General features: G+C 46.6%; 5 protein-coding genes across 5 annotated transcripts; 3 read left to right on the top strand and 2 right to left on the bottom strand.

The window, feature by feature from the left end:
• Positions 1-26,527: 26,527 nt before the first annotated feature.
• On the bottom strand, positions 26,528-32,960 carry LOC119459698 (chymotrypsin-elastase inhibitor ixodidin). Its single transcript, XM_037721348.2, has 2 exons — positions 32,689-32,960; positions 26,528-26,856 (listed from the first exon to the last, which is right to left on the bottom strand). Exons 1-2 carry the CDS (start codon positions 32,822-32,824, stop codon positions 26,660-26,662), a joined length of 333 nt encoding a protein of 110 aa, XP_037577276.1. The 5' UTR covers positions 32,825-32,960; the 3' UTR covers positions 26,528-26,659.
• A 2,608-nt stretch (positions 32,961-35,568) lies between these two features.
• Positions 35,569-72,069, top strand: LOC119459100 (thiopurine S-methyltransferase). Its single transcript, XM_037720932.2, has 8 exons — positions 35,569-35,754; positions 36,172-36,264; positions 56,807-56,936; positions 61,553-61,605; positions 64,344-64,418; positions 65,514-65,599; positions 69,813-69,857; positions 71,887-72,069. Exons 1-8 carry the CDS (start codon positions 35,642-35,644, stop codon positions 71,991-71,993), a joined length of 702 nt encoding a protein of 233 aa, XP_037576860.2. The 5' UTR covers positions 35,569-35,641; the 3' UTR covers positions 71,994-72,069.
• A 3,743-nt stretch (positions 72,070-75,812) lies between these two features.
• LOC125947188 (uncharacterized) lies at positions 75,813-89,913 on the bottom strand. Its single transcript, XM_049671581.1, has 4 exons — positions 89,909-89,913; positions 80,724-80,919; positions 78,355-78,549; positions 75,813-76,515 (listed from the first exon to the last, which is right to left on the bottom strand). The coding sequence occupies exons 1-4, from the start codon at positions 89,911-89,913 to the stop codon at positions 76,474-76,476; spliced, it is 438 nt and encodes a 145-aa protein (XP_049527538.1). The 3' UTR covers positions 75,813-76,473.
• Positions 89,914-95,456: 5,543 nt separating this feature from the next.
• LOC125947187 (uncharacterized) lies at positions 95,457-105,121 on the top strand. The gene is made up of 4 exons (XM_049671580.1): positions 95,457-95,684; positions 100,362-100,601; positions 103,866-104,216; positions 105,104-105,121. The coding sequence occupies exons 1-4, from the start codon at positions 95,457-95,459 to the stop codon at positions 105,119-105,121; spliced, it is 837 nt and encodes a 278-aa protein (XP_049527537.1).
• A 224-nt stretch (positions 105,122-105,345) lies between these two features.
• Positions 105,346-122,908, top strand: LOC125946935 (uncharacterized). Its single transcript, XM_049671137.1, has 2 exons — positions 105,346-106,040; positions 121,476-122,908. The coding sequence occupies exons 1-2, from the start codon at positions 105,633-105,635 to the stop codon at positions 122,523-122,525; spliced, it is 1,458 nt and encodes a 485-aa protein (XP_049527094.1). The 5' UTR covers positions 105,346-105,632; the 3' UTR covers positions 122,526-122,908.
• The last annotated feature ends 3,310 nt before the right edge of the window (positions 122,909-126,218 follow it).

The following is a 126,218-nucleotide window of genomic DNA, read 5'->3' as shown; positions in this document are numbered from 1 at the left end:
GTTTGTATTCAATTATAGGGCACTTGATCACTGGCAGCCAGTGCTTAACTTTTGGTAACATGCTGCTTGGTTAATATTTTATATTTTGCGCATGTGTTGCATAGTGCAACCTGCCCAATACAAGGGAAAGTTTTTGTGGTTTGACTGTCCTTTTATGAACAAAGTTTTATGTTTATTATGTATAACTTCATTTAGCAGCTGAGACCTGACATACTGTAAAAAAGACAACCTTTTCTGTAAAAAAGACAACCTTTTCTGTAAAAAAGACAACCTTTACAGAAAAACCAAAAAACAGCCATTTAACACTGCACTTCACGAAAGGTATAACAAATATTCAAATTTGTTAGGAAAACTACTCAAGCAAGCTAAAACTTTGTACTATGAAAATGAAATTAAGTGTGCCGGTAATGATGTAAAAAAACAATGGAAAGTATTAAACAGTTTTTTAGGACGATCCAATCGTAATGCCGAAATAAACATCATACAATCGGAGGCTCTTCTCCTTGATAATCCCTTGGATATTGCAAACTCGTTCATTAATTTCTTCTGTACAGATAATCAAGGGTGTGACGATTCATTTACCATGACTTACCCCCGTATGCCTCATAGCTTTTTCCTTCATCCTGCAACGCCTGAAGAAATAATCACAGTCATTTCCAATCTAAAAAACACAGGTCCTGGTCTTGATAACTTCAGCCCATCTCTCATAAAGATGATAGCGTGCTTAATATCCGGAATATTTTGCCACATCGTCAACCTTATCTTTAAGACCGGAATTTTCCCAAGTTATTTGAAAAAGGCCAAAATAATCCCTGTTTTCAAGAAGGGAGATAAGCGCTTAACATCTAACTACCGCCCTATTGCCATACTTTCGTTCTTTAGTAAAATTGTCGAAAAACTAATCGTAATGCGCTTGTCAAGTTATTTGTCAAAATTTCATATCCTGTCATCAAATCAATTTGGTTTTCGGGAGGGATACTCAACTGATTTAGCATTAATATTTCTAACAGATAAAATTCGGCAGGCAATTGACACTGGCAATTTTGCTGGTGCATTATTTATTGATCTTTCTAAAGCGTTCGACTCACTTGTTCATAACATACTTTTGCTAAATTGGATTCCATTGGTATAACTGGCCCGGCATTGCGATTATTACGGAAGTATTTGCGCGATAGAGAGTACACTGTGTCAATATCCGGTACTTACTCACACCCTAAAACAACTAACATTGGTGTGCCGCAAGGATCTATATTAGGACCTCTCTTGTTTTTAATATATATTAATGATCTCTCACAGTGCCTAAAGTCATCTGAATGTATCCTTTACGCCGACGACACCACCATGTTCTCCTCAGACCAAAGCCTTGGTTTATTAATATGCAAGCTTAACCACGACGCAGCAAACATTGTAACTTGGTGCCGACTAAACAGATTACACATTAATACTGCAAAATCTACCTTCGTCATTTTCACAGCTAAGCAAAAGCTTATCTCGGGGTCTCCATCGCTAACCTTTGCTTCCAGCAAACTTTATCCTACTGACAGTGTAGTGTTTCTTGGCATCACATTAGATAAACACCTAAAATTTGATGAGCATGTTTTATCCTTAACCAAGAAGGCAGCTTATGGAATTAGAATATTAATTAAAGTTCGCAATTTCTTTAATCTGAAGACACTCATCTCTCTTTACTACGCTTTCATTCATTCGCATATTAATTATTGCATAGCATCATGGGGAAACACGTATCCCGCTCATTTATCCCCATTGCAGCATACCCAAAATCAAGCAATTCGCATCATCACACGTAGCAGCTACACATCAGAAGCATCTTCATTGCTCAGTTCTAATGGCATTCTTTCAGTACAGAAACTAAATAAGTACTCACTTGGAATTCTTGTCCATAAATCTGTTAACGGAAAGCTCCCGTTCCCGATAATTACTAACAGCCAATATCCTCACTCAACATCTACCCGATTCGCTTCTACCAACAGCTATCTATTACCAAATGCTAGAACTAATTATGGTAAATTTACTACCAGTTTTTCAGCCACACAATTCTGGAACTCATTACCGTGTCATATTAAGATAATCTTTCATTTTTACACATTCAAATCAAGCCTCCGTAAATTTTTGCACTCAATGTAATAATTTCATGATGACCGTCTTATTAATAACTGCTTTGTGTTTTAAAATAGTTTACGATGTTAGCTAATGACTTATTTAATACGGTGTTTTGTATGTTTGCATATAGCTGCTTTATATTTACATATCTTACTCATTTTTAACGGGAGGTCCCCTGTACAGTCTGTTGACTATGGGACCTCCCTCTGTATGTTTGTATAATCTCCATACTAGTCAAAACGCGACGGAATATCCAATTTTTACAGGGTTTTACAAGGTTTTTACAAGTTTTGGGTTAAAAAAATGTTCCGTGGAACAATTATCAGGCTGAAGTACTGTTACATTGTCCTGAATACAGGCAGCCTTTGCTTAACTTTTATGAATTTGCTGGCAGGCTGCAGTATCTTTAGCTTGTTTATTTTTTGTACATGTGTTGCCAATGTGTCATCCTGAGTGAAAGCTAGTCTCTTTATATACGACATATACTGGTGTTTCTACAAAGAATTTACGTGATATTTAAAAATAGCCATTCTGAAGTGTGATGACGGCTCTTTAGAAGACATGATGTCAGCGGTGACGACCATGGATGGACGGGTGATATGTGGTAATTAGTTACTAATTAACAAAAATGAAATATATTTTACTTTTAGTTTCAGCGGACTCATTGTAACTAGGAAATTAAAGCAAGCTCTCTGCAGAAGACATGTAAACTTTTGGATCTGGAAAAATGCAGTTACCCGCAGAACTGTGGCGTGATGAATTTTGGCTGTCGGAGCACGCGAAACTGAAACTGGATGCTGCTGAAACTCAAGGCAACATTCTGCTTACGTCGCCCAGCAGCGGGCTACCAGCACGCTGCACGGAGCCCCATTGCTGCCCACTGTTGGGTGATGTGAGCAGAACGTCACATCGAAGTCTTTGTGCTCACTCGGGTACAGTTTCGCGTGCTGTGATAGCCAATGTTCATCGTGTCACAGTTGTGCGCGTAATTGTATTTTTTTCCAGATTCTAAAGTCTATATGTCTTCTGCAGAGAGCTTGCTTCAATTTCCCGATTACGATGAGTCCACTCAAACTAAAAGTAAAATGTATTTTATTTTTGTTAATTAGCAACTAATTACCATGTATCATCCGTCATCTCATGGTCGACACTGCTGACGGCATGTCTCCGAAGGAACCGTTGTTTTATTTTAGAACGGCTGTTCTTGCATATCAGCTAAAGTCTTTGTAGAAACACCCTTATAGAGTTGCGTGATATTACTGTTGAACAAAGCTGATTGTGTACTCAGATGAAACATGCACAGATGATGAAGAGCAGATATATACGTGGTGTTACCTCTGTTAATGTGCTATAATTTGTTTGTGTGAAGGCCACCACACAGTTTTTTTTTTTGCAAATGGCTGCTCTGCTTTTACTCACTCGTACTCAGTATACACTTATATTATACCACAGATGTACTGTTATCCATGTGAATTACTGTGATCAATTGCAAACTATACTGTTAGCTGCAGTGATACTTTACAAACGACGTTTGTATTTTATTGCTCATTGTATGAAATACAATAAAGTTTATTCACATTTTCCTTTCAAATCGTAACATATAGGTCTCATATATATGTTTCACCATTTAGTCATGCTTTGCATTTTTGTACAAATGCAGCAGCGACTTCTTTTGAATGTCCATGGAGTGAAGCAGAATACATGTTAGCCACAGATCAAGACATGCTAAATGTGATGTTTTTGTGTGTGTATAGTGCATGTGTACGTAACTTGTGTTTGAGTTGTATAACTTGAGCAGATCTTAAAAACAGTGATACACCTGAGATGTCCATGATGCATATTGAACTCCTGCATGAGACAACATGCACTTTTCAAAGCACGGCTCCTGGAATAATATTTAAAATTTCCACATGCATATATACATATATATTGTTTAAGTATAATTTAACTTAAAAAACATTTAAATTCAGGCAACTGTAAGCAATATACCATAGGTCTCATTCATCTATAAAGTGTTCCACTCTAAAGTTCGGTTCAAGCTATTTTACACCTGGTACAGGTGCTGTACCCATCTTGGCACCCATCACAGTAGGTGTTAAATAAGGAAAAATAAATGAAGGGTATAGGTGCCACCCTTTGGTTGGGGTGCTTTCACAACACCCTACAGTTTCTTTACATAGGCACCCTTGTTGTAGGGTGTGCCAAAAAGGCACCTTGTAAAATAGGTGCTAACTTACACCCTTAGGGTTTCGTCGCTGCGACAGGCCTATTTACACCCTTTTGGGTGTAAAAACGTTTACTGTGAAGGATGCAGGGCTATGAAACATACACAGCTTCGGAAGAAGAGCACAGGGAAACAACGCTAATACACAAATATGTAACGGTAATCAATCACGATACCGGTGCCGATAGGCACATGCCCTACCTATTAGTATAAATGCTGTGCAGGGCCCAGGACGACACGGTGTTTTTCGCCACATTGCGGAACACCATAGGGGGCAGTAATCTCTCGAACCCTCTTCAACGTAGCCATGCTAGGCCTAGCTAGGACACTCCAGAACCAGCTGCATATACGGTCCGCCATGCATGCGGACATCATCATGGTCTGGACGACCATAAGCTCGCTGGGGCAAAAGGAGGAGAGACTGCAGGAAGCCGCAAGCCTCATCGAGGCATACGTAACGGAACGCGGCATACAATGTGCCCACAAAATCAGAATTAATTAGGATATGGAAAGGCAAGGGCAACCGATCGGTCCCGGTGTACGTGCAATACAAGTTAGAGGTCTACATAGCTGGGAAAAGGATAGAGGAGAAAACCACCATCCGCATCCTGGGCATGTGGCTTCAGTCAAACAAAGATGCACCGTCAACCTCCACATCCGTAAAACAGGTGTCTAGAGGTAAGGGGAGACAGAAAGATCAAGAAAAATGCACGCACATAGAAAGAGAGGGTGATCAGAAAAAAAACACAAACACACGCACACACACAAAGGAACTCAGGAGTGTCACAGTCGTTCAAGCAGGTCGCTTGTCCGGAGGAACCTCAGCAGTGCGCTCATCGCCTTCTGGGGTGAAGACCGCGTCAGCCGGCACTCTAAGATCGTCTGCTCAGAAAGCGGCCGGTCGTCGAGGCGCGCCAGCGCCGTCACGAGCGTCTGTCTCTGGGAGCTGTAGCTGGGACAATGACACAAGATATGTTCGATTGTTTCCTCGCTCTCGCAACTATTACAGGTAGCTGTCAGCCATTCCGATGCGGCAAGCAAACGCATTCGTAAAAGATACTCCAAGCCACAGTCGGCAGAGAGCAGTTGTCTCGATTCGGGAAAGTCCAGATGGAATATGTAGTCAGATGTATGGATCCAAGCGGTGCAGTCGAGTATACCGGAAACCTGGCGTGTTCCACATGGATCGAGTGGCATCACGCGCGAGTATACGAAGCGTTGCGGCTGCATCGGTTCTTGAAAGTGGAATGGGTTCCTTCACAGCATTTTCGTGAGCCCTCCTAGCAGCTTCATCGGCCTGTTCGTTGCCCATGATGCCGCAGTGGCCTGGAAGCCACTGAAAAGTAATGTCATGTCCTTTTTCTACTAGTTGGAAATATATCAGCCTTATTTCAAGCACAAGTTGGTCGTGTGGTCCACGACGCAGAGCGGATAGCAGACACTGCAGGGCTGCCTTCGAATCAGTAAATATACTCCATTTTCGTGATAAATCTTCATGAAGCATATGAAGGGCGCTGCGAAGTGCAGCAAGCTCCGCAGCAGTCGACGTTGTCCGGTGAGAAGTTTTAAACTCATAGGTCACGGCTTTTTCGGGGAAGATCACAGCTCCTGTAGATCCGTCAAGAGTTGTCGAGCCATCAGTGTAAATGTGAAGGTGGTCCTTGTATGTCTCGTGCAGCATGAGTAGAGATCAGAAGGGTCACTAGTAGAAAGATAGGCTTGTAAGGAAACGACACCATTCGGCTTCTCAAAAGTCTGGTCGAAAGTAGAATTCTATACAGTCTTCCTTACTACAACTTGCTAAAGATGAAGACAGACTCTATGGAAACCTGTCTGCGGTGAGCTTACAAAACGGCCCTACAGCTTTCCCAAACGACCTTAACGGAACTCCTTCTGGCTCTTGTGGTATCGAATACCTTTGACGAACACACGGAGGCACAACTAAATGTGCAAAAGTTAAGGCTTCACCCAGTCAGCAATGGGATGAGACATTCTACTCAGACTAGGTTTCCCAGACTGCGCGGAACGCCATAACAAACAGGCGGGCTGCGAAATTGACAACCGCCTAGAGGGCAAAATGACCGTTGCTTCAATCCCAAAATAGATGGACCCCGTCCTAACCCGGGGCGCAGAGAAGCTAGGGTCAAGCACAGCAAATAAACATACGAGGGCCGGAGTAACACATACTACACTGTGCCACAGTACACAGAACACGTACGCCGTGGTTTACAAGCACAGTGATAGATAGTATTTAAAGAGAAGTCATGAGCACCGCAGCGCGGGCCCACAGCAGCTGCGAGGCCGCGGAGATAGCCATCGCTACGGCTATTGCAGCGCACACAAACACAAGTACATGCAGGCGTGTAGAAACTAGTGAGACGGTAGGGTCTGCATGGCAGCCGCCAAGATAATAAATAAACCCAAATACCTTGGCGTAATCAAACTAATCTGGATACCTGGTCATACTGGCATCGGAGGAAATGATTTCACGCACACGATGGCCACTGCGCAGGCAACATACCAGTGCCACCGCGACAATGAGGCCTGCATCGAACCCGAACCGGTAAACTGGAGCCGAACGGCAATCCTTGAATATTACAGGAGAGCTCGAATTAAATTCGCCCCACTCCATCAGAATCTAAGCAAAACGGAACGAGTTACTTGGAGGAAGTTGCAATCTAAAACTTGCCCACACCTACATCTTCTACACAAAATAAGGATGATATCTAGATGAGTGCCTGTTGTGCGGGGCCGAGCCCACGCTGGACCACATCACGTGGGAATGTCCCAAGACTCCTCAAAACAACATTCACGAAACCACAACGCGAGAGGGATGGAAGGCCCTGCTATGCAGCTCGGAGGAAGCGGCCCAGAGGGCTGCCACACTCCAGGCCACCGCAGAGCTCACGTCAGCGGAGCCCTAGAATAGGGGCCCCGACCAGCCTGAATGGAGACCGCTCGTCCTATTGTATACAATAAATGTTTTCTATTACTACAGGTGGCACTGTCAACCGATACGATGGTGAAGACAAGTACTTAGAGAAATTTCCTCAGTGATCCATTGGGCACGCCGTGCAGTGTGTGTTACCGCCTGTGGTTCGCGTCGTATGTGTCCCCACTTAAATAAATGTTCCTACCTCTCCTGGCGCACGAGTTTGCTGACGAGGATGTGCGCCGGTTCGTGTTGAGTGCTACGTGCCGCGGTAGCCTGAATAAGGGGAAGATACGGCACCCGTCCCGGTCCAACGGTTTTGCGTACCCGCCGAAACCAGCACACCTGCCTCCACTTAACGCCATCGCGACTGGTGTCCTCCCGCATCTCTTTCATGCGCATCCACCGCTTCATGCACTGGTGGCTAGACTGGAATTGTTGGACAAGTTGTCAACGTTCCGGTACAGGCGGATGAAATTGTTGAGTGCCTTCCTCGCAATGTCTCGGATGACGCAGACATCTTTGTCAATCTAAGGAAGATAATGACGTTCAAGTCCGTCCACGTCTCGGGTATGGTGCGCAAGAGAGACTAGAACGTGTGGCTCGACTGCATCCGTCGGACGCCCTTGTACGTGCTCTACAATATCACGATGCCGGAGGGGGCTAGCGACTGATGCCTAGAGGAGCTGGCGCACGCTCAAGAAGCGGAAAGAACCCAGAAATTAGACGAAGCCTGTATCGACGATCCAGGGCAACCGAACCACCTGGTGAAACTGCAGCAGCAGCCTTTTTTGTGGGATGAGACGCGCTACTTCAACATCAGCCGCGGTGAGAAAAGGTGCTGCAGTGCCTTCTGTACGACGAACACGCAGAACTGTTGTTTCCCCAATCTACCTGGGGCTACCACGGCGCATCCGCTAGGGCAAGGCGCTTTACAGTCTTCCACCTCGCCACCAGCGAGATCCGGCGCACGGACCATCGCGGTGTCGTGCAATGCCACGTCTTGTTCTTGTTAAACAAGGTACTGCGGTTCCGCATTCGCACGCGGCTCGCTGTTACCTTCCGGAACTGCGAGGCGAAGGCAAACTACACCGAGATGCTGCTTGAAGACCAAAGCTTCGTCGGCGTATGCGAGCGATCAGACTTTGCCTTCGTCCGAGGTTTGCCAAACTTTGTCTACTATTGGGCGCAACGTAAGCGGGACGTGTTCGCCACGATTCGGCAACTTGGAAAGCCTACTCTCTTTTTGACCCTGAGTACGTCCGAGCTGCATGAAGAGTGCCTCCTGAAAATCTCCGAGAACCTCAACGAGCCCGTGGAGGAGCACCGCCACACGATTGCAGACATGCACGCCTTCTGCAAGATGGAACTTGTAAACAATGACCCTTTGGTGTGTGCCCTCTTCGTTGGTAAGCTGGTGCTCACCATCATAAAGGTGCTGCAGAGCATTAAGACCTCCCCTTTTGGAAAGCACCAAGTCGTAGACTTCTTCAAACAAATGGATTTTCACAAAAGGGTAGCGTCCATGCACACATGTTTGCTTGGCTCGACGAGACGCCTGAAGAAGAGCTCGGCGACATGCCCAGTCAGTCGCCCTAGTCGACTCACTCATGAGCCTCGATACCAATCTGCTCATGCGGGAGCGGTGCCAAATCCACCTGCACCCTTTCCCGTGCTACAAACGCCACATGCCCAAGAAGGTATGCCGATCCCGCGCAACCTTTCGGCCCATGAGCGAGACGCGTGTGCTCACGCCCACGCTAAAGCACGATGGTAATGTGATCGAACTTGAGCTGCTGCACGCATGTTCCACAACGTGTACTAGCTGACAGGAGGAAGTTGCCTACGATTGGAGGACCTCTTCACCCACAATTACGTCTGCTACGAGGAAGACTACTTGAGGGTATTGAAAGCGGGCATCATCCGGCCGATCGTAGAGTGGTGACAGTATGCGATAATGGTGACCGACTGTGATTGTGTTTCTGTGCTCCTCTCATTCTCGATCTCTTCTTTCTGTCACTTTACCACCTCCTCCCCTCTTTCCCAACGTAGGGTAGCAAACAGGATCTTCCCATCTGGTTAATTTTCCTGCCTTTTCCCTTTCTTCTGTCTCTCTCTCTCTCTTTCTGAAAAGAGAGCTCCGGCAAATGTTTGTGAACGCCTTCAACCGCTTGATCACCTCTGTTTTACGAACATGAACATTCAGCTCATTGTGGACGCGTACTCGTGAGCCACGTACGTGAATGGACTACATGAACAAGGCGAACGGTGGTTTCTCCAAAATGCAAAACTCGTTCGCAGACACCTAAAAAAATTCGTCGGCCCTTCCATCCAGTAAAGCTTATTAACCAGCGAAGCTGGAACCAGCAGCCCCGGTGTTTATCACTGGGTTAATTCCGAGGGTTCGTTAAAGTATTTACCAATTATGGGGTTGCACACACGTTCGACTTCGACGGAGAGAACGAAGTCACTGACGGTATGCCCGCAGTCCGCCGTTGTCGCTTGCGCTCGATCTATCGAGTTCGCTCGGTGGCGTGGTTAGCAGCATTCGCCCGCCATTGCTGCTGGCGATTATTCGAAATTAAATTGCTTCAAAATCAAATAGGTCCGTTGCGTAAGACAATGAATGGCTCTTACCCCCTTAAGCAATGGCTGATACCCCCGTAAACGCGGCATCCCCATTACGATGACAGACGAGAAATGAAATTCTATGCTGGAATTATGAGCGGCAACCCAGCCAGCTGTGGAAGACGCCGATGACGAACGCCGGAGCAGTGCCACGCGCGCAGCCCGAGGGCGCCAACGAGCCAGTTCAGGAAGAATACGACGCTCGAGCCAATGCTGATGATACAGGCCATTTCACTTAGACATATAAATCCTCTCTTTAAAACAGCGGCCCGATCTCAGGCTCGACAGGCCGAGACAGGCCGAGATGGGGGTATGTGCTGGGCACGCGCGTGCAGAACGGCGCCAAGATGAGCAGCCAGGAGGGTGCATGGATCCTACTGTGCCTTGCCTTGTCCGAGTGCAGCCGTGAGGTCGTCTTTGTGCATACTATGCACAGAGAAGAACGAGTGTGCGTCCGCAACAGCGACGGGGCTCGAAGAGGAAGACTCCATAGACGTGTGGAAGCTAAACCTGGTCGAAAAGTACGAGGGCCCTCCCCAAGAACTCGCAGGCGCCTGCCTCTCAGAATTTGGCGCTTACTACATGTTCAACGTACAGCATGGTCAACACAGACTGTACGTGCCCCGCATCCTCAGGTAGCGCGCCTATCACCGAAACGACACTGACGACTTTGTCAAGAAGATCGTCACCCTCTTTCTCGCCTTCCAGCATCAGATCGACGCTCTAGAAGTTTAAAAAGCGCTCTAAGAAACGCACCTTAAAGCCATCGTACAGCAAAAGACGAAGCTTCAGGGTAACGGAAGCCGTCCCCGAAAACGCCCTCGAAGACATTTGCGGGCAACTTCTCAACGACATGGACCAGCACTAGCAGCAGCAAACGACCATGGTGAACCACGAGGTGGTGGTCGGCACTGTACTCCGTGTAACTGGAGAACGTCGACATCATGCGCGCAGTATCGAGGGCCGTCGAAACCTGCTGTGTCATGCGCGCCAGGGCCGACGTCTTAACAGCCAGCGATGACTGGGCTGCCATGCGTCTAACCAACGCTGAAGAGCGCTCTCTCATCCTAGGGGTGATTACATGCTTCCTGACTCCAAGCCTATCTTGGGTTTCTCACGGGCTCGGCAGAGCCCGTGAGAAACCCGTACGGTACACGTTTCGGTACACGTTTCACGGTACGGTACACGTTTCACTTGCTGAAGGACACCTACAATCTTGTGTACACGACGCCCGGCTCTGCCTTCAAAGCATGCGTGGCCACATCCACCACCGAAAAGGCGGCTACTGCCTTCGGGGGCACCACACTTCACTCGGCCCTTAATATATCCATAAACAAGGACGACACGGGCCTGCGCTACAGTGACCTCAACACGTGTCGATGTGGCTTCGAATCCCTCAAGTCCATCTTTGTCGACCAAGTCAGTATGATGGGTTCGGAAGCGCTGGTAAAGATGGACAACCGGATCCGTAAGATTACGCAACAGTTCTACCAGCCCTTCGGCAATATCGACATCTATCTGGGCAGAGACCAGCGCCAGCTATCACCCGTCAAGGCCACAGAGGTGTACGGTCGTAGTGCATGCCAAATCCGCGAACTCAGCAGCGAGTGCCCATGGAAGAGCCAGCAGTACCACTCTCTCGTCGAGGTCGTCCGACAGCAGGACGTCGTCTTCTGTTCGCTTCCCAGCCCGACTCAGAGATGGCGCTAATCTGACAGCTGACGATGTCTGCATGATCGAAAGCCGGTCCTTGACAACCAAAGAGGCCGCGAAAAAGTGCCGAAACGGAATCAAATTGTATTACGACGACGCCGACGTCGACGGGTACAATGGCTGGTGTCTGGAAAACAGCGACGAAGATCGGCTAACAACGTGATCGGTGGGTGCAAGAACCCGGACTTCTTTCTCCAAGCGCGTGCAAAGGTGGCAACGATGACGATTAGTGACATGGGGAAGTCTGCCGGCGTACCTGTCACTGCGGTGGGTAAACCTTACATGCTGCTTACCAACCAATACTGCGCGAATACACGCAATATTGCCGCGTTAGTGCAGCTTGAGGCACTTTGCGTGTTTTCGCGAGATTGTTTCATGCTTGGAAAAACACTTTTATGTAGCACGTATTGAGCAACAAAAACCTGTATCTGGAGTTTTTCATCTTGCTCCACAATTTTTTCATTCACACTGTTCATCGACTTATAATATTGCTGCATCACGTTCGTCCTGTCTAAATCCTACGTTTACGCTCCTCACGAACACGAATCTAATTGAAGTAGACGTAGGTGGTGTCCCGTTGACGGCTTGATGGATACTGGAGCCCAAGTGTCCATAATGAGCGCTAACCTATGTCATCGCCTCAAAAAAGTTCTTACGCATGCCGTCACTCGAGCCGTACGCGTCGCCAATGGCCCCACTGTTGCCGTCAAGGGTATGTGCACTGCTCGCGTTGAAATTGCTGGCCGCCAAGTTCCAGTCCTGTTCACCATGCTGATAAGTTGCCCTAATGACCTAATCTTCGGGCTCGACTTTCTGACGATGCATTCGGCCTTTATCGACTGTTCTACCGGTACGCTGTGCCTCGAGCTTCCTCTTCTTTCAGACGTTCGCCCCGAACAACCGAGCACCCTCTGCACTACAGCGTTTGTTCGTTTACCTCCAAAAGCCCTAACCTTCGTCGAATTGGCCTCAACGGCAACCGTGCCTAATGGCGACTATGTCGTCGCACCTATTCATGATGTCCTCCTGGCGCGCGACATCTCTGTGCCACAATCCGTCGTTACCCTTGCCGCTAATCGGATGTGTCTCCCCGTTATCAATTTTGGCTTGACGAAGCAAATGTTACCTGATCATAGCGGTGACCACGCTCCGGTCAGTAACAGACGACCACGTCTCTGCTTTTGCCGCCGACGCGTCTCCAGATCCTCCTGATTACCCGCAGGATGCCTTGAACCTCGACGGCTCATTACGTCCTATGGTCGCTCCGGACCTCGCAACTGACCAAGCAGCCGCCCTACATCGCCTTTTGCTTTTCTACCGGGACATATTTGACACTGACAATCGACCTCTTGGTCAGACGTCCCTTGTTGAGCATCGGATAAACACTGGTGATGCTGTTCCCATTCACCGCCGACCATATCGCGTGTCCACGGCAGAGCGGCAAGTTATTCAGCAGGAAGTAAACAAGATGCTTGCCAAAGGCATTGTTGAGCCCTCGTCGAGTCGTTGGGCGTCGCCGGTTGTGCTCGTCAAAAAGAAAGATGGCACGTGGCGTTTCTGCGTTGATTACCGCCACCTAAACCGAATCACTAAAAATGACGTTTACCCTTTACCACGAATCGACGAAGCTCTTGATTGTCTTCATGTGCCAAATACTTTTCGTCCATCGACCTTCGATCTGATTATTGGCAGATTTCCGTCGATGAGCAAGACCAAGAAAAGACAGCTTTCGTCACTCCAGATGGCCTCTACCAATTTAAGGTTATGTCGTTCGGTTTATGCAATGCCCCCGCCAAGTTCGAACGGATGATGGACTCTCTGCTTAAGGTTTCAAATGGTCAACTTGGCTTTGTTACCTCGACGACGTCCTTGTGTTTTCTCCTACATTTGAGACGCACCTTGAGCGCGTCGCTGCTATCCTTGACGTCCTTCCGCAAGGCTGGGCTGCAATTAAGCTCATCGAAGTGTCACTTCGGGCGCCGACAGATTACAGTGCTAGGCCATTTCGTCGATGCTTCTGGAGTACAACCCGATCCTGAGAAAGTTCGAGCAGTAACGGCTTTTCCTGTACGTCAAGTCTGTCAAAGACGTCCGGAGTTTTGTGGGGCTCTGTTCTTATTTAAGACGGTTCGTGAAAGAATTTGCAGCAATCGCTCGACCACTCACTGAACTTCTGAAGAAAGACGTGCCTTTTACGTAGGGCTCCTCCTCAGGCTGCCGCATTTTCACGCCTCATCGCGATTCTCACGAATCCACCGATCTTGGCCCACTTTGACCCGTCCGCACCTACAGAGGTCCGAACCGATGCCAGTGGTTATGAGATCGGCGGCGTCTTAGCGCAACGCTAAGACGCCGCCGATCTATAACGCGGTCGTGTCCAACAAGGACACGACCGCGTTATAGCCTACGCTAGCGGAGTCCTGTCAACTGCAAAGCGCAACTATTCGATTACCGAGCGCGAATGTCTTGCTCTCGTCTGGGCTATTTCAAAGTTTCGCCCATATTTATATGCCAAGCCCTTCTCAGTAATCACAGACCATCATGCGCTCTGTTGGCTTTCGTCGCTCAAGGATCCTACTGACCGGCTCGGTCGTTGGGCCCTCCGACTACAAGAATATCCTTACACTGTGACGTATAAGTCGGGACGCCAACACCAGGACGCAGATTGCCTCTCTCGTTACCCAGTCGAAGACCCGACCTCTACGTCTGATACTGACACCGACGCCTGCGTTCTCTCTGTTTTTCCACTACTCCAAGTCGCCGACGAGCAGCGCCGTGACCAATCCTTGCGTATTATCTTTGACCGCCTGGAATCGTCACTTGCCGACAGTTCCCTTCGCTTATTCACACTTCAAGATGGCATACTCTACCGCCACAACATTGACCCCGACGGCCCAGCATTACTCCTTGTGATCCCTAAACACCTTCGCTCGGCTGTTCTCCACGAACTTCACGACCTCCCCACTGCCGGTCACCTCGGTCTGCCACGTGCCTACGACCGGATCCGCCGACGCTTCTTTTGGCCAGGGCTTGCTCGCTCCGTTCGAAGATACGTAGCTGCGTGTGATAAATGCCAGCGACAGCAAGGACACCATCGACGCTCCCTGCTGGGTACCTTCAACCACTCGACATTCCCGCGGAGCCATTCTTTCGGGTTGGTTTTGACTTACTTGGTCCTTTTCCTCTTTCTACCTCTGGGAACAGGTGGATCGCGGTGGCCACAGATTACGCCACGCGCTACGCCCTCACCCGAGCGCTCCCTACTAGCTGCGCCACAGATGTCGCCGATTTTCTTCTACGCGACGTGATTTTATTACATGGAGCTCCGCGACAACTTCTCACAGACCGTGGCCGGACATTGCTATCAAAAGTTATCGCGAACATCCTGCAGTCCTGTGCCACGAGGCACAAGCTATCCGCAAACAAATGGCCTCACGGAGCGTCTCAATCGCACTTTCACAGACATGCTCGCGAAGTATGTCTCTTTCAGACCACACAGACTGGGACCTCGCTCTACCGTTTGTCACGTTTGCCTCGCGCCACGACACAGCCGGTTATTCCCCACTTTTCCTTCTGTTCGGCCGAGAACCAGCACTGCCCCTCGACACAACCTTTCCTGTTCACGCAGCACCGACCAGTGACTATGCACTTGATGCCATCGCCCGCGCTGCCCACGCAAGGGAAATTGCCCGTGACCGCCTTCTGAACTCCTAAGAGAGTCAAAGGCGTTTGTAAGACCGGCGACACCGAGACGTGCACTTCCCGCCTGGTTCTTTGGTGCTTCTATGGTCTCCCTCACGTCAGGTCGGCCTGTCAGAAAAACTACTGTCTCGTTACACAGGCCCATACCGAGTGCTTCGTGCCGTGACTCCCGTCACCTACGAGATAGCCCCTGACGCCCCATCTGCTTCCCAGTCAAGTGATATCGTGCACGTTACACGCCTGAAGCAGTATCACCCTCCCAGAGATGACATTTAGACGCTCCGGGACGTCGCTTCTGCCGCCGGGGGATTATGCTACACGCGTGTGGTATTTGATTGTTTGAACGAGGCGCGCGGGCGCCATCACTCCAGAAAAGAGGAAGAAGAACGAGCAGGGCTCGCGCGGTGAATCTAAGCGGTCAGCCCTGCAACCGCTGTTGAAAATATAACCTGTAAATAGTTGCTCGTCTTACTGACTCGTCCTTCGCGTAACAATATTTCAGAATTTGATTAATTACGATTAATTGTGCAATTAGGCGGAATGCAAGACGTAATCTGAGTATCTCCAAGCGACGGCAACAAACAGACAGACAAAGAACTTTATTCACTAGGTTCTGAGAAGCCCTGCCCTTGGGCAGAGCTGCGGGCCGCTCCCACGTGGGGACGGGTAAGCCGAGCCTAACCGCCGCATCGTGGGCCCTCTGGACAGCTCAAGTTTGTCGTGAAAGTTCTGAGCTCTGGATAGCAATATTACTTTGGTTCTGTCCAGCTACGAGGCATTTTCATATTTTTCAAGTGAAGCTTGTATACGCTAGCCTGCGCCGGCGATGTAACGCTACAACAACCAGCTGCTCTACAGTGTACGAGAATAGTACACTGTAAGCTGCTCTCAGAGGTGCACAGGTGGCTCGTGCTCGGCACGCGCTCGTGACACTGCTCCCGCGTTCGTCGTCGTCGTCTGCTTCCACAGCTGGCTGCGTTGCCGCTAATCATTCCAGCGTATAATTTCACTGCTCTTCTGTCGTCGTTATCTGGAGGTGGCGTTTACAGGAGGTATGGGCCATTAATTGTCTTATGTAACGGACAGATTTAATTTTGAAGAAATTTCGTGTAAATCCATCCAGAATGAATGCACTCGCAAAAGGGCTCGTCGTTGACGTGCCGATTCTAGGCGTGAGTGCTTCCGAAGCCCGGCGAAAAGTCAGCGAAGAGCCGCGGACCCCGATTTGAGAGAGCGCGATGTTGAGGCCAAACGTCAGCGTCGTCTAGCCCTCCAGGAACCCGACAACGGTGGTACATGCCTCGGCAACGGTAGCGCCAACTTCCCCGGTGAGACGGCCAGGTTTCAACGCGAGTTTCTCAACCGGAACTTCGGAGCCAGCTGCAAGTGTATGTGACCAGTTGTGGTTCGTGCACAACGTGGTACTCGTCAGTGCAATTCGTTCGCAGGAACACTGAAGAAACACGCAAGCTTCGCTTACCGCCACTTTCTCGACAGGGGAGGGGCTACTGATTTTCAAGTTTGGCTCAAGTTACCTGGGACAACCGGTATATACTAAAGATATGACAATGACAAGTGTGGTATGCTATGACCATTAAATATATGTTGTAAACTGATCACAGCCAAAAAAATGTAACAATATGCAAGTAGCCCTGACGCCTCACCCGGGCACTTGATAGGAAGGGCCGGGAAGTACGTGTTTTATATACTACTATCGCAGCAGCAACCTCTGATAATAGGCAGGGTGTGCTATGGATCGCTTGGGTCTATTACATGCAGTACACCAACATTGTTTAAAAAAACTGAAACTAATTTACTGTCAAAGAGTGGTCATTGTCTAGCAACATTGCTCGATGTAGTGCAACTTGTTAACGGTGTGGAAAACGAAAATGTCTTTTTCTGTGAGCCTCTAATTCAGGACATGCCAGCAACACGCGGAGGACAGTCACCGTCGTGCCACGTTTACCACAGATATGTGGCTCATCACCAGCCAACAGATACGAGTGTGTCCCGTGCGTGTGACCGATTTTAAGTTGACGGTTGCGTAACAGCCAGCGTTCAAGGTATTATTGTAATTGGTATTGTTGGAAGCTTAGTTGGAATTGTGAGAAAAGCACCAGTATTGCCAAAAACGTCCCTGAATATCAGACTTGCAAAATGCGCATGTCATCATTATTTCATTAGTTTACTTCATAACAATTTCGTCAATGAGTGGTTACCATACACTCAGCTCATGTGTCCGCTGCCACAACTAGTGCTTTCTGGTAATGACCAGAAATCTACTCCACTGCTTTCCGGAAAAATAAATCACGTTCATCAGTAAGGTGTTATGTACATTATGTATATAGTACACTGCTAAGTGCACGTCATGAACACGAAAAATGTCTAAGGAAATAGTGCGCCGCTTAACAAAGCCATTCACTGGGTTCACGAGGTGCACTTGTACCTGCTAGGCGATTGACAGGTCGCCTTGTCAGCTCCTTGCACGACCCCTCTTATATTTAATTTCCTTTCAACGTACCATGCTGTTTGAAAGGCATACATTTCTTCCAAACTCTTTTCTGCACGGATTTTTATTCAGAACAGTGAACAAAGTGTAAATAGAACGTGCGCTCCATGGATGTGCGTTCTGTGCCTGTACCCATGAAGCCGTTCGTATACATTAGAGCAGTTCGTGAAGACAGTACACTGATAGCAAAAATTATTTTGTGAAGATGGTCGCGCAGCCGAAAATATTTCTTACAAATCAGTGTTTTTTATGAATTCAGCGTTTGCAGCTAGAACATGATAAACGCATACGCATACGCACGCAGCTAGAGTGAAGGAACGCAGTGAAGGAACACAGTGAAAGTACCCATAAGTGCGGCTGGCTTGCATGAAGATCGGCCTCGGCGCTTTCGCAAATGGCAAATCTGTGTTCTCTTCATAGTCTAACAGTCGCATGGCGCTGTTAACCAGGAGCGTCAAAATAGGGACTGATTCGTTACGAAGTAGGGCGTGCTTACTCAGTATTACTTTCATCACCAAAGCACGCCAGAGAGAGAGAGAGAGAGAAGTGATAATTAAGAGGCAGTGAATAGACTGCACCCGGTTGGCAATCATGCACTGGAGAACGAAGTCGACTGAAATTATGAAAAGAGGTACAGAAGTTGGTGCAACGGACGGCCACACAGGCAGTGAAGAGCTCGTCGTTCATTTCATCATGGGCGGTCATTCAGGCTGGTGCTTCTTCAAAAACGCCAGATAACCCGGAGGGCACAATAAAGAAACATGCAAGTCCGGTTGCACTGTAGAAAGAGCTTAGCTTTATTGCAACAGTCGAATTCCCTGCGGTAGGTGCCTTCTAGTTTCCCACGAGGCCACTGACAGATAAGGACATAACCGTGCAGTCACTATGCTATGTTAAGGTAGGCCAATTCGCCGGCATTCTGCGGCATTTACGCAGCGGCGGAATCTGTCCCTGTAGTATCCCGGGCGACAGAAGCAGGTGGCTACGCAGCCCTTACTGCATTGCTTCTGGATTGGCGGTTTCAGCAGTTCCAAGCACGTCTTTTCTTCGCAATTGCCGCTTCCGCATGTCTTGAATTCCGACGTAGCCTGGCATACTGAAAGTAAACGAAGAATTAGGAAGGAAAGCTTTGTCAAAATACGGGATAACCTCGCACATTTCAAATACAAGAATGTTTCATCATTTGTGTCTTCGTGATCTCCATCTTCACGCCTCATCGTCGCCACCATCGCGCCAGGCTTCTCGCGGAGGTCGAGTGGGGTGGTCGCCGCTTTACTTCCGCGAACAAACGTAGGGACGACGGCACGGCTCGCCGGCAGCCGTCACAACTTCTTACAATTTGGGTTATATAAGAATAAATGTTGCCCGCCATATTATGGTCGCGCAGCTTTGGATAAGTAAACGCACGCGAAGGAAATCACGGCAGGCGCAATATTTCCGATCGGCAGACGTCTGCGCGGCAATGTTTAGCGGCCGAGTCCCGTTTTTTTTTTTTTCTGCGTCCATGGCTTAGTGGAAGCTGGCATGGGCGCACATGCTCTCTCGCGAACGTAGTCTCGTGTGCAGCGTACTAGACGGCGCGAGGCATGCCCCTATTCGTCAAGAAAGCAGCAGTCGCACTCCGGAAAGTATGCGAGGGTTCGCTTTAAAAGCCCCACGCAAACAAGTCCGGGCTATGCCGTGAAGACGGGCACGGAGGCGGAACGTCGCCTGGAAGAAAAGAAGGTGTCAGAGCGCCGGCGAGAAGCTGCGATGACGTCATGACATCAATTTGCCAAAAGTGAAGACGAGCTAACAGCAAAGCGCACCCGTGTCACACGGACATTTTGCAACGGCTATGGAGTCAATGGCGTTCAAAATTTTCTAGATCTGTCGAATCGAAAGAATCGCATTGCCACTACACGGCAATTTCAAGTGTCGTTGAATTCTTTCGAGTAACCTGACATCCACTGCTTGCGGCGCCACCATCATAAGCGACTAACTCCATCCCAGAAAATGACTAGTACTGAAAATGATCATAAATATTTAAAAACTGCGTTTTCATTGCTCAAGTGCTCCTAAATGTCATTGCAAAATAGTGCATTGTCTCTGATAGCATTTTAAGGACGAGGCAAGAATGCCTAACGTAAGTGTTTATTTTTCGTGAAAGTGTCCCCAACACGCCCATAATAAGAGCATTCAATGCAAAGAAAAAGTTGTGCAGAACCCACGCACAATGAGAAGCGACGTGATGCGAAGCATTTTGCAGGCAGCATTCTTTGAGGTCCCAGTGCCACAGGGGAATTCGGTGCAGCGTTTTCGTACTCGTACACTATGCGCACCAGGATAGAGAAGGCTTCAACCAAGTTTAGTTAAGCCGCCTGGTACCGACTAGAAGAGCCGTGAGAGTCCGGTACGAGTTTGGGAGGAACGTGGAGGCGCCGCGTTGCTGTCCGGCGCTCGTAAATCAGCACTCGCGGGAAACTTCCTTTACAGTCGCTATTTCAAAGGACACAACCACCACCCGATGGTCTGCTGCGGGGATGCCGAGATCTCCTTACGCGTGCCAGCTCGCTCGAGCGCAGGTAACATGCGAGAATAAGAGGCGAAAGTCGGATTACGAAGCTGGAATGACGATGCAACGACCATCAAGGAATCACGAACACGTGCATCGGCCCAAGTTGGTAGCCAACTTGACCCATATGGTCGGATATAAGTTCCTGTAATAGAAATAATGCCATGCCGTGCATGCATGCATGCGTGTCCTGAATTTGTCGTTCTTGTCATTCATGGTATGACATTCATGGAAATCATGCCATCGCTTGACATAATGACGTGGCGTGATATGCATTCATGCCAATCATGCATGACATGATTGACACGCATGCCATGACAAGTCGTTCATGTCCCGCATGTGTGTCATGAACGAGAAGAAAGGGAACCGAGGGGCCCGATATTGATTAATCATATCATAGAAGCCAACAAACAACGATACCAAGGACAACATAGGGGAAATTACTTGTACTTAAGAAGTGAATAAAATAAATGATAAATTAATGGAAATAAATGTGGGTGAAAAAAGAACCTGCGGCTGGTTGTTTTTTTTCATCCACTTTAATTTGTCCCGCTTGCCTCTTGCCCTGCTTGATCGTGCACTGACCGAGGGGTGTTGAGCTAGAGAGATCAAGAAGGCGGCTACTGAAAAATGCATAAGAATACATTCGGTTTGCGTCATTTTTTACAAACATTTCCGCCATTAGCATTTGACTTTTCTGACACCTTAATTTAACGTTATCATCAAAGAAAATTTCGCCTAACACTGATACCGACATAAGCGTGGAACTTATGCAATTGATAACGATTCCAAATCAATCGACATCTCAGGATGACCACTACAGGTTGCAATTAAAGGTGTCTTCAACAATGTGGCGTGTCTCTATGCATTGCTTTAGTGCTAATCATTTTTACACCGAGAGTCATCGTGCAAAGTGCTGAGCCTCATTTTTTGTAAGGCGAAGGGTTACGAGAACGATTATTTACAAATGAATCGATATTTACAAATGGTTCGATTAAATGGATCGATATTATTCTGTCTCAAATTAAGAGCAAGTGATAGTACTGAGCAGGTTGAGTAATGCATGCAACGTATGGCCATCAACCTAATAACAGAGCGAATAGAAGGGGCACGCGAGGCATTCAAGGTAAAATTACGAATACCATCGCACAACAAAACGGGAATCGCGGGTTCAGGCTAAGCTGAATTTACGCAAAAGAAATGCAATAAGAGATCTCAAGAAAACTCTCCCTCCTGCAGTGAATATCGTGAGGTTGACGACGATGATGCACCTGTCCTCGTCTGTGTCTCCCGGTTCGTCTACTAATACCATTACCGTTTTAAATGGTAAGAAACACATTATTTTGTATTTGTGCATATAACACTAAAGTCTTCAACGGTGGTACACAATTTTACCTTGCTGTTTTAACCACAAATGAAGTTGTTCGGCCTTTTTGCACTTCTTTGCATAGCCGAGTTTCGTGTTGTGTGACTTATGTGGTGTTTGTTCTTTTATCTTCGTGCTAAAGTGCATGATTCGGCTGCATAATTTGTTCGATATCGAGCATTTCCCAGGGTAGTTTAACTTTTTACTGATGCGTAAAGGAGTCAAAGCGGTTCTCTCTCCATGCGAATCAACTTCAACTTGAACGAGGGCCACGGGCCTCATGCTCGCGTGCTCTACGTGGATCCCCAAACGTGCCATTTTGACCGCGTACCTGGAAGCCCTCTGCTTTCCACTTGACCAGTGCTGCCCATGGAGGCTTGGCCGTTCGCGGTAGCTGGTATCGCATGCGCTGTTGTGGCTATCAAAACGAAAAGTACAGCAGCTAGAAGCATGGCGGAATAGTGAGGTGACGTACGCCGCTCCAGTCACTTCTGGGCGATCGACCCGTATTCGAATCTATTTTAGCTGACATTTCTTGTTTCAGCCTCGCTTCACTCAATCTTTCTCAATGCGTACTTGAAGTTTTTTTTTCCTTTGTCTTCAGGTCCTTTTTCAAAGCTCTAGCCGCTGTGTCAGGTATTTTTTGTTTAATTATCCAGAGAGCTTTGCTGTCAGATTGATAAACAAGCATACCTATTTTTTTCCAGAGGACAGTATTATTTTAGGCCGAATCCTCGACACCTCAAAAATACCATACGATAACACAGGTGTTTTTGCGGCATCATACCGCGCAAAATGGGGCTCCTGCGTCGGATTGACGTTACAGTTCCACAACAGCTATTCCGTTACTTAGAACGTTCTCGCTTAGTTTGTTATTTTACTTCTATATGTAAAAACAGGCTTTTGAATTGGGATGAATATAAAGAAATCATGCTTAAAATTCAGGTGTGACAAAAGTTTACTATTGCATGACTGGGTGTCATTATCGTCGCTTCTCGTAGAACGAGTATTTCAACCTAAAATAATTTTCACGTAGATTTCAACGTTCTTCGTGCGCACTAAGCCTCAGGATTCGGCTAGGAAATGTTTTTACATTGATTTAAAAATGAATGGAGGTGGCGCAGGCGGCGTTAGCTTGGCAGATAATGCCCCGCATGAGGTCTCTTTCCGTGTGAAATATTTCACTATAAGTTGATCGATGCAATCTCTCGAAGTGTGAGTAGGATGCGCGAAACGTTCTTGATCACTATCCGCGGTCCTTCCGGAAAAACCAACTGTTCTACCCTTTCGTAAGGAAGCTCTCTTCTGATGATGTCCAGAAGCCTCTTTTTTTCAGTGCATGAGCATTTCCAGGAACAGGCGAAATGCTCTATATCGTCCACTTCGTTGCGCTCAACGCGAGATGGGGAAGCAGGACGGCTGATCTGGAACGTTAATGCCGTAGCTTAGGCAGATCATACTTTTTCCTGTATAGGCAATTTTATATAGCATGTTGTTTGTAAAAATAGAACTACTTTACGCACTGGCAGACTAATATAGAACGAAAGTTAGAAGTTGTGATCATTTTCTAGCAAAACTTCACCCAGCACCGAAACGTCATTTCTGAATACATCTTTTGTGCATCGTGTCGAAATGATCATTAATTAGGAACTCATTGAATATATATATATATATATAGGTTTCTCAAGGAGGGCAGTTTTAGTGAACACCTTTGGCTAATATCCTTCATGTAAATAACAGCCGTTTACATTTCGAACGACGTCATTGGAGTACGAGGAGACCAAATAAGGACATTCTATCGAAATTTCAGCTTGAATGACAAGATCATTAGATGATGATGAGATGATGTACGATAATTCCCGCATTGTTGTGAAATGTTTAGGATTATTTTGCATGTATTTTATTATCTTCTGCAGGCATTGCTTCTTGTGAATAAATTTACTTGAAATATAATTGGTTTTCAGTGAATTATAGCTTGTCTCGAGGCCTATGGTATCCGCCAAACGCTAATGGTGGTCGAAAGCTTAGTCTATAAAGGGACAGAAATCCAGCTTTGCTTCTTTCCGCCGTACTTCCGAGTTGTGCTCTGCACCCGAAAACCCGCTGCAACCGGATGCCAATATTTCTTTCCACTAGCAGTATTGGGACAGGCACGGTATTCCACTGCGCACTTTAGTTTTGGTGCGCATTAGGTAAATCACTCTTGGAAAAATATTTTTTTTTGCCAACAACTATAGAAGTTTTATTTGTGGCCAGAGGCTTCTTCCCTGGGCTGACAAGCGCATACCATGCGACGAGAGCAGAAACGGGCGTAAAATTCAGACGTTGTCGCCTGATAAAGGTTGTGAAAGGATTTAGGGCCCCAGCCTTTACCTTAGAATTATTTGTTTCCGTATTTTGTTGTTGTAAAGTCGACTCTTTAATAACTGTGGGGACATAGTGAGCACCATACTGAAATGATATTGAAACTATTTTAAAGGAAGTATGGTCATGATAGCCACGTTTCTGACAGTAACAAAAGAGTGAACTTCGACTTTATATCTTGGAACTGTCAGCAACAAGCATGTGCTAGACAACTGTGCGCAAGAATAAAGCTTACCGACCCGTATCCTCCTCGAGTGCACAAAATATGATTCAGCACGAAGGGTATTGCAAGCAGATTTGTTGCTTTTAGACAGAAGCTCTCTCACTCTAAAAAAATCACAGCATATCCACGGGGTGAATGATGATGAGTGGGCGACGCTCCGGAGGGAATCATCGGATCTCCCGCTTAAGGGGACGCTAGCACAAACGCGTTAGAAACGTGCAGTACTCTCTAGTAAGGGGGAGCGGCCACAGCGTCTTACGCAGCCATTTACACATGCCGGAACGTGCACCGCGTTTGCCGACGCCATCACATGACTGCTGAGAGAGTATACCCCCCGTATTCATAAACGCTCCTCGACTTGAACTTGACTTGCCACCGCTTTGGGCAGCGCGTTCGAAACGCGTTGAAGGTAAGGCGGAGAGGCCAGCAGCGTCTTACACCAGCTTCTTACACGGGCCGTAACGCGCTAGCACAAACGCGTTAGAAACGCGCTAGAAACGCGGCCTTTCGTTAATGTTGGGTATTTATTGCCATCGTGGTGCGTGTGTTCATGTCCGCTTCGTGGCGTAGTGGGCTAACGCCGCGCCCTCGGAAGCGAGGGGTCCATGGTTCGATTCCGCGCTACGGACACAACTTCGGAATTTTTTTAACACGAAAGTGTTTTATGCCGGGGTCCACCAAGACTTCACTGACGTATTTCCGTCACGGAAATACGTCAGCTTACAATGTACACGAACATAATACAAAGAAAGAAAGCAGAAGAAAAAGTTCCACAAACATGCAAAATTTGGAAATCGAACCCACGACCTCTCGGTCCGCGACGATAGATCGCCGAGCGTTTAACCCATTGCGCCACAAACGCATTTGCAGAGAGCTACACAGACGCGCCTTATATATCTAACACTCCTCCGTGTACCCGCGCTCTTGCTCGGGGCGGTGCCGCCGCCTACGAGCAGAAAAGAGAAGTACTGCATTATGACACTAACGCGCACCGACAGTGAACGCTTCGGTGGTCTCAGCACTACGACGCCTCGATGCCAGCATTCGAAGGGACGCTGGCATCAAGAAGCACTACCAACGCCACCTAGGTGGCGTTCACCGTACTCAGCACAGCGGAGCGTGGCCTCCGCAATTAGCTCTGAAAATGTTTCTGAAGTTGATCGCGGAGGCTGCAATTACGACGCGCTGTACGCGCTGATTTGACTCGGTGACGATTCCGTTACGTGCTTTGTCTTGCGCGTTGTATTAGTGTGTCAGTTACGTGCTTCGTCTTTCGCGTTGTGCTAGCGTGTGCAGCGTAGTGCAGCTTCCATATGCACGACGGTTGCTCATGGTCATCGACGTTGGTAGTCGTGATGGAGGAGACGTGCCACCAGGCGTCAGCGTGGGTGCATCAACGCCTAAGGGCGCTTTAGCCACAAAACACCAATAAACATTATATATCAATGTGCAATAAACATTACACTACTTCTGTGAAGACACGTTTCACTTTCGTGTTCTATACCGATTCCTATATAAGAGGGATCAACCACATTTTTTCTCATTTTTCTCAGACTGGTTACACACTACTACTACGACGACGGGGACGGAACGGGTGCCGCTATAAGGATCTTCGCCCCTAAAAAAGATACTTCGACCATCGTCACCAGCCGGCCTTCAGAAGAAGAGCACTTCTTGCTTTGAAAAGAAACTGATTTTGGAAGATCCAAACATTTTGGTGAAATAATAAATTTCAGTTTATCCTAATAAGCTAAATGACTGATATAATTGTTATTGTGAGTTCAAAATTGATTTATGTGACAATCGTGTATTTTACGGTATGTGTAATTATCTTCTATTCTGTGTTTTGGTCGTTCAAAATATTTGACTTTGCCCATGTGTGCTGAACTCATGCACAAAACTTTGTAATTCATGTACTTTTTGACTGTATTGTATATATACATCTGGTTTTATACTGAATGCCATATTTTGTGATATCATGCACTGTTTTTGCGAATATTTGTTGTTTTTATTTTTTTGCTTAGTGACAAGGAGTAGCTAGCGCCGCCATGAAGGCACCAACCGCCCCTATTATTCATTTGAGTAAAAAATAAAAACATGAACATTTCAGCTAATGTATCGGCGTTATTAGCATAATGTCTACGTTTCTTCAGCAAAGATGATAGCTCTGGAAATAACATATTTTTATTGCTCTTGAAGCTAAATATCTCCCCTGTGCATGATGCTAAGGAAAAATACGAGCTGTTTAAGCATCCCGATAACTTGTGACGGCTCTCAGCGTGCCTGCAGTATACCGTAGGTGCACGTCATTGTAGAGCTTTCTTTAGGACTTCCGGCACTCGGTAGCTGTGGCGCATGTATCGTTCTTGTGCCTGTAGAAGCCCTTCCGACAAAAGCAACCGGTCACGCAGTCCTTATTGCAAGTCGGCTTCTTTGGCTGGGTTCCGAGCAGCTGACGGCAGCTCTCTTCGCCACAGTTGCTGCTCTCGCACTCCTTGTGTATTTCTCTTCCTTCGCATACTGGAAGTAAAAAAAAGACAAAAAAAGGTGAACGTTTCAGCAACGCGGAACTTTATAAAATTCTCGAGAGCCTAGAATCCCAGTGTGCCGCGGCGTGTCAATCACTGCTACGAGTTTCTCTGCAACCGATAAGAACTACCAAATCATTCCGGAAGGTCAGCTCACGCTATATAACTACGGTCCTTCGTTTCCGGGATTTATCTCTTTCTCTCTCTCTCTCTCTATATATATATATATATATATATATATATTGTAAAGAAATCAGCCAGACACAGAGACAGCACCCGTTCCTGGGCCGGCTGTTCTCTGCTTCGTCCTCCTCTTTTCCTCGTTCGCCCCCTAGCGCCCGAGCCCAAGTGTATCTCTTCATATTCATTACGATATATATATATATTTAAATGCAGGGTTAAAAATCGGATGGTGTCTTGAAGGGGGAAAACAGGGGAGAAATTGGGTGTTTTGTTGCCTGGAAGCTCAAAGTTCCGCATTTGTCTGGCAACTCTTACAAATTATTAGCACAAGCAATGGTCATCATTTTGAACACAAATGTGGTATTTAAACAAGCGATATCACTCACAGCTACATGTAATGGCAAGGAAAGCGGTTCACAAATCATACAATGAACTCACCTGTACAAATATTCGTCATGTGTTATTATAGTGCATATAAAAAGAACCACAATAACAAAAACAACAAATTGAGACTTGTTTGTGAAAGTATACTTTGTTATCTGCACTTCTTTAAAAGAGGGGAAAAAGTACAAAAAGCTGTGATGATGGGCGTGTTTCGCAGGAGGGGCGATGATTTTCCTTATCACACAAGCCCTTGTTAACGCGCATTATCATATGCATTGGGAGTATTTCTGTGTCCATCGCAGGCGGGACCTGTCGGGCCTTTCGTCCTTGTCTGTTGTCTACTTGCTTTCCTGGTTCCTAAATAAATAGACTACCAGCTAGATGAAACTGCCACCCTTTGAACATAATGTCGTTTGGTAAAGAGCCTCTCAACATCACAGCTACAGTTTGCAACGCAAAACAATGTCAGCGCTGGGTTAATTCGCCTCCTAGCACATTACCGCCATTCACATGTATGTGACATGCGAGAAATTTCATGAAATGCGTTTTTGTAGCACTCACGTAAACACGGCTACTAAAAAACAAGCTTCCATTCACTCAATACAGACAGGCAATGAATATACTATATTTTTATGAATGCCGATTTGAGCATCATTGTTAAGCGAAAACGAGGCATATACCATATTCGTATTATTATATTACTAATAATATGAAATATAGCTTAACGACCTGCTCACAAAAAGTGGGCAGCATTATTATTTTTGTAATAACTGCACTTATATTATCCTTTACAATAGGTCAAACTTCGGGGGAAAATCGGGTTTAACCCGGTTTTCATAAATTTTATTCGGGGTGCAAAAATCGAGCATTACCGGGTTTTACCCGAAAACGAAGGACCCTATATATAATAACTTGGCGCATAATTTTCCTCGAGTTACATATGCTAAAATCCATACCGCGTTCAGGTTAATCCTGCTTGCCGAAAGTCGTAGTATAGGACGTTCATACGAATGTCAGATACCACACCTGAGCTTATTACTGTTATCTCTGGAGTACCTTGAAATAGTATGTTTCAAGAGCGATTACAGTTAAATGAACTGTTCTGCCCGGCGTTCTATCTGCTTTAGCAGACGCCTGCGCACATAAACATGTCCCGTCGTTTCGGCAACATAGCACTTCGGTAAATGCAATCTAACCGTCATAAATGAATACATGAGGTCTGACTAGTAACCGTGTCTACGACGGCATTTAGCTACAAAGGTGAGATTGCGGAGCCTGGAACATTAGTTGGCCTCTCTAATAGGGAGCTTTAGTACAGCGGAAAACAGCAAACGCAAGGATTTAGCGTTAGCGTTACGTGCTGCAAATTGCGCATGCGCAGAACGTAAACTTAGCCAATACCCTTACGTAAGTAAGCTATTTCGGGAACATAGTGTTCAACGCTGACGCGCGCAAGGGATTCCATACGTAGGGCAAGATGGCGGCGCCTGTTGAAGCGAGAGCCGTCCACTTCGGATCTATCGAGCCGCAGTGTTGCCAGGTCCGACGAGGCGGCGTAGCCAAAAGCTAGAGAAGTTGTAGCCCAAATGTAGCCAAACAGAAAAAAAGTGCAAAATATTTCGTAGCCAAATATAGCCATTTTTATTTGCAATTTCATTTGTGCATACATTTTCACACTCTACTACAGCACAACCGTAGTTGAGTGTGGACAACATTTTTGCACAACCCGTCGTAACAAAATGTCCGTGCCGCCGTGACGGTTCGGCCCTTTACATCAACAACAGCAACATCATGTTTGCACAGAACACTTTTTGGTTGTCCCCGGAAGTTTTTAAGTTGCAGCGGATCGCTGCAGAGGGCGAAATCAGGGCTTTTATTTTGTGACAGATAGTACCAAGTTATTATTTTTAGCTATTTACAGTAATATTACCTACGAATTCTGTTTTTAGCTGTCATGAACACAAAATAATGTTCCGCATCATCGATCTCTCACGTTATCTCCGCCTACAGCGTAGAAGTTCAGCTGTCCAGCGATCTGCGACGGCGACGTGCTCACAGCTTCTTTTTTGATGGGCTAAAACAAGTCTTTCGCGCTATGATATCTCGCGTTATTTCTCTCATTGTCTTATGTTGTTTTCTCATTTTCCTGTTTTTGTGTTTCAATTAGCTTGGCCCGGATAAGCTGGGACACACACTACCTATTTAGTGTCAATTTACATCAACCTGGCAACCATATTAGGTCTCTAGCACGCCAAGACCATGCGTTTAGAAAAGGGACAGGCAACAGATGCCACTCACTGCCTGAATCGGTGTAAGTGGAGCTTTAAAAGATTACTGCGCAAACCGGCACACTAGTGTAAGAAGCGCGCAGTCGTTTTCGGCGACGAGCACGTCCCGAACTAACTCACTCGAAATGGTAAAAGCCGCGACGGCGCACAAAGAGCAATGGTAAACAACAAATTGATAACTGTGGTATCGCTGTAAATACCGGTTACTGCCAAAAAGCAAACCATGAATCAATCTTCATTACACATGTTAGTTGAGAGAAAGCAATAACCACCATCACTTCTAGCTTACGAACTTCACGCATTACCACGAATCGAGCCCAGTTTTGCGCTAGGTTGGAGCCGTCGCTTCGATGGGCGCCGTCATGTTGGTTGACGAAAGCTTTTGGGGCAGCTTTTGGGGCTCCCGTAAATTGATGAAATAACGTGCCCGATGCAAAACCCAAACAGTTTCCGTCTTGCGCACGCGCAGTGGCTTCGACGCTATTTCTTTGGGGCCCCAACACGTTTGAGGCCCCTATTCTAAAACTCGAATAATTGCTGGGGTTTTACGTGCCAAAACCACAATAGGATTGGGAGGCATGATGCAGTGGGGGACTCCGGATTAATTTTGGCCACCTCGGCTTCTTTAACGCACATCGAAGTACACGGGTGTTCCTGCCTTCCGCCTTGATCGAAATGTGGCCGCCATGGCCAGGAATCAAACCCGCGTCCTCGAGCCAGCAACACGACACCTCACAAGCTAAGTTAACACAGTGGGTGAAGTTCATGTGACGTGGTGCACTGATGTCATCGAGGCAAACATGTTCCGATATTAGCAGATTGAGTATCTGCATCAATGACGTTACGGGTAAACCATCTAGAAGTAAAAGCTCCAGAACACATCTTTCGCTCGGGGTCTTGCTCCCATTCTTTTTTATATGTTCTCGCATACATGACCCACTTCCCCATGTTCGGATTCTTCTCTCTGAGGAGGATCCGATCTTACGTCCAACCTATCGTAATGAATCGCGAATCTAAGCACGAAGAAAAATTCATCTAGCAGGAAAAGTAAAATGGCAATAAAGCTTAGCGCCTGAAACGTGGAGTAGGTCGACAGCTGTGCCCAGCGCGATACTTCATACGGAAGACATGGCCATGAACACACTGGAGCGCGTCATCCACCCGTGCTTCCCTTCTTTCATGTCGGCGCCACGATCGCCCGACGGCCCCGACCCTATGTTCATTGCTCTCCCTTCCTGAGCATAGCCATGTTAGTACAGTGTACTGCGAAAAACCCACTACTCCCAGGTTGACCCCAATGCCCGGGGATCGGGTGCATAACGGTCGAGCAGGGTGTAAGTTTAATTGCATGAAAGATCAAAGCCACCGGCTCAGACAACGGCGCAGAGAGGGAAGGAAAGGACGGGGGGTCATTTCGCGCACGCACACACGCACAGCCATGTGGCCGGCTCAGCCAGCTAAAACACAACGTTCGAGATTTGCTTCTACCCGATCAGAGGCACCTCTGGAGCGTGGATTAGGGCGCCACTTATAGCCCAAACACAGCCAAGTCGCACATTTTCAATAGGCCAAATATAGCCACATAGCCAACTCGTCCAAGTTGACGCCAAAAAATTATTCCCGTAGCCCAATTTGGTTATATATACCCAAACCTGGCAACACTGTCGAGCCGTCAGCCTGCACTGCTTGGCTCGATTCGTTATCCACTAATCCTCGTGTTTGCTTTATATTTGTGTGATGATGCTTCGACAGTGGCGTACAGGTGACAAATGGGCGTTGTTTTCGATATGCGTTCTCGATTAGCGGCGGGGTAGGCTTAACGAGAGGGTTTGCTCCTGGTTTGCTGTATCCGCCTGAAGATGGCGCCCAAGTGTATTTGCGTTAGCGTTAGCATTTTGCTCCGTTCCGCTCTTCTAAAACACTACCTTGTACCGCGCAGTGTAGCCTTTCTTTGCGTTAGCGTTGCGTCGCACGCTAACACTAACTTAAGCGTTTTCGGCTATACTAAAGCTCCCTAATAACAGCGAAGCAACCAAGCCGGTATAAATTCAGCGTCATTTGCCTGAGCGAGCGATGAAAAATAAATTCAAACAAGTAAAGCGCAGTTAGGAATGCACTCACGGTCTACACCTATAAAGTGCCCACTTACTTGCAGATATAGTGGGAAAAATGTATACATAAAAACGTCGATTGAATTACACATTTGGTAGTAGCGCTCGTTGTGTTTTTTTTTTCGTATGTATTTGTAGTTTTTTGCGCTATATCTGGAAGTGACTATGTTAGGTCAACTATCCCAACAGACGGTCCTTCCGATATGAAGTGCCCTATTCTTTCATTTTGTATTTTGGTTGCAGCGTGGAAGGGGCTTTACAAACAAACAAAGACAAGCACTGACTAACAATCAACACTCGTGTTTTCGTCCCCGTTTACGCTCTAAACTAAATAAAGTCTAAACACGTCGACTAGGTGTCCACAGCGCTAGTTTTATTTGGAGCGTTTATATTCTCTTATGCATGTGAGGCTGGTAATTTTATTACACTAGTAGAACTTTTTGTTTTAGGGGCATCGTTGTGAAGTAAAATGCGAAGGTGCGTGACCATGACGATAAGTTGTTGTCAGTAGAAGCCACTTTTGTCAAAGCTTTCGTCTACATTGAAGCTATCGTTCGCGGAAATTCCGTTAGCCAATGTAATATATATACCAAGTCACTTATGCTACTTCTTTTCAGCGTCAAGTGCATGTATTGCGTACACACCAATAATCCAGGGCACTTAGGTCCTGCCGCCGCAGAATGTCTTTCTCTTCGCATACATGCATGTGCAGTTACCATTCAAACACGTCTGATACCCGACGAGAATTTCCTGTTTTCCAATAGTTTAGGCTCTAACATTATCGATTTCGGGGAATTATTCGAAATCACACACATTGTATAGCAATGATCTGACAGGCGAGCTACGTTGTGCGCTTACGTAGGAGAACTCTCTCTTCCACTTTCACTGCGTCGCGCGAGGAAATTTGAACGTTGACGCTTGTTGGCCACGCATGGCACCTTGACACCGCCAGGAGCACCAGGATAGCTGCGGCTGAAAGCTGGGCGAGGCTCATCTTTTGATGCGCGCCAGTGAAGCCTTGTCTGAAAGCGGTGCCGGTACTTCGAGAAGTGCGTGTATACGAATAGGTCGTCCTGCTGTCCTTCGCTTCAGTCGTATGTGGCCACTGCCGGTTAGCGAACTACTTCAGGGTTGCCGGCTTTTCTCGCGTTTTTCTTTCTTGTTCTTTTTTTTTCATTTCATTTTAATTTATTTTTGTTTACTTTTTGCTGACAGCACCTAAGAAATGGATATGTTCGAATGGCCATTCCGTCACTTGTAACTCGCAAAAAAGCCTTGCGATGTTGTCACTCCAGGGAGAACAATGGAGCGCGAACCTTGGACCAGAAGGATTCCTTCTGGCACTCATTTCTAGCGAGAGCTGTTCATTTTGGCAGGTGAAATGTGGACGCCACAAAAAGCGTTTTTTTTTTTTTTCGCTAGGGAAGCAGGTGTTTTACGAAGTCGAGCATCAAAGCGATGTGTGTTGGCTTCTTTCATCCGCAGTGTCCGAAAATGTTCGTAGCATTAAATGCGAAATGCACGAAGAGCTCTCGTCCAGGACTGCAATAACTGCAACGTCTGGCATATAGTATGAAATGCCTGTGCTAACTAATCAGGTCACTTCCTTCCTTAGCTATAGTTCACCCACGTAAACGAACCTCTTCCTAGCCCACAACATGAACAGGCTGGTTACCAATGAGAAACGCTTCTTCTGTTGACGCGCTATTAGAAATACCTTCGTATTGTACTTTTAGAATCTTCGTAAATTCAAGCCATCATTGATTTGTTGACAGACAGATAGACAGACAGGCACAAACAGACCGTCCAATGTGTTTCAATATACATCTAATTTATCTGTGACCTAATGACTCCCCTTGTGCGCTGCGCACAGTTGTCAATCTTTACAGCGAAGCTCTTAGTCTCTAGTTGGTCGAGATTTTTCGTATCCGCGTGCGCGGCTTTCGCTCATGCAAAAATCTGGGCCGATCGCGAAGGCAGTGCAAATAAGCGGAAGCGCACTGTGTGCTGCTTGTCCAAGAGGCATCACGTTACGTGATTAGATGACATCACTTGACGAGGCGTCATCACGTGACGTCATGTTTGGCGTGATTACGTCATCAGATTACGTCATGAGACGATATCGTCGCGTGACTATGCCGTTATTTTCCTATATTGGAATTACAATCCGAAACAATCATGTATGCAGCTTGTGTGTAAGTCGTACTTTTCGAATATTTTGTCGCTATTCACTTTGAGAAATTCAATCACTTCAACAAAGCGTATGCGTTTGGCGCAGGGTCTAGGAGAATGAGGATGTACTCTGCGCTTCCGCAAACGTGCGTGTGCACGTGACGTACAGTGGTGAGCACTGTTAGGGTGAACGCCTCATTAGTATTCACAAGCCTATAGCACTGGATGTTTGGCGCAAAATAAAGAAAACTATTATTTATTTCATCGGCATCATCATTAGGCGTCGTATTCGGCACATTTTCCCCCTGAAGTAGAAAGTATTATGAAGCTATACCGACTAGAATACTAATGAGGTGTTCACCCTAACAGTGCTCACCACTGTACGTGTGCACGCAATGTATCTGTTCTTGATGCGTGGGCCCGTTGCATCTGTCGCACAGCGTGTGCTGCGACCGCAATCAACCTTATGGCAAACACTGTCCAAAAACCGCACCTCCACTTAGCGGCCGCGGCCACTCGGGCAGATCTCAAACGGGAGCCGGAAAAGGGCTTTGTCTTTGAGTTTCCGCGTAACAAAAATACGTTCTCTCGTATATTTTAATTACAATCCGAAGCTATTATCTGTGCAGCTAGCTCGCGTGTAAGTCGTACTTAACGAATTCTCTGACGCAACTTACTTTCCAAAATTGAGTTAGTTCAATAAGTACTTTCGCTTGGCGGAGGGCCTAGAGGAATGAGCATGTATGCTGCACTTCCACACACGTCGCTTGCGGTGGTGGTGCTTGTCTAACGTCGTGTAACGTCCGTCGTGCCCGTCTGGCGTTGGCAACAATTCCGCTGTGCATCCACTTTCACAGGGGTAGTTCATGTAGTTCTTGTGGTTCATGGCGCTTACGGCGAGTACATATGTATGGTGTTGGGCCAAAAAATATTTGTACCTCCGGTCTGTAAAGCATGGCTCCACGAAGCGGAATGGCAGCACGTTACAAATTTATGTGACAAAACCTATAAACGAAGATCGAAGCGAGGTAGTGTCAAACATGACTACTCTCGTACAGACAACAGAAGGTTTAAAAACGAAGTCGTGCATTATGCCTCGTGGCGTTTCCTTTTTTTTTATAATGACATTTTTTTTTGAGAAACAGGAAAATGAAGCAAGCGCTTGCCGTCTTTCCAGGGCTCGATGTGCGCGTAATGTTTCTGGGGCACATGAAATTGCTCCATTCCGCAGGTATTCGTTCATTTTTCGCTATTGCGAAAGGCAAACTGGGCCGCAGACTGTTAGTGGGGACGTTGTCGCGGCGTGCTGCGTTTACACCAATCAGAAAAAAAAACCACAACAGTTTGGAGGGAGCATATGAATTTACCGTATAGCGTCATTTCAAGCCCTTAATTCATCAGAAGTCTGCCACTCAATGTTTTACGGTCAGTTAGTTTTTAGTCTTTTATTTTTTTTTATTATAGGCTGCAGCCCTGCAATTCCAACGAACGTTTTGAAACGGTTACAGCTGCATCCAATGACTATAATTCTAGCGCAAACGCATCACCACGGTCGTGCTGGCACAGAACGGAAATTCGACTAAGGACTGCGTAACAGTTGGCGCAAGAGCATTCTCGAAGCCACATCAGAGCTTTCACAATGGCGCCTGTGGGAGCTGCTGTGTACGGCGCCTGCGAGCGGGACGGACACGACTACTGGCAGTCTCAGTGGAACGAAGGCGGCGCAACGTGGCAACAGCAAGGCGTGACAAAGTGAGTTTCGGCCGTCAAGGATGGCAATGGGCACGTTGCAAGTGACCCAATTTTGTCCAGCTCATTTCCTCGTCTCTTGGACTAGTAAACTGGCCTCTAGTTTCCCTTTGCGGTTCCGCAAAGTGCCCGCATGTGGCAAAACACCCTTCACGAAATTTCATTTTGTGATATCCGCGAGCACTCGGCAAAGCATTGCCTTTCTTTATTACCTCGCTGGTCACTAAAGATAGTAAAATCTTTGTGTCTTTAACCCGAGTGATTGCTGAGAGGAATGTGCTTCTCTGACTGGTGGTTCTTTAAATTGTCAGCGTTTCGATTTCCTTGTATCGCAAAAACTGATACGTGTTATTTACTGCTCAGTTTCGTCATCCAGATATATCTTAAGAGCTTCTTGGCTTTCCGTTATCTTTACTGCAGGCTGCTGAAAGACAACAAGGACGTCGTCCTCGCCGGAAAGACACAAGCACAAGTTTTCCTCCCACTCTGTGGAAAAGCGCACGAGCTCAAGTGGTGAGTTTAATTCAACGGTCTTGGAGCGAGCTAACAATAAAGTGTAAACGGTGAAAAGCATGCCAGAATGCTGCCTGCAGTTATTTCGCTTCGTGAAAGTCATGCCTCCTTGGGAATATATCCTCCTAAGACCCCTTGTACAATACCTTGCACATTGCGTTCCACATTTTTCCGAAATTCACTGGGAAGAGATTAACAGACAGACAGACAACTTTATTGATAAGGTCCGGAGAAGCCATGCCCTAGGGCAGAGCTGCGGGCCGCTCCCACCTGGGGACGGGTAGGCCGAGCCTAACCGCCGCATCGTGGGCTCTCTGGACAGCCGAAGTTTGCGTGAAATTTCTGAGCTCTGGATGGCAGAGCTCCATTCTTCTTCCGTGATGCGATTGGGTCCCTGTAACGAGGGGCATCGCCAGAGCATATGTTCTAGATTGCTAATCGCCCCACAGTCGGAGCAAGTAGAGCTAAAAGCCTCTGGAGTGATCGAATAAAAAAGGGCCAGGATGGGATAGGACTTAGTCTGAAGCATGCGCAAAGGTGGACGCCAGAGGTCTAGCCAGTTTGCTATCAGGGGGAGGATAAGTCCTCCTACCCAGGTGATAGTGCTTAGTGATTTCGTTGAAACTAGTGAGAGTGTCCCGAAACTCGAGAACCCCGGACCCTCAGCTGCCCCTGCTTCCGCGCGTTGGGTTAGTGCGTGCGCTTGGGAGTGGGCGATGTCATTGATATTGGGCAAGGAGTCAAGCTGGGGGTCGAGGTGTGCCGGAAACCATGTGATGGTGTGCGGAGAGATTATCTTGTTCTTGGGAATCTTGTGAGCCTCCTCGGCGATGGACCATGAAGCGAAAGCACTGACCGCCGATTGAATCAGTTAAGATTTGGGTGTTGCTGTTATCTAGGAGTGCCATAGCAATTGCGACCTGCTCCGCTCTGGTTGGAGTTGGGCACTTCGGAGAAGCCGCATTCACCATCTGTCTGATGCCATCAACGATGGCAGTGGCGAAGTTAGACGAATGTCCGTATTGGGCTGCGTCGACAAAACATGCCGAGTGGGGATCGTCTTTGATACTCTTGAGGAGGGCACGGGCTCTTGCCCTGCGTCTGCCTACGTTGTGTTCAGGATGAACATTACGGCGAAACGGTGCGACTCGTATGTTGTTCCTTTGATCTTCTGAGATTTGATATTTCTGTTTTTCATGAGGATAGGGTTGATCCCAAGAACCGTCAGGATCGTCTCTCCAGCCTGGGTACAGGATAGAGGGGCCAGTTGGGCCAACTCATGGGCCTCGATTATCTCGTCCATTGTGTTGTGCACTCCTAGTTGCATAAGGAGGTCCGTTCACGTGTAACTGTAAAAAAGTAGTTTACACATATTATTTCATCCGCTTTCGAGAAATTTTACACTAAATTTATCTATACCTCTGTGTTGTCCCAGATGGCCGGCAGCAACCTTGAAGCAACCCCCTCTCTAAATCACTGAGATGGCGGGAAAATACCGGATGTGGCAGCAACATCGCAATGTACTACGCCGTAGTTCCATCTTCATCTCTGCGTTGAAGGAATCAAATTCAGTGTTTGCCATAGGAAACATTAGGAGATAATGGAGATATATTTTCCACATACATGGAGACGCTGCTTCTGGGATCTAACAGTGGCATATAAATTTTCAAATTGGTTTGTCGAGTTCGTAACATAACATTAGACAATAAAAACCACTCGAAGAGCGATTATGTTCCATAGTTGTGTTCGGGTCTCAGGCGGATATATATATATATATATATATATATATATATAAAGTTTATTAGACGAACTAATTTTAAGGTGGGGTGGTCGGAGCCCCTCAGTCTAGGGCCCCACTGGCCTCTGCCACGTGCCTGACCTGGTTAATTAAGGACTTTAGTCCTGCCAGGTCGGAAGCCAGCGAGCTGCGCCTCTTACTGCTCCATTGTATTACCGTTATTTGGCCTATGAGGGGGCTTAGTGCACTCCCAGGTTACATGTATTATGGTGGGTACGCCACCACACCAAGGGCAGTTAGCCCTATGTCAGTGGGATACATGGCGTTTAGAACTTTTAGATGGGACAATACCCCAGGCCGCATTTTGCGTCAATGGGCAGCCTCTCCCGCACTAAGTTGGGGGTGAGGCGGAAGGATATTTCCTGCGGACTCCGCGCTGATAAACAAGGATATCTTTGGCATTTAAATTGATGGCATTTTATGAGGGATAGTGCGAGAGGTTGGGGTTAGAAGAGGACGCCGTCGCTCGGTTAGTAGAACCTCGAGCTAACGCGTTAGCCTGTTCGTTAGCCTGGCCGCCAGAGTAGGCGATGACGGTGGTTGAGTGATTTGAGGATTATCGCGAGGCTAGTCACACTCACGGGCTCCTTGAGAAACATCATGGACAAAAAACCTGCAAATTTTTCCAGCTGATTGCTTATTCACAAGGACATCTCTCCCGACATTTCTTTGTGAATAAGAAATCAGCAGACAAAATGTGCAGGTTTTTTGTCCGTGATGTGAACCTGTGGTGCCCAACGATAACGCAATTTTAAAAGAAATAACGTTTGCACTGCTTTACACTGTATCATTTGTAAAACTAACTAAAGTATGCATATCTAACACACTTTGTTGCATCTATATGAAACGAAGCTTTAGTCAAGCGGCTAATTAAATGCTGTTCAACCAACGGCGAAGGCAGGATATCTGCTACAGCGTACAACATTATCAAGGACTTAGATAGACCCAAATACCACAGCACTCTCGTATGGTTCCCCGCACACATTACCTCGGAGGGAGAAGCACCCCCCAACCTCAACGACGTAGTGCCCAATCTCGCGCGCGACATGACCGACCGCGCGAATTCGGGCAACATCGGCCGGGGAGGACGAGCTGAGCGAGACCGTATGACTGGATACAATGATATTACCAAAATGTGTTATTGCTCCAGAAGAAGGTTTCCACCACCTCACGCCAAGCTTGACAGGGCGCAGGCAGTCGCTTGGCGCCAGCTACAGACGAATTCTTACCCCAACCCAGTCCAGTTAAACACCATCTTCCTAGAGGTATACACCACAAATATATGCGAGATCTGCAAATCGGCGCCGGCCACAATAAATCATATGTTATGGGAGATTATAGGCGATAAGACAGTCACTGCTTGCACCCGAGACTCTTCCGTCAAGGTGGACCGCCGCTCTACGCACCTCCAGCCTTGACGACCAGCTTTCGGCCGTCCAGCAGGCCCGCGAGGCGGCGCTGAGGCAAAACCTCACCGTACCCACGGGGGAGATCTAGGCCTGGTCGCGTTAAACCCTGCAGGACAAATAAAAGTTGTTCACCACCACCAACCAACGGCGATGCATCTAATAGGGTTTGCTGCCTATTTGCCGTGTGATTTCCTTCAATCTTCCTGCTTATCTACCACAAAGGTCACAACATTATCCTCATGCAGTTTTTGTGTTTATGCACTACACCGCTCACAAGCTTATGCCGAAATGCAAACTGCAAAAGAGGTGTGGATGCACAGTCCGAGACGTATACGCAGCGATGTCACAAGTACGAAGGCGGTGTATCATTCTTGTCGAGGGAATGCGGTGATGACATTGTGCATGCACAGAAAATACCGACATGTATCAAGCAACATTTAGGGATTCTGTACGTGTTTTGTCACAGCGACACATTACCCATTCTGCAGAATTGGCTAAGAGTTGACATACACCCAGTGGCTCATACTGAACGGCCAAATCGGAGAAAATCAAGTAATCAAGCAGCGATGTCACGAGGGCTAAATCTGTGTAATATCAGGGCTGGGCGGTATCGAAGATTTGTGTAACTTAGATACTATCTTAACATACTCTTTGGGCGTCTTGTATCTGTATCATGATAAATTCGGCAAGACGCGTATCAGCACGTGTAATTCGACACATTATAAGACTGCCATCAGTTTAGGTGCTTCGGGAAAGTATTGTGAGTATTGTGGGAGAAGAATAGGAAGAAGTGAACCGTCCCTCGAGGCATGGAGAAGTGTAAAGGAAAAGAAAAAGACGGCGCGAGAGCGCATGCGGAAAGAGAAAGAGAACGCAGTGAGGTGGAAGGTCAGTGGATAACGTGGCCTCGGGATGGTGTGGACGTCTGCCCGGCCCCGCTCTGGAGTCTGCAGTGGATGGCTCACAAGGCATGGCCCGGGGAGATGACTCATCGGCAACGCACCGGACCGCCGTCCCCCTAGAGTGCTGCGATGGTGCATCGCAGTATCCGGGCAGGCTCCCGCAGCATTTCCTGGGCAGACCCGGCAGACCGGGACCGGGTAGACCGGGCAGTATCCGGGCAGACCCGCTGCAGTTCTGGCCCCGTCCTGCGCCATGGAGGCCGCCCATGCACCAAGCCCCGTCCTGTGCTGCGGCGGCTACCTATTCGTCAGGCCCGTCCTACGCAACGGCAGCCATCTGACGACCTGACCCGTCTTGTGCCGCGGCAGTCGCTCGGTGACACGTGATGTACAACGGCAACGGTTAGGGCTTACTTTCGAGTGAGGCTGTATATATTGTATAGGTTTCGGTGTGCATAACGCGTATGAATTTTTTGTTTCGAATTGTTTTCTTTCATGTTCTTTTTTATATTATAAATATTCGTTTTACACGTGCGACTTGTCCATGTCTTACTCTAATTCTGCCGGAATTCGTTACAACGAAGTATTATGTATCTTGAGACACAAGGTACAGCTAATCCACAAGGACACATGGAGTCGCTGACGGCAGTTAAAGTTTATTCTAGGTAACAACTCTTTCATACTATTTTTTCCAACAAACATGCACATTAAGAAAATGTAGCGTTGTTTGGCACAAGTCTTAATCATTACTAAAGGTTGTTACGCGAAGGACGAGTCAATTAGACGAGCAACTGCGTACAGATATATTTACAAGAGCGGTTGCAGCGCTGACCGGTTGGATTCACAGCGCGAGCTCAGTTCGTTCTTCCTCCTCTTTTCTCGAGTGATGGCGCCCACGCGCCTCGTTCAAACAACCAAATACAACACGCGTATAGCATAATCCCCCGGCAGCAGAAGCGTACGTCTCGGAGCGTCTAAATGACATCGCTGGGAGGGTGATACTGCTTCAGTCGTGTAATATGCACTATATCACTGGACTGGGAAGCAGAAGGACTGGGAAGCAGTCAGGGGTGATGTCGTAGGTGACGGCAGTCACGGCACGAAGCGCTCGGTATGGGCCTGTGTAGCGAGACAGCAGTTTTTTGACAGGCCGACCTGACGCGATGGAGACCATAGAAGCACCAAAGAACCAGGCGGGAAGTGCACGTCTCGGTGTCGCCGGTCGTACAAACGCCTTTGACTCTCTTGGGAGTTCAGAAGGCGGTCACGGGCAATTTCCCTTGCGTGGGCAGCGCGGGCGATGGCGTCAAGTGCGTATTCACTGGTCGGTGCGGCCGTGAACAGGGAGGGTTGTGTCGAGGGGCAGTGCTGGCTTCTCGACCGAAGAGAAGGAAAAATGGTGAATAACCAGCTGTGTCGTGGCGCCAGGAATTATAAGCAAACGTGACAAACGGTAGAGCGAGGTCGCAGTCAGTGTGGTCTGAAGAGACACTTCGCGAGCATGTCTGTGAGAGTGCGATTGAGACGCTCCGTGAGGTTATTTGTTTGCGGATGGTATGACGTGGATAGCTTGTGCCTCGTTGCACAGGACTGCAGGATGTCTGCGATAACTTTTGATAGGAATGTCCGGCCACGGTCTGTGAGAAGTTGTCGTGGAGCTCCATGTAATAAAATCACGTCGCGTAGAAGAAATTTGGCGACATATGTGGCGCAGCTTGTAGGAAGCGCTCGGGTGATGGCGTAGCGCTTGGTGTAATGCGTGGCCACAGCGATCCACCTGTTCCCAGAAGTATATAGAGGAAAAGGGCCAAGTAAATCGAAACCAACCCAAAGAATAGCTCCGCGGGAATGTCGATTGGTTGAAGGAACCCGACAGGGAGCGTCGATGGTGTCTTGCGTCGCTGGCATTTCTCACACGCTGCTACGTATCTTCGAACGGAGCGAGCAAGCCCTGGCCAAAAGAAGCGTTGGCGGATCCGGTCGTAGGTACGTGACACACCGAGGTGCCCGGCAGTGGGGAGGTCGTGAAGTTCGTGGAGAACAGCCGAGCGAAGGTGTTTAGGGATCACAAGGAGTAATGCTGGGCCGTCGGGGTGAAAGTTGTGGCGGTAGAGTACGCCAGTATGAATAAGCGAAGGGAACTGTCAGGAAGTGACGATTCCAGGCGGCCAATTAGAGGTTCCATCGGAAGCCATGGCTGAGAAGACGACAGTGCGGCCACTTCGGAGCTCCGTGGCGAGTACGGGGAACGTTCCACCTCCACCACAAAGTTACGCTAATGACGAGTCAATTAAACGAGCAGCTATTTACAGAATGTATTTACAAGAGCGGTTGCAGCGCTGACCGATTGGATTCACAGCGCGAGCTCAGTTCGTTCTTCCTCCTCTTTTCTTGAGTCATGGCGCCCGCGCGCCTCCTTCAAACAGCCCAATACAACACGCGTGTAGCATAATGAACACCATATATATATATATATATATATATATATATATATATATATATATATGAAGTTTATTAGACATGGAAAGATTTTAAGGAGGGGTGGCCGGAGCCCCTAAGTCTAGGGCCCCGCTGGCCTCTGCCGCATGCCTGACCTGGGACTTGTCCTGCCAGGCCGGAGCCAGAGAGCTGTGCCTCTTACTGCTCCATTGTATTACCATTATTTGGCCTATGAGGGTACTTAGTGCACTCCAAGGTTACATTTATGAGGGTGGGTGTGCCACCGCACCAAGGGCAGTTAGCGCTATATCAGTGAGATACATTGCGTTTAGCAGTTTAAGATGTGGCACTAGTCTTAATAATTAATGAAGTTTGTCTTAGTAACTTTTCAAGTAAGGTCAATATTCAACTTTTTGATGATAGTCACTAGGTGGAACGTTCTTGCTCGCGAATAGAAGTCAAGACGGTGCTCATAGCAGACCATCTTACTAGAAACGTTGTGTTTAGGACCAGTTTCGAGAAATGCATTCTGAACACATGTCGGAAAATGCATTTCTGTTCGAGCTAGCAGTTTTGCATATGGCATTGTGCACAGTACAGAAACATATTATCTGGATCAATGCACAATCGCTGTATCTTTTGAGTAATTTGATTGCATTTTATGAGCCCTTGTCTAGTGATCGCTATATGCCCGCGCAAACTCTCCGTAATATATTTTGAAGCAGCAAAAATATGACGTTAAAAATAACATCTTTGTTTTATTTAACTTGATCTACTCGCCATGATTGCCTGGACGTCACTGTCGTACATCTGTCTCCACTGCGGCATGCTATTTGAAGGCATGTGAACTTAAACACCATTTGCCAGATTATTCCATGGCAGCTGCACAAAATTTGTTCTTATCAATCGGAACATGGCTGCTGTCGCAGTTAGCAGCTGGAGGTGTACAAGGGAATTGAAAGTCTGCTATTGCTCTACCCTCTGTGTTGTGACTCTATTATCCCAGCTGTCTGTCACTATTTTACACCGCTGGTTGATTAAATTTTTTGATAACTGAAGGCGTTCCACGGAGTAATTGCTTCTTCATTTACACCTATACATCTATATAGCTCTGTCTCCTTTTTTTTCCTTTTACATTTCTTTTGCCTATTTATTTATCAAACTATTGAATTTCCTTGCGGTAACCTTTAAACCAAGGTAGATGGAATGAACTTACTACCCTACCGTTTTCTATTAATTCGATTCAGTTGTACTGCTGTATGATCCGCAATTTCGTCTGCAGTATTCTTTAATAACCGTTTACAAGAGGTCCCAAATAGGTCTTGAGCTAAGTGGCCTCTTTCTGTATGTTTTCATCCAATGTACTTATTTTCAATGTCGTCAAATCAATCAATAGCTAATCTGACATTATAACAGAACATGCTCAATTGTTGCAGAAGTGAGAGCTGGGCCAGTTGGTGATTATTCATAGTAAGCTTTAGCGGGCACAAGGAACCATCTTTTTTTTTGCGCGGAATACAGTTTTACCACGCATGCTACACTATTTCCAGACGCTACACACGAGAAGTGGTCATCGGCAAACGTTCTCTTCGAACACCGCTTTCAGGGAATCATACATGCATGTATGAATTTGAACCGTAGGGCTCAGCGCATTGAATTACCATAAACCTTCTCTCTTTTTATTTGTTTCTTTGATGTTCATTTTAGTTTCAAAGCTGGATTTCTCTCCATTGCCCCTAACCATAAATTTTAGGTCTAACACCTTTTTTCTCTCCCACTGTCACCGCGTCATATTTATTAGTCAGTTTCTTGGCACTTTTTGCATACTTTCCACACTGTGAGTAAACGTTTTCTGGAAACTGCGAACGTTTTGCCATATTGTTTTTCAATGCCCTCTCAGTGAGAATGCGAAAGATGAGTCTGTTGGCAAATGTGCGCGACCGCCGAGACCTCCTGCACCCGTTTGTGAGTGCATATTTGGAAGCTTCTACTAAAGACCTGAGTGCTGCTAATGACAGTCTGCATGCCATCTTGTATAGAACATTATGTACTGTGTCATTATCTGCCGTATATTCTTCGAATAGGTACAAAGTGAAAGTAAGATGCGCATTTTGCAAGATTTGAAGATGTGCAGATTAAGCATTCGATTCTAATGGGAAGCAATTGCGAAACTGTACAAACCGCAGTGTAAGCCCCTCACCCGCTATACGAATGGACTGCTAAGCAGTGCACCGTACCGACGCTAAAGATGGCAGAAAATAATCGCTGATTATGCAGCGTATTTGCGCCGATCTGCTGCAGTGCGGACGGCACTGCTGTGGAATTGCGATGTAGTACATAGATACAACGCCAGAAAACTTTGTACCTGTTAGTAGACTAAATTTTCAAGGAAGAATGTCTGCTGACGGGAGACAAGAAACTTGCAAGTAAACACCTGTAAAGTCGCAGTGGCCTCTGCTATGCAAAACGCGCGGAGTGAGACTTCATCACCGCACTACTTGCGTGGCCTCCGCAGTGATGTATGCTTAATTTCGTTTACTCTTTCTGGTTTCTCTTATAGAGCGCAGCTCTTAATGGCCCGTTCTGTGGCGAGCGTCGGCGGCGTAACCGGTTGATCGAGCAGCACAACAGGGATGGATCAACGATAAAAGCGTAGTGCTGACGATCGCTACGAGATGGCGCCAGAGTACCGAGCGTCGTCCGTTCACTTCTTTATCATTCTTCGGTCACTGGGTTTCATCGGCTAACAAATGTTAAACGTTATCCCTTGTCGCACGACGCGTCTGCACGTATCAGAAGTTTCACGAACGTTATCGATAGTTCTATCCATTGGCTGTGGCCACGAAAGTTTTTTTTCTAATCTGATTGTATGCGCGACGCGAATTGTGTAGTGCTTTTTGGAAGCCACGCGGGCACCAGTGATTACTCTGGAACCTTCGACGAGTCATGTATAAAAGCCGACGCGCTTGGCACGCATATCAGATTTTCGATGATCGGCGACTCCGCTCGCCGCTATCGTTGTGCCTGTGTGTTACTTGTCTTGCGACGCTTCGCTTCGTCTGCAACGTGCCGCACGAGACAGGTTGTCAGCGCCAGCCAATAAATCGCGAAATAAAAACACGTATAGAGCTGCGCTCAAATTTCGCATCGTAATCATCGGTGAATTTTTTCAATGCCCTTTTGCTGTATTATTACCCCTTTTGCCGGCGCTCCCGTGGGCGCTGCCATGTTAGATCACGTGGTGACGCGTCCATTGCTTGCCTCAGCTGCCTCCGTTGCCTACGTGTTTAGAATGCAAGCGCGTGACGGCGGTGCGGCGCAGCAAACCTTCGTTTCGACGCATATCGTAGATGTTGACTGTGTGGACGACACGAAGCTTTGGCTACAGCTTTAGAGAACATGTAAGTTCTTTCAGAGCTCATTACGCCTTGTCAAAGGGCCCAAGCAGCGTATACGGTGCTTGTACTAAAAGCAGGGCTAGAAATGTATTTCAAGCTGTCCAAACTTTCCGCTTATGAATTAAATCAGGATCAGTGTGCTCTTCCTTCTTCATTTGGCAAACCTTTTGAAGCAGCGGCTTGTCATGTTCCTCGGTGCGGCCACTATCTGATTGTTTATTTTCAGCCTAATCGCTCGCGGGTGTGCTCTGCTGCGATAGATTTGTTCTTGCTGCGCACAAAGCTTGGAATGCAAATGTTCTGTACTTTGTTGTAGCTTATAGCCAAAGACGTATTATCGCTAGTATCTCGCTTACTCTATGGACTGTCACGAAACGTTGAGCTTCCAACATTCGCGTCTTGTCGGTGTAGGCGCCGTCACCCATGCTTCGGCACATTGATCCAAGTGAGCGCCCATACACTTGTTATTGATACGTTGGCGATACGGTGGGCGTAAGTTTGCGTGCGAGTAGGGGTGGATGTGTAAGTTATCTATAACGTACGAGAAACTTACTATGCCAGTATGTGGCGCTCCTTCCTTTTGTAACGAGCTCTTAAATGCCGACGTTCCGGAGTTGAAGTACTTTTTTTGGAGGTTGGCTGTACAACGCTGGCGGAGGAATTCTCTTTTCTTATCCTCGAGGAAAGCAGTGCATCACGAAGGGCTGGCAACACAGGCCTGATATGTTCCTGATATTTCTGTACTTATGGATTATCTATTACACAGTCATGTATATACGTTCACTGCCGCCATTTTGTACATATTGTAAATGAAGTTCTTCCAAACAATATGAGATACAGTATGTCAGTTCTCGACGACGGCGTCCTAGCCTTCGCTCGCTGTGCGAGCGCGAACACCCCTACGGCTACGTCGCAGTTGTCAAAGAAGTGCCTGCACTCATCCGGGCCGTAAGCTCACCGAGACGACCATGACACGTTTTTTTACCGTGCAGCTATTAAAGCGATTTTAACTGTAGTTTTCGTGCGGTGAAGGCCGGAGTTCAATGGCGTGTCTGGTATCCCTAACAGCCGGCGACGCAATCTGCGCCGGAGTCTCGAATTTTCGCTTTCAACGGTAATGACGTTAATCACAAAATAAAAGTTGCCTTGCGTATAGCTCAGTTGAAGCGCCCAGAACCTTGCCCGGCTTGTGGGGAGAAAGTGCGCGTGCTTTCCTCCTCTAGCCCGGCCGTGCCGGCGCCTGTGCCCATTCTGTTCACTTGCTAACGACTGCTGAAGTTATCACTCTGCGCACTCGCGTGTATGGGAACATTCTCGATTGTTGTCGCCGATTCCGTGTGTTGTCTATGTTGTCGCCAAACTCTGCGTAATCAGATTCCATGCGTGACTCGAAGAGTGTTCTACATTCCAGAACGCATGCGAGCATCAGGGATTACGCTGGAATCTACGCCGAATCATGTATATATAAACGCGGCTGCCCGACATCAGATCTCGACGATCGACGCATGTGCTCGTCACTGTCGTTTGTTTTCGTGGGCACATGCAAGCCGTATGAAGAGTTAGTTTTGTGATTCGGCATTGTGCCACAGTCTAATTCTACACCGTCATGAGAACGTGACAATACACTTGATGTGGAGCATCCATTATAAATTCATGTGAGAAAGAAATCAGACGCGGTTGATGCGTGTCAAATGACTGGCGAAAACAGCTGTCAAGGTGGAAAAGCGGGCAAGTGTATAGACTATTTTACGGAAGCGTTTACGTGCCGCCATCTTGGACTGTTAACGCTGCTGTATTCTGTCTTTAACAACAAAGTGTACGTCAATACAGCCGACACGCAAGCATGGAAATATTTTTATAAATGCGTGCAGCGTTTCATGACCATGTTACGTGACTTCACTTCTCCTAAAACTTAGAAATTGTTTGTGTAACCGCGCAAGATGGCGGCGCCCATGAATCGAATTTAAAATCGTCTAAACATGTTGGCTGCGCTCGACTCGTCCATTTCCTTTTGTTCTTTGTTCGCGTGTTCACTTTTGGCAGCGTTGTGGAATCCTGGAGTTTTACGGGCCAAAACCACGATTTGATTATCAGGCACGCCGTAGTTGGGGACTTCGGTTTAACTTTGTCCACCGGGGGATCTTTAACCATTTAACTGGTATCTCAACAATATTGTTGACCTAACAAAAGCATCTGTAAAAACTAGACAAATACAAATATTAGTCTGTGCCTTTAAATTTACCTTTATTTATGTACCTGCTCAACAGTGGTATTCACTAAAATGTTGAGCGTGAGCAGCGGCAGATGTATTGGTCACAAAACCTGAAGGCTTCGTCGTTATCTTCTTAGCGCTCGTGGGGATCATATTCTTGCCAATGCGATTTTTTATTCTTTTTTAAGCAAGCTCTTATTTCTTAAAGGGACACTAAAGGCAAATACTAAGTCAAGCTAAAGTGATGTATTAGTGCACGAGTATCCCTAAAGTGTCAATATTATCGCGCGCAGAGCCTTAGTAATAGAGCAATTAAGGCAAGACACGATTAGCGACTCCCCCGGGACATTCAAGTCCTCGCCCGATGACGAAGGCACTCCTCATTTAAATTATGTCCCTAGTACTGAACCACTCGTTATAAAAACATCATTGTACTGTATTATAAGAAGAAAGAAAATACTACTTCAACAGTTCTATTGCACTTTTACGAAAAAGAACTAACTGACATTACACTGTTGACAACGACGCGGGCGGTCAAAAGGTTTCGTCTTCGCTCGACTCTGCGCCGCCCGCACTTTCGCGTTTCAGTTTTTCTGTTATCGTGTAGTGTTGCGCTTGTTTTTCTGGCTCGCGAACCTCGCACTAACTGCAAGTAGCAGAGAATTCCACTTCCATGCGACGTCGCGGAATGCCCGAATGGTCTACGCCACTTTACCAAAATCAGCTGCAGCGGCGCACCGTACCGCCATCTGTCGGGCTCCGTTACACTCACCAACGGCAGAAAATGGCGTATGCAACGTCACCACTCCTCGGTTGGCGTGGCGGGTGATTTGAATTGCAATAAAGGTACTTCGACCCTTCAGATCCAATTTTCTCGTAAACTAAGTCTTTTCTTTGCACGAGACAAGCGTTTTGATGTTTCTGGAAAAGTATTTAAACAGTCCACCTCGACTTAGTATTTGCCTTTAGTGTCCCTTTAACTTCATAAAGGGACATCTCAAGAACACACAATGACCTTGCCATAGCAATTGCAAGAGACCAGTTTCGGACCTTTCACACCTGGTCAACAATAATTTAGCCCTACTGTATCTCGCTTAGTCTTTAAAGAACCCGTTTAATATTTCAATTGGTATGTATTTGAGCAAGGTAACGAAGAACTAAAGCAATAAAACAATTCTAGGTCAAGTCTTTCTTATCTTTCCAGTTCAAGGGTTAACGTCGTCTTATTCTTCCTGGGGTTTTACGTGCCAAAACCAGTTCTTATTATGCTGCACGCCGTAGTGGAGGGCTCCGTATTAATTCTGACCACCAGGGGTTCTTTAACGTGCACTACAACGAAAGCACACGGTCGCTTTTTGCATTTAGCCTCCATCGAAATGCGGCTGCCGTGGCCGGGATTCGATCCCGCGACCTCGTACTCAGCAGCGCAACGCCTTAACTGACTGAGCCACTGCGGCGGGTAAAACGGTTAACGTGCCCCCAATGCACGGGACACGGGCGTTTTTGCATTTCGCCCCCACCGAATAGCGGCCGCCGCCGCCGGGATTTGATCCCGCGGCCTCGTGCTTAGCGCCGCAACAGCATAGAAGTTATGCCACGGCAGTGGGCGGCAGCGCTGTCAATATGTGTGCAGCGTAAACAGATCTGCCTCGCCGCACGCAGCTTGTGGAATATGCTGCACATAATTATTGTTATATGTATTCGTGCAGCTCGACGGGTTGAGCTGGCGAAACATTCGTTGCAGGGAACTGGAGCAGAGTAGGCGCTCTCTCACTTCGCAGTTTCGCCGCCATCATTGAGCTCCAAAGAAACAAGAAAAAAACATTTCCGGCTGAACTCGTCTCACGATGAATGTCGACGTGAATGCGATTAGCATTGAACCTTGTGTATTGACAAGCCGTATTGCCTCCGCCAAAACGCCTCATGTAGGAGACCTGTGTGCCGCAGCGCTCCTCTCTCGCGCTGCTGCTCATGATGATAATTTATTGGCCCGGCCTTTGAAACGATACGGTCACAAATACTCACCCAGCCTACTTGAGTTACTCAGATACGCTATACATGCTTTTCATTCTAGCATATTCTTTAATACATATCCCTAATCTTTTTCTCTTCCTCAAACATTCTCTATCTACTCTGTACCGTTATCTATGCCTGGGATGGATTCGGTCGTTTCATTATCTTCCGTGCTTTTTTTTTCTCCAAAATACTCTGAACCACTATTGCTTATCTCGACTACTGACTAGTAGATGCTTCTGTCCACTTTAAATCCAAGCGCTCCTGGAAGGTGCACGTTACCGACGGTTCTCGCTGGGTGGATCCCTCCGCATTCCATTAGGATGTGCTGAGTGGTCTCTGGATCTTTACTGCAGCATACACATGCCTCATCCAGTTCGGAATATGTTTTTGTCCTTAGGCAATCGGCTCGAGCCTCAAATGGCAAGTCACTGCCCTTTGTGTTATCGTGCAGGTTTTCCCTTTCAATTTTCTTTCTTCACATTCTTGTAAACTTCCATGGTTCCTTTTGTTTCCATTCTTTGCATCCAATTCGCTGCCTCTATTTCTCTCTCTTTCTGATGACTCCTGGTTGTCTATTCACACTTTCAATTACCCTATACTTGGTTGCCAACTTTCTTGACCTCTTCCTTCATTCTCTGTCCACGCTTTTCAGCTACAGATACCCCACCAAATCGCAGGGCACTCAATAAAGTTATTTGAATGAATGAAATGGTAAGGAGTGCCTCAAAGAAGTCCCTGGCCCCGCACCGTAGCAGCAGTGCAGCGCTTTTCAAACAATTGTATTAATGAAAGAAAAATTTGTATTTGGTGTTTAAGTCAATAACCGCACAAGTTTATCCGTAGATAAGGCCATATAGTATCAAGGGTTACACAAGAAAGCACAATAGACGTAAAATACTTGCAACACACACACACACACGCACACACACACACACACACACACACACACACACACACACACACACACACACACACACACACACACACACACACACACACACACACACACACACACACACACACACACACACACACACACACACACACACACACAAGCATATGTGGGCGCCTTTGCACATTTACAACGCATTTTTCAACAGAGCTGTGTCTTTCGAGGAGTTGCAATAAGCTAGATTTTCGGTTTCCTGTAAATATGTGACATACTTTAATATATTGGCCGTATATGACTGCCGTTTGAAAGCTTGCCTGCATGGAACGCTTTCGAGCACATGTTATTAGTAATTTTTAAAAAGCCATTAAATCATCGACACACATTTTACTTCAACCTGAACGTTAACCATGCATAGTGCCCCCCTTTCCCTTCACCCCCCCCCCCTTCACACACACAAGCGCACTAGCACACACATTTTCGCTTGCTTTGATCTTGGTTGCGTTCACATTTTTCCCAAGGCAGCGGAATAAATTCTGCTTTGTTCGTAAAACACATTAATGAAGCTCTGGATCGCTTACATGCGTCATTTACTGCAAATGTCGTAATTTGTCCCCTTACTTTGAACTTTACCTACACATTACCCGTAACGATCCCTTTATTTTCACGAAATGTAAACGGTGTGCCTGGTTCAGTTCACCTAGGACATCGAAGAAACCAGCTACGAGCGCGTTATGGTGCATGAAAATAGGAAAAAAGACCGAGGGCTCAAACTGGACCAGGAACGTTAAAATCTTGTCATATATTGTTCCCTCCCCTATCCACAAAGTATAAACTATGCAGTAATCTTCCCCTATGTCGCGACATTGGGAAATAGTGGCCACATCACACACGTTCTAAAACTTGAATAATATTTTTTCACAAAATCTTTGTTTGATCCTACCACATTTAACTTCGCATCAAGATTTTCCATAGCGCTCCACCCACTATCGCTAAATTTGTTCTCGGTGGCATTTGTAGTTCTGCCAGGGCAACGGGCTAAGTTTTGACGCATTCGTTAGACACATTCATAACGCTTTAGAGATCTTCTTACATGCCTAATGTATTGCCATAGCTTCAATTATCCACCGCATTTCAGCTTTGCCTACACATCACCCATTACCTGGTCCTACTGTCACCAAAAATGAGGTAGCGGCCTCGTTTAGCTCACTGCTTATGTACACCAGGTTAACCCTATACATGACGTCTAAAAAAACAAGGTTCAATAAATATTTCTAGCTCTTCTAAATAAGCCAGAAACGTTAAAATTTCACTACATATTGCAATTAGGATGCCGCTCCTGCCTTCTAAGTATATACGTATAGTTTTTGAAATGCAGAGTTGTCTTGGGACACTGAGAAACATAGCTGATAACAGTAGCGTAACACTTTTAAGCACTTGATTATTATTATTTTTTGCAACAGCTGTAGTTGATGAACACGCACTTAAAATCGCACAAAACCTGGCGTAGAATTTCCTTTATGTTCAGAAAATTTGGCTTTGGTTGTAGCTACTATGCCAGAGCATCGGTCTAAGTTTTACGCCGCTAGTCGGACATTAATGACACCCCGAACCACTTGCATACGTTACCTATTGCAAAATGCGCATTTAACCTGGGCATTCGAAACGTTGCCTAGACATTACCTATCACGTACACCTTACTTCCCCTAAATATAGACAAGGTGCCTTGTTTAGTTCACCAAGGACACGGGAGAAGCAAACTACGAGCCTCGTATGACTCACGAAAATAGGCAAAAAATGAGGGTTCAGTAATTATTCCCAATGCTTCCATGGAAAGCAGAAACGTGGAGGTTTCGCAATTAATTACACTTAAGATGTTCCCTATTTTCGTAGAATTTGATGTTCGTATCTTCTGCTGTTATATTACGAATCTGGTAAACATTTTAAAACGCGCCAGTAGACACACTGAAATGCTTGAACGTGTAACTTTCTCCAAAGGCTGTAATGAACCCACAAATATTAAACGCATATCGCTCGTCACTCAGAACGTGCTTCCTGTTTCAAGGAAATATAAACTCCGCACCTCTCACTTAGTTTACCGAATGAACTGTGGAAAATCAATTGATGGCTTTGTATGACGCACAAAAATTGGGAGAACGCTAGGGTTCGGCTATTACTTTCAAAGCACATAAGTAGCCTAAACAGCTCAAACTTTGATATACGTCAGCCAAAAAGTGGCCCCATTTCCTCAAAATACGAAATTTCGGCTGTGCTTGCTCGTGCCAGGGAACGTGCACTACTGTAATTAACTCTTATGTAGAAATAGTCTAAAATTGAAATGGACAAACGCTGTCCGAAGTGGCGCATGCCAATAGAAAGAAATTGTCAGCGTTTTAATGGCATTGTAATGGTTCCGCACATTCAACATGGTCGTTTTCACCAACATATCTAGGATAAGTCGTGGTTACACAAATAAATTTGACCGTAATCTAACAGATTCGAAATCCTCCCTAGTATACAAAAAATGGAGGGCGTTTAAGCTTCGCCTTTAAGAGTGGAACGCGACAACATTCAAAGATCCCTGGCTGCTTATCAGGCTTCCCGGCAACTGGAGCTTTCTTTTTCTCCAACTTCGCCTCCGCATGCGGCTGCTGTAGGGAGCCTACATGCAACGCTTCATGCATCGGTTTCAGAGCGTGTCTATCAACACAAACATTATGTTTCAACTGCAACAAGACATTCTAGATCCACGCCCAATAAGAGCCACTCGTACCATACTGGGCCTGGACATCCGTAAAACATTTGATAATGTAGCCCATCAGGCCATCTTAAATGGCCTATCCCAGCTGAATGTAGGCGAAAGAACTTTCGCCTACATTTCCGACTTTCTCAAAGAAAGAACGGCAACCATCCAACTGGGTGAAGTGCGTGGTCAAAAGCTTACTCTAGGGACAAAAGGCACCCCGCAAGGTGCGGCCCTCTCACCTCTACTCTGCAATATCACCATGATGAACCTACCACAACAGCTAAACAGAATACCACACATCAAACATGCCATATACGCGGACGATGTTACCATCTGGACAAACAGCGGCTCGGATGGTGCGATAAATGACGCGTTACAGGAGGCAGCAAATGTTGTGCAAGAGTATGTCAGACACAACGGGCTAACATGCTCCCCCACGAAATCCAAACTCCTAATCATTAGAAATAAAGCCAAAAAGACGCCAGACACTGACACCCAACAACAGGCACCGATAAAAATTGTCTTGGAAAGCGGCCCGGTTCCTCCGGTTCTGACCATTAGCGTGCTGGGCGTGCTTATTCAACACAACACGCCGAATACCGCGGCCCTCACAAAGCTGCAGAACACCGCCAAACAAATTTGTGGACTGCTCAGGCGAGTGGCCAGCAGACACAGAGGAATGAAGGAGATGGACTTGTGTAGGTTGATTCAGGCATTCCTAGTCAGCCGCATAGTCTACTCCTTCCGCTATTATCATCTCAGGAAATCAGACAAAACTAAAACAGAAGGTATAATTCGACAAGCGTACAAATGGGCACTAGGTTTGCCTGTTTATACCAGCATCGAGAATCTCCTCCAACTTGGAATGCACAACACCCTAGTGGAGCTGATCGAAGCACACAAGACAGCACAAGTAATACGGCTATCAGACACGATAACGGGACTACACATCCTGAGTAGACTGAATATTAAACCCATATACAATACGGGAGGCAGAGCACCACTACCTCCCGCAATCAGACATTACCTAATAATCAAGCCAATACCCAAAAACACCCTGGCAGGCAGGCATGACGACAGGAGAAAAGCCAGGGCAGAGAAACTACGCGAAAAGCACGAGCAAGACCAAACCGCGGTCTTTGTCGATGCCGCCAACCAGGGACACAGCACTTACACCCTGAGTGCCGTGGACGGAAAATCTAGAATCGTAAATGTGGCCTCAACTAGAGCCGCATCAATCAAAGAGACCGAAGAAGTGGCCATAGCGCTGGCCATCATGAACCCAACTACTCATACTGTCCTGAGCGACTCTAAGAGCGCTATTCTCAGCTTTATGAGGGGCAGTGTGAGACTAAATACAGCCAAGATCTTGAAAAACTTCAATCAGGAAGACAGAACAAAAATCAATCTTGTCTGGGTCCCCGCTCACTCGGGAAATCCCGGCAACGAGGAAGCGCATAAAGTGGCCCGGGGGTTAACAAACCGGGTCGCGCTCTCCTTTGAACCGGACCCCCCGATGGGAGAGGTAGTGACTTCCTACAACGAACTTACCAACCTATACAAAGAGAACAGGAGAATATACCCAATATCACACAGCAACCTTACGAGAGCGCAGGCCACTATTCTCCGCCGAATTCAAACAGCCTTAATTTTTTATCACTCCTCATCGCTTAGCGATCTTCACAGATGGGGAGGTTGACCCAATATGCCAAAACTGCGACAAAAATGCCATAGCCAACCAAAGACACATCCTCTGGGAATGCGAGGGTCTTCCCCCACCGAGAGAGCTTCTGCCAGCTCCCTCTGAAACGACATGGGAGATCCTAATACGGTCTCCTGAAGAAAAGCTACGAAAAGGAACCGTTGCCTTGGCGGAAGAGGTCGCCGCAGACAAGTGGCCATCTACAACGCCCTGAAAATTTTCTTAATAAAGATGTTTCCTCCTACATGCAACGCTGTTGCAGGCTGCCGAGGAGGCGAGCGCCATCTGGATGGTATTTTTGCAAGGAGGCAACCGCGGCGCGCCGCTGTATGAGTGGCAAAAACCTTTAAAGGGGCTTCTGTTTGATTTTCCGCGTAAGATAACTATGTTTTATCGTATATAACGTCTATAGGTTGTGGTTACGTCATAGCTTACGATTTTTCTGACGCATTTTACTTTGAGAAAATCGATTAGTTCACCAGCGCCTTTGCGCCACACGGAGGGGAAGGCCTGCCTGGTCGGCGTGGTTCGGGATGACTTTCTTGGCCGCGGACGCCGACACTGACGCCGCATTTTCTGCAACACGGGGCCCTTAACCCTGTCGGGTTAAAAGATCAGGTAATCGTCCGCGTAATGAAATACCTTAAAACACGATCAGTTAAGGCGTCCTCTAAGTATTTGTAAATGGCATTGACAAATACTTAGAGGACTGAGCCGGCCTTCGGTTAATTTTCATAAAGTAGAGATAAAATGCCTAAACAGTTATCCCTTGCGTAGGCCCGCGCGTGTGCCTGATGGACAGGTGGCGCTACCATACCTGAGCATGTCCAGATAAGTTTTGTGTCTACATTCTTTTCCGCCACAGTGCGCCCTTCAGTTGATAGTCGGCGTGTGTGTTGTCTGCTTCTCTTCTCTTGTGTCCGTGTCTTCACGCCGTACCTTCTTTCGCGATGAATTTGTTCCCTATATGTGCGGAAGGTGTACCATCGCTGCCATTTGTGTTCTCAAGGCGGCCTCCACCACATGCGCAGGTTCCTCGACCTGGGCCACAGCGTTGTTGGAGTGGAGTTCATCGAAGACGTCGTCAGGGAGTACTTCGCTGAGAATGGCCTTCAACTCCAAGAGGCAATTTGCACCGTCATCGGCTGCAAGGTCTTGCAGGTACGCACACGCAGGGCAGAGCTATTTCGTAGTTATATTGTTTTCCTTGTTGGACCATATGCTACAGGTGTCTCGCGTAAATTTTCGGGGCGACAGCGATATTCTTGTCTGGAGGCAAGTTTTATTTTTAATCTTAAAACCTGCGTGTCCTTGAAATTTTGATTACTTTACTCTGCAGCTTTTGAGACCGCAGGAATGTTTGCTATGGATGAAACGTCATAACCCTGTGTGTTATGGACATGTCTCTGCTATTATTATTAATAGGGGATGCTATGCAGGTAATTTTTGCTAAACAAACGTCTCAGCAATTGCAGACATAATGTGTGTTACGATACTCACAAGGCGATCATTAATTAGCAAACTCATCAATTACGCTTTGAATTCAGTCACTTTAGATAGCTTGTCGTATCGCAAAATTATTGTCAGTGATTGCAAGTTCAAACATGACCTTTTGCTACAAACGCTTTTTTTATAGCACCAGTTTGGAAAATGCCCACTGGGAATGCCGATATGCATTCCGGTTCCATACTGATGACGAGAGAAAGCTTATCGAGTTGGTATGGGTTCACGATAAAACTATCAGGGCGGCAAACCCGAGGACGACGTGGGGCTTGTGTCCTGTTCCCCACAGTGAGTTTGTGCCATTGTTGAAGATATCATCATCATCAACCAACAACACAAAGGGCAGTGACGGGCTTCTTGAGGCATGGGCCGACTGCCTGAGGACAAAAACATGGATTAGCGAATATTCGCAACGAGGTTACGGATGTGTCTGCTACAGTAAACGTCCGGAGATGATTCACCACATCGTAATTAAGTGCCGAGATATTCATCCGGTGAGAACGGTAGGAAACATCCGCCTTTCAGACGCACTGGGGTTCAAAGCTGATGAAAGCGCTGACTTATCAGTGCTCGAGATAAGCAAGATTTGTTTACAGTATTGACAGGGGGGGGGGGGGGGAAAGCAGGCAATGGATGGGCACGGGATCGTGGTAACTTCACGAGATAAGCATAGATAGATACAGCATTATCTAGTATATCATAATTATCACGATCATCACTCTAAATGTCTTTATTGCAGGACGAAGGCCTGTCCCAGCAATCTCCAGTTTCCCGTGTCCTGCGCACGCTTAGAGTTATGCCTGAAAATTTTCTCGTTACGATATGGTAATGCCCAAGTAGCTGAAACAGGCTAGGTGACTATTTGTTACCGTGTCTTATGTAGAATGTCATTAAAAATCATCGTCATTATAAATCGTCATCATCCCCATCACACTTCGCTACGCTGACAGTTTCATCATTTGCCACATCGCATTACTTGCGATCATTTGCCACAACGTATTATTATTATTATTATTATTATTATTATTATTATTATTATTATTATTATTATTATTATTATTATTATTATTATTATTATTACCGCGAACCTTTTTATTGATCATGCCAGGCTCTTTGCGGTAAGTAGGCATACATTCTTGTCGCGCCTCATATCGAGCCTTTTCCAAAAGAAATATATGTCACGTGTCCGGTGGCGGTATTAAACAACCTGTGTCCTCCCCCCCGAAAGCCTGATGCTTTTCTACGACATCGTTGCCGACTACATTTAAGGATAACGCAAATACGCGCCGTGGAAATTTATGCATTCTCGAAAAATCCAGGTTGTGATCCCAAGTCCCGGAAAATTTCAACCGCACCTACATACTTTTATCATTGCTTCTAAGCCAGTAGGGTACTAAGTTAAAGATAAAGAAAAAAAATTACTGGGAGGCTTTAAAACTACGATCTCATCATGAGGAACGTCATAGTGAGGGACTCCCGAGTGATTTTAACCACCTGGTGTTCTTTAATCTCCACCCAATGCACGTTACACAGGCGTTTTTTTTTTTTTTTTTTTTTTGCATTTCACCCCCATCGTAATTAGGTCGCCCCGGCAGGCATTTTATCCCACAAGTTCAGGTGTAACAGTGCAATGCCGTAGCCTTTAGGCCACCATGTCGGGCAGGGCAATAAATTAGCACGACAGAGAGTATGTAGCACTTCAGACTTGATGCAGACAAGTGTTCGCTGAAGGCACCGTAATTTTTATATTGCGCCATATATTATATTGCGCCCATTGCATGCGAAGAAGCATTCTAGCTGTGCTCACGCAACGACAGCTGTTGCAATGCCCACCGGATCGGCCTCAGCAGTTGCCGCACTCTGACACGTCTAATGGTAGAACAGTCTCCGTGTCATCGAAGAACAGGTGGCGTGTCCCAACTGTGCTAAGGGAAAAGCACCCACGATTGCTGGAGATAGCGGCTGTGTAGAATTTTCTTTGAAGTGAGGGTGTACGCACAATGAAATCTCAAAATTGAGCAAGAATATTCGAAAAATAAACGCTTGAAGTGTCAGATCGTGTGTCTCTTCACTGTAAGAAACGTAAACGTTTCTTACAGTGACAGAAAGTGAAACGTGAGAGCCTAAGTGAAACGTTCACAGCGTAAACATAGAAATACCATTTATAATACTTAAATCACTCAATTTATTCCACAACGGAACGTCACAATTTTATGGCTTCTACTGTGAAACGAGGCAAGTCTGACCACTCATTGCTGTGTGTAACGTTGACGCTAGAGAAAACGTGCGTCCGATTGTACAGTATGAAGAGGCCGGTACGCTGTAGAATACATGTCAAACCGTAAAGCAACTACTCTCAGCGATAGTGACCTTGAGTACCAACGCTCTCTTGCTCATAATCGGTTAAAAAACTTTGCTGAAGTCTAGTATTGCTGTGTGATTCGGCTTCACAGCAGACATTTGGAGAGGCCATTTCTTATATTGGTCCTGCCGAAGTCTATGGTTGTCGCCTCCCGGGAACCAGTGTTATTGGGCATTAACAATCACTGGGTAATTTTGAATAAATTTCCGAGTCGGACTCTTCTTCTTCTTTCTGGGGTTTTACGTGCCACAACCAGTTCTGATTATGAGGCACGCCGTAGTGGAGGGCTCCGGGTTAATTTTGACCACCTGTGGTTCGAATAGAGGGATAATAAATTATTTTATTTGTTATCAGTTATTCTAAGAATAAATCACGCTTACAGAAAAAGTACACGATGTAGTGCCATTGGCAATTCAACTGCGAATAAATAAGGAGGAAAAATACCACGCGTTCTTAATTGGGACGAAGCAGAAACAATACTAACAAGCAAATAAACTTCGTTTTGAAAGGGAAGTACAAAATGTTGGTATCAGTTTCAAGTGTAGAGGTAATTTCCATCAGAACCCAACTAGCAAAAAATATATTTGGTAATTGCTTTACGGTAGTATGTTAAATAAATGCCAGTTGCCAAGAAATTGTTTAGGGAGCTTCACGGTGTGGTCCTATTTTTATAGTAATGGCGAACATGATATAAACGGACGTGGTGCAACCTCCTCTGATTTTCTTGACAGAGTAAGCACAGCGTTTGTTTTCCAGTATGCTGGGAGATACGCACCTCCACAGCTGAACGGTTGGTTCTCTCCCCATCATTCATATGGTCAATTCCCGGTGAAGCGGAATACTTAAATGAGATAACTTGCTGATGTCTCAATATTGCTCGATAATTTGTTTATATATTTCATTCGCCAATCCAACCGTTTTGACAGCCGTTTCTTGCTTTGTCTTCTAATGGCCTAATATTGAGGTAAGTCAACTTTAGATGCAGCTGATGTCTTAGTTTCAAACTTTTCTTAAGTTTTGTTATATAGAGCTCGAATATAGCTTGCTAGTCTAGTTCAACTGACCCAACAAGTTGCTGCTAAGTTTCAGAACAGATTTCGTGGGTGTGAAGTTTCAGATGTGATGAAATATTGCATTTGGAATTTTACTCGGTATACTCAGGTTTCGTGTGGTAGCCCCTCGAGGTAAGCTATGGAGTCAAAAGCTCAACAGCCGTTTTTCTTTTTGTGTGAGGGCTTTATTGCCCAAAGATTGGGTCATTTCCGTGAGTGTGACTTGCTTATCGAACGCAGTTCTACCTGGCTAAGAAGAGCAGTCACAGCTTTTGTTTGTGTGTGTGTTTCTCTGAAAACAAATTGTAGCCGTGACATGATCGATTGGTGACTTGAAATTATAACCGCACCCGTTCTAGGCTGTTCTGTTTTAATATTTTACTTGCACTTATCTTAAATATTCGGCAAATACAGAAAAGAATTTGAGTGTTCAAGATTGCGGTAGTGTTATAAGCTCTTTTCAACTGTTCTGTCTTGCCAGCAGTGTGGTCCTGTGGTGATATTTGGTGCACCTACATATCACATGTTATAAGACCCGTCGCATTTTATTTATAAACACGATTTTAAGGCAGTAAGAATACGTGTAATTTTCTTGCTGTTTATTTGCTTGTTTATTTTGTTTCTTCGTCGTTCAAGCTATAGGTAGTCACGATATGTTTCCTCGTTATAACTTATTTGCAGTTGAATTGCTAATAGAACAACACATTTTCTCCACCCAGCGCAGCTCAGCGAACTGCAGGTTCATCTGATTATTCTCCCTGTATTTCGTGTCTCTCTCTCTCGTTCTCCTGACTGTGAAACTGGCTTTCATGTGCCAAGCTTTTCGACTTAGAGTACAAAAAACATTTTCTTCTTCACAGACCCCTGACAGAAGGCTACGAGTGTTCATTTGCAGCATTTTTGACTTCCGAAGGTAAGCATTCATTGCAATGGTGATCCACACTTTGAATATTGCTTTCTTGTGCTGCTGTTATTTTAAACGAGGTGTCTAAATTTACGTCGGACGTACGCGCCTAAATCCCTTTGACATCTTCGTAGAGATATGGCGTATCCATCCGCAGTGCCGCACTCCGCGAGGCTTGGCTCTACCTTCAGAGAGGTTGGAATACGTACAGATCTGTGCATCATACGCGCATACCTTGCTGTCATTACATGTGCTAGGTGCGCTTCGGCACACATTAGGGAGAATCTATGATTCTACGTACAGTTGCTCACTTCGATGGCAACTAGTCAGTGCCAGCGCTGCTGCGAGCTCACTTTTCTTACGAAAGAGGAGTCTGTACGACAGACGAAAGTGGCTGTAGGCGTTAAAGATGTCATAGATAAAAGGTTAAACTACAATGCAAACTGTTGAGGTATGTCCGTGATGATTTTTGTTGATTTCCGCTTTCCGAAGGCCAATTGTTGTGCAGTTTACGTGTTCTATACTCTAACCTTTTATCTATAACGTATCGAACGCTATTCGGATCCTGGTTCTGGGTTCGTGGTTTGGAGTCAGAAAACACTCATAGGGTCGCTTGCCTACGCTGCCGCCTAAAACGAGGTAGCTGGCCTGCGCTTTACCGGGGCGTCAGACTAAGCATACTAAGTGGACCCACGCCGTCATCCGTCGCTATCGCCAAGTTGCTTGTTGGTGAGGAGATCAGGTCGGGAGGCTGAAGAAGCATAAAACGGGTTTATTCCACATATTTACAACTCACAACTGGATCCGTGGATATGGGAGCACACTACTTGTCTGCATGTCTGAGCAATTCACATGTCTAAGCACAAACCTGACACAACACTCAAGAACCGCTTTTTAAGCCGTCGTTTCCCCTACGCCACTGGACAAGGAAATTCAATGACCTTATACCGGCTAATCGAAATGGTCGAACCGTCCGCAACACTCTGCGCTCGACGTCAGATGATCTCGCCGGTTTCCGCATCTGATGTTGCACCTTCGCTCCTGCTAACAACGCGAAGCACGTAGCGCTCCCCGTATACGTTTCCCGGTAAAGATTACTGTTGCGCAAGCTGCCGCGGCACGGCAGCGTGCGACGTGGGAGGGGGGGGGGGGGGGAGGTGACGTCCCTAGCCTTTCATATGTAAAACAACCAGCCTAGTAACTGATTTCATTGTTATTGCAGCACTGCTATAGATAGGCAGCGCATACCTAGGACTCCCGAGGAGTAGCGTGAGCACGCGTAGCGGCAAAGGTAAAAGCACCGGCAATATGACCAGTGTCGGCGGGCTGCCGTTGGTCGTATTGCCGTGGAATTCCAGCACAAGGGAAATCCGCGCGTCCACATTCTCCTGTGGCTAAATATTGCACCGGATGAAGAATTGAGCAATGAAGCATTGCATACCCCGTATGGAGTTGTATATAGTGGTGGTTTTCGACACCTTCGCCGGGCATCCACTCTCGCAGGGCCAGGTTGGCAAGGGATTTTTTTTTATTACTGGTCTGCATAGTGGTGTGATTAAAACAGTTTTCTGTAGAAGCACCAAGAAGGATCTGCTTGTGAGCGAGAAAGCAAACGATACGAAAAAGCTCACTAGCACCTGTTCGAGAACGAAAACTGAAGCAGACATTGAAGTGCGGTCAGTGGAGCTACTATCTGCTCGGTGAAGACTCGGGCTTCGCTACTTCGGGTTATCTTACACTTGTGTTGACTTGTGCATCGCAGTTTCGACTGCGACATGTTGGCAATTGCGAACTATACGACGATCGACACCTGTAATACGGACGCATTTCCACCAATCACTCAAGCGGATCTGTAGCAGAACGAAACTGCATCATAGGTCTGTTTGCGGGCCGCACTGCTATAGTATCGCATCGACTGTGAAAAGCACGCATCAGTGCAGTGGCAGAAGCGGCAGCTGTTGCAGCAGTGATGAGCGTGCCGATGTGCGCCGGCGGCCCTCACTCAGGCGCGCTTCACTGTAACACACTCAGCAGGAATGTTGACGCTAGGGAAGCGCGTATTTAGCGGCTCCGGGGTGCTTTATGCTTGACGCATCTTAATGGGAAACATGTGGAAACCAACTAGATACGTGTTACAAATATGTGTGATAAATAAAATGCCGGGCACCTCTAAGCTACCTGTAAAACAACCTGAAGGAAAACCTGATGCAATGCCGCCGGACGCGTCTATAGCCACAGACTATTTTAAAACGTGCCCTGCCATGTACCATACCTGCACATCGGACAAGCTCGTCTTGTTGTAAACGCTAGGTTGTTGCAGCGGTCGGGTGAGTACATTCGATAACGCGCCGCACGCGCCATTGAGCAAATCGCGATTACTGAAAAAGAAAAAGCAGCAACCATGTGGAGTGGGTTTCCGGCGTATTTCTGGCGTGTCATCGCGTGTTGTATGCCCGTGCATTTGCATGCAGCTCAGCAAACGCTGTTTCCGCGAGCCAAACGCATTCCACATAGTGCTCGCTTTGATGGATAAGGCATGCACCAGGAAAAGGCAAACTCACAAACAAGTTGGTTCGCAACCTAGACGATTACTCCTTCGAAGCCCTGCTCACACTATTCACTATCGATTGTATGTCCTCCTCCTTATTTCTGATGCTTAACCGATGGTTGGCAAATAAATTTTATTTCTTGTTCTTAAGCATTAGGTCAGTGAATGATTCATTGTCCCTATTGTCGCTTTACACCAGGGAGTGTGCCGGCCTCATGGACATCGTGTGGGATAGGTCCGGATTCTCGGCCATAACTGAAGCAGACAGAGGCAGGTGCGTGTCTTTTTGATCCTTATACTTACTGGAATTTGTGAGTCATCGCTAAGTCAAATGCTACTACTATTTGTTTGGAAGCCTTCGCGTAATGTACAAGATTCTCTTGCGATAGTTGTACGTTATAAAGGTTAGTCCCATAGTGAATATATTGTTGTACACTCATCGTGTGCGTTCGGTAGAGCGTAGCGAAGATGCAAACCGACATCAGGTGGAACGAGTAGCTACGTCATTGCAAAAGTCATGACGGCTTTCAAACAAGTAGATTTCATAAGACAAACCCATGCTCTGACAAAATCTTGTAGGCAAGCTTGGAGGCGATTCAGTTGCTTGCCGAGAGAGTGAAATATAGCTCCTAAAAATACTTCGCCCAGCTTTAGGAACATCATATTAGGAAATCATTCACCCTAGACACATCCATGTGGCATTTAAACTACCAATATATAAGTTGCAGGCAGTTAAAATAATAGTTTGGTTTGTTTCAAGTGATATTACAGGAAAATAAGGATCGACAGCTAAACAGGTCGAGCGATATCAATTTTTAGCGGGGCCTCTCGGCTAGTCCCTTTCTCTCTTATTTGGTGCTTTATGCGAGCAATTGCTTTTAGGGTAACTTTGATGCGAACTGCATAACTGCACAGAAAGTCCTAATGTGTAAACAAATGTATGTTGTGCAGTGGCCTTTTCCACCTACATAACGCCGAAAGCCGCCGCCGTGTTGCTACAAACTAAAGTATTCTTTTTTGCTATAAATATGTTTGATTCGTCATATACTGGTATTTCCTAAATCTTACTGGTGCGGAGCGAGACATACTAATGCCTTAATCAATTTTTATTGATTGATTCCAGTTAACCTGTCCCTTAAGTGGGTAAACGACCGGAGAGCTGTCTGTTAAAGGGAGCTACAAACGCCGGACGTAGGCAAGCTCTCGAATGAAAAAGAGATGCGTTTCCTCACAAGTATAGCCTTAATGTACGCGCGAATTCAGGGGAATCATGTTTATCCAAATGCCACAGATTTAGAATTTGTCTTCATTTGAATTAACAGTAATGTTGACAATGCGAGTACAGGCTTGTTCTATTCTTTTTCTCTAGATACAGCGCAGTGCTAAAGTCGCTGCTGGCGCCTGGCTTCTCGTATGGAATGTGGACGATTTGTTACGACGCACCATGGTACAAACGTACGTCTGCCCCTCATTGACTTGATTTGATTTTCTCTGCTTACATCTTGCCGAAATCATTCGAGCAACATCGTTTCATCACTATTTGAACAGTTTCACTTGACAAGATCGCTACAGGATATAACAGCATTGCGGAGATAATGAAGTGCGGCAATAAAGGCGGCCGCGCAATACGCAAGTGTAAAGGAGCAGTAAGGAATTATTCGAAGTGATGCCGGCGTGCGTAATCAGGCAAATTGAACGAATAATTTGTTGGCGGTTATTTCGGCCTACATGATGACATTGAAATGTACAAATTTGTAACTGTTGATGTAATGTTGATCGCCTTTGACTTTCCAATATAATCATGCGCCGTAAAGTTTGTAACTAAGAGGGTAATAATTATAATTAGTTTATTAGCGAATGGATCACTTTGGTTTCTCTTGCATATGACCTCCGCCTGCGCACATAACTGATCTGTAGTGACGTACTGTGAGTAGCTTTTGTAGGATTTTTTAATTGTTCGAAGTAAGAAAAAACGGTATATCTTCAATATGACGCACGCAATTAATAGGAGTTTAGAGGCTTGTCACTACCAAGGGTCTCTACCCAAGGTCTGTCTACACTGCGGCACTCCTGGATTAGCACTATTTTCTGGTTGTTGATTCCTCTTTATTACGTACAATGTTTCAATTTCGTTTAGTGAACTACCTTTCAAGTATGGTTGCGCTATCCACTGCCAATATGGTACCAGCAGCCCCTTTGGGTTTTCCGAAAGTAGTAGTTGGAACGGTTTATTTTTCGAAGTTTCTGTTTAGCCTGGAATTAATCTCCATTACATCCTTTGAAGCTATCGCTGATCCATTGGTGGAAGTGCTCCTTCATGTCCGGTCGTGCGATGAGGAGGCAGCCGATGTGCATTTTTCCTAAAAAAAACCAGAACATTTTATATCAGAAACTACAATAGGCTGCACATTAACTTAAGCTGAAGTTAGAAGCAAGGCGCTGTCTTGCATAATGATCAACAACATACCTACCTTTTATATGTCCTTGTCGTTTGTCAATCGATCGCTGTTTCGTAAATTGTCGAGACGGTGTGCATTTTGGCACGTCCTATCGTTTGCTTGTACGTACATATGATTGTATGGAGGAGTGCGTATGGTGTCAAGGATTAGCGGCCAAACTTTATAATCTTGCCTGAAGCGCGCCTGCCTCAACTTTAGGTATTTTGTAATAAATGCTTTGTTAAAATTTCCGACTTTCATGTTCTGGTGTGATTGTCTTCCGCTTGTGTCCGGCTTGATTTTTCGGTGGTAAGACGTGCTGTAAGTTCACCAACTGAAAAGCCCGTCTTGCTGCATCAATAGTATATGCAGGACCTACGCGCTTGCGATCAACGCGCTCCAGCGGCGTACGTTTCGCGTGGTTTCGCCCGGCGTTGACCTATAAGCGTTTCATCGTCGCGGTCGCTCGACATCGGCACGTTGTGCCTGTGCCACTGAGTGGACACTTATCACCGTAGGCATCGCATTTATCGATGTCTCAGTTAAGCACCCGTCTTCCCGCTCGTCCTGGAAAGCGTGCAGTCAGGCGGTTGACTTCCTATGACTGCTGCTCGTTCGCGGTATGGGGAAGGCTGACACCGATCTGCTTGCCTTTGAACGTGTGTGCTCCGGGCCGGTATTTTCTGGCGATCACTTTCGGGGATGGTTTCACTTTCGCAAAATTTCGGGAGTCATTTCCGTGGACCCGCCGAAGTATACCTCCGACAGCGCTCTTGGCACAGTGCGAAGATAGCGAGCTTCTCAGAGCGCCAGTAACGCTGTCCGCTGTATACGCGGACGCGTCCGGTTGCGAGTCACGCGATGTCTCGCGGACGTGGAACTATCCCCGATGATGATCGCCCGAGAGTAAAACACCTGCTCGCGCCAATTCCTCCTGGCATTACCACTGTGTACCTACTCACCCATCACAGCACTCCTTCCCTGCCATCACGTGACGTTCCGTACCATAGGTGACCGAATTTTCCGCTCAGTTAGACTTTCATCTAATGAGATCCAACATGAATCACTGTAGCTGGCTGTCGCCAGGAGAACTCTGGCCTGGTGGTATGGAGCCGCTTCGAGATTTTGGACACATTTCATTTAACATGTGGCTGCGCCTAGCTTCCTCACTCCTTTGCGGGTTGCCTCACGAAGAACCAGTGGATTAAACTTCAATCAACCATAATTTTTTCAACTGATTTTCCTTGTATTATTCAGGTTTTGTGCGTTGGGGCTGAAACTGTATTTATGCTGTCATCCGGATTCGAGTCTTGAGGAACCGCATTTCTGTCGTCAAGCATATAGCGCCTTTTTAATGCGAAAGCATTATATGCCCCATTACGCGAAAATCCGTAGTAGTAGGTCTGACCGAAATATGGTACCAAAAATGGCCGACGGTGCAAAGACGTAACAAAACGCACAGTTTGACGTCAAATTTCTCAAGGAGGTTCCTGCTAACAAAGTAAATTAGTGGCTTTGAGAAAAAATCTGCTATATTTTGGCCCGGGTAGGATTCGAACCTGGGCCTCCGGGGTGTGAGACGAACGCGCTTCCCCGACGCCACAGCGGCTCCACGGTTCTGCCTGACTAAAGGTGTGCCTAGTGTGTGCGTCATTGCACACGTCACGTCGCAGCCATCTGGCTAACTAAAGGTGTGGCCTAGTGCGAGCGTCATTGGGCGCGTGACGGCACAGCCAATGGAGAGGAGGTGGCGCCACGTCATGAGTGTATAAAATGAGCGCGTTCATGACGTTTCGAGTTCTACAAACGACATAATGCTTTCGCATTCCCACACGTAAGCAATCTTAAGTGTCCCTGCCTATATTTTTTTTCAAACACGGATAAACGTATTTTCTCGCAAGACTACATAACGGAATAAGCTATAAGCGCGAGTTTTGAACGCGTGCTTAAACGGCAATTACGAGGAGCATTCGCGATAACATTATAGTTATAGTTAACCCCGATTTCGCTGCTAGTTGAACACATTGCTACTTGCAGTGAGTAGTAGAAGGAGGAATAGTGTTAAGAAACGCCTGTTGTGTAGGTATTCAAACAACACAGAAGTTCGCAGAACGATGGAAACTTGAATGGTTGAGCAGCGGCGTGGTCAAACCAGAAATGTCGCTGGAGTCAACGTTACGAAAAGGTGACTTCGTCAGGGACGTTGCACAAACGTTGGCTCCGGCGACATTCCTAGTTTGACCACTTCTCATTGTTGTGTATGTGGTACAGGGGGCGTGCACCGAAACGTCTCCACTGCGAGTATGCCTAGCGTTTGCGTGCTCGTGGCTTTCCCGTGTATTGGGCTCGACAGCAATTAGTTACGTAATAATGTCGAAATCATCATCATAACATCTTGTCACTAGTGCACGGTAGTCAGCTACAACACTTAGGTTTGCCTCTGGGCAGATTGTATTCCTTAAGCGTAAGCAGGTAGAGTGGCTTAGAGGCTATGGCATTGTACTGCTAAGCACAAGGCCGCGAGATCAAATCCCGGACGAGGCGGCCGCATTTCAACGTGGACGAAATGCAAAAACGCCCCTGTGCTGTGCATTGGGTGCACATTAAGTAACCTCAGGGGGCCAAAATTGATAAGGAGTACCACACTGCGACCGTGCCTCGTAATCAAATCGTGGTTTCGGGACGCAAAACCCCAGAATCTAATTTATTTAATTGTTCAAGCAAAGCCTCTCTGTCGATTTCAACCAGCAGACTTTTGCATTTGTCGTGCATTTCGGCTTCAGACCAAAATTTAAGACGGCAACTCGCCATAAGTTAACGTAATGTTCAACAACATATTGTGGAACGATGAGCTTTTAAACTGGGACTACAGTACATGAGAGTCCATTGCCGGTTGGCCGGGCCCACGATAGCAGCCAGGAAATCGTGACGAACCGGATGTATTATCACGGTAATTTGAATTTCTGTACCATTCATTTTACAGGAGGAAATGGAGAACAGTAATGCGTCCTTGCCACATGTTTTATTTTCCGGCCGAATAAAAGAAAACAGCAATGCTCAAAAGTGCATAAATCCGTGCTTTGTTTTTAATTTTATTAGTCCCAATTATAGTTATCGATGAAATTGTGTAATCTACCATTCGCTTAATATTTTTATTTACGCTATAATCCACCGTGAATCTGTTGGCTTCGTGCAATATTGACGTATTTGTTTTTCTGTTCTGTCTGCAGTGAACCCCCGAAGCGTCACTAAGGCTGCGCTGCTGGAAAACTATGGTAATTTCCATGAAAGTTTATAAATCTCGTGGATACATTCGTGCAAGATTTAACGGTAAATGGTAATTATCTTAGCACAACCCCTCAGAAGTTGTTATTATCTGCTGAAGAAGCAATCAATTTCATAAAACTTAATTCTGCGGGGAAGCGAATAAGCGTCTTTTTTGGTATATATTCTTAAATTTTTTTCAGCAGTCGGCGGTAAGACTAAGCTTGCTGTTTTTCTTGTTTACCAGCACTACGAGTGTTGTTCATGGGCTCGCTAAAGCGAAATAATGTCGTGAGCAAGGGTTTGTTGTGTATGAACAACGTCTTGGGGGGCGCTGTCGTACGGTAGGCATTGAGTTGCGCAGGTGTACGCATTGTACGCCGATTGTTGTTCTTAGTTTCGTAATAGATATTCGTCTGATTTGTGAGCTAGACGCGAAGCATTGTGTTTAGGAATGCCAAATAACGCGAGGACTCTTTCTCTTTCTTCTGCAATTTATACGAGAGCTGCGAATTTCCGTCGACTTTATTTGCCGTCATTACTCTTCTTCCATCTCGGTGGATGCTTCTGCGATTGCCTAACTGGCATCACAGCCGCCATTTCCGATGTCTGGTAAATAACAAATTGAGGAAATAATTGTTCTGTTCAGTGTAGTTTCGATTGTAGCGTGAGTGGAGCTTCAAGATTTAAACGCCATTACTGATTCATATATGAAATGCAGCGAATGCTATTTCTTGTTACAGCAGAAGCGCTTTTTCTCGAGCTCTCCCGCAGACTTTCGTTTCACGAAAACTATATGTCACCGCCCGGCATGGCGCAATTAGATCACATAAATATACACGTATAACACGTCGACGTATGCGTAATAGCTTGTTGTAGCCGCGAGGGAAATTTTGACTACCTGGGGTTCTTTAACTAAAAAGTAAGAATAGCCGTTGTGGAGACGGTCCCTCAGTCCAGGGTCCCGCCGGGTACGCCTTTCATCCCTGCAGCGATGAAGGTTGCCAAGTGAGGAAAGCCGTGCATCGCGAAGGGCAGCAACACAGTTAGTTCTTATGTAGCAGCGGCGACACAGGTTGATTCCATTCCTTAATATATGAATCACTATTTTTGCAGCGAACTACGGCACACGTCTTCCCTTTATCGTTACACATTTTGCAGCACGAATGGGGCACAGTGCATTAGCGAACACCCAGTTGCATTTCCGACAGCTGATCGCACAGTAGCAGGGCAGAAGCAGTAATGGTTTCGTATTCGTGCGCATTCGCTGAGGCAACGTATGGCGCGCTGCCGAAAGCGCCATCTCGTTCCTCTAGAGCAAACTGCTCCGCGAAAAGGGTCAATAAGGCGATGAGCGCCGCGCTATCAGCGTGACGTCACACAGGCTTCGCATAACACCACAAGCCATCTGGTACTACCGCCACTGATGCTGCGGTCATTGGCTGTGTTCTCTACGGAATTACGGGACGAAACAACAAACGCTACCTAAAATATCCTCAGTACAACTACGCGCAGTCGTGCCCTTCATTAGTTTAATAAGTTGAATTGATTTCTTTGAATCTTTCTCCAATTTTATGACACGTTTTCTTTTTTTTTTTTTTGCTTTATCACCCGTTTTCAAACTCTCGAAGGGCACTTGCTCTTGCGGAACCTAGTTGCGCATACGTCGGCAAACAGTAACTATAACTTTGAAACACACATGCTGTCGCGCGGGAGCTTTGCGACGTCGGAACGTGTAGATGCTGTGGTCGATGGTAGCGCTGTGTCGCGTTTCTTCCGTTTCTTGGGCTGACGGTTGTGAGCCGCGTTTGTCGCCGAATATCCGCTGCGCGGTTCTTTTGTCGAGATGCACCGAAATGTGTTATTTTTCAATAAGCATTACGCACTTCATTTTCATATACTTGCCAACGTATTTGGGACTTCTGGCATTGCTTCTATATGACATTCAGCGGCCGCAGTTTCTGCGGTAACCTAACTTGGTTCAGGAATAAGATCGCCTTTTTTATTATTTATTTCTGTCTCGCTTCGTACGCTGTGCAGGAGACATCGCGAAGCCTCTCTTGATCGACAGCTACGTCGTCGACCGTGAAGATTTCATCGACGGGGCTGGACCAGTCACCTACTCTCTCTGGCACATGAGCACATGACGATCCTCTTCAAAGACCAATGTCCGTAGCCCCATATTTCAGACCATTATCGCACGGGTCAGTCCAAATTAATAAAGAAAATTGATATATGCAGTATTTTGCACCCATCACATTCTTTGTTTTCTCGGTCATGCTTACGTGCAGAAAAGAGGCCACGGGGGCAGCTGAATTGAGGTACTTGCAAGCTGCTTAGGAACACTTTTATGTGGGCTATGGTGAAATGAAACGGACTTTTGAAAAACTGACATATTCACATGAATATGTCAATTGTCAATATGTCATGAACAGTCTCAGGAAATGCCGTTCTTTTCGGTGACGCGGCATATGCAGAGGCCGGAAAAGGAGGCTCCAATTGCGTGTTCACATCGAGGCACTCTTCTTTGTGTTTTGCTTACCTCCATCAAATAGGCCCTGCAACACTTTTTTTTTCTAGGACTTTGAGCACAGTGGAGTCATTGCACTGCATTTCAATAAATATGAGGTGGTATGTTTGATCATAGACATTTTGTTTAATCTGTGGCAGATAGCGTAATTATTGTCCTCGAGCTGGATTACTCGTAGCGGCGGACATTACTCGCACGAGACATCGAACTGCATAATCGAGTAACTGACAAAATTTTTGACAAACCATTTATTATGCAGCCCTATAGTCTGCGATTATGGTTACGAATGTTCTGTTGTTAAAGGCATATCAGATAATACAGCGGTATTTGCATCCATTTCGTGTCCTGTTCCGAGAAACCGATATATTTATTCTATTTATTCTACTTTCCGCGATATGAGTCATGCTGATGATGTGGGTATAATTGATGCACTTAGCGCTTCCTTTAGCCAGTTTGAAGCGATTAGTCTTTTTAACGATGTCGATACTTTAACTACATTTTTTAGTGATTTAGTTACCTTGTGCATCACGCGTTTTGTAACGTTAAAAACAAAAAAGACCAATTCAGAGCTGCCTTGGATCACACGGGAAATTTTGCACCTGTCGCGACGACTTGGACGCTTGCGGCGTGCTAAACGTACCGGTGATTCTGTTCTTACTGCGCAATTAATTGCTCTTAAGGAGGAACTTCGAAGCAAAACTAATACTGCTCGGGATTTTTACTTCCAGGTAACACTTCCAAGTTTGCTTAGAAATAATCCACGTAAAGCTTGGAGCTCTGTTCTGCCAAAGGAATCTGCCGCTGATACTTTTGAAATAAACAACACTGCTATGATTGCACACGCATTTAACAGTTATTTTAAAACTGTTTTTACGCTTGATAACTCCGTTGTTACTCCTTTTATAGAGCAGACGCATAGTTCTATTGATGATATTGTTGTTTCGAACCAGGGTGTGCTGAATTTGATTTTGAAACTTGATCCGAAAAAGAAAGGTAGTCCCGACAATATAGGTAATGCATTCCTCATTAGATACACTTTATAGACTAGTAGATATTTAACTGTTATTTTTCGGAAATCTCTCTCGACGTCTGTTGTCCCTTTTGCCTGGAAATCGGCTAAAATTCTTTCACTATTCAAATCCGGAAATAAGCAGTCCTTTCTGAACTACAGACCCATCGCTATCACATCTCATTCTTGTAAAATACTCCAACACATAATTTACAAACATATCATTGAATTTCTAGAGTCCAATAATGTTTTATCGGATGCTCAACACGGTTTTCGGCGCGGATTTAGCACCACAACCCGGCTCAGTGAATTCACTCATGACATCATCCAGGCCCTCGATGCAGGTGATCAAATTGACACAATATTTATTAATTTTTCAAAAGCTTTCGACAGTGTGTCACACTCCAAACTGTTGAAAAAGCTCACTGTTATTCTTAACAACCAAGCATTAGTTACCTGGATTTCTTCTTTTTTATGCAATCGATCACAGTACGTACTCTTTAGGTCTTCTCAAAACTCCACTTGCAGTGTAACGTCGGGCGTACCTCAAGGTCCAATATTAGGTCCGCTTGTGTTTTTGATTTTCATAAATAATCTGTCAAGCACTATTCCTGTTAAAATCCGCATGTACGCAGACGATTGTGTTTTGTACCATATGGTTAAAACTCCTCATGATCACATTATCCTTAATGATTCATTTGTATCATTTCAATCATGGTGTGAGACTTGGCAGATGCAAATAAATTTCCAGAAAACTGTATCTATGTCAATTACCAAACGTTCTCTTCCTTCTCGATTTACCTATTCGTTTAATGGCTGCCCTCTAGGACATGTTTCACAGTATAAATATCTGGGTCTTCTATTCACTCAGGATCTATCTTGGTTGCATCACATCTAACTCATGTGCAACCGTGTGCTTAGAAGGTTAGGCTACTTGTAACGCACATTACGTTCAGCCCCACTTAGCACACGACTCCTCACTTACAAAACGCTGGTTCGTCCAATACTGGAGTATGGCTCTGTCGTATGGAACCCGCACAAAATATCTGACATCAACAAAATCCAAAAGAAAGCTGTACGCTTCATTTATCGTCGCTTTGACAGGTATTTTTCACCGAGTTCCCATCTTCTTAGTCTTCAACTTACCAGTCTCTCTTCCCGTCGTCATGTCGAATCTTTGAAGTTTCTTTATACTCTAATTAACTCCCCACGATTCCCCCTACTTAGCAATTACATCGCACCCGCTAGACCTACAACCACCAGACATCACCATGAGTTGAATATGACCACTTTTCACCATCGTACCGATGCGTTTAAAGGCAGTTTTTTTTTTTTTTTTGTCCGCACTATAGAATTGTGGAGTGCTCTGCCTCGTTACGCAATATCTTTACCACTCGATGAATTTTATTGTATATTACTAATCATTGATGTTCAGTGTTCTTTGTTATGTTTTTCTATGTATTGCATTTCCCCACTCCTGCGATAGCCCTTCGGGCCTGCAGTATGTTGAAATAAATAAATAAAGAAATTATTGCATCTACTCTGAAGCTCTTTTTTTTTTTCGCTTTCCTAAAACCCGCCGTGGTGACTGACGGGCTATGGTGTGAGGTCGCAGGATCAAATCCCGGCCGCGGTGGCCGCATTTCCATGGGGGCTACATGCAAAAAACGGCCGTGTCCCGTGCATTGGGGGCACATTAAAGATCCCCTGGTGGCGAAAATTAATCCGGAGTCCCCCACTACGGCGTGCCTCAAAATGAAATCGTTGTTTTGGCACGGGAAACCACAGAATTCAATTCAATTCGCTTTCTTCAAGTACTTGGCCAGGTACACGCATACGTGACAGAGGGACGTGACGTCAGCTGGCACGTGCTTAGCACCACGTGCCCGAGGGGGCACGCATTCGCGACGCAACACATGTAGTGCGTAGTACAAATAACCGCTGGTCTGTCAGAGCAACAGAATAGGTCTGAGGCGAATGGAGCCGCAGTCGATGACGCCGACGAATTAGGCGCTCTGACAAGATTGGGAAATCTTGCAGGCAAAGTGTGTCGGCTGACCCGAAACACGAGTAGAAGAAGGTCAGTGGGAGAGCTGTTCCCTCTACAGTGCACACAAAATCGGCTGTTGCTCGCGATATGCATGTGAACCTGTTGGCGTAACCTGAGTCCAAATCACGAACTGATGGGGCGACGCAAAAAAGTTCGTGTCGCCCCACCACCTGCCCTTGGACCGACCCATGAATCCGTCCTTCGTTTCAGTACACTAGCGTTCTGCTTTCCACCCATTGGAGTGCGGTGGTCGTGGCGACGGCTCCATGCTGTGACCTTGTATTTAGTGAGCAAGCTTTAACCACTAGAACGTTTGAGATGTGAGCTCGGTTCGCCCAGTAACCCAAAGCAGACACGCGCAGAGAAAGAATAAACATTTTATTTACAGGTTCAACATTGTTTCAGAGGTATAAGTGCGAGTCCTGAGAAGTGATTGGCCGCGGAGTAAGTGATAGCGGACACGTCGGGTGAACATAGCGATGCTGATACGATGTCAGCGACAATTCAAAACACAACTGTCAAACGAACGGTACATGTATTTCTCGCTTGTTAGTAACTCGGCTGTGCCTCAGCTCTAAATTATTCGTAAGTGTACAGGAGGTCGCGAAATGGGTATAGCGACACCTTAGGTTTACCTCCTTGGCGTTAAGCGAATAAACTGTAAAGTCTGTCGTTACGGCTATTTAAAGTGCGCTTGAGACTACGACAGAAACGTTAGCGACTAGTAAGACTAGTAAGTTGTAACACGAGTCCTTGTAATGCGGCTATAGCTATCACACATCCCTCTACTGCACCCAAGCTCGAAGTTATGGCATATGCTACGACCTTTCTTGTTCGCAACCGGTTTACTGATGCGTTAGGCTGCTTACTGGTCAGGTCTATAAGGCTTCGATACCCTGCCAATATTGCTGGCCTGGGCCGCCTCATACGATAGCTGCCGTCGAGTGCTTGCGTTCGTCGAGGGACTAAAATCAAAGTCCGGCCACGGAGATGCTTGTGTTCCATCACGCCTTGGTGAACGAGTGGAAGCAGAATACTTCACGACCAGTCAGCGCGGGCATCTCCTGCTGGCTGTAAGACCTGCGGCATGAGAGTTACGGACCTGTAAGAGCTTGCTTAATAATCACTGATACTGAGAAATTGGCATCCACACCGGAGTAGCGCGAATCTACTCGTCTTGATTCGATCGCTGCACCGGGACAAAATTTCTGCAAATTATGAAACCTGCAGTTTGAGAAACCTGTATTGATTTCTCGTGCAGATTCGTGTTACCCTCAAGTGGGTGTAAAGAATTTACCTTTCGTGAAATCACTTTAACTTCGCTAATTTCCGCAGAACTAATTTGTCAATAACATACGTTGCGGCGATACGGAGTTGCAGTATTCGCTGCTCTACCAACTACAGAGTTTCGTGTTTACGCTAAACTTCCGCTCAGAACTGGCAATTCCTGGCACCCTTTCTTAACACGATGCTTGCGTGGAGCACTTCCTGTTGCAGACAGAATGAATACTGGCACATAATTATACAGAATAACTTATCGGTGATAGAAATGATGGCGCCCTTTGTTTTTGAAGTCCGAACACTTAAGGACACACCGTAATGGGAGTTTCACTCTCAAGGTTACAGCCGGCGCCACCTTTCCTTTCGCCAAAAGAAAATCCGCATTCACTCTTCCTTTGGCTCGGAATCACCGACGCACTTATGTCTTACTCGGTTTCAAGCTGGCAATCACTGTTTTCGAGTATGCTATTAAAGAAAATGCGCTAAAAGGCGTCGCGTTTATTTCAGAAAGTTGACCCCGGAAGCAACGTCTTTCCGACAGCAAAGGCCACATTTTCCAACAATCCACTCCATGTCACATTGTTCTGGTCTTTCGTCATTGGCCCGGACGTGACTCGGGATGCCGCCGCACTGCCGATACCACCAGAATAAGAAAATAATAGAAAATGAAATAAACATTGCTGAATACAGGCCCATTTCATATTGTTCTCCGTTATCTAAGCAGCATTACGTACACCGCACTCAGCACTTAAGCAGTACAAATCGGTTTTCAACCGACATCAACGCGACATTGAAGAGAACAATAGCTTGAGTAAATGAGTAAATTTAGTAAATGTACTAATTTACTAAACACTGAATAAATTTTAGTAAATTTGAGAATAAGTAACTTACGCTTCTACAATACCAAAAAAAAGGAAATCCCACTCGTTCCATGAGTAGATGCTCGGTAAAGCAGAAGAAAACGCAAGAACGAAGGCCACCTGGCGCCGCCGCCTTTAAGTCCCCGCAACAGCTCTCTGTGACGTCATAGAATTTGGCGGGTCTCCTCGAGCCTTGTTAATTTCTAATCGGTAAGGATTGACTACATTCCGTTACAAAACAGCCAAACACTGAGCTTAAGAAGCTTTGAGAACTTTTACTGAGGCAAAAAAATGGCCCAAATACGAAAATATGCTTCGAAATTCGTGACGTCACACTGACGCACCGGCACTGGAGTTCCGGCGCGATATTAAAATAATTGGAACTTTGACCTTCATTTTCTGGTCTAATGTCAACCTTCTTGCCGCGAAATCAACGATACTGATGGTGAAAAAAAAAACAAAAAAACATTAGCAGTGTATTAGCAGCAACACAGCATTAACTGACCTGTTGCTTCTCTTCAGTGTCGCCTTAGAGGAATCTCAGGTCAATACGGTTTGGCCGGAGACTATATATATATATATATATATATATACATATATATATATATATATATATATACATAATACATACATACATACATACATACATACATACATACATACATACATACATACATACATACATACATACATACATACATACATACATAGCGTAGTAAAGTCACCTCCATTTCATTGAGGGTTGCGTGATGACGGACAAACTTTACGTGATGCTCACCCTGCCGTGCTCCAAGCCTCTGTTGCCAACCGTCCTCGGTATGTCTCTCAATGCCAGCCGTAGCCAGCGTGCACGCCACCGTGCCATCCTCCGTGCCATCCTTCGGGCCAGCCTGCGGGCCAGGCGGGAACAGGGTGGTGCGCGTGGTGGTGCCCGTGGTGGTGCCCGTGGTGGTGCCCATGGTGGTGGTGGTGGCTGAAAACGAGCCGAGAAGCGTTCTTTTTGTCGACTAACGAGAGCGGATCGTCCTGGCTAACCGCCGGCTTGGCTCTTTCCGTCAAGATTTGATGCACTTCACCTGAACAGGGGCGTTTTCGTACAAGGACTTCGCGTTTAGATTTGCATTTCTCTGGAATATCTCAGCGAGACGTGGTTATCGGACGACGGAGATGATTTGCCTTGATGTCCTTCGCAGGGACACCTAAAGGATATGCCGCGGGGAACTTCGCCCGGTCGTATCGGTAGCGGAGGGACGCTTTTGTTTCATTCAATTGATCGAAGCAAGCTCTGTACATGGTTCGTAATCGAGAGGAAGTCAATAGAAACACCTTTCGCCTCGGTGCGCTTCAAGTGTGCGCCTTGAGAGCGAGACAATTATGGTGTTCGAGAACGGCAATGTCCCCTTACTGATACGCTCAGCCAGCACATATTTCTAATCCGTACAATCAGCCGCGTTCTCGCTTAGCAGCTTATTGGAGCGAGCCGTGTTTCATTACATCTCAGGCGCGGCAGAGGCAACGTGATGATCGAACCCGGAGCATTCAAACGTAGTATGGCTTCCGAAGTCAGCCAGCGTGCAGTTTCAGTTTATGCTGAAGCCAGCAGTGACGTAGCTATTATTTACTTACGACAGGCATTACTACTTTATATGATGCGGAAGCGCCTGCAGAATGTAGCTGTGCAGTCACGGCGTGGAATAATTCGCGCACGGCTACGTTTCTCGCCTGCCTTCATCCCTTCCGTAACATTTTTGAGAGGAGAGGAGATCGTTTTACTTTTTGGATGATTATAGGAATTATAACTTATATCCGGTTCAGTGTCAAATCGAAACCTATTTCTTGAAGTACGAAGTGTCTTACAGCGCGAACATTCACTTTGAGCAGCAAGGCCAGTTTTTTTTTTTTTTTTTTTTTTTTCAGAGTTCTTACTGCCGGTGCTCAGAGTGCCACGGAAATCTTGCATGTCACTTTTACCCGAGGTAGCTCAGCGGCTGTATCGTTCTCAGATAAGTGCCAAAGCGCGAGTTTAGCTTTGAGGCTGTGCTGACAGCATTTCGATAACGTTGCACAGACTTCCTCGTATATACTGCGCTATCACACACCAAAAATAGACTTAGTTCATAAACCATGTGTGTAACCGGCGATATGAAACCAGCGCGTCAATGAAACTGCGACTCTTTAAGTAAAACGATTTCCTGAATTGCGTGAATTACACCTCACAATGTGCTCCAATAGCACATAAAAATTAAATCCTGGGGCCGAACGCGCGATCTGATTGCCAGGCTGAGGCAACAGGGTGATCGAACCCGGAGAATTGAAAGGTAGTATGACTTCCGAAGTGAATGCGTGAATGCGGCCGCCACGGCAAGGATCGAACTTTATTAGGCGTTCTTGCAGGCTAATTGGTTCATACTTGAAGGAAGGTTAAAACTGCGCGAAAGAAACAAGGACAAGCGGATGGAACACGCCACCACTGCCACCACAATACCACCACCACCACTGCGCTCGTGATGTCTTCCTTAATTCCGCCTATCCTCGTTCTTTTCTCGTAGTTTTTTAATCTTCCATCAAGAATCGAAGCCACGACCTCGAGCGAAGCAGCGCAACGCCATAGACACTGGGCAGCCGTGGTGGGTCGAATGAAACACAGCTAAATCTGTTTTTTTTTTGCGTGTTTAGAGAAATGGTCAATCAATTAAGAGACCGGTGTTTCACTAAGGTTACATTATAAGTGTGGGGTACATTCTGGATTTAAAACTATAAGAGATCCGTATTATCCGCTTTATAAGCTGTAAATGACAGAAATCACAAGTTCTTGATGTCCCTCTATTAGAGGACTTCAGAGTTGTAAACATAGCATTTTTTGTTGTCAATCTTAGTAGTTTCTTTCACTTACTTCACAAATATCCAGACCATGTAATAAATACCCTGCTTGCTGACGTAAACATAATTTGAAATTCTGTTTAAGTGGAACAGTAAACTTTCATCTGCAGTTACCAACGCTCCCCACGCAGTTGAATAGGTAAGCCACGCTTGGGTCGGAAGCACTATTTGCTCACAAGAACATTTCCCTCAACTCGAGTATGCCTTTCGCCCCCGCCGCGCTACCGGCTGCAATCTGGATCTGTAAAACAAGGCTGCTTCACTCACCCGACTGGGATAGGAACAGGGACCACCCTCGGCGCCAGGGCGGCGCTGATGAGCGCGTACTTTGCCAATTTCTTGAGCTTGGTTGCGTGCGCCTCCTGTGTGACGAGCGCTAGCACCAAGGCCACGCAGAGGACGGTGAATGCGACTCGGCGGCTGCACATCTTGAAGGGTAAAGGTGGCACGGCTCCTGCGGTGGCTGCAAGAACATGCGCGTATGTCTACGTCACAATGGTTAAAACGCCCTATTTGTTGCGATTTGCTTTGCAAGTGGCGCTAGAGAAGAGATGAAATACCATCTACTCTATATTGACAGTTTATGCACTGTCCAGCTGCTCTGCCTTTTTTTTATATATTCTCTTCAGGCTACTCGCTTCAGGGCTGTTGCGGCTATAGACTTACGAAACGGATGATTACAAAACAAATTGTAGACGTAAGTCAAGAAAAAGAACATAGTCTTCAGTGCAAAGGCTATTTGTAGACATTCCGCAATAATAACAGCGGTAATAACATCCATAGACTTTCGATGCCTTGCCTATAGTAAACTTTGTGAGGCTATAAGGCGCCAGCACGAGTCTCCTTGATGGGTTAAGGCCTGCGTGCCCCAAGAAGAGCGGCTACACCTTTATCAGTGCCCGTGAGGCAGCGGTCAATTCAGAGCCCTGCACTTAGGCTCGGAGCGCTCAGACGCGCTCACATCTTCGAGCTGGGAGCGCGGTGCAGATTCGATCAAATTCCGGCCACCTGGCTCCTTTTATTACCGTTAGGCGCAGCTGAACTTTCGCCCGGGCCACGGTTTTTCTCTGGCTCCGCTCTAGAGACAGGTCCGAATGGCTGCAAACCGAGTCGGAGCGCGGCAGGAACCAGTCGGACGTGCCATTATAGTGTCGCATTTACGTACTCGACGACGCGGCATGCCCTTCCAAGCTGTCCTACACCTTTAAGCCGCGTCGATGCCAGCGGAGGGGCGACCTTTGCGGCGGCTCTGCGAACTGCAAACCTTACAACTTACCGGTCTTGGAGACGGGTTGCTTCGCTGGCACCGAGTGACTGTGTGCGTGCGTGTGTGCCGCGCTGACGGATCGCGCCCGTCCCTATATCGGCGCCAAGCGACGGAGAGGGATGTACCCGACCCCAACGTTATGGCGGAAAATAAACCGATCCCGCACTTTTTTTTTTCCGATCACTTACGCAAATCAGTTTCCAAACTGCATTTCACTTTCGGCAGCAGCCTAGCACGGGCGTCAACCGCCACCCCCGTCCGTCTTCCGCGGAGGTGGGGGGGAGGAAGATTTTGGGTACCGTCAGGCGCCCCCCTTAAAACAAGGAAAAGAAGCCCCCGCGTCGCCCGCAACCGTGACGGGCACGTGGCTCGCGAAGTGCGGCGGTGGCGGCGGTCGGGGGCAGTTCCTCGTGACACGCCCGACACGCTACTTTCGCGCTTGCTCCATCTTGAGGCTTACGCACGGCGGGCCTTACATCACTTGGCAGCCCGCGCGAAGCCGACGGCGGGCTCAACCGGAGGCCCACTCACCTCCGAGTGTTGGGAAAGAGGGGTCGCTTTGTTCGTAGCGCTGACCAAACGTTGAAATGCACAGCCGGACCCACAAAGCGGCATGTATAGTTGTGCTCAGTAAATGAAAACGGTTAGGAGGAAACGTTTTTCTCGGGACCGACTCCAATTTCCCCTTTTAGATGCGATGCGGTTGAAAGGCGGAAGTGTTATCGTCAGGCAACCGTGCAACTTGCCTAAAGAAATTTGTTGCATTTAAAGTAAACAGCCCACTAAATCCAGTTCGTGAAACTGGATAGCTAGGTCATCCCCTAACATTGCGAATATTGACCGAAACCTGAAAGCTAAAAAAAAGAACGAAATGAAATGAGACGTGGAGTTCGCGACTCCTGAATGCTGTGTAGAAAAGAAAGCATTAATAAATTGACACTGCTTAATGTGTCACATCGACTCACTCGCTAGTTGGAAACCGTAGTGAGGGACTCCGAATTCATACAGACCAGCCGGACTTCTTGACCCTGAACCCAAAGCATGGTACGTTAGAACTTGTGTATTCCGTCCCAAGGCTGTCGCCTCAGCCGCCGGAAATCGAACGCCCGGCCTTGTCATCCGTATAGCACATCGTCAAAGCCACTGAGCTACTGCGGTGAATATCAACTAAGGGCGTCGCAATTCGGTTACTTCAGCTGACAGAACGCTTAAATGACAGCTGACATTTTGACATACTGTACTTCTCACTGAACCACGGTGGTACTTCAGGAACAAAACGTTTGTTAAACCCCGGTAAGTGAAATAAGAAAAGCACGTAACCGGAAACAAGCCATGTTAACTTGGTTGCTTTGAACTGTCTATCAAGGGCAGTTACAGAATGCGGTATCTCTTTTTATTGCCGTCTTCGTGTTGATCACATGATATCACAGTTGATTCTAAAATTTCGTACGTGTTTCCGAAAAAAATGACAAAAATCGAACTCTGATTTAAAAGCATGCGATTACATCTACTGTAATTTGGCTTTGCCTTCAGGATACAACTTATTTCGTTCATAGCAGTTCAGAAGCTACCATATTGCAGAATGTCTGCGTTTCACGTGTAACTAAGTAAGGAACTGGAAATCGGGGCTGTGTTACATTGTTCTTCATGTTGCTGATAACCTTGCCTATAACATTATTATTGCTCTATAACCTTACATCAGACTTATATGGGATTGAAATAGTATGCTCAAATTACCGTGTTTTACTTGCCGACGTAACTACGTATACTTTAGACACTTCTTCGACAGGGACGGCGCGCTCTATTCGTAGACGCAGCTAGATACGACAGCGGAGACGCGTTCGCCATATCGGTAGTGGACGCGAAAGACAATCTGGTTAATGCGGCCTCTGTGCGCACCAATTCTGCTCCCGATGCGGGGGAGGCGGCTATCGCCCTGGCCGTACACAGCGCACATTCTCCCCTCTTCGTCTTCTCGGACTCGCGTACGGCCGTTAGGTCCTTTTCGGCGGCGCGCATATCGGAAAGGGCGAATAGGATTGCGATCAACACGCTCACTAATTTCCGGAAAATCGGCACGGAAGCATATTTCCACATTTCATGGTTCCCGGTCCACCTGGGGGACTAGGTCCAACCGTACGGCTGTAACCACAATGAACGGGCTCACCGGCTGGCGCGCAATTTCACGACCCGCGCAGCCGACAACGGCCATCCTCGTAACGAGGCTTGCATCCAAAAAGACCCATTGTGCACATTTCACGAAATCGTCTCACGCTAGCGCTTGGAAAGGAGGTGATTCTCTCATCCCCACCCAAAACTAAACAAACCACAAGTTAGCACGCTCAGAATGCCAGAAATACCAGAATGCCGACCCAGACTTCCCGCAGTCGTGCCTCAAATGCGGAGCCGATTCATGCTCTTTCGACCAAATGCTCTGGCTGTGCCCAGCCCTAGAAAACTCTACACTTGCCACCAAGGAACGGTGGGAGGAATTCCTCAGAAGCGACAACCACCGCATCCAGCTCCAGGCAGTCCAGAGGGCCCACGACATCCCAACGGGACTTCGCCTCCCGGTGCCATCGTGGGCGGAGCCACCGACTGGACCTAAGGGAGCCTTTGGCACCCCCCGGCCACAGTTTCTCAGGGCAAAATAAAGTTCTTGTCACCGTCACTTCTTCGACTCAATGTTTTCATTGTAACTTCAGTACTTTCTTGTAGTAAATTGTGTTCAATATTTAAAATAGTCGCCATATTATTTCAAAATATTTTGCGCGCAAACACCACACCAACGTGTATAAATGCATGGCCGCTGTCTAGCCGTTGGCGACAATCACGCTCTGATTATTGGATATTTCTAACGCTTTTAGTAAAAAAGGAAACAAGGCAACAGCAACGCTGGTGTTCACTTTACTTTGAAATATGGCAAATGAAGTTCTGATACATAAGTTACCTTCATAGCTCGTAACCTAATGACCATCATGTGTGCTGCTGACAGACATAGGCGTATGTACCGGGGAGGGGGGGGGGGGGGGCAGCGTATGCCATTTGCCCCCCCCCCCCCCACACACACACACACACTTTTGAAAGCAGGCACTTTCGGCCGCATGCTTGAGTTTTCTCTCTTAATATAATGGTCACGTAAGTGACCACTATATTATCCTATCCTACATTATCACTATCCCCAGCTTGGGCAGCGAGGATTGTCTTTTCTGCCTCCTTGGGACGCGCTGTAGCGGACGACGCGCGGGGTTCTCCATACACGCTCGCGTTGCGGAGTAGCCCTAGCGCTGGGCAGTTCCCGCCCAAACAAATGCCAGCTTGCGCCACTTGCATCAAGCCCAGCTTTTGCGACCACTAGATCCCTATTTGAAAATACAATAAGCTTGCTATATTTAACCTGCGGGCGAGGGGCACGTCCCGATAAAGTATTATAATCAGCCGCGCCCAGTGACTGGTGTGCCTTACGGCATTAAATGGTTGGATTATCAAATACTGGAACTATTGTCCAGAAAAAAACCTACATAGCGTTGCAGTCTCAGTATAATAATTATGAGAATCAAAATCTAGTCTAACCTATTACAGGTGCAACTGTCGAATTTCAGTGTGTATCACGACTCATCGTAGATATGTTCCTGAAGATGACATCGGTCCAATGTGCAAAGCCATTTCAATAGCAATAGAATATTACATTGAATTGAATTTTTCTAAGGGCATGTGTCACTTCTGAGTTGGCTGATTTAATTTTCAGAAATCAGAGTTGGATTATTAGTTGTTTCCCAGCAGAAGCAAAGCAAAATAGCAGCTATATTATATTTTGAAGAAATTAGGGCCACTTTTTTGTGACCTATACCGAAATTTTGTACTGTGTAGGTTGCTTACGTGCTCTTAAAATAATTACTGAATAATCGCTTTTTCCCAATTTTTATGCGTTATAGACGGCATATAGTCGTCCTTCCCCGGTATCCTTGCTAAACAATGTGGGGCACGGTGGCTTTATTTATTCGAAGTACGAAGAAATCTTCTCAGTGACGAGCGATGAATTATCTCTCTCTCTCGCTCTTTTTAACTTTGTAAAATAACTTTGTAGAAAGTTATACATTGGAGCGTTCCAGGGTGTCATACTGCCGCTAATCAAAATATCTCCCACGTCCTAAAACAGCAACACGAAATATTGTTCAAATTCCGTGAAAATAGGGAGAATTTTAAGCGCAATGACTTGCGAAACTTTCACTTTCCTGCTTTAAATTCAAATGGTGTGGATAATTACCAAACCCTTGTTTTTCCGTATCTTTTCGTGTATTATAACATATTCGAAGTTTCATTCTACGGTGTCCTCGGTTAGCTAACAAGGCATCTTGTTTATATCTGGGGCGAAATAGGGGCGTGGCATGGGTAATGTGTAATAAATTTTCCAAACTGGTGGGCTAAATGCGCATTTTTCAGTAGAATATGTATGCAAGTGGTCCGTCGTGTTATTAGTCTGTTTTACGAGCGGTGAGAGAGAGAGAGAGAGAATTTATTTTAAACAATTCACGCAGAGAGGTGTAAAACTTAGAGGGCTGCGCTAGCATAATTACAACTGCAACTGAGGGCAAATTTTGCGAACATAGTGGGAAAAATACGTCAAGTTTATGTGCGATGGTAAATGCATGTTGCTCCAACAGAGCTTTAAAAAAATGTTAAGCATGTATTCGAGAATATCATGCTGCTGTTATTACCTAGGTTTCCCAATGTCTCAAGAGAACTTTGCGTTTCAGATATTTTATACTTTCAAGAAATAGGCAGCATTTTAAGTGCAATGTGTCGCGTAATTTTAACGTTTCTGGCTCATTTATAAGCGTTACGAATAATTATAAACTCTCATCTTCTTTCTTTTACTTTTGCATGCGTAATATATTAAGCTCACCTGGTGTCCTCACTGAACTAAAGGAGGCAGCTTCGTTATGCTTGGTGACTGTAAGGACAAGGTAATGGGTGATCTGTAGGTGAAGTTCAATATAGATGGGTAATTGGGGCTTTCGTAGTAAATCACGTATTCAAGCACTCTAGAGCGTTATGAGCGTGTCTAACTAGCGGGAAAGAATTGAGCCCGCTGCTGTGGCAGAAGCATAAAGGCCATTAAGACCAAATTTAGCGAAAATTGGTAGTACTTTGAGGTAAATCTCTGTGCGAAGTTAAATGCTCTTGGATCAAACACGGCGTTTTTAGTGTTAAAACGTGTGATATGGCACCCATCAGCTATGCTTCCTAGTGTCCCGACATGGCTGCAGGTTACAACAGGTTTATATTTCGTGGAACGTAGAGGGGGGTCATGGTAACTGCAATGTCCGACAAACCTTTTTACGTTCCCGGTCCATTTATAGAAGCACTGCAAATAATTACTAAGCCGTCATTTTCTTCCCCTATTTTTAGGTCTGATAAGAGTTCCTATTTGGTTTCAGCGATGTCCTCGGTGAACTAAACAAGACGCTGTATATAATAGGCGAAAATAAAGGGCGCGTTATGGGCAATATGTACATAAACTGCAATGATAGAGGACTAATTATGACATTTGCAGTAAATGACGGTACGATGTCTCACACTGAACGAAAACAACGGAAGGGGCCTTGCTGCACAAGCTCTGCTGCAGAAGTCTTGCTTGCAGTTGGCACAAAACATAGGATAAAGAAAAGACAATGTTCTTGCGGTTCTTTTCTAAGCAACGGTCATAGCGAACAGTACAGCAACACTTCCTTTTAGTTGGGTGCGAGCGCAGCACTTGCCTTGCCCCAATGCCGAGCTTAGTGTTTGACAGCAAATGCGCATCGCAGCATAGCCTGCCTGCGATGCTCGTAAAACGACGCCGCGGAAGCTCAATTGGTAAGAGCATCGCAAGCGTAATGCGAATACGTGGTATCGTTCCCTACCTGCGGCAAGTTGTTTTTTCATCCATTTTCATTTTTCCATTAATTAGTCTTTCTTTAATTCACTTAATAAGTACAAGTAATTTCCCCTATGTTGTCCTTGGTGTTGTTGTATGACATGATTAATACAAATCGGGCCCCTCTGTGCCCTCTATTCTCATATATATATATATATATATATATATATATATATATAGAGAGAGAGAGAGAGAGAGAGAGAGAGATCGGAGCGCTTGTGGTTTGCCCCTCCGATTCCGATTTTAAGCATATAATGGCATTTGCGAATGTTAGCGCTGGCACCATTACTCCTTTCCAGATTCCACGCACCACCTCATACTTATTGTGGCCCCACAGTGCTCTGTGTTTCATTAATGCTGCATTCCGCTTCCCCTTTATTTTCAGATTATCTTGGTGGTTGCTTGAGTAATTCTTTCCTTCGTTTATGTGTACGCCGAGGTACTTATATTGCTTCACTATGGGTATTACTTGCTGTTGAATTGACACCACGAAGTTACTCGTGTGTTCATTAAAGATCATAATCCCTGATTTCTCTGTGCTAAACTTAAGGCCTAGATTTGTCGCTGCGTTCCCACAGATATTCGCAAGTATCTGTAAATCTTTTTATTGTCCGCTAGTAGCACAATGTCGTCTGCGTACATCAATCCAGGGACCTTTTGTTGCACCATTTGTCCATTACGCATGTAGGATAAATCGAAACCTAATTCGCTGTTTTCCAGTCGTCTTTCTATGCCCTTGACGTAAAGCGTGAACAACAATGGTGACAGAGGGCATCCTTGCTTCAATCCTTGGTGAATTCCCACCATTTCATTTCCTTTTCGACCTTCCCATGCCACTTGTACTTGGTTGTCTCGATATATCTCCCTCAGCAGCTCCACGAAATCGTCATCTATGCCTTCGTATTGAAGAATATCCCACAACAATTCCCTGTCTACGTTGTCATAAGCTCCTTTAATATCTAGAAATGCTACCCATAAAGGTCTTTTCTGAGCTACTGAAATCTCTACTGGTAGTGCATCAAGAAGCACTACCAACGCCACCTAGGTGGCGTTCACCGTACTCAGCACAGCGGAGCGTGGCCTCCGCAATTAGCTCTGAAAATGTTTCTGAAGTTGATCGCGGAGGCTGCAATTGCGACGCGCTGTACGCGCTGATTTGACTCGGTGACGATTCAGTTACGTGCTTTGTCTTGCGCGTTGTATTAGTGTGTCAGTTACGTGCTTAGTCTTTCGCGTTGTGCTAGCGTGTGCAGCGTAGTGCAGCTTCCATATGCACGACGGTTGCTCATGGTCATCGACGTTGGTAGTCGTGATGGAGGAGACGTGCCACCAGGCGTCAGCGTGGGTGCATCAACGCCTAAGGGCGCTTTAGCCACAAAACACCAATAGACATTATATATCAATGTGCAATAAACATTACACTACTTCTGTGAAGACAAGTTTCACTTTCGTGTTCTATACCGATTCCTATATAAGAGGGATCAACCACATTTTTTATGACACCTTGCAAATCACTGCAAAATGGTGCCAGTGGGCACCTCAAGGCACACGAATTCTCCGGAAGTAATGAAGTGAACAACGCAGAATAATGCACAAAGCAAACGGCATTACAATAGAAGCGATCTGCTTGGACCACTGTCTACCGCAGTGTCAGGTAAAAAAAAAAAAAAAAACTCCGTAGTCCCGTCAGTGGTTTCAGGCTACTCGCACCTAACAAATAAGCATGCGCTCCGGGGCACATTTTTGCCACCCATACAGTTTGTGATGTTTCTGAAAAAAATCAGTTGAAGATCCGCCCTAGGTCTTGTTCTGGTTTGTTTTGAAGCGCGCTAAATTTACAACAATGTTAATTTTTAAATCGTGTCAACTTTCTCCGGGAACTTGTAGTACCTTTTTGTACAGCACGTACTTCGAGTTTTTTTTTTTCCTTTTCTTGTGTTGCGTTTCCTTCACCAGCCGTAAAAATAATATCTTATATTCAGGACAGCGTGCACACGTAACTTCTCATCACAGCAGCGCGATGCTCTAGCTATTTGACCATCGACACTCAGTGACCGAAGTTGGCGGGAAAACGGTTAGAGACACCGACAAACGGGAAGACACACAGACAGATGACCAACCAGAAAGAAAGGCCCCAAAAATGAAATGCGCGAAACACCTTAAGAATGCAATCGAGTTTAATAAACAACAATCTACTCTGTGGGTAACTGGCGATGGCAGAACCTCATGTTCGTGACGTCATTTGTAGGTTGGTAAAGGGCTTGCCACATGGGTCGTGCAGCAGCGTAATTGCTATCGTCAGCCACCAAGCGCGCTATGCTTCACGGGACAGTGCGCGTGGTAGTGAAGAAGAAGACCCTGAAAGTAGCGCTTGCAGGCCCGTGTTCTCGTCCGCACCGGTCGTTATTACCCATTTTTTGCGACGGGTGCCACCGCCAAAGAACTGTCCCTCCGCCCCATGAAGAAGCGCGCGTCGGAGGTCACCTCGGTAGCTACGTTGAGCACCGTCTCTAGCACCAGCGCAGTCTCGGCCAGCACGGCCCCGTCGGTGACCTTTGCCGCAGACACCACCGACAAGGAGACGCCTCCTCGCGCGGGCCAGGCGCCGCCGACCGAGCTGCTGCGCGGGGCTCCGCGACTCGCACGAAGACGGATCGACAGCTTCTCGGCCAGCGACAAGCAACGACGCCTCTCGAGAGCCACCCTGGCGCAAGATGGCGGCGCCCGGTCCGACTACCCGGCTGCCTCGTGCGAGGACCCCCAAGAGCTTTTCATCGCAGCCCCGCGGATGTTTTCCAAGAAACGGCAAGTGGCGCTGGCGGTCTCAGCTCTATAAACGGCATATTGCGTCTTCGTCTCTAGTCTTCCACATGGTGGTCTTGCGAAAGGGTAAAATATTTAATGCTCAGCCACTGCTTAGAACAGCAACGGCCGCCCGATGAAATCGCACATCGCGCTACCTGCCGAGTTGCGACGCCGTCAGTGGGTAATAGCGTGGAGGCGGTGTTTGCAGTTGTCGCCACACACCTCGCCGAGGGCGCGACTAGAAATATTGTCCAGGAGGGGGGGCTCACGTTGCAGCGCGGCCTCCTCCTTACGAATTTCCCGAGGGATCAAACACATGAATAAGAACTGCATTAACATTGTCAATGCCATTGTATATTAGATGCTGCATACGAACTATTGAACGCTACACACTGTCAAGCAAAATCTTTATTTTTTCATGAAAGAATATATTCGCATATCCCAAAACTTGTGGCAGAAATAACTGATATCAATGCTTCCGCGTTTTTAGAGGCGATAGTCTTTCTTGGGCTACCTAGACGAGAAAAGTTTTGCCTGACTGTCACTCGATTGAACCGCCAGGCCAAAACCAAGCATGAATAGAGGAGGTGCAGAGAGAGAAAGAAAGAGACAGACAGAGAGCGAGAGTAATAAATAAAGAAATAAATAAAACAAAGTTTTTTTTGGGCGAGGCGGGTTCCGAATCCGGCTACCCATGGTCCGAAGGCGAGCGTCATAACCGCGTCATAACCCACCCTTTATGCATTTATGGAAACCATATGATAGCGTTGTACCAACGATTGTAACAGAACTTGCTATGGGCGAGAGAAACAGAAAATGAGAGCGAGAGAGACGTTTAAAGAAAGAGAGAGACAAAGAAAGTGAAACACAGATGGACAGAAAGAGAGAGAGCAGAAAGAAATGAAAAATGAAACGCTGCAAATGGAAAAATCAACGCGTTAGATATGGTGTCGAAGAGACGCCACGCGTTAAAAACAAGCCGACTGCAGGCGCGGCTCTGTAGCCGGCTTTAAGCCAACAGTAATAAAAGGCCCCAACAGATGGCACCAGACCAGGGCGAACGCGAGAAATTTGAATTGAATTCAGCAAAACCTCCCTTGCATCCATCATGGGAGGAATGAGAGGGGAGGGGAAGAGCGCGAAGGGTGCGAGTGGGAGAAGAGAGGGAGTTATGTATCAGGGGCGGCAGAAGACTATCGTCTTTCGACGTCATTTGCAGCGAAGCAAGCAGATATGACGCCAATTTCTTTGTCTATTTAATAAGTAAAGAAAATATCACACAAACTTTAGAACTATATCAGTTCGAAAGCAGGAAAGCAGTGCATGCAGCTGATATAAATTACGTAAAGGCCCATGAAATGAACAAGTTGAGAAATATTTTGATGAATACTTGTCATTCAAGAACCTTGCTTACATTTTTGTACATATGCAACGGCCAGGGAAAAACCTAAATGACGCTGTCCTTCGTTGCAATAGATTGCGCAGGAACAGCTGTTACCGGTCGTGTATTGTAATTACACCGAGGTTATAGTCGCAACAGTGGGTACATATAAAAGCAGGAGTTCTGCAAAATATACATTGGAAGTGCGAAGATAGAATGGAATATACAAATGCGAAGATACAACTTGATAAAGGGCAAAAAAGTGTCGCTGGAAACAAAGTTCACTGCTTGTATACACAAAACCTCGCAACCAGATATTTAAATATAGGTATAAGTCTCCAATAAATCTACGTATTTAAGCAAACGTCACTGTATATAATGCGCAGATCAAAGCAAATAAACACGTTGCGTAGTCACAGATAGTAAACTTTGCGCACAGATAGAGAGATGATCTAGGCAAGAACAAAACTATGATCGCAGAAATCGTGATTTGTAATCGGGCCATGCGGCAGTCGCGACAGCGCCATATGGGTAGAATAATATAGGAATAATACAGAAATCAGTACGAAAATGTGTAATTTAACTGCCTGCGCACTGGCAACAATTATTCTGCACCCAAAATTAAGTGAGGGTATTGCTTCGTCTCAAAAAAGAAATAAAAGCAGGTAGCTAGAAAGGAAAGAAAAGGACAAACGAAATCCACAGATGATGCGGCAAGTTCAACTACCCAATATCCGAGTGTGTTTTTGGCAAACGCCGCGTGGGCCGGGCTTTCAGTGAGCAAGGTCGGTCAAAATTGGTTATTGATGTCCTCGTAATTTTCGTATTCGCATGATAATTTTGATCATGATGCTAACTGCAGAATAAACGGCTAAAATTTCTGCGGTTTTAAAAGCTAACGAACAGTCATACGTTTTCATAATTCCAAGCTTATGGACCTGAAGGAACAGAGCTTTTTACTTGCATGGATTTTTGCTGCTTCGCTATCTAAAGGACAAACTTCTCTCGGCGGGGAAGTTGAGCGAAGCGGTCAATGACTTCGGACGCGTTGATGCCGATGTCTCTGTGGGTGTATAGAAGCGCCAGCCTAACCATGCGTTCCACAGACATTGCAGAGCGCAAGTTGTTTTTTAGTAAACTCTTGTTAAAAAATATTCTCTCTGCGCTGGTAATGGTCACTGGAAGGGTGACTATAGAATCTGCAGCAGTTTGTACACATTTAGATAGAACCTGCAGTCGCAATGAGAGAGGGCATCTATTCCGGTGCTAAAACCTAAAATGCTAACTCGATGGCGGTGGCATTCTTGTTTAGGTAACTTGCACAAACAGTAGGCTGTTCGATTCCAGCGATGTGCGTCGTTTCGTCAGGAAGTATGGAGAAGCAGCCTGCTTTGGCAACTAGGTTTTCTTTGATAATTTCACCACAAATTACTATAATTTGGTTTTGTGCATCTGGGCTTAAATACGAGGCATTACTGGGGCAACTTTCCAACTGGTTCTTCAGATATGTATCTCCACAATCAGCTCGCATGCCAGAAAGCGCTCTGAAAATATTTCTATTTTCAGTGGGGGCTATGCTTCAATCCATAGGGCCACTGTCCCCGTGGCCACGGAGAGCCAGACCTTGTCGCCCGCAAAAAAGTTCCTCGATAATAGGCCATTTACTTTCTTCTGTTTTCTCATATTTTACTTTGCCTGACCTGGTCCAGCTGATCGATCACATTAGGCACGCTTCCTGAAAATGTTTGGAGAAAATTATCAGCTGCTAACTCACAGTCATGGTGATATTTAGTATTTTCGTGTGTGTGGAAGATTTCGAACACGTGCTTTCATTTCGGGAACGGCTTGGACACGAGGGCTCCAGTGCACGCATGTTGGCCCAAGTTTACAAGAACATCAACCCCATAAAATTCCAGAATTTAAAATCTTTTAAAGAACGCCTTTGTAGATGTCAGTGCACCTTTGGCGTCAAAAGTTATGAGAACTTGATACCCATAAAGTTTCGTAATTGAAATCCATGCGCTCCGTAGATTCCGCGGCCGTTGCGAGATGCCGCAACGCGCCCGCTCGCTATCGAAAGCCCTTGAAAGCTTGTGCTCGGATGGGGCTCATTGCGTTACGTGACTCCAGGTGCAAGGGCGTTGCCACGAAATCCAGGCAGAGTTCGCAATGTTCGTAATGTTCGTGCCGAAATGTCTTTCGAGCGTGAAAAAGACATTGTAGACAGAATCCAGAATGATTCCCGGCGTCGGTGGTATACTTTTGGTCGGCGGTGCATGCCGCACGAAAAAATTGGGGGGGGGGGGGGAGTTAGAGCCCCATCATCCCCCCCCCCCCCCCTGGCTACGCCCCTGCTCGTCGACTCTGTGCCGAGTACATGTAGCCTTGACAATAGGACGACTAAAGAAGATCCGGGCAACCGAAGAAGCCGCTCATCTTGAAGCGCATCGTGCGGCCACGCGAGAATCAGCGCGTCGGCGGAGAGCCGATCGGGAATACCGTGCCGAAGCTCCAGCCGAGAAGAGGCGTCGTTGAGTCGAAGATCCCGAGTTTCGAGAACGAGAACGCGAGAGTGTGTGTTTGAGTATCCAGCGCTGTCGGATTAAGCTAGGTCGATCACAAGCTTTGCTATTTGCTCCAGCCGTGCACCAATAGTGCAAGCTGCGCTCATTTTTTACAGCGAAAGCTGTATATGGCTAGGCGAAACGAAAAACCGTTCGTCCCATGTTTCGCTAAACGTCTCCATTGGCTGCGGCGTCAGTTACGTCGTTCTCTACGCTGAACAAGCGCGCGCGCCATTGGCAGCGTCGTTATTGACGCCGGCTCCTCGGCTCGCGGTTGTCGCATGCGTTCGATATCTCGAGTTAGCTCGGCGTCGTGGTTAGCAGCATCCGCCCGCCATTGGCGCTTGCGTTCCACTACAAACACAAACATGTAACCAATAATTGAGAAACGCTTCAATACAGAGTCGGGATTAACCCACTGCTAAACAACGGGGCCACACGTTTCATTTTCGCTGGTTAACCATCTGTGTCGAGTGCCTGGGCGGTGTTTTTTTTTTTTCGTGTGTCTTCGTAGTGTATATAAATTAACAAGTGTATTTCTTTTGTTTTTATTTTGATGTGCTTTTATAGCTTTCTTTCTGTGAATTGTGATGACGCATAAGGAGTGTGTTTCTTTATGGGAAAAATAACATGTAATGTAGTGCTGCCTTGTAAGAGGGGCCCGAATTCCTGTCAAGTGAACAAAATTTCACTTTTTGTTCGGGCCTCCTCCATTTTGATGTGAAAAAAATGAAATAAAATTGTATTGAATCAATGGAAATGACCCAGCCTCCCCCCTCCCCTCCCGTAAAAAGCATGTCTGGCCAAGCCACGGACACTTAGCTCGGGGTCGTGGTTTCGATCCGGGCCGCGGCAGCGGCATTCCAATGGGGGCGGAATGCGGCCTCCCAAAGAGCAATGCGCTCGTGCAAGAACGCTGATGTGCCGTGAACTGTGTGCACGTTAAAGAATGCTAGGTGGTCAAAATTAATACGCAGTCTCCCGCTACGGCCTGCCTCATGATCAGATCGTGGGTCTCACACGTAAAAGCACAAAGTTAATTAATTATTTTTTGCGGTTTCACATGTCTGCCACACGTCTCATGTTTTTGCTCTCTTTCTTTTTCTTTTTCGCGCTGAGCAGACTTAAGGATAGCATGGCAGCTGTGCTGGATCCCTCACATAAGACAACAAGTGCCCCCAAGAAACGTGCCAACAAGTCGATCTCACCGCCCGAGTGCGGCCGAGTCAAGCCCTTCCGCACGCAGGACGACGCCGCCAAGGCCATACCGTCAGCAATGCTGCAAACAGAGGTAAGAATTGCGCTCGTGCGCGCGGCGCCATTCTTTCTATACAGTTTCATTTCATATGACGCATAGCTGTATTAATTTCATTTGTTAGGCGTTTATGGTACACCATAATCCCGGAGACAGAAGAAGATGATTCCCGAGAGCGAGCGAAAAATGCACCGAACGCGAGCTGTAAATGAGGCTAACCAACGCGAACCCTCATCTCTCTTCGCTTTAATTTCGTGCTCCAAGAATGTTTCGAACAGCTGCGTCGTAAACTAGTCCAAACAGCTGCGTTGTAAACTAGATCATCATTCGCGCAGGGGCGTCTGTGTAAACAGGCGTATGGCGTGTTACGACACTCCCGACCCGAGCACATGAGGGTTGGATCCTCCGGCGTGGAGCCGTGTGCGGCTTAGCCGTGTCTGGGGACAAGGGGATCCTGGGGGGTGAGTCGATGGCGGGTGTTTGAAGCTTTACGGCGCCTCGACGGAGGCAACACACCTCTTTGGCCTCCGCTTCACTTAGACAGCACCCCCGGACTGACCCACCCAGGGGTAATCGGCAGGCAGCTTTTCCTGTCCCCCTCTCCTGACCGTTCTCTCTATGTATCTCTCTTTTTTACCTTTCCTGTCTTCTATTCACTTCTCACCTACGAATTTCCAGGTGGCAAGGGCTAACTTGTGCGTGATAACCAACCTTGGCCATACTTATTGGGTTATCGGCGATGTACAGCTGGCGACGGCAGGTCTTGTCTACGCACAACTCTTCTCACATCACCTTGTTGGGCTGCGTGGTGGGCGGCTGACACTGCTGTCGAAATCAGTAAAAACTTTATGGCTTCGCCATGCCCCCGACTCAGTAGATCGTCCTCTCATAAAAGGAGGGTACGCCAAAGATTATAGGCTTTCATAGATTATGCAAAAAGCATTTGATTCAGTAGAGATACCAGTAGTCATAGCGGCATTGCGTAATCAAGGAGTACAGGAGGCATACGTGAATATCTTGGCAAATATCTATAAGGATTGCACAGCAACTTTGGTTCTCCACAAGAAAAGTAGAAAGATACCTATCATGAAAGGGGTCAGGCAAGGAGACACAATCTAGCCAATATGATATTCACTGCATGCTTAGAAGTATTCAAGCTCTTAGACTGAGAAGGCTTAGGAGTGAGGATGAACGGCGAATACCTCAGTAACCTTCGGTTTGCAGATGACATTGTCATATTCAGCAATAACGGGGACGAATTACAGCAAATGATTGAGGACCTTAACCGAGAAATTGTAAGAGTGGGGTTGAAGATTGATATGCAGAAGGCAAACATTGTCCAATAGCCTGGCAAGGGAACAAGAATTCAGGATCGCCAGTCAGCCTCAAGATTCTGTAAAGGAGTACGTTTATCTAGGTAAATTACTCACAGGGAACCCTGATCATGAGAAAGAAATTTGCAGAAGAATAAAATTGTGTTGGAGTGCATACGGCAGGCATTGCCAAATCCTGAGTGGGAGCTTACCACTGTCGTTGAAAAGAAAAGTGTACAATCATTGCATTCTACCGGTGCTAACATATGGGGCAGAAACTTAGAGGTTAACAAAGAAGCTCGAGAACAAGTTAAGGACCGCACAAAGAGCAATGGAACAAAAAATCTTAGGACTAACGTTAAGAGGCAGGAAGATAGCGGTGTGGATGAGAGAACAAACAGGGATAGCCGATATTCTATATAGTTTACATTAAGAGGAAGAAATGGAGCTGGGCAGGCCATGTAATGCGTTGGATGGATAACCGATGGACCATTAGGGTTACAGAATGGATACAAAGAGAAGGGAAGCGCAGTCGAGGACGGCAGAAAACTAAGTGGGGTCATGAAGTTAGGAAATTCGCAGGCGCAAGTTGGAATCAGTTAGCCCAAGGCAGGGGTAATTGGAGATTACAGGGAGAGGCCTCAGTCCTGCAGTGGACATAAATAGGCTATTGATGATGATGATGACGATGATGATGGTGATGACGCCAAAGAAACCTTTCAGTTTTTTGTTGAAAGCGCGATGTGCGCTTTGGCAGAACCTTTACTTGAACTTGCTTTTTGCACCCGATATCGGTTAAAAAAATAGCCAGGCTGACGTTTCGCCGGGGCACTGCCTACCGGATGGGTCGGTGCGCGAACACGGTCGGCATCGCGTCTGCCCACAGCCTCAGCTTCTTCGTGGGTATCCCAAACTCGGCGAGCAGGCGCAAATCGTCGTTGTAGCTGTCTGGCGTGGAGTGTTCCGCGAACAAAACAAAAGCGTCACATTAGCGCCAGCCCATCCTGCCCACATTCATCTCCCAAGCGTTACGCTTGACGGGTTTCTTGGGGAAGCTGATGAACTATACGGAGCACTCCTTGCTCCGTTCGCTTTGACATCAGATAGCATCAGATGGCAATACATAGACACCGCGGTGGCATTGTTTCAGCCGCAGCAAGTTGAACAATTCCAATGGTAAGCAGAACAAAGCAGAAGTTTCCCGTATGCGCGCACAGCTGAAACACGGATTCTTTGACGGAATATACTCGCTCGCTCCGCAAGCATGCAGCTTGTTACGTCACGGCTGGTGAGCGTGCCAGTGTTGCTCGACTGCTATGCCGTTCGAGTGTAATATTCAAAATTAAATTACAAATTACGCGCTGGCTAAAGTGCGCTAAGATTTTGCCAGCGTGTTCTTGAACGCACAAGGATTACCTCACACAATACAGATTATGATTGAAAATTGGGTGTCATGCCTCCTTTAAGACAACTTGAAGGCGAAAGCCCGAGTACCGATACATTAAAGACGGACACATGACTTATACATTATCTCTTTTTCACATTCTCTCATTCCTCTTAATTCGCTTACTCATCCCCGTAATTCGCTTAGACATCCCCCTCAATTCGCTTAGTGTACGTCACTTAGTCATCCCTCTTAACTCATTTCCAAAGGTCGGGGGTTCGACTCCCACCCCAGGTCGTGGGTTCGAGTGCCTCACTTAACTATATCTTAATTAACGGTTCCATAAGTATATTCGCCTTCATTAACACCAAAGGTCGTGGGTTCGCCACCCACCAAAGGTCGAGTGTCTTTATTAACTCTATCTTAATTACTGTGTCTTAATTAACTTCGTCTTAATCACCACCAGAGGTGGTGGGTTCGACTCCCGCCGAAGGTCGGCGGTTCGTAGCCATAATTAAAAGCAAACGTGTGGATTCGAGGGTTCGTAGCCTTTGTGTACGTTTCGTGTCGACGCGTTTCCTGTCATGGTCGACTGACTGATGAGACCATAAGGCTTTCGCCTTAATAAATCCTTTAGGATTTGATATGCAACTTGATAACGTGAACCACGGGTCTTACGGAGAGCGAATACATGGAGAACAGCAGTAAAAAAGACTACCCGGGCACCACCAGCGACCAACTAATTCGAGGGGATGCTCCTCCATCATTTGCAAAACGCGGCTCCGTACTGTGTTCTCTTCAAGAGCATGGGAGTGCTAAAACTGCAAAACTTCTGTGCACGGGACACGGCAAGTGCCTCCCGGGTACACTGAAACTTAGCTGACTAACGCTACTTCCTTACATGTGCGCTGCTGCTGCTTCCGCGCCGCTTCCATTTCTTGACACCACCATTTATTCTCATAAACTGACCATGTCCGCCAGCAGTACCTCCTTGGATGCGAAGGGTAGTCCACCGTCTGAAAGCGTTGTAGTTGGGACCGAAAGTTTTTCGGGCACAGCATGATTCACTGACCCACCTCCTTCTCTTTTCTGGCTAACCAGGCTCCATTTTTTTTTTTTTTTTACCTCTGTGCGGCGCATTTCAAGAGGGGTTTCAGCAAGCTTTGCATTTCGCGGGGAATCACCGAGTTATTCTGGCTGCTGCTGTCCATTTGTGGTGGTGCAGGCGGCGCATGCGTGTGACGCGGAAGCACCATGTCTGTGACGTCATCTCGCGCGTGGCTGGGGTGGTTCTTTCGAGGAGAATAGCGCGCTGGCTTTTGTTAAAATTAGCTGCTGTTTTCGCGGCGTTCGTCGGTGTAGTAATTTGTAGACAGACCCGCCGTGGTTGCTCAGTGGCTATGGTATTGGACTGCTGAGCATGAGGTCGCGGGTTCGAATCCCGGCCACGGCGGCCGCATTTCGATGGCGGTGAAATGCGAAAACACCCGTGTACTTAGATTTAGGTGACCGTTAAAGATTTAGGTGCCCGTCCAAATTTCCGGAGTCCCCCACTACGGCGTGCCTCATAATCAGATCGTGGTTACGGCACGAAAAAAAACTATTTAATTTGCGGACAACTTCGTCACATCGTGATCTACGCACCGAGCCTGCGCGCTTGTAGTGCCCAAAGCTGATCAGCAGCCATTTCGGCAAGGTTAAGCGAAGATTTGGCAGGACCTAATGTTATTCTCCTCTGAAACTTGAGACCACGGACACGAAACGCTGGATAACCAAGCAGAAACACCAAGCTGTCATCGGCGATGCGCGAGTACTTTCTGTGGATACGCGCTACCGGTTCTGATTCCTGAATGGATGTCTCGACCCATAAGTTCTCACTACACGGATCTGGTGAGACCTCACCTTTTGGGGAAAAAAACATTAGTAATGGTGTCTCTTCTACGTCTTCCCGTACTCTGCATTGTTTCAAACTGAACAGCTGTTAACGAAGTTTTCGTTACACTTCCTCACTCGCAGGCTAAAGAGCAACACCAGGGCTGCTGGGCCGGTACCAGCAAGGGCTTCCCAACCCTAGCGACCGCCGAAGCCAGGAAATTACACGCGCCGATGTCCCTCGCAAGTTTGAGCTCCACAGGCAGCAAGAAATTGGGGGCGGTCGCCAGCGCAGTAGGGGTGCCTCGCGCTTCCTTCGATGACCTCGGTGGCAAAGATGGCAGAGGCACCAGCGAAGAATCCAAGAAACCGGCGCAGGCGACAGTACGTTCTTCGAAGACTCTGTTTACCAAGCGTTGTTGTAGCGTGACCTCGTATCACTGGTTTGCACGCAATAATAAATCGGATAATGACCGTGCTCGTACTTGTAGCGTTACTATACTACCTGCTGATTGGCTTGTTTAAAGTGTGATCTATGAGTGCTACTGCAGGCTGCTCCCATTCTAGGGGCTTTGTACGACAGCAAAGTTGTTGAGGCTCACAGCGCTCGCACTTTAAATATAAAAAAATACAATTATTGGTGCTTATCTTCGACCAAAACAATTATCGCCATCTACCGGGTGTTTCAGCGAACAGTAGCAACATTTTTAAAGGTTGCCTGTGGCAGATAGCACAATTCTAGTTCATGAGCTGGTCTACTTAAACAGAGGGACTATACTTGCACAAAAAAATTGAAATGCATAATCGGCTAATTTGGCGAGAAATGCTTTGGCGTTACAGTTACCTTTGTGCTTCAATGCGTGAAACGACGTTTTGTTAAGAAAGTAACTGGAACGCCAATGCATTTCTCAGCAAAGTTCGGGAATTAATATTTCAAAACTGGTGTCGTCCTGAGAATTCGTTACAAGTGGATCCGCCTAGCGAACTCCGCGGCTAGAATTGGTAAATTGCAATATGGACCGTAAAGTAGTGAAAAACCTGATTAGCAAATTTTTGTTGATTAGTCGATTACGCATTTCAATTTTTTTGCAAGCAATGTCCGCCTCTTCGAGTAGACCAGCTCATGAACTCGAATTGTGCTATTTGCCACAGGAAACCTTTAACAATTTTTGAAAGTGTTCCCTGAAACACCCTGTATATTGGTACAGCTCCTTTTTTTTAGCCCTTCGCGCCAGATACTTCATGTCAGGAACGATATGTCAAGCTTAAAGAACCGGACAGAGCACCAAAGAAAGCTTACACAAGATAGATGACGATTATTACTTAAAGACAGCGTGATCCCCATAGATGCTCTAAACTTTTTCATGCAGTGCACCTCTTGTGTGAGACGTGCCTTCAGCAAGAGATGCACTGCTGAACCAGAGCGCATGTTTTGTGCTCGGCGACGCCTTGGTGACAGGTTCTTGCATGGCCCACGTTTATTCTTGCCGCGTTCGTTCACACGGACGGCCTTCTCGAGCGATAGCATTACAACGCGCAGATACTGCTTGAATATTATTTTAAATACATCGAGCCATTTTCGCAGTGCAAATGTGAGAAAGGAGAAATATTTTTCTCCTTTCTCTAACAGATACTGATCATTCATACCTCTAGACAGGCATCCTTCAGCCTAATTTGTGTCTACTGCAGGATTGAGACGTCTCCCATCATCCTCTTATTACCCATGTCGTTGGGCAGCCAAGCTGCCCCCACCCTATCACCGCAAACTTCCTGATCTATTCGCACCATATAATCTTCCGCCGTCATCGATGGCGTCTATGTTCCCTTGGAACAGATTCTGTTACTTCAATAGACCACAGACTACCTGCTGTGGAATTACCTTAAGAATTAGTCGCGGGAGTGTGGCTGCCTAGACGTTGACGACTCATAGCTACGCATTGCAGAAATTAGATTGAGATCAGCTTATTACATAAATAAACTGCAAATTACCTGCTCTATGAAGTGCATGACCTGGTCAGGAATTATTTTAACGTAAGTAGTGTCCGAGTTCAATAGACCACACACTGTCTGCTCTGCGCATTGCATGACGTGCCCAGAAATTAGTTTGAAAGTACATGTTGACCGTAAATGTTGGTGCTTTCTCTCAACCGTTCGTTTTTCGCAATCTGTTGGGGTAGTTTATGAGCGAAAATGCACTCCTTGGTTGCTGTCCTCGCTAATATGACAGCCGAAACCACCACGAAAGAGATGAGACACTAGAGGTGTGAAGCAAGTTTTTCAGTGTACAAAAAAGCCTTACAATTTCAACCGGCTACTAGAGTTGTAGCTCTCTTCCACCAAGAGTGAGAGGCGGTGCTAATATATACATATTCTCGTTACAAAGCTTGAAATTGGGTTCACTACAGCTAATAATGTGTGCGCGCTTGTTTATGCGCGTGGGGATGCGCAGGCGGCATGCCTTCGTGCCCAACGACCGTCAAAATTCCACTGAACACGACCTCAATTCTCGCGTGCGCCCCTCGAATTCACCATATAAGCCGTGTAAGCAAAAAGACCGTCCAACCGAGAGTTGAAATGGCTCCAGCTCAAGCAATGCCGATGGATGTTTGGAAAAGCGCAAATACATTCCTGAAACAGTTCAGCAATGAAGAATGTCAGAATGTGGGGACACTTGACCCTATTTTGGGGGGCCAGCCTGTGGCAAATGGTTTAAAACCTACAACCTTCCCTGTGGTGGGCATTAAACCAAGTTTCGTGCATAATTACTGGGGCGTTGCAATGGCTATGAGGGATCATTTATTAGATGCCTCCGGACATAAATTGAGCCCAAATTATTTTCAAGCACTGCTAAACGTTGTTACGCAGGCTAACTTTTATTCATTCCTCAGCGAAAGAAACGCTACCATGTCGGCCGCCATTATAATTTCTGACTTAAAAAACATCACAACGGTACAGCTGCTGTGCAATGGTAGCACAGCGCTGTAAGCCGGTGGTGTCGATATTCTCGCTTTACCGTGGCGTGTGCATTGATCGGCAGTTGCTCTCAACACCAATGAAACTCTGGTATACGAGAAAGTGCAATTGTCACATAATAACTCATAAGTGCATCGAAACATTCTTGTTGTTGACGAAGATTTCCAGAAATATCTCCAAGTATTGCTTCCAAACACGACTAAGTCTCCTAGCACTGCAAAGTAGCCATGGACGTGTCTCAAAACGTGCACGGCATTGAGATGTGTCCAACATTGTTGCAGGCACTAGCCGAAGTCCACCAAGTGTATGCCTATTAAAACAGCTGCCACGGGATTCCGATGCAAAGTGCAGTTTTCTGGACGTAGTGATCTTCCCTACTCCCGATGATCTTTCAAATAAAGTTCCAGGAACGTTCTTTTCCAAAAGCCAGTGGTGCTTTGTGAAGCTACTTCACCGATTTTTCTGTGTATTTTCTAGGGTTGTCGAAGAACTACTCGTAGGAGCCAGAGTAATACAATATAAATAAAAAGTTTAAAGAAATGTCATCTACCTCAATGCAGAACGCGTTTCACATTGTGTTTAGCCTTGGAAGTCTTGCAAATCTTGGAAGCCTTCGCCAACAGCTGGAACTGCAATTACGCAGACGTTTCCGACCGTGAATTTTGTGTACTTTAGAAATCCAGTGCAGAAAGGCGCTGCAATGGATTTCCGCCACGCTGGTCCTGCCTTTTGCTTCTGGCTCTCGTCGCCGTCTTGCTCACCGCGGTCGCGCTCGCATTCCTCGTCTATCTCCTGGACGGCGCAAAGGACACCCCCATTGTACGGGTGTGCCACACGCACGAGTGCCACGAGTACGGCCGGCGGCTGAGCAGCTCGCTTAACGAGTCGGTGCGGCCCTGCGACAGCTTCACGCAGTTCGTGTGCGACGGATGGAGGCGCGAGAACGAGCTCGGCACCTACGAGCTACTCGTCGCGCAAGGGCTGGAGTCCGTGACGCGCACGTTGGATGCCATAACCGTGCCGCAGGTGCGTGAAAACGCCTGTTATTTGCCTAGTAAAAATGGCGCGTCAAGGCCAAATAAGTTACTATAGGTGACAGATCCGACCACGCAAAGGAGGTCTTTCCTCACGCTGTTCATCCGTCACCACACAGCTTTATCCAGCGTGCGACTTGCCAGGCTCGTCATTTTAAGAATTATACTTGCACTTAACTTTATAGTCCGCCTGGTCTTTCTCATGCAACAAATAGCTATTGACCAGTAAATATTCCGTGGATTGTAGGACATGTAGGTGCAATCGTTTCTCTATAACCCTTAGCGTATAGGTTCTGATTTTGGAGTGTCTATACCTATAGAGTGTCATGGACGCTGCGTAGCCATACGGTAAACAAAGCTGGTGATAACGTAATGTTACACGTTTTTGACACGCACACAACGCACCAGCGATACCAGTGCACCGGCCTTAGGCGACATGGTAGCACCGAAAGCTAAACGTATTCCTGGTGGTCTTTTAGTTATTGCCTTCTATATCGCACTTTAAGATCCTTTTAAGTCAACACTGGGTAAGAGTGTGGAACAGCAGTTGCCGAAGGAGCTAGCTCATGCCTGCTCTCTCCTCTTCCCCACCAATTCATTAAATGACGTCAGTAGCACCCGCTGAAAGTCACGTAAGCCAACTTTCGTCGTGGGTATCCCTTCACTCATCATCGATTCCCTAAGCAGCAGGGCTCTGCAGCTAAATCGTTCGCACGCGTTTCCTTTAAAATTGAATTAAGTTCCAGCTTTCGTGCGGCGTCTTCAGTAGACAACCCAGCTGTCCTGACAACGTCCTCGCTATACTGCCGAGAACGGTTACAAAGCGCACGTGTTACCGCTGTCCACATTGTTTTTGAGCACAGATGCTCACACGTACAGGCCCGCAACAGTCCATGAGGCAGCATTGTGGCGATACGCAGGGAGCACTCGTTGGAAAGCTGACTATACTCTAGAAGTAGAAAGGGCCCATCGTCTAGCTTCACTGGCAGATGACAAACAACCTAACCTAACCTAGCCTAACACAACCATCTCTTGCAATTGAATGACGACTCTGTGGCAGAGCATGTAACACGTATACCAACATTTTGTGTCTGCTGCCCTTGCTGCAATTTCTTTTCGCAAGACCGGGCAGAGCAGCGCGCAGCGTGGAGCGGCTCTTTACCGCAGCTGCGAGAAGCTGCTGTACGGTGAACGCGATGACCTGGCTGCCGTCAGGGAAGCCCTATGGGAAGCCGGCATCACGTGGCCAAGACGTCCCGCCAGGGCGGACGTGCTGCACACCGTCCTGGCCACGTCGCTGCGCCTAGGCTGGGACGTCCTCTTCCGCTTCGTGTCACTGCGGTCTCCACAGGGGCGGCTCGCCATAAACTCCGGAAGGAACTTCGTCCTCATCCTCAACAGGAACAAGATGGCGTTGGAGCTGGCTTCCACGGGCACGCGGCGTGGTTACTTCTCCATGCTCCGCAGCAGCATGCTGCCACGCCAGGTGAGCCAGAGCCCCAAAAGAGCGGCCGTGGTAGACGAGGTCAGCTTCCAAGAAGTCGCTGCAGTCGAAGAACTGACGCTGCCGCTGCTGAGCGCAGCCTACTACGTGCCCAGTGCATCGCCCGAAAGGGTTGACATGGCGGACATTTCCGAGCTCGGACCGCTCGGACTTTCCCGCGCGAGGTGGTCGGCGGCGCTGCGGAAGTTTGGCCTGGACGACGTGGCGGAGTTTGTCACGGCCAACCCCGAGTACGTGCAGGCGTTCCTGGAGCTGTGGAGTCGCCTGGGAGAGAACACAACACACGTCTTCGTCTCCTGGTACACGGTTCAGGTACAGATTGCACAGCGCGTTGCGGGCACTGGGCTGCGCTAACTGAGGAAATTGTTATTTCGGAAATTCATTACCGTTTCCACGCATTGCGCAACGAGGAATTGAAATAGTAGTAGCACTGAACCCCGAAACTAATCCACGGTCATACCACCAACTCTGCATGGCCACAACCTGTGTTTCAGTTTGTTGAGCCTTTTTCTTTTCGACTTCACTGCTTATGGAAATAGCTGCACGGCGTTCACTTTGTTCATTTTGTGTTAAAAGTCGCGATACCCATAGCTGGGTTGAATCCTTGCTGATGGCTATCTGTACATTCTTTCAGGAACACGCCCTCTCGAAATTCGCAGAAACCAAAACTTATATTACTCGTACTTGATAGTCATTCATTTAAAAGGTGGTGTAAACTAAAGACGAAGATATTAGACGTTTTAAATATATTGGAGGCTATAAATACAGGCTATGCGATATGGGGTGCAGGTGAAGTAGGACTAGATTCACTTCTTCATTGTAACTAGGGGCGGGTGAATTTTTCAAGTTTCGAATCGAATATTGAAAACTAACTATTCGTATTCGATAATGAACTATCCGGCATTTGCGAATATCGAAACTATCCAAATATCTCGCAACCGACCGTTAACTGCGGTTACTGCTCTCCAACTGCTAAAGAAAGGGTCGCAAGTTATCAGAAGTGAAACAATTACAAAAGCTTTCCAAGCAAGGCAGTGACAAAAAGAGTACTTAGGCTTTCTTTTTTCGGTTTCACAGCGGAATCCTACGTGCATGACAACCTGCGATGTTGGCTTGTAGTCTGTCATTTAGTGTTTTTGGCTGTCTAGTCATGTAGCTGCTTCATCTTTTACACTAAAGCCAGTAATGTTGTTCTTGCAATGACCCAGGTATCACAAAAAAGATACATAACGTTTTCGTAGCGTTTATCCGAGATGATAAAAACAGTTTAAAGAAAACATCAGTGAGACAGCTTCGTCGGTAAAACATCGTATACATCGGCTAATGTCCGGCTTAAGTACTTTTCTGAGACGATCTATAACATGTCTTAAAGACGTATTCGAGAAGCTCGTCTACAAATAGGATTGGGAAAGAAACAAATAAGCCCTTTGCGAAAGCTATTCATATCCAATTTCTAAGCGTTTTTAAGACGTTATCAAAAAGCTGGTCTAAAAAAGGTCTTGAAAGGTTTACAATAATCTGAAGCTAATTTGCGGCGGTTCCAGATGAGTCGAAGCATCGGTGTCGAGTGCACAAGAGCTCCTGGTGCAGTGCCAATCACTGCTGCCTATCGACGCCGACGCATCCTCTACCAAGTCACATGAAAATGAACGTGTCCACGAAAATGAATCTAGAATACTATCTTTGGTATGCAGCAATGATGTTTCCAACCAAAATGGGAATGAAATCCCGCTAAGAAAAAATGGGCGCGTCAGTCCAGGGCTTTTGCGCCAAGTGCGCATGGAATGAGGACAGTACGACAAAGCAAACGTTTATTGAAAAAGTGCAAGATTTCAGCAAAATGTATAAGAAATACAAAGTAAGTTGAATTAAAAGTACCCCAACAATGACTAAAGTTCGCAGATACAATTCTTAATGAACTAGAAACTGATAAACAATGACTACAAGATACAAACAAAATTCGTAAAGTTTCTTATTTAGCAAAGTAAACAGCCCATGCAGTCAGATGAACAGACTAGAGTTATTTAGAGATTGATATCACATCAACTGCAAGAATCACACTGAGAAATGCGAGATTCAATCGCATGGTAGCTGCTTACAAGCAATGTTACCAATAATCTAGAAGCTTGAAAATAACACAAAAAGGAATAACGCCGCATAGTATCAAAAACAAACACTGGTAACATGTTAAAATAAAAAATACTGCCTTTGGCATACGTCAAATAATGTAATGGTGTAAATTAAAAGAACCATAAAACCAAAAAGCAACAATCAAGTAAAAATAGTATAGAATACTCAAACGGGGAAATCAGTTTCACAAGTGTGCACCATTGTATAGCAGTGTACGATGAGACTGAGTAATGCTGCATAAATAAAATAATCTTAGCATTCTAGTACACGAGACATGGATGTATAAGCCTCATATTACAAACTTATATAAACCTGGAAATTAAAACTATTGCACTGGAAGCTTCATTCAAGTAACCAAGGAAGTAATTCTTGGTTTATATGAAAAGCATTGTACAGGAGGTACATATGTACCACTCTGAAAAAAAAAGCATAAGTCGCAATGAATCATCTGCAAACCAGTGAATACGTTTGTACACTGCCATGTTACACTTTACACACATCTCCTGTTTCCTAAAGTAAAAAAAGCACTCTGAATGACAAGAAGCTTTTGCACATGTAACCCTGAGCAAACGCTTTGCCAGTTCGCCCTTTAGCAGCCATCGTCATCTTCAGCCGCTTTTTATACAGGGTGTTTAACGTAACTTGCCCCAAACTTTAAATATGCAAATGCCACGTAGCTGGACAGAACCAAGGAAATGTTTGTCGCCGCTTGGAGATACTCAGATTATTTTTTAATTACACCTAATTAGATAATTAGCCTTCATTAATTCTTCAACTTCTCGATTATTATAATTAGATAAGCGTGAACGAGAAAATTGTAAAGCAACATGAAAACCTCCCGATACAGCTTTCTGTTGCTCAATACGTGCTACTTAAAAGCGTTTTTCCGGGTGTGATAGGAGCCCTCGAACACACTCAGAACTGCCGCGCGACTGGCCGCTCGAGCCAGTTTGCGTGTATTTTGACACTTATCTCATTGACACTTAACTATAACTGAGAAGTTGATTAATTAATGAGGATCAGTTATATAATTAGGCGGAATGGAAAATATTGTCAAGTGCAACAGAAGGCCTTTATAGGAAGAAGTACTGCACCGGCAGAGACGAGCACTAGCGAAGAAGATGGCTTACCCCAAAAATGAAAAACTTCCTCTTCTCTCCTTGCCTGAGGCTCGCGCTCGCCGCAGCTCGTGAGCTGGTGGCATTTTCCACCTGTGAAAAAAAAACGGGCATCGTCCCGATGCTAGGGCTAGTCGACGTAGGTAGAGGGAGAAAAAAAGAGGGAACGAACATAAAGTTTCCACAAGTGGGGGTGAGGGAGAGAAATAAAAAAAGTAAGTCATAAAGTTGAGACGTTGTCGCACTATCGTGCGAAATAATAAGGCTTGAGGCGTATAACGTGCACTATCTCCGAGTGGTGCCTTCGACGCTGGGGCGATATGGCACTATCCGGGAGAACCTCGTAGTTCACGTCGGGTTAGCGACGCAGCACTTTGTAGGGTCCAAAGTAGCGACTGAGCAGTTTCTCCGACAACCCCTGGCGGCGCACCGGCGTCCACGCCCAAACTTGATCGCCCGGGTGGTATTCCACTTGGCGATGGCGAAGATTGTAGCGGCGTGCATCTACACTCTGCTGTTGCGAGATGTGTAGGCGTGCCAATTGGCGAGCTTCTTCGGCGTACTGCGTAAATTGCTCAGCGTCAGGGGTGAGCAGTGCGTCGTAATCGTGTGGAAGCATCGCATCCAGCATGGTCTGAACCTCACGTCCATAGACAAGACGAAACGGCGTGAATCGCGTTGTCTCCTGGATGGCAGAGTTGTACGCAAATGTTGCGTACGGTAGAACCTGATCCCACGTCTTGTGTTGTACATCGGCGTACATGGATAACATGTCGGCGATGGTTTTGTTCAATCGCTCCGTCAACCCGTTGGTCTGCGGATGATATGCAGTGGTCTTGCGATGGCTCCTGTAGCTTAGCTTGAATACGTCGGCAATCAGCTGGGCCGTGAAAGCTGTACCTCTGTCGGTGATCACGTACGACGGGGCTCCATGTCGAAGAACGATCTGGTATATAAAAAATTGGGCAACATCGGCAGCCGTAGCGCGTTGTAGAGCCCTTGTCTCGGCGTATCTGGTTAAATAGTCTGTGGCGACTACGATCCACTTGTACCCGGCGGATGATAATGCGAAAGGCTCGAGTAAATCCATTCCTATTTGATCGAATGGTGCCCTGGGTGGTGCGATCGGTTGCAGCAGCCCCGCGGGCTTCAGTGGCGGGGATTTGCGGCGCTGACATTCACGACAACTCTTGACGTATAGCGCTTTACAGATGTAGAAAGTTTGGGCCAGTAGTACACCTGTCGAACTCTAGCGAGAGTTCGTGAGGAGCCTAAGTGACCAGATGTGGGCTCGTCATGGCAGGCAAGAAGAATGTCGCGCATGTCAGCAGGTATGACGAGAAGGTAGGGTTTGCCGTTGCTGTACGAGTTTTTCTTGTACAAGACACCACTTCGAAGGCAGAAGGACGAGAGACTGCGAAAAAGGCGTCGAGGTATGGGAGAGTTGCGTCCTTCGAGGTTTTCGATGGTTGCGCGGATTTCGGCATCCTCGCGCTGTCGTGCGATCAAGTCCGTTGCGGTGAGGGCCCCAAGGAATCCGCTGTCATCCGCAGCGTCCGGATCACAAACTTCGGTAGGTGCACGCGACAACGAATCAGCATCTTCGTGCTTGCGGCCTGATCTGTATACGATGGTCAGATCGAATTCTTGCAGACGAAGGCTCCATCGTGCGAGTCGCCCAGCGGGGTCTCGTATATTGGTCAACCAGCACAATGAATGATGGTCGGTCACTACTTTGAAGGGGCGACCGTAGAGGTAAGGCCGAAACTTCATGGTCGCCCATACCATTGCAAGGCAATCTTTCTCTGAGGTGGAGTAGTTCACTTCTGCGCGTGAAAGAGTATAGCTGGCGTAAGCTATCACGCGCTCTGTGCCCTCTTGGTGTCGGACCAGAATGGCGCCAAGATCCACGTTGCTGGCGTCGGTATGGACTTCAGTATCAGCGTCCTCGTCAAAGTGAGCAAGAACTGGTGGTGTCTGCAAACGCTGCTGCAGCTCGGCGCCGCGTGCTGCTCTTCATTCCAGACAAATGGTATATGTTCTCGTGTGAGGCGAGTCAGAGGTTCGGCAATCCTAGAAAAATTGGCGATGAAGCGGCGATAGTATGCGCAGAGCCTCAGAAAGCGACGGACTGCTTTCTTGTCCCGTGGAACAGGAAACGAGGCTACGGCGGTGGTCTTGTCAGGGTCAGGCCGAACGCCATCCGCGCTCACAACATGGCCGAAAAACTTAAGTTCTTTATAGCCGAAGTGGCATTTCTCTGGCTTCAGCGTGAGGTTAGCGGCGCGGAGAGCGTCCAGCACAGTCTTCAGACGATTCAGGTGTTCCTCAAAGGTCGCCGAAAATACGACGACGTCATCAAGATAAACGAGGCAAGTATGCCACTTCAGACCGGTAAGAACAGTGTCCATCATTCTCTGAAATGTCGCAGGTGCAGAACACATGCCGAAAGGGAGCACTTTGAATTCATGATACAGGCCATCCGGTGTAACAAAGGCAGTTTTCTCGCGATCTGGTTCATCAACTTCAATCTGCCAGTATCCGCTTTTCAAATCTATAGATGAAAAATACTTGGCGCGTCGCTGTGTGTCGAGTGAATCATCGATGCGGGGCAGTGGATAGACGTCTTTTAGGGGCGAAGCTCCTTAGGGTGTGGGTCTGTCCCTCCTCTGTAGTATGTAGTAGTAGTAGTCGTCGTCGTAGTAGTAGGTAGCCACGTCTACTTTTAAGAAAAAAAAATTCCGAAAGTTGTGTCCGTAGCGCGGAATCGAACCAGGGACCCCTCGCTTCCGAACGCGCGGCGCTAACCACTACGCCACGAAGCGCACATGGACACACGCACCACCGATGACAATAAATACCCAATATTAACGAAAGACTGCGCATTTCTAACGTGTTTGTGCTAGCGCGTTACGGCCCGTGTAAGAAGCTGGTGTAAGACGCTGTGGCCTCTCCGCCTTACCCCCGTATTCATAAACGCTGATGGCGTCGGCAAACGCGGTGCACGTTCCGGCATGTGTAAACGGCTGCCTAAGACGCTGTGGCCTCTCCCCCTTACTAGAGAGTACTGCACGTTTCTAACGCGTTTGTGCTAGCGTCCCCTTAAGCGGGAGATGGTGCAATTATAATGAAGGATGCTGTTATAAAATAGGAATGACGTCACATATGGCGCGTGTCATTGGTGGAAGTCAATCGTTCGATTTAGTGCGGCGAGACTGGGCGAATTACACGGAAGATTCACGGTTTACCGATGATTCCCTCCGGAGCTTCGTCCACTCATCATCATTCACCCCGTGAATATGCGGTGTTTTTTTTTTTTTAGTCACGCTGTTTAGCCGCCTGTAGTCAACGCAGAAACGTAGCGTTCCGTCTTTCTTCACGAGGACGACCGGCGATGACCAGGGACTTTTGGAAGGCTGTAAAACATCGTCCTGAAGCATCTCTTCGACTTGCGTATGTATCGCGTCACGTTCCTCTTCTCTCCTTGCCCGAGTACTGGCTCGCGCTCGCCGCAGCTCGTGAGCTGGTGGCAATATATGTAATCTGAGTATCTCTAAGCGACGGCAAACATTACCTAGGTTCTGTCCAGCTACGTCGCCTTTCCACATTTTTGAAGTTTGGCCCAAGTTAAGTGAAACTAGAGACTTGGGCTAGTCGTACACACACCAGAGCTGATGTGTGTTCCCCCTTCCTCGTCCTTAGTCTTTTCGCGCTGTTCCCTTGTCGAGTCTGTATACGGCGAACTCCGGCGCGTGTCTCGTGCTGCAAGCTTAAAAAAAGGAAGAACAAGAGAGCTTCTCCTGCTTCTGCCATCGGTCCGAACGGTTCTCAGGTCTTTTACTCAAGGCGAGACTGACGATCTTCGAGGTGCTACAGCGGAACGGTCGCCGAAAATTGTCAGCGATGCCGTCGGCGATGCGGTCGGCCAGCTCGGTATGATTCCCGAGAGACATGTCTTCTTGTGTGGCAGCCAAGGTGACCACCCCATTCAGCGGCAGGCGCTGAAGGAACAGTTCACGCAACAGCGGGCTGTTTGCGTCCAGCTTACAGTAACTAAGAAGCCGCCGCATACGACGTAGAAGTTCCGACGGTCGACGAGCTCCTGCTCGTTGAGAAGCTGCTGAAGCCGCCTGCGCGCAAACACAGACTTGCGATCCTGCATCGTCGATTTGAAGTGGTAATATGGTGTGGTGTCGTGGGGCGAGTCCACAACTTCTTGAAACTCCTCAACCACCTCTGTCTGTAGAGAGTACCGAGACAGCACGGAGAAACCACGCGCGCTGCGAGGTAATGTGCCGAAGGTCGAATATGGCCTCCACCTGAGTAAATCAGGTTGCAGGATTTTGTGGCCAAAAGGACGACAGGTGAATCTCCAACGTGGCGAGGCCCTCTGCACTAGTCGTTGGTCTCTCGTTGGTGGCATCGTCCATGACAGGGTGCTCGCCGTACGATCACGTCCGGGTCACCACGTTATAGCGACCGAGGTTAGGTCCACTACAACAATGTGTCAGCGAGCGGAAAATCTGAGAGCCGTTCGGACCAATGGCAGCAGCAGAAGCTTTTATTTCCCTCCTTTTTTTATAAGCTCGCAGCACGAAGCACGAGAAACACGCGCCGGAGCGCGCCATATATAAAAGGCGGCAGAGGAACATGACCGATGGCTGATAGAAACCCAACTTTCACATCCAAAAGTATTTGGCACACAGTCCAGGCAGAATTCCATTGATGAACAGCTTGGGAGCGCACCACTTCACATTATTCAGTGCCTCTTGCAATGGAACTGTCGTACATGCTGGTACTTGAAATGTTTGTAATGTAGACACACTTGTTGGCCTGGACAAGTATACACCCAGATATTTGCACTAGTGCTCCATTTTGTCGAAGTGGACATGTATCCTGCAGTACGCTGATAGTTGAAATGTTTTGAATGCAAATGCAGTGGCTTCAGCAGAAGGGCTTGCCCACCTACTATCGCTGGCATATACAGGGTGTCCCATCTAACTTGCACACTAAGACGACGCGAACAAATGCATGTTGCGGACTATTGTTTGCAGTAAATCACACTATATTTTGTATTCGGATCAATTGCATAATTGGCTGATATTAAATAACCAACGAAGCAAAGAAAACTTATATTATTAAGTTGTAGAGCGGTCTACAAAACGTCCGATTAAACAGTTTCTAACTTTCTATTAAGTATTAGTATTTTCCCGCTTACTCCAAATGCCCTCAAAATACAAAAAATACCATGTGCCATGCCCCCTTGTGCGTCGTGATTGCAGTGCCCCCAAACGCTCCGCGTACAAACGAACATAGCATTTAGCAGGGTGTGCTGCCGCTTAAAAGGCGACAGGGCATCGACGCAGGCGTTGGCTGCGCGATTTACGCCAGCAACCGTTATCGCTTGCGCTGCGATAACGCTTGCCCTATCGCGTTTTAAGCGGCAGCACACCCTGCTAAATGTTACGTTCGTTTGTACGCGGAACGTTTGGTAGCACTGCAATCACGGCGCGCAAGCGAGCATGTCACGTGGTATTTTTTGTATTTTGAGGGCATTTGGAGTAAGCGGGAAAATACTAATACTTAATAGAAAGTTAGAAACTGTTTAATTGGACGTTTTGCAAACCACTCTTCTTTCCTAACTTAATTGCTTCAGAGGTTCGTTCAATAATCGAAACTAATTATGCAATTAAGCAGAATACAAAAATAGTGACTTACGCCATACAATGGTAAGCAACATGGGTTTGGTCGCGTTAGAATGCATCGACATATTTTAAAATTCTGGCTAAAGTTAGCTGGGACAACCTGTATATGCATTTGCTCTTCACTTGGTAGCACCAGAGGTAGCACTGCGGTATAGCACTGAAGACTTCCCTCTAGGTGTGTTTGCTAGATAAGTGGGGAGGCCTACACATTCTTTCAATTTTTGCAGCCTGTAATGAAACATAACAGCACAAGTAAGCTACAATGTTAAAGAGACATACTAAATTTTATTCTGACTTATGAAAGTGGTATGTACATAAATATGCAACTACAACACTGTATCTGTAACATAAAAACAAACATAATGAGGGGAACTATAACAATTATTGCAGGAATTCTTTTGAAGAGGCTGCTCAATGAAATCACATATGTAGATTCTAGATTAAATTTACCAAGCATTTCAAGTGAAATTAGCGACAGCTTATGTAATACTATATTAAATTGCGTTCACTCGCCCTTCCTGTGCTAGCAGTGTGATTGCTTGCATTTCTTAAGCGATCTGGAGAACGCCCTTTAAAGCAGATGAGGGAAGATGTCCCAATGTATGTTCATGTGTTTTCCCGCACTTTCACCAGTGGCCGCTGTGTTGATGCCAGTGGACTGAATGAGAACGATCAGTTGACACATTCCAAGGAAGCAAGAATAATTAAAGCCGCCATGTGCTGAAAGCACTATCACGTTTTAATTCACCTGTCAACTGCTCACTACCATTCAAGACACCACATTCAGTCACAATGCATTCGTCCGATACTTCTGCGGTTATTGGTACACTGTTGCCCTGTAACCGTATTTTGTACTTAGACCTCCCCGCAGGGACCAATTTATGCAACTAATCATGTACGAATCCATTCCGCATTGCCATGGTGAAAATGGCTGTGTAAATAACCCATCACATGGACTCTAAGCAGCAAATGCTATGTACTTTTACCCTTCAACTTACTTAGTGCACTGACATGCCTAAATAGAGGCTTCTCTGCTTTGTCTGATGTACGATAGAAAAGTTTGTTGCACAAGGACCAAGAACCACGGCATGCCCTGTTGCGCGAAGAGCGCGAAGAGCGCACAAATCGAAAGAACCGCGCGAGCACTTCTCCAGCACCGTGCGTACACTGGCACACGCACGAACTCGGCAGACGGCCGACTAAATGTCGCGAAGGCCGCGCAGCGTAAAGTCCGACACCAGTCACAAACTGCGAATAATCGTGACCACATGGCGTAACAGGATATTTTACGACAAGGGGATTCACGATTCACACATGCAACGTTGCAAGTTGCAACGCGGCTTCCTCCTTGTAAAAGTTGTCGAGGCATCAAATACATGAATAATAACTGCATTGCCACTGCCAATGCCATTGTATATTAGATGCTGAAAACGGATTATTTAACGCTGTGCACTGTCAAGACAAGTAAATTATGTGTTTGTTTTATAAAAGAATAGCTTCGTATGTCCCAAAAATTGTGGCAGAAATAGTTGATATCAATGCTTCCGCGTTTTTTTTTTTGTCTAGTAAGTAAAGAAAATTATCACGCGAACATTAGAACTATATCAGTTAGAAACCAGCAAAGCAGTGCATGCAGCTGATATGAAGAACGTAAAGGCCATAAAATGAACAAGTTGACAAATATTTTGATGAATCTTTGTCATTGAAAAACCTTGTTTACATTTTTGTACATATGCAACGACCAGAGAAACACCTCAATGATGCTGTCCTTCCTTGCAATGGACTGCGCAGGAGCAGATGTTACCGGTCGTATATTCTAATTGCACCGAAATTATAGTCGCAACAGTGAGTACATATAAAAAGCAGAAGTTCCGCAAAATACACATTAGAAATGCGAAGATAGAATGGAATATACAAATGCCAAGATAAACGGCAAGAAAGTGTCGCGTGAGACCAAGTTCACTGCTTGTGTACACAAAACCTCGCAGCAAGATATTTAAATATACGTATAAGTCTGCAATAAATCTACGTATCTAAGGAAACGTCACTGTATATAATGCGTCAAACAAGACAAATAAACATGTTGCGCCGTCACAGATAGTAAACTTCACGCATACGAGTAAAAAACAGACGATCCAGCCAAGAACAAAACTATGATCTCAGAAATCATGATATGCATTTGGGCCATGCTGCGATCGCGACAGCACCATGTGGCTGGAATAATAGAAAAAGAATGCAGAAATCGATATGAAAATGTGTATTTTAACTGCCTGCGCAGCGGCAACAATTATTCTGCACCCCAAATTAAAGAAGGGTATTGCTTCGTTTCAAAAAAGAAGTAAGAACATGTAGCTAAAAAAGGAAAGAAAAGGACAAACGAAAGCCACAGATGATGCGGCAAGTTGATTTACCCAACATCCGAGTGCGTTTTTGGGAAACGCCGCGTGTGCCGGGCTTTCAATGAGCAAGGTTTGTCAAAATTGGTTATTGATGTCCCCATAATTTTTGTATCCCCAGGCTAATTTGATCATCATGCTAACTGTTACCATAAACGGTGAAAACTTCTGTGGTTTTAAAAGCTTATGAACAGTCATACGTTTTCATAATTACGAACTTATATAGGAACGTGAAGGAACAGATATTTTTACAGGCATTGATTTTTGCTGCTTCGCTATCTAAACGATAAACTTCACTCATCGGGGAGGATTAGCGAAGCGTTCAATAACTTCGGACACGTTGATGGCGACGTCTCTGTGGGTGTATAGAAGCGCCAGCATAACCATGCGTTCCTCAGACATTGTATAGCGCAAGTGGTTTTTTAGTAATCTCATGTTTGAAAATCTATCTGCCCTGGCAGTGGCACTGGAAAGGTGACTAGAGCAGTTTGTACACATGCACATATAACCTGCAGTCTCCATGAGAGAGGGCATCTATCTATTCCTGTGCTAAAACCTAACAACACTTCGATATCGTTTCCTCAGCACCACGCTCGCCAAGGTAGACAGCCGTTCTTTACAGAAGCCACAATTCTTGGTCCCTGGTCCCATCCGACGTCGGAATGAACTGCTTTAAAAGCACAGGACTTAGAGAAAAACTATAGAATGTGCGGACTGATGTTTCTTTTTTCTTTTTCTTTTTAATCGTCTCTTGTTTTCTAATCTTTTCTGCCCTTACCCCATCCCCCTGTGCAGAGTAGCCAACCGGACACTGAAAAATTAAATTATGGGGTTTTACGCATGCCAAAACCACGATTTGATTATGAGGCACGCCGTAGTGGGGGACTCCGGAAATTTCGACCACCTGGGGTTCTTTAACGTGCACCTAAATCTAAGTACACGGGTGTTTTCGCATTTCGCCCCCATCGAAATGGGGCCGCCGTGGCCGGGATTCGATCCCGCGACCTCGTGCTCAGCAGCCCAGCACCATAGCCACTGAACAACCACGGCGGGTTCAACCGGACACTTAACCTGGTTAACCTCTCTGCCTTTCATCTCTTATTTTCCTTCCTTGCTTCCCCTTCGATATCGTTGACATCCCTGTTTACGTACCTTGCACAAACAGTATGCTGTTCGATTCCAGCAATATCCGTCGTTTCGTCAGCAAGTACAGAGAAGCAGCCTGCAGCGTTCACTTTTGCATGTAGGCTTTCTTTGATAATTTCACCACAAATTTCTATAATTTGGTTTTGTACGTCTGGTTTCAATACGGGGCATTACTGGGGCAACTTTCCAAATGGTTCTTCAGATATGTATCTCCACAATCAACTCGCATGCGATGAAGCGCTCTGGAAATACCAGTATTTTCAGCGGGGGCTTTGCTTAAATCCATAGGACCAGTGTCCCTATCGCCACGGCGAGCCAGACCTTGCCGACCGCAAAAAAGAACTGTCTCAAATTAAATAGGCCATTGACTTTCTTCTGTTTTCTCTTATTTTACTTTGCCTGCCCTGGTCCAGCTTATTGATCACATTGGGCGCGCTTCCTGAAAATTTTTAGATAAAATTATCAGATGCCAGCTGACAGTCACGGTGATATTTAATATTTTCGTGTTTTTGGAAGATTGCGAGCGCGTGCTTCCATTTCTGGAACGACTTGGACACACGCGTTCGAGTGCGTGCATGTTGGCCCAAGTTTATTAAAACATTAAACCCTGAAAGTTCCAGAATTAAAAATCAGAAGCACGCCTTTGGAAATGTCAGTGCACTTTTCGCGTCAAAAGTGTACGAGAACTTTATACCCATCAAGTTTCGGAATTGAAATCCATGCGCTCCGTAGATTCCGGTGCCGCTGCGAGATGCCGCGACGCGCCCGCTCGCTATCGAAAAGCCTTTGAAACTTTGTGCTCGGCTGGGGCTCCTTACGTTATGCGACTCCAGGTGCATGGGCGTTGCCACGAAATCCAGCCCGAGTTCGCAATTTTCGCGCCGAAATGTCTTTTCGAGCGTCAAAAAGACATTGTAGACAAATTCCAGAATGATTCCCGGTGCCGGTGGTTGTTTTGATCGGCGGTGCATGACAGCACGAAAAAATTTCGGGGGGGGGGGCTGAAGCCCCATCAGCCCCCCCCCCCCCTGCCTACGCGCCTAACACCGTGGTCACGTGACCGATGTGACGACGGCATCGCTACTTTGCGTAAGGTTGGAGAAATGAACTCTCCCGCCAGAAACGGCGCCGTCGAAAACCCGGCACGCTAGGTAGTTCAACAGATACGGATAGTCTTATAAAAACGTTTTCAAAACGTATTCACCCCTCGTTTTTAAGCTGCCGCGCCTGTGACGTTTTTAAAGCGTCGATTTTGGTCAAAAATCTGTTTTAGACGTTGACTCCATTAATACGACGTTTTGAAGGCTTTGTGTGCTACCTGGGCTCTTACATTTGGTAACATTACACAAATCTTTCAGCAGCTTTTTCATTTCTTTCCCAAAACTTCTGCTTATTTTAGTAACTATTTATTTAGCGTTAACCACTTATTCAGCAGCTATATATCCTTGAAAAGCTTGCTAGAAATCAGGCTCTAAAGATGTTGAGAGGGTATTCGTGCAATGTTTAATGGCAATTAGTATTTGATGTTTAAAACTGATCCTAATTGCCTCTGATAGTCAGCTGTCTTATTTCACTAGTCAATAAAAGTGTGCTATCAAATTATACCGTAATAAATATTCCAGCGATAAATATATGCGTCTGCCGTCTGTATATTCGATATTCGTATGACAAGCTTTCCATATACGCTAAATGGTTGCCGGCGAAGCTGTAACTATGGTGTGTCTGCTATAGTGAATATTCCTATAGTGAATTTATATATTATTGGCTGTATTGAGCGTCTTCGGCATGTCCGTCAAAGAGCAAGGACACCGGCGTCTTGTTTTCGCCCGGCGCGATGGCCAAGTAGTGCGTTTGCTGCGCCAAGCCCTCCCCATCGTCATAGACTAGACTAGCGTATGAGACAAAGCGTTCATAGCCACGGCACACTGCACGGCATCGTCAAGATCCTGACGTCATGATCCTGGAAGATGTGGTTAAATGAGCGTCTGTCCCATAGCGAGTCCGACGGGCAACTGCTGATAACAGCGCTAGCGCGATCTCTACGTCACGAGACAAAGGGGCACAGCGATTGGTGGGACGTGCCGCCGCCGAGCATCGCGACACTTGTGAAAGAGGCATCGGCGGTGGCGAGGGTTATAAAAATGGGGCATCCATCACCCGTTTTGACACCTGTGCTAAGGCACAGCTGGCGGGAAACCGCCACGTCCATGGAGCCAAACCACCGCCACGCACATGAAGCCGATAATTGTTGATCTACTTCCGGTTGCCGGGCGTGAACTCCTGGAACATTGCCTGTAACACCTTCGCTGTAAAAACTGATGAAGGAATTTTTGTCCTAAACAAATGTAAAAGGCCGCGTTGCAAAGAAAACATCGCTGTTCGTAGCGTAAAAGATAAACTGCCACTTGACTTAACTTCCAAACACGCTAAATAACAGACTACAAGCAAAAATCGAAGGTAGTCCTATAGGCTTCCGCCGTGAAACCGAAAACAAAGCTTGCCGAGCATCGCGACACTTGTGAAAGAGGCATTGGCGGTGGCGAGGGTTATAAAAATGGGGCATCCATCACCCGTTTTGACACCTGTGCTAAAGCACAGCTGGCGGGAAACCACCACGTCCAAACCGAAACAAAGCATGCCGAGCATCGCGACACTTGTGAAAGAGGCATCGGCAGTGGCGAGGGTTATAAAAATGGGGCATCCATCACCCGTTTTGACACCTGTGCTAAGGCACAGCTGGCGGGAGACAACCACGTCCATGGAGCCAAGGTACTTGACTTAACTTCCAAACACGCTAAATAACAGACTAGAAGCAAAAATGGAAGGTAGTCCTATAGGCTTCCGCCGTGAAACCGAAAACAAAGCTTGCATCAGCTATTTCATTTATGTATTGTTACAAAAGTTTATGTCGTCTCAATTCTCATAATTTGGGATACTTTGTTTAGCAGACGCAGAACAGTAACAAGACTTTCAGAGTGGGTTGTTGCGAAATATTTAAATAGTTTGGACTATTCGAAAATACCGAATAGTTCATTTTCGAATACGAATTGTTGGTGTGTAATATTCGATTAGTATTCGAAACTTCGAATATTCACCCACCCCTAATAGGCACAGTCACTTAAAAATCAGACGCGATGTCCTGATCAAAATCAAAACGGAACCTTGGCTGACTTTGTAACGAACTCTCACTGTGATGTGGTGCCAACTGCTCGGTATGAAAGCGTAGTTCAAGCACCAGCACTTTCAACGCAGGTCGCAGCACTGCTGGCCAACCAGAACCTGATCGTCAACTTCTACGACGGCAACTCCCGGCGTGCTCTGTCGCTCCACGTGGCCTTCTGCTTGGGGCTGGCGTACGCCGTCTCCGGTCCCGTTCTCTTCTCCGGCTACAACCGCCACATCCTCAGAGGCACGGTGCGACAGGACGCCAGCCGCCTGCTCCTCGGCGTGCGCGAGTTCTTCAGGAAGCGACTGGTCCGCTGGCGAGGCTACGACATGAACGCCACCGTGGTCGGCCAGTGGTCCTCGCTGGACGTAGTGTTCAGGGAACTGGGAAACGACGACCGCGCCAAAACTGGGGACGCTGTCGGCGGCTCCGGTAATAGGGGCAGTGGCGTCGCCGAAAATACGAACGTCGGCGGCGTGGTGCCGGACCTGACCGAGGACTCCCTGGTCGCCAACCTTCGCAAGGTGTCGTCATCAGTTGCCACGGGGATGGGGGATGATGACGCCGGCGCCGACGCGGAGGAAAGCGCCGTCTCGGTCTCCGTCAGCGCGATGCGTACGTTGGCCGTGTCTAGGGCGAGCCGCGATTTCACGCTTATGCCTTACGCCCTCTCGTTCCCGCACTTCGACGGTCACCTTCCCGCGGCCGTCAATTACGGAGGGCTCGGAGCCGAAGTGGCGAGGGCGCTAGGCCTACTCGTCGCGAATGCTTACCGCTCCCACCCGACGTCGAGCGTCTGGCTCGAAGACCTCGCCCATTGTCTCAGCACCAGCTCGTTCGCGGACGATGCCGGCGTCGACGTGGCCGAGGCGCTGTCCCTCGGGGCCCTGGTGGACGTGTACGAGGATGCCCGAGCCGGCGTGGCCGCGGCGAAGCTCCCTGGACTCGAGTCGTACACCGACCTGCAGCTCTTGTTCATGGCTCTGTGCTTCGCCAAGTGCCGCGGCAGCGGCGCTCGAAAGACGCCGCTGTCGGCCTGTAACCTGCCGCTCATGTACTCGCCGCAGTTCGCTGGGGCTTTTGGCTGCGCGGTCGGCACTCCCATGAACCAGCTTAACCAGTGTCCAGGGATGTGAATCTCATGCTCTGCGATGTGCCGAACGTTTTTAGCTCTCTTTAGTCGCTGAAACTTTATCCCTCACAGCTTTCTATGTGAGCAATTGTGATCGTGGAATTCGGATGCTTCCCAAACGCGATTTTGCTCCCTGTTGGGTAGGTATAGCAATGACACGCCTTCCGCTCCCACCTACATGTACGGACACTTCCAAAAGACAGGGCGAAACAATGTTCATTACGAATGGACATTTACACGTATCCGCTATTTTAGAAATGCGCACGAGCGGCTTGTTCTTGTTTTTAATTGTCTGGTGTACTCTTTCTTCCTTTTCGTGGCATATATACTCTTGTCAATGGACAAAATGCGACGGGGGCGAGCATTACATGCTTTCGAGCTATTGCTTCAAAATCGCCAGAGCATAAGCTCGCAATCTCATGCCTCGCCAATTAAACTTTTGTTATCGTCACCACGTGCCCCTCGTGCAAGGACCAGTCTTTCAAATCCACTTCCCGTAAAATTATCTTCAACGTACGTGCAGGGTTGAAAAGCGCAACTTGGTGACCTGGTTTGCACACATATATGGAAACCGCGCCAAACTTAGCGCAGAGAACAAAAACACTGCGCCGCGTCCTGCGCCTTATCGTTCTTCTGGAATCAGCGCTGCTCGTTCCCACTATACCTATACCTATTAAAAAGGCAAGCACGCTGGCTAGATATCTGGGATGTTTTTTCGTCTCCAACTAAAGACTGTTGCAACAAATGTAACAGCGGTCGCAAGCGTTTTCCACGCTAACTCGAGAAATACCGTAAGCAGCACCGCGCTTGCTTGGCATATATGCGCGGGTTATTTTCTGTCCGAGGAAGACAGCCCCGGGCAAACCAATTCACCCTGAGCATTGCGCGATGGACGCCAGGGCTGGTCAAGCGTCCGCCTTCATCCCCTTGCCGTTCTTTTTGAGGTTGCGGGCCTCGTGAGCTGGTAAAATGGCGTTATATACAGCTGGTAAACAGTCGATTTTCTGGGTAGACACTTCGAATATATCTCTAGTGCATCGCATTACACGCACACTTTCGTGGAATTAAAAAAAAAAAGAACGCACTGAGCGACAGCCCTTTGAACCTAAATGTTCGGGAAATGCGGCATACAATATTCCATTTAATCTAGCTGAACTCCAATGTTGCAACAAGTCCGCACCAGATGGCAACCGCACCATGTATGAAGTGATCAAGTACCTTCATCCAGAAACCCTGAAAGTACCTCCATGAAATCTTGGCACATTATCAACTTGCTCGGCGGGCCTTTCCGCTACCACATCCTAAACTCACTAGACCACAATCGTCGGCCTTTCGCATGCTCCAAACGGGGTCGTTCCCCTCCAGGGGCCGATTCAGTCACTTCGCGCCTAATGTAGAACCCCACTGTCCAGACTGTGGGGAGGCGTACTGCTCTTTATCTCATATGCTCTGGCAATGCCCTGCGTTACGCAGCTCATCGCTTACCACTCTAACGGACTGGGAGGCAGCCCTTAAGAGCGGCGACCTCTCAGAGCAACTACGGGCTGTCCAGAGGTCCTGCGACAGGGCGGAGGACCACGATCTTCCGACCCCGACGTGGGTGCGGCCCGCGACGGCTACGGGGACTCCCTGAAAAGGGAGGTATACCCTAAAGCGGTTCCTCAAGACCACCAATAAAGTTCTTTGTCTGGCTGTCTCCTCTCTCTCTTCAATGACATGTGGGCGGCTGGGTAAAATCCGTCTTTTTGGAAAGAAACAATTGTAATCCAATACTTAAACAAGGCAAGGACCCGGCTTTAGCTAGCAGTTAGACCAATAGCTTTGACAAGTTGTCTATGCAAGCTCTATGAAAAAATGGTGAACCGGTACCTAATTCTTCTTGTAGAAAACAAAATACTAGATCTTCGCCAACGTGGCTTCAGAGAAGGGAGGTCGACGATAGACAACCTTGTCCGTATTGAGGCATATTGGGATGCCTTTATCACAATCAGTTCTTTCTTTCAGTATTTCTTGATTTAGAAAATGCATATGACACGACAGGCGCTTTGGCATTCTCGGAGATATTTCCGCTATGTGGCAACATGCTAAATACAATCGAACGCTAGCTGTCAAACCGTACCTTCCGTGTAAGGGTTGGCCAGGCCTTGTCCAAGTCTTTCACCGAAGCAACTGGTGGCGTTCTTAGTTGTACACTCTGCATTGCGAAAATGAATTCTCTGCGCACGGCTACTTCACGCAATATGTTATATACTTTGTTTACGTAGATGACGTGCAGATTGGTTTTAAATCATGCATTCTTTCTATTTGCGAACGGCAGGTCCCGCCCGGTCTAAATAACGAGGCTAAATGGGCTAATCAAAACAGTTTTAGTTTGAACCCACAGAAAAATGCATGCGTACCTTTCACAAATAAGAGAGGAATTATTCCAGATACTAACACTGAGCGTTCTGGAAGTGGACTGTCTGTAAGCTATAGAACACAAATTCCTTGGCATCATTTTAGACTCAAAACTTACATTCATTCCTCATTAAATATTTCTGAAGGCTAAACGTCCTGAAGACAATAAGCCTATTGAAGCTTCCCTCACATACAACATGAAGTAGAGACAGGAATCGCCTCAAGAACCTGCATGCACAAGAGCCTTATAAGATCACGATTATACTGCGGTGCCATAGTGCACTGATCCGGATCACCATTTACATATACTACTGGCGACCGGTGCATTCAGAACAACCCCGATACAGAGCATCTACGTATAATTACATGAGTGGTTACTCGATTTACACAGGGCACATTCAAGTTATGCATGCTTCCTGAAAGTCAGTTCTTAGCTGTGAGCACCCGTGCTATTCTACCATAAACGATACGACACCTGCCACACTATTTCGCCACCGACGCTCAGTGAGAAAGCCCTCGTTCACTTTGTGTGAGGCGTTTCATCGCCCACAATAAAATCACTACAAACCGATGTTTTGTTCCGTCGACTGTGTATAGGGCACACATACGGTACACACAATTACTTGCTCACTTGCGGCAAGACTCCACTATGTGGTAGATGCAGATGAAAGGCTGATCGACCTCCACGTCCTTGTGGAGTACGTGTAGGAAAGCAGAAAGTAAACGGAAAAAAGCACTTTCTGCAAGCCTATCGACACCATAACTCCCTACATCCGGCGTTGTTTTTCGGCTCAGAACCGAACCATTTTTTATATGAAGGCAATTCTAAATTACCTAAATGCTAAAAGCTACATATGTTGTTAGCCCTGGAGTGTCATAGCGCATCCTGTCACCGGAGGGTGCTCCTGCGATACTAGTTTTGTAGAGCAAATGCCTCCATGCCCTTGCGTCTAAGGGCCCTCGTGAGGCGAGGCGATATAGTTCTACTTGCATACTCTTACATTTTATTCTATGATCGCTTCGCAACATATATTTTACAGTCATAGCACACCTCGCGCTCATGTTAAGTATTTTAATACCTAATTATTTTACACGCTTTACAGCGACTGATTTTTAGGTCCTTTTACAACCAAATTACATCTACCTATCGCCATTCATATTTCCATCTCATTGGCGCAACATTGACATCACATCATCACTTGCATGGCGCTCTTTGACCATATCTAGCCCTACCCCACATCACCATCACAAGTAGCGATGTCAAGTGCAGGCGGCGGAATATATAGCCGGATTTAGATAT

The sequence above is a fragment of the Dermacentor silvarum genome, chromosome 7, assembly GCF_013339745.2.
Source record: "Dermacentor silvarum isolate Dsil-2018 chromosome 7, BIME_Dsil_1.4, whole genome shotgun sequence".
Lineage (NCBI taxonomy): Eukaryota > Metazoa > Arthropoda > Arachnida > Ixodida > Ixodidae > Dermacentor > Dermacentor silvarum.
Note: the sequence above shows the minus strand (reverse complement) of the source record. Positions and strands in the feature narration are given on the sequence as shown.

Excerpts from the sequence above, each read along its gene's own strand:
- LOC119459698 (XM_037721348.2), bottom strand. The coding sequence starts at position 32,824 with ATGAGCCTCGCCCAGCTTTCAGCCGCAGCTATCCTGGTGCTCCTGGCG. Across the intron at positions 26,857-32,688 it reads GGAAGAGAGAGTTCTCCTAC|TATGCGAAGGAAGAGAAATA; the intron begins GTAAGCGCACAA and ends TTTTACTTCCAG.
- LOC119459100 (XM_037720932.2), top strand. The coding sequence starts at position 35,642 with ATGGCGCCTGTGGGAGCTGCTGTGTACGGCGCCTGCGAGCGGGACGGA. Across the intron at positions 56,937-61,552 it reads TCGGCTGCAAGGTCTTGCAG|ACCCCTGACAGAAGGCTACG; the intron begins GTACGCACACGC and ends TCTTCTTCACAG. Across the intron at positions 69,858-71,886 it reads TGCGCTGCTGGAAAACTATG|GAGACATCGCGAAGCCTCTC; the intron begins GTAATTTCCATG and ends TACGCTGTGCAG.
- LOC125947188 (XM_049671581.1), bottom strand. Across the intron at positions 78,550-80,723 it reads CCTGTTCCTATCCCAGTCGG|CCACCACCACCACCATGGGC; the intron begins GTGAGTGAAGCA and ends GCTCGTTTTCAG. Across the intron at positions 76,516-78,354 it reads GAGGCTTGGAGCACGGCAGG|GTCTTACAGCCAGCAGGAGA; the intron begins GTGAGCATCACG and ends CTCATGCCGCAG.
- LOC125947187 (XM_049671580.1), top strand. The coding sequence starts at position 95,457 with ATGTCTGCCACACGTCTCATGTTTTTGCTCTCTTTCTTTTTCTTTTTC. Across the intron at positions 95,685-100,361 it reads CAGCAATGCTGCAAACAGAG|GCTAAAGAGCAACACCAGGG; the intron begins GTAAGAATTGCG and ends CCTCACTCGCAG. Across the intron at positions 100,602-103,865 it reads AGAAACCGGCGCAGGCGACA|AAATCCAGTGCAGAAAGGCG; the intron begins GTACGTTCTTCG and ends TGTGTACTTTAG.
- LOC125946935 (XM_049671137.1), top strand. The coding sequence starts at position 105,633 with ATGGCGTTGGAGCTGGCTTCCACGGGCACGCGGCGTGGTTACTTCTCC. Across the intron at positions 106,041-121,475 it reads TCTCCTGGTACACGGTTCAG|GTCGCAGCACTGCTGGCCAA; the intron begins GTACAGATTGCA and ends CTTTCAACGCAG.